We start from the raw sequence: 144,179 nt of genomic DNA, 5'->3' as shown, positions 1-144,179 counted from the left end.
AGAGACGAGTACGGTTGGCGTAGGTGATGCCTCCCCACACCATGGCGCTGCCTCCCCCATAACGGTCATGTTCTGCAATACAGGGGTCTGCAAATCTCTCTCCTGGTCGCCTCCAGACTCTCGAACGTCCATCATTGTGGTCAAGGGAAAATCTGCTCTCATCTGTGAACAGAACTCTACGCCATTGCTGTCTGGTCCATCTGACATGCTCCCGGGCCCAGTTGAGACGAATTCATCTGTGAGCAGGGGTGAGTGGGACACACTGAGCTGGCCGTCTGGCATGCATATTGGCTCTGTGAAGTCGGTTACGGATTGTTTGAGTGGAAACAATCACTCCAGTTGCTGCAGCGAAGTCATTGTTGAGGCGGCGTGCACTGTGAAAGCGGTTGCGGAGGCTGAGATTCGTCAAGTAGCGATCATCTCTAGGGGTTGTCGAAACTGGTCGGCCACTGCGGGGTCTCTCGGAGTATAGCCCTGTCTCTCGGTGTCTTTGATTTGCTCTGCTAATGACACTGTGTGACACGCCCATCATTCTGGCTACTCTTCGCTGACTGAGGCCAGCTTCCAGCATCCCTAGGGCTCTGGCTGTGGATTCAAATGCATTTTCTGTCTTTAGTCTCTACAATCAACAACTTGCTGACAATAGCAATGCCAAGATACAGCTGTCCAGAATGCCATCATACACAATGACATCAATTTCTTACATGCAGTTCTTTCATGATGTCTCTGGCATCATTGCAGTGGGCCATAAGACAAGTGTCTTCCAAAGCATTTTCCGTCTTTAGTCTGTACAATCAACAACTTGCCTACAACAGCAATGCCAAGACACCACCTAAGTGAAACAGATGTAGCCAGAGCCCTAGGGATGCTGGAAGCTGGCCTCAGTCAGCGAAGAGTAGCCAGAATGATGGGCGTGTCACACAGTGTCATTAGCAGAGCAAATCAAAGACACCGAGAGACAGGGCTATACTCCGAGAGACCCCGCAGTGGCCGACCAGTTTCGACAACCCCTAGAGATGATCGCTACTTGACGAATCTCAGCCTCCGCAACCGCTTTCACAGTGCACGCCGCCTCAACAATGACTTCGCTGCAGCAACTGGAGTGATTGTTTCCACTCAAACAATCCGTAACCGACTTCACAGAGCCAATATGCATGCCAGACGGCCAGCTCAGTGTGTCCCACTCACCCCTGCTCACAGAAGAATTCGTCTCAACTGGGCCCGGGAGCATGTCAGATGGACCAGACAGCAATGGCGTAGAGTTCTGTTCACAGATGAGAGCAGATTTTCCCTTGACCACAATGATGGACGTTCGAGAGTCTGGAGGCGACCAGGAGAGAGATTTGCAGACCCCTGTATTGCAGAACATGACCGTTATGGGGGAGGCAGCGCCATGGTGTGGGGAGGCATCACCTACGCCAACCGTACTCGTCTCTACGTGGTCCCAGGGGGAGCAATGACAGGAGTGAGGTACAGGGATGAGGTCCTTGAACCTATAGTGGTGCCATTTGCAGAAAATGTGGGACAAAACATCATTTTCATGGATGACAATGCCCGTGCCCACCGAGCTAGGGTGGTGACCGAGTTCCTTGAGGGCCAGGGGATTGAGCGTATGGAGTGGCCAGCGAGGTCCCCGGACTTAAACCCGATAGAGCACGTCTGGGACATGATGGGGAGGAGTCTCGAGCAGCTCGAAGCCCATCCACTTGGACTGCAGCAGCTGGGTGTGGCTCTGGAGGCTGCATGGGATGCACTGGACGTCAGAGACATCAATCGCCTCATCAGCTCCATGAGACAGCGCTGTGAAGCCGTTATTGCTGCAGGAGGTGGTCACACTCGTTACTGAACTGCCTGAAAGACACTCAGACATTCGTTTTTACCACTTCATGTCGGTAGCTGATACCCCTCGGGGCCCACTTTTCAGGATGTGCAGTGATGCGAGAGACATTGTGCAACAACTGAAACCACCCATGCGTGAAATTGATTACAGCGTGTTTAAGGACATTTAGGACAGTTGTACTGAGGTATTTCCAGAAATAAAACACCTTGTATAAAATCTTTATGTACGTTTTAAAAAGTGGTCCTTAACTTTTTTTGAGTAGTGTATAAGCCCAAAGTCTTTTTTCCAGACCTGGTTGTTTAAACAATTTTGATATGAGTCCAAAGTCTTTTTCCAGACCCGGTTATTTCAAAAATTATATTATAAGTCAAAACTAAGATACGATAATGATATTTCAGTGGAAAAAAAAGAGAATCGAGCTTAGTCTTTTCTCCAGACCCAGTTAATTAAAACTGGCGGAATTAATGTCTTTGTTGTTGTTTCAACTTATACGGCGTATATTGTGAATATATGCACTAAAAGTAAATTGAGAATCAAGCGTAGTCTTTTCTCCAGACCCGGTTACTTAAAACTAAAAAATAAACCCTATAGCAATGCGTTCATATAGCACCAAAGTGCAAAGTCTTTTTTCCAGACCCGGATAATTAAACAATTACAATATAAGTCCAAAGTCTTTCCTCCAGACCCGGCTATTAAAAAATGAATTAAAAAACTTCAAATCTAAGACCAATTTTCCAAAGTTTCACCCAGTAAAAAAAATATGTCTTTACCCCACACCCATTTAAAAAAAAAGAATACTACGACCCCTACAAAACATTGTAATAATGCATGGGTAAAGCAAACATCCTTTCTCCAGACTTGGTTATTATTTGAAAAAATAAAGTAGTTTTTACAAATATTCTAAAACGAATACCCAATAATCTAATTACTGTGATATAACATGAAGACCGATTGTCGAAGATCGACTTTCCTCCAGACACAATTATTTCAAGAAATAAAAAATCAATAAAACCCAACCCCCAAAACGAATCTTAGAACCAACAATCCTCCAAATTAAGACCATGCATGTAGAAAAGCACATGTTTAGAGCGTTGTCTTTATTCCAGACCCAGTAATTTAAAAATGATTTAAACAATCTTAAAATAGAATAAGAATATGCCTTTGTCATATTTTTATTCTTGTGGAATAACACGAGTATTATGCTTAGTCTTTCGTCTAGACCCGGTTATTTAAAAGATAATCAAATATTGAAAAAAAATTCACAGCTAAGACCAATCTTCAAAATTAAACCAACTTAAAATGCTTGGGCTTAGAGTGTTGTCTTTACCCCTCACCCAGTTCTCTTTAAAATACAAATTAAGCAAAACATTAATCTTAAAACTTAGACCCCAGCATCTTCCAAACTATAAAACCCTTGTGATAACGCATACTTAATTTGACCAGACCAGTTTATTGAAAAAAAACAGAACAAACAAAATTTAACCCTCTTCCAGCCTAACATCCTATAATAAATGATGCAATTAAACATTCATTTTTTCTTCCAGGCAAAGAAATTTATAATAAAAAAACAACATCAAAACTTAGAGCCCGGGGAGCATTTCATGAAAGGAGTTGTCTGACGTTTTATCCGACACTGGTAGCACTGCTTCTTAGCCAATCAACATCAAGAACAGTTGTCAGATCTGACAACTTGTCGGACATAAATGTTGATGAAATACTCCCCCAATCATCTTATTCATGCTGAACAGGCACAAGAATATGATTGAGTCTTAGTCATGAGGATTTCATTTATCTTATTTTTTAAATGACAAGGTCTGGAATAAAGAAAACTCTCTAAACTTTTATTTATTGAAGGTTCTTAGTTTGAAGGATAGTTGGGCCTTAGATTCTGTTATTCTTTTCTAATGATTTTGATTATTTTAAAATAATTGGGTCTGGAGGAAAGACTACACCATATTTCCATGTTATTCAATGATGATAAGATTGCAGGGTCTTTGTTTTGTTGTTGTTGTGTTTTAAATGACTTTTATAACTGGGTCTGGAGGAAAGACTACGCTATATTTCCATGTTTTCAATATAAAGAGGATCGTGGGTCTTTGTTTGCTTTTTTATTATTACTAATTTATTATTATTATTATTCATTTCTCATTTGAAAGGTCTGGGTCTGGAGGAAAGACTACGCTATATTTCCATGTTATTCAACATAAATAGGATCGTGGGTCTTTGCTTTTTTTATTATTACTAATTTATTATTATTATTATTCATTTGTTATTTGAAAGATCTGGGTCTGGAGGAAAGACTACGCTTTATTTCCATGTTATTCAACATAAAGAGGATCGTGGGTCGTTGTTTGCTTTTTTATTATTAATAATTTATTATTATTATTATTCATTTGTTATTTGAAAAATCTGGGTCTGGATGAAAGACTACGCTATATTTCCATGTTATTTAACATTTACAAAAGAGTTGGGGTCTTTGTTACATTTCCACCAGTTTTAATTGACTGGGTCTGGAGAAAAGACTGAGCTCGATTCTCATTTTATTCAACTAGAATATCATTATCTTAGTTTGGACTTATAATAATTATTGAAACAACCGGGTCTGGAAAAAAGACTTTGGACTTATATTCTATTGTTTGAAACAACCGGGTCTGGAAAAAAAGACTTTGGAATTGTACTGTAATGTTTTATTAACCGGGTCTGGAAAAAAGACTTTGGACTTACATTATAATTTTTGAAACAACCGGGTCTGGAAAAAAGACTTTGGACTTGCATTATAATTTTTAATTAACCGGGTCTGGAAAAAAGACTTTGGACGTATATTATAATTTTTGAAACAACCAGGTCTGGAAAAAAGACTTTGGATTTATATTCTATTGTTTGAAACAACCGGGTCTGGAAAAAAAGACTTTGGAATTGTACTGTAATGTTTTATTAACCGGGTCTGGAAAAAAGACTTTGGACTTACATTATAATTTTTGAAACAACCGGGTCTGGAAAAAAGACTTTGGACTTGCATTATAATTTTTAATTAACCGGGTCTGGAAAAAAGACTTTGGATGTAAATTATAATTTTTGAAACAACCGGGTCTGGAAAAAAGACTTTGGACTTGCATTATAATTTTTGAATTAACCGGGTCTGGAAAAAAGACTTTGGACGTATATTACAATTTTTGAAACAACCGGGTCTGGAAAAAAGACTTTGGACGTATATTACAATTTTTGAAACAACCGGGTCTGGAAAAAAGACTTTGGACGTATATCATAATTTTTTTAACAACCGGGTCTGGAAAAAAGACTTTGGACGTATAATATATATTTGAATTAACCGGGTCTGGAAAAAAGACTTTGGACGTATATTATAATTTTTGAAACAACCGGGTCTGGAAAAAAGACTTTGGACGTATATCATAATTTTTTAAACAACTGGGTCTGGAAAAATGACTTTGGACGTATATTATAATTTTGAAACAACCGGGTCTGGAAAAAGACTTTGGAATTGTTCTATAATGTTTTATTAACCGGGTCTGGAAAAAAGACTTTGCACTTTTGTGCTATATGAACGCATTACTATAGGATTTTAGTCCGCCAAAAATCCCTTCAAATTTATTACATTTGTGGGTAAAGTCATTATTACATTTGTGGGCGATCAAAAATTATTACATTTGTGGGTAAAGTGTTATAGTAGAGCGGATTAGCCGAACAATTGTGCAAATTATGACTAAAGCATGAAACTTTCACAAGTATTAGTATATGCCGTAAGATTTATTTTAAAGATGGGAGGTAAATTTATAAATGCCATTTTCGGCCGTTGCCATGGCAACGGATTAATTTCTCCAAAATAACATGCATTCCCATGTAAATGGTAAATAAACATGGTATAGATGACCAAAATAATAATTTCAGGCTCCCAATTGAATACATATGATATTTAGAAATATTCAAGATCATCAAGATAGTTCCAATTGGTCTGTTGCCATGGCAACGGCTTGTTTTTCCCCAGCAAAGTAAAGAAAAATGATAAAAAAACGTTGTAGAATATGATTTATCTTTAATTTCCCCTAACTTTACAGTGCTTATCGGAGATATTTTGGTTGCTAAATGTGTAAACTACATCTCAAGCCATTGCCATGGCAACCAAATAACATATAATTTACAAAAATAACATGGTTGACAAGACAATGGACAGGTAGAATATACAAGTGGAATTAACTTAATATGTATGCTTAAGTTTTGACCCCTCTCATTTGAACAAAAAATACAGAAAGTGTTCTGCAGGAGTTCTTTATAAAGATAAAAAATCATGTTGCCTTGGTAAAGCTTGAATTAAATTTAAAAAGAAACAATTTTGCAAAGGGCCCGTTGCCATGGCAACAGCTTATTTCCCTCTTGAAAGGTAAACATATTGATAAAAATGTAGAATACATGTACGATATGATCATCATTCCATTTTCCCAAATTTAAAGGTACTAATCGAGATATGTTTGTGACTAAATTTATAAATATAACATCTTAAGCCATTGCCATGGCAACCCAATAACATCTAATTTACAAAAATAACATGGTTGACAAGACAATTGACAGGTGGAAAATACAATTGGAATTGACTTAATCTGTATGCTTAAGATTTGACCCCCTCATTTGAACAAAAAATACAGAAAGTGTTCTGCAGGAGTTCTTTATAACAGATAAAAATTAATGTTGCCTTGGTAAAGCTTGAATTAAATTTAAAAAGAAACAATTTTGCAAAGGGCCCGTTGCCATGGCAACAACCTATTTCCCTCTAGAAAGGTAAAAATATTTATAAAAATGTAGAATACATGTACGGTATGATCATCATTCCATTTTCCCTAATTTTAAGGTACTAATCGAGATATGTTTGTGACTAAATTTATAAATATAACATCTTAAGCCATTGTCATGGCAACCAGATAATATCTAATTTGGAAAAAAAAAAAACATAGATGATAAGCTTATGAACAGGTGAACAATATAATAAAAATTAACGTGTACATACGCGTAACGTTTGACCTACTCAAATAATTTAGGGGAAAATAATACAGTCAGTGTTCTTCATGAACTAATTAGAATGATAAACATTGATGTTGCCTTGGTAATACTTGAATTCAACAATAAATATCAATGTTCCAAATGGCCTGTTGCCATAGCAACGGATCATTTAGTACCAGTTTTGATTAAAAAAGGGACTGTAGAATTTAATTTTTCTTGCATTTCCCCTAATCTTAGTGTGCTAAACATCGACATGTTTGATGCAAAATGTATAAATAATATCTGAAGCTATTGCCATGGCAACCAGATAATATCTAATACAAAAAAAATAATTGGGATGACAAGATTATGGACAGGTGTAAAATACAATTACAAATAACTCAATATGCGAAAGGTTTGGCCAGTCATTTAATTTTTGAACAAAAATTTCAGTAAGAGTTCTGTATGAGTTCATTAGAATAATAAAATGATGTTGCCTTGGTAATACTTGAATTTAATGATAAATATTAGTGTTTCAAATGTACCGTTGCCATGGCAACAGCTCAATTCCCCCCAGAAAAGTATCATCTTTGAAAAACACAAAATTGTAAAATCTGATTTTTATTTCATTTGCCCCAATATTAGGGAGCTAAGCATATATATGCTTGCTGTTAATAAATAAATAACATCTTCAGCCATTGCCATGACAACCACTTAAGATATAATTTTTAAAACAAACTAACACAGTTGAAATGATAATGGACAGGTGGAATGTAAAGTAAAGATTTACTTAATCTACATAAGGTTTGACCAGTCATTAAGTTTTGAACAAAAAATACAGTGTTCCGCATGAGTTCATTAGCATGATAAAAACTGACAGTTGCCTTGGTAATGCTTGAATTTAATATTAATGTTTGCAAATGTGTGTTCTGTTCCGATGACAACGGGTCATTTTATTCCCCCTAAAATACCATCTTTGATTAAAAATGCCTTGTAGAATCTTATTTTTCATTCAATTCTACTAAGTTTAGGGTGCCAAACATACACGTACATCTATGTTGTTAAAAGTATAAATAACATCTTAAGGCATTACCATGGCAATAAAATAACATTAAATTTTCCAAAAAATAACATGGCTGACAAGACAATGGACAGGTGGAAAATACAATAAAATTAACTTAATATGTGTAAGGTTTGACCTACTCTTTTAATTTTAAAATCACATTAAGTGTTATGCATGATTTCATTACGATATGTTGATTTGGTAATGCTTGAACATAATGATAAATATCAATGTTGCCAATGGTCCCTTAAAAGTACCAATTTTTATGAAAATAATATGTTTATTTTTATTTCCTTTTTCCTTATTTGAGGGTGCTGAACATAAATATGCTAAATGATAAGCACCAATTTATTTCATTATACATGGCATCGAAATAAGACCTACACAAATTATTTTTTTTTGGCTCAAATAAATTCCTGAAACTCTAATTTCGACGCTGGTCAATTTCATTCAAAGTATTCGCAGGCTGCCATTTTGAAGAAAGCGTCTTAGTGTGATTTGTGCTTTAAGGCCGTTCATCATATCAATATATTAGGGGATTATAGGCGTTGATAAATCAAAATCTTAAGTCTATTTGAGGAGTTGACATGGTCTTGAGCTCCTAATCAAAGTAAATACAGTAAATCAACTTTTACATGGAAATCATTAACATTTTGCTTTGTCTGACTGTTTTGGCATAATACTTGGCTTGAAATTTGAAGGCAAAGAATTATCAAGTATCTGCTAGGGTATGCATTTTAATTTCTGCATAGAAAATTGTTACTTTTTGTAAATTCCCATCATTTCTTGAAAATTGCCGAAAATTCCAAAAATTCCCACAAAATTCCCGTTTATACCCATGAAAAGATTCCATCAAGAAAATTCCCGGGAATTCTGCAATCCTACTCCACCCCAAAAAATCATTACCAAGAAAAAAATAAAGAGAAAGTAAAAGAGAGATGGATAAAATATGATTATTTTCCGAATACTATACCAAAAATTTTATTTTTGTAAAAAAAAAAAAAAAATCGAAGGTTTTACTCTTTCGCTGGGCTAGCTGACAACTTTTAAAAATACATTTCACTCGATACATCATATCTGGACCCGTCCAAATTACGCTACTGATTTTGACGAAGAAGATTTTGAAATGCTGTGATAATTTTTAGATTAACATGATTAGAATGGAATCAACATGAAGTATAATCTATTCACTGCTAATTTTACATGACAAGTAGACTTATTAAAATATCTAAAAAATTTAAATACCCTTTATACTGGTTGAAAGGTTGAAAAGAAAAATTAAGTACTCCAGGGTAACAGGAAAATCCAAGATGGTGCCCTCACTGGCTGCCGTATGCTAAAATCCACAACTCATCCATTACTTCATAAAATGGCTTTAATTTGTTTTTTATTCATTGGTTATTAAGGATCAAATAGTACATAGGGCCAAGTTACAGGGACAGCCAGTGGTCTGGAATGTCCAAAAACATAAGATGGCTTCAAAAAATTGAATCTAAAATGGTTGCTGATACCTTAAGTGGACGTAGCTCATTTCATATTGGCCTTGGGGAAGTGATTTTGACTCTAAATCATTGGTTTCAAGAGTCTAATAATATTAGGACAAGTTACAACGACAGACAGGTATGTCCGAAAATAATTATAAAATGGCTGCTGATACTTAAAAGTGGAATAGTTCATTTTATATTCACCTGTGAGATATGATTTTGGTGTCTAAACTATGATTTTAAAGGCCAATAATACATTAATAAAAACTTACACGGACAGTCGGTGGTCTAGTATGTCCAAAATTCCAAGATGGCTTCCCAAAATGGGGTCTAAAATTGTCTGTTGTTACTTAAAAATTGGCATAGTTCATTCTATATCCGCCTGTGAGATGTGATTCTGGTGTCTAAACCATATTTTCAAGAGTCAAATAATAAATTAGGACATAGTTTGTTCAATATCTGTCTGGGGAATATGATTTTGATGTCTAAACCATAATCATAAACCCATGGTTTAATGCATTAGAACAAGTTACGAGGACAGTCAGTGGACTGGTATGTTAAAAAATCCAAGATGGCCTTCAAAATGGGGTCTAAATTGACTGTTGGTACTTCAATATGGACATAATATAGTTCATTAATAATATACATTGGGGATATGATTTTGGTGTCTAAACTAGTATTAAAAGGGTCAAGTAATACTGTACATTTGGTCAAGTTGAAACGACAGTCAGGTGTCATTATTGTGTCAAAAAATTCAAAGATGGCTTAAAAAATGGGGGTTTTAATGTTACTTAAAATTGGACATAGTACATCAAAAATACACCTGGGGATGTTATTTTGGTGTCTACACTAGGGTTTCAAGGATCAAAATATACTTTGGGACTGGTTACAATTGTCCATTTTGCCTGAAAATCCAAGATGGCTTCCTTAAATGGATTCTAAAATGACGACTGTTACTTTGAAGTGGATGTAATATCCACTTGTGAGAAATAATTTTGGTGCCTACATTCAAAATGCAAGCAGGTATGAGTTGGCAACAGCACCCATTTTGATGTAATTTTAGAATCTACCTTGGATTTTTGACAAAATTGATAACTAATCATCCTTGTTACTTGTCCTAATGTAATAGTTGACCCTTCATACCACAGTGTAGACACCAAAAATATTTCTCACAGGTTGATGTTGTATGAACTCAGATAATTTCTGAGTGATAGAAGTCATTTTAGACGCCATTTTGAAAACTCTCTTGGATTTTTTAAGAAAAAATGGACAAATGGATATCATTGTAACCAGTGTAAACATATTTTTTAAACCTTGAAACCAAAGTGGGAACACCAAAATATTTTTACTTGGTGGATTTTAAATGCACTATGTCAATTTTAAAGTAACAGACTCCGATTAGACTCCAATTGTTGGAAGCCATCTTGGATGTTTAGACATACTGGATTACTGACTGTCCTTGTAACTTGTTCCAATGTACATGATGTATTTACTGACTTTTCAAACCATGGTTTAGATATCAAAATAATATGCCTTTGGCATATATTACACGAAATATGTCCATTTGTTAGTAACAGGAGCTTTTCCATTTTTGGAAGCCACCTTGGATTTTTGGACATACTTGACCACTGACTGTCCTTGTAACTTGTCCTAATGTATTATTTGACCCATTCAACCATGACATAAACATATTCCGGGATATCAAACAAACTACGTTTTTCAATGCAGCAACAGCAATTTTAGACTCCATTCTTGGAAGTCATCTTGGATTTTTTATATACTGGACAACTGCCTGTCCGTTCAACTTGTCATAGTGTATTATTTGACCATTGAAACCATGGTCTAGACACCAAAATCATATATCTCAGACGGATATGAAATGAGCTATGTCCATTTATATATCAACAGCCATTTAAAACTCCATTTTTGGAAGCCGTCTTAGGGTTTTGGACACGTCAGACCACTGGCTGTCCTTGTAACTAGTCCCAATGTACTACTTCACCCTGAAAACCATTGAATAGAAACCAAATTAAGCCACTAAATTAGATGTTATTTGGTTGTCATGCATTGATGGCAATGGCCTAAGTTATTTGTACATCAACAGCAAACATATCTATGCTTTGCACCCTATAATTAGGGGAAATTTATGACAAAATGCAGATTCTAAACTGTTTTTCGATCAAATTTTGTGCTTTTCTTGGGGAAAAAAAGAGTTGTTGCCATGGCAACGGCCCATATGCAACATTGATATTTATCATTAAATTCAAGCATTATCTCAAATTTCATCATTCTAATGAACTAATGCGAAACACTGTAATCTTTGTTCAAAATTAAATGACTGGGTCAAACCTTGAGTTAATTGTTATAAATTGCATTTTCCACCTGTCCATTATCATGTCAACCATGTTATATATTTTTTTTTCAAATCAGATGTTATTTGGTTGCCATGACAATGGATTTAGATATTATTTGCATGTTAACAGCAAACATATCTATTCTAATCCTAAAATTGCGGAAAATGAAAGAAAAATCAGATTATACAGTCCTTTTTTAAATCAAAACTGGTACTGTTCTTGGGTAAATTATCCGTTGGTATGGCAACAGGCCATTTGGAACATTTATATTTATCGTTGAATTCAAGTATTACCAAGGCAACATCAATGTTTATCATTTTAATTAGTTCATGCAGAACACTGACTGTATTATTTTCCCCTAAATTAGTTGAGTAGGTCAAACCTTACGCATGTACATTAAGTTAATATTCATTGTATTTTTCACCTGTTGTTAACCTTATCATCCACTTTAAAAAAAATTTAGATGTTATTTGGTTGCCATGGCAATGGCTTAAGATGTTATATTTATAAATTTAGTCACAAAAATATCTCGATTAGTACCTTTAAATTTGGGAAAATGGAATGATGATCATACCGTACATGTATTCTACATTTTTATCAATATTTTTACCTTTCTAGAGAGAAATAAGCTGTTTCCATGGCAACAGGCCCTTTGTAAAATTGTTCCTTTTTAAATTTAATTCAAGCATAACCAAGGGAACATAATTTTTTATCTTTATAAAGAACTCCTGCAGAACACTTTTTGTATATTTTGTTCAAATGAGGGGGTCAAAACTTAAGCATACAGATTAAAGTCAATTCCAATTTTATTTTCCACCTGTCCATTGTCTTGTCAACCATGTTATTTTTGTAAACTAGATTATATTTGGTTGCCATGGCAATGGCTTGAGATGTAATTTACACATTTAGCAACCAAAATATCTTTGTTAAACACTGTAAAATTAGGGGAAATTAAAGATAAATCATATTCTACAAGGTTTTTCAAACAAATATTTTTTTTTTCTGGGGAAAAACAAGCCGTTGCCATGGCAACGGACCAATTGGAACTATCTTGATGATCTAGAATATTTCTAAATTTCATATGTATTCAATCGGGAGCCTGAAAATTATAATTTTGGTCATCTATATCATGTTTATTTACCATTTACATGGGAATGTATGTTGTTTTGGAGAAATTAATCCGTTGCCATGGCAACGGCCGAAAATGGCATTTAAAAATTTACCTCCCATCTTTAAAATAAATCTTACGGCATATACTAATACTTGTGAAAGTTTCATGCTTTAGTCAAAATTTGCACAATTGTTGTGATTTTTGGAGCTAATCCGCTCTACTATTATTACATTTGTGGGCGTTATTACATTTGTGGGCGATTATTACATTTCTAGGTGTAACAGCCCCCCTCCCCCCAAAGGGGGATATTTATTTATTTAGACCATTTTTTTTTGGGGGGGGGGTGATGAGCTCATACCCCCATCTCACTAGGAAGGCCTGCATTATTATTAAAACAACAAACATACCTGCAATGCAATTTTCCAATTCAGATATCCTGTTCCTCATGGTTCTCAATTTTGTCCTTAATTCTGACTGGTTGTGAACTGCTAAGAACTTGGTCCCATTGGATCTGCAATTAACATTTTTTACAGTTGAGAGTTTTAGAGGAGATATTACTCTTCTTAAACAATATTTTAAAAAAAATCCAGCTGCCCATATCCTTTTGGCCTATGAATAATCCAAACTAGAAAAAAAAATTATCTGGTCCAAAAACTTCATTCTCTATCATAGAGTTTCACAGAGAGGCATACCAGGTACCCGACTGTTTATTAAAGTAAAATTATTCCAACCACATATTGCTCCAGCTGTATAGCTGAATCAGGACCTGGTCTATGCTGGTCCTGTATATAACTAAAGAATCACATCACATTTGAATGAAAACACTAAGAACATTTTCAGAATACCACCCCAGGCCAGGCCCAGTGCATCCTGTTCAAATAGAAACTTGATTTACGTCTACTAGGCCAAGCCATATCATTTAAATCTAACACTAAATCAATTGGATTTCAACACTGATTACTCTGAAGTGAAAAGTTTCTGAATGAACGAAACTGCTGATAATTTCTCTATACTTCATTCATATGAACATGAAATAGCGTGGACGGACTAGGCCTAAACTTCAACTTTCAAGCTTGAAGTTTGGGCCTAGTCCGTCCCCGCTATTTTCATACCCCATGACTACATCGACTATCTCGCTAGCCGGCTAGCACCGGCGCACAGTGGGCCAGAATGAACCCAAAGTGCGCCAAAACCCATTATTCACACATTTGTACGATTACATTTGGTTTATAGGGGTAATTTCACCCGTAGAATTCAATAAAAGTATTTTCAAATATTGATGACGTCGTTAAAATACTGTTTTCTGATTGGCTGTTAACATTTGAGAAGAAATTACATGTTTCTAATTCTACAATAAGTTTCAAAATTTCAGAAACTAGTTTTAAAGAAATTTCAGCAATAATTAAGCATAATAGCAAACAGCAAACACACAAACAGGCAAACAAACAAGAAAAGTCTGTGCTCGGGGTACAAAATAATTCAATTGGTGACTTGAGTATCGCGTAAAGAGGGCGCCCTACCATGAATCCAGAATTGTAAAATTCAAAGTGAAATTGAAAAAAAAATGAAAAGGAGTATTTTCATTCCCTGGGTACAATGATTAACCACACCTACATGAATTAAAATGGATTGATACCAGAAGTGGACAGTGAAATCTTTAAAAATAATGATTCCAGTGATAAATAATAGAGGCCGGGTCCTCTGCAGGTTAATCAGTACAAGGCCCTACAAGGCCTACCTATTTCACCAAGAACGGCGTATACAAAGTTATTCCGAATCAGAGTCACTCTCTACTATCTCACCAACTACTATGTCTTTGGTGAGAGGATCTTTTAGCATACTTTGAACATCAGGGGGAAGAGGCTGTGATTGTTGTACTCTTAAAAACTTGCTACTAATCACAATGTCACCAGTTACCATTAGTCTGTGGAATACATATAAAGTCAATGAGAGTCATAAACCAAACAATCCTTGAAATGATAATATACACTTCCTTCTTGATCGATACTAACAATTATAGCAAATTTAGAGTGAGCCAGAGATAAACGAATTCATACGTGTATGTGAAGTTACAAACCCTTTTGGGGGGATAAATACTAATAATGATAAAGATGGAACTTATACATGTAATAGAGCCCACGTATATCCCATCTCTGTCCTATACACATTTCCATATTTTTTCAGAAAACTGCGTGAGACCTATCACATCCCTAGTCATGTGTGTTATAGCGATATACAGTAGCCCCTACTTGGTTTATGAACAACAAAACAAATATATAATCTTACCCGGGAATCTTACCTTAAGAATTAATCTTCTCAGGATGACAGCATATATGGAACACGGGATGGAACAGTTTGGCATCAAAATGAAGTTGTGTTACATGTATTATTATATAGTTAGTGGAATTGGAAATGAAAGCTTGCCTTAACGTATGTTTAACGAAAGTATTTTAAAGGCAGACACCAGTCACAAGAGCCGGACACTTGAGCCAGACACACCCCCCCCCCCCCCCCCCCTCTCACTCTCCCAGCACGCGACGGGGAGTTTGTTTAATGTCACCCGCAACGTTCGGCACGCGCATAATGGGACACTAACTTGGAACGATTTTTGTGATAAATACGGCGAACATGTGGTTGGAAAATTGGTCATATCTCCAGAAAATGCACGTATATGCAGCTAAATTTGGTATCAGTGTAAAGCATGAACTATAACAAAGACCGTCATGGTATTTACAGCGCAGCAATCGGCAGCAATTTGTAAAAGAAATGCTCATGAAAAAAAAATTGCTAAAACCCCCCATTGTCAAATGGTTTCGTCCAAAATTGCCTCTGAAGGGATTATAATTTTATCTTGAAAATCTTTGATCACTTAAAACAATCATTCATCAAAGAGCACCGTGAATTAGAAATAAATTAAGCAATCCGTTTTGTTAAAACAGTGAAATATCTAAAACGTGTCATTTACACATGCGGTAGCCGTAAAGAGTAATTTTCCGGTAATATTGAATTAAATTGGGCAACTAATAATCAATTTAATGGAGAAATATTGTATGGAGGCATTCTACAGGTTCTTATCTTTGCTTAGAACATGAAAAAAACCATAATTTGTTTCATGACCAAAAACCAGTTTTGGCGCACTTTTGCTCTCTCCTGGCCCACTGTGCGGCGATATCATCAAAGGCCGGATCCCGCTCTGACCAAAATCGACGGTTTGTCGTTACTAAAACAGGTCGGAAACAAGTCCACATCTACCCCTGATAATTGACAATAAAACAGAAATACAGGTTTACTTTTGGCCTACATGAAACATTCCGATGAAGGTCTTGATCTACGACAAATAGTAAGTTAGGCCTATTTTTTGAGAACCTCAATGACAGATTTATTTGGAAGTCAGGCAAAAGAAATGGGAATGTATGGAACTGGAGGTTTACGTAGTAAAGTAATACGGGATGAGCCCCGAACCCCGGCAAACGCATTGCAATTGCAAGCGAGATCAAAACATGAAAATGAACTTAACTTACTTTTATTCCTATGGAATGTCATTAGATTAATATTGATGATCCCTCCAAGATTTTCTGCTCCAATGAAGTTCACTCAGAAATCATTAATTCGAACATCAATTCTATAAACAGATGGTTAGTCTAGCTATTTCGTTTCAGAAAGTTAAAATTCGCAGAATCCAAAAGAACGACACTTCACACAGATCTCGTGTGGAATTGTGGGAAGGAAAAACATGTTTAATTCCTAAGATATGAATAAAACATTAGCTTTTTAGCCAATCATAGAAGTGTATTTTGCGTTATTTGACGTCATTCTCATGAATAAAACATTGACCCTCCAAAATCAACCTTCAAATTGTCCACCGGTGTAGCAATTTATGCCCGGGCGGTGAAAACGCCCGGAAATGCGAAGACGGACAAAAACACCTGATGTCGTTCAGGCATTTCCGTCCGCCTGGACGAAATAAACGTTTTGCCCGCTGAAAATGTCCGTGTTTTCCGAAGATTACGCCCGCATATTTTTTTTCAGCGACTGGAGTACAGGCTACGATTTTTTCGGCGACTGGATCGCAAGCTACAGTTTTTTAGGGTGTCTGAATCACAGGCTATCTGACAATGGTGTCCGTGTAGTGCTTGCGAAAAAGCAAGTCAATCATATCATATTATTTCCAGATAATTCGCTACTATATTTGTAAATTACAATCCACTGTTTCTCGTAGGTATTCTCTCCATTGTGAAATGTTTACGTGAGTTTGTTTTTATACTAGATAAATATGCAAGTACCTTGTGTTCTGTTACGTGTTGCGTGTGAATCACCCTGAATCAAAAAAATTAGCAGGCCTTTGGTCCCACTTACGTTTTTATGTGACTATAGAATCATTGAATCGGGGGGGGGGCAAATACAGTAGTGCATATATATATATATGCACAACTGGATTTGCCCCCCCCCACACTTTTAATCATGTTAATAAACGTTATGAAATTACATAGACAATTTGTGCGTGCAGTGTATATTTTAAGGGGGAAGTGCACCCTTAAGAAAAAATTGTAGTAAAAATAGCTGATTAAATAATACAAAATATTAGTGAATGTTTGAGGAAAAACCTTTATTGCTTATTGTATAGTTACCTTGTATACCTTAAACCCCCATTCCACAGAGAACAAGACCGCTGAATGACCTTTGAAAGACCATGAATTCTGGTTGATCTTTCAGAGGTCTCTCAATGAACCTACAATGGTCTTTGAGGTCTTACACGAGTCTTGACCAATCTTTCAGTGGTCTTTTCGGTCTTCATGGGCTCCAAAACTTTTTGAAACGGTTCAAAACAGTCTTACAACGGTCTTACAGGAAAATGGTCTTTCAGTGGTCTCTCAGCAGTCTTTCAGCGGTCTTTCGATTAACTTTCAAAGGTCTTAGTAGTCTTTCAATGATCTTTCGACAGTCTCTCAAGATTTTTTGCGGAGATCACTGTAAGACTCATGAGCCGGATCATTGAAAGATACATGTAATTCAAAGATCATTGAAAGACCAGGCAAAGTCCATGGAAAGAATTCTGAAAGATCACTTGTTGCATAACAGATCTCTGAAAGACCATTGAAAGATCTCTATACAGTGCGTATAAAAAAAACGGGACAGTTTTGAAAAGTCTATAAGAATTTGTTTCAAAATATTATATCTATATTTTGATGTTAATAGATGCTCTGAGATCTTATCTTTGAAATGCCGTTAAAAATATGAATTTTGTTCATGCTTGAGCGAACACGGGACATTTTTATCGGGGGTTCAAAAAGAGGCTTGCGCCAAAATGGCAGAAATGAGAAATTTGATGATTAGACTTTTGGCTAATCAGCAGACTTTCTCTTAATCTTTTCGTTATCTTTGCCATAATTTTCGAATTATGCTGTCAAATTTCATTTACAAATTTATTTATTTACCTGAAATATTTTGTCTTTTTCATTTAAACTTCTTTACCTTTGAATTTTCCTTCATAAGTAAGAGAAGAAGACTTTTTGTCAACCCAATTAAGAAGATTTGCATTATTGATTAGGAGAATTTGTAATTATTCAAATCCTTTTATTATGTGAAATAAATTATGTTATGGTACCTATAAAATACATGAATCCTATTTTCAAGGGGTTATTGAATCCTTCACCAAGTTTAATTATGTGCTTGGCAGGACAAACAGGAAAGGATTCATGTCTTTCAATAGAAATGGTGTATTGAGTCAATTTTGAAGGAGCAAGATATGGCAGATCGGGTAAAATGTATTAAAAAGTTGTGAAGCGAGCAAGCAAAAATTTCCACTTTGTTATCAAAATATAAAATTTTGTGATTTTGACATAATATTCAGAAAATGATATTATATTTCACTTTCTATGTTTTCTGTTATTTTTGTTTCCACTTTTTTTTCTTGGTCATGATTTTTTTTTTTTGTGGGGGGAGCACCCCGAGCCCCTACCCATCAGTATGCCACTGTTCAAAGGCACCATAACCTTTGTAGCACACAATGAAAGGATTTGAAGAAAAAATCCATACTTCGGTTTAAAAAAAAATCTTGCCTAAAGAAGGAATATTCAAAGCTAAAAGTGAACATATTAAAAAGGAACAACAACAGATATATTCAAGCAAATAAGTAGATTTGGAAATGAATTTTGACCGCATAATTCGAAAATTATGGCAAAGATAATGAGAATGTTAAGAGGAAGTCTGCTGATTAGCAAAAAGTCCGACCATCATATTTATCATTTTATGCCATTTTGGCGCAAGCCTCCTTTTTAACCACAGACAAAAACATTCCGTGATCGCTCAAGCATGAACGAAACTAAATTATTTTAATGGCATTTGAAGGATAAGATTTCAGAGCACCCATTGACACCAAAATATAGAGATCATAATTTGAAACAAAAATTTTTATAGACTTTTCAAATCTGTCCCGTTTTTTTATACGCACTGTATAGAACTAGAAAGACAAGAAATATCCATCAGTCTTTCAAAGTTCTTTGAAGGGTCTTTCTGAGCCATTCCACAGAGATGGCAAATTTCAGTGATCTTGAAGACCACTGTAAGACCTCACCAATTTTAAGTCTTTCAGTGGTCTGTCAATAGTCTCCGTTCTGTGGAATGGGGGCAATGAGTACAAAAATAAATAAATTATTTTAGTTAATTATCCAAATCTAGTAGAGAAAATTTGCTCCCATTTGGCAAATTTGAGTATTCTAAATCATAGAATAATGAATTGTAAACTCTCCATCATCAAACTGTGATTATAGATATTTTTCCATGGTATAATTCAAAATGTTCTTTATTAGGCCTTTTTTAATTTAACCTCCCAAATATGTTGCCATTCAAAAATTTAAGTCTTACCAAGTTCTAAAGCTCAATTGATCTATGTCATCAATCGTGCCAAACATGATCAGAATAATAAATAAAAACAACATTGGGCCTGTGAACGATCAAAATACCTTAGTGTTGATAATGTTACAAAGCATTTGTTGGTTGCCCCGACAAGCGGGAAATGTACACCTATATTAACAAGGGGCCTAACTAAAATCAACCAAGACTTGAGGGAGCTATATGTCGCTTGGGCACTCTTCTCGTAAGTTCTGTTGTACCTATTTATTACTTAAAGGGATGCTCCGGGATGAAAATATTGATATCTGAATAAAAAGAGTAAAATTCACAAAGCAAAATGCCGAAAATTTCATCCAAATCGGATAACAAAGTTATTGAATTTTTAAGTTTTACAATATTTTGTGAAAACAGTTATATGCACGTTGTCATGAATATTCATTAGGTGGGTTGATGACGTCACATCTCCCCTTTTCTTATATTATTACATGAAATTATATATTTTTTCCATTATTTAATACATTTGTAAATGATATGTCTCCCATTATGATGCAGCAATTAATATATAATGCACTAAATCAGTTGTCAATCCAATCTTTTTACTTCTTGGATGAAAAAAAATGAATAAACCTGATTTCATATAATGAAATACACAAGAACAAGTGGGAATATGACATCATCAATTTGCTCATTGAATATTCATGAAGACACGCCTAGAACTGTTTCACTGGAAATTCAAATATCTTTAAAATGTCATAACTTTGTTATTCATTGTCCGATTTTGATCAAATTTTCAGTGTTTTGTTTGTCTGATTTTTCCTTATTATGTTCAAATCACATTTACTTCAGCGTGGAGTATCCCTTTAAGCATAATCCACATCCCACTATCGGGACCAAAAGGTGTGTCAAAATTTGTTCATTAGACTTTTTCATTAAAATGTCTGGTTCGTACGAAAGTGACCAAAAAGCGACAGATTTTCACAAGCCTTACGACTACAAGTACTAGAAGAGTAATATACAGGTTTGATCGATTTAATCCCTCTCGAGTTTACTTCACATGCCACCGTATACTCCCGACACTAATTTACATTACTTTTCTAGGCGTAAAATGTTAAAAACAAACAAAAACTTAAGGGGTGTAAAATGCCGACGCATAGGACGAGCGCCCTCGATCCCTAGCTCACCCCCACTCATTATTTTGAAAACCTTAATTGGCAGTATATATGCTGATATCCCACTTGTCCTGTATTTGCCAATACTACTTCCAAATGGAAGAATTCAAAATCTTGTTTGATGAATAGCCTTTCTATGAAAATCGGTCTAATGATAAGAAATACTACCACTACCACTACTATACTACTACTACTACTACTACTACTACTACTACTACTTTTAGTAATAATAATACAAAACACAATATATATGGAGATATAATACAATAAGGGTTATTATTACTTATATCATTATAATGATATCCCAATAATTAGACATGTTCGGCCAATTCTGAGGCAAATGCCTATTTCAAATTTAAAAGAGTGATATTGGCGGATGCCTACTGCCGTGACTGCCCCGAGTGCCCCTTCTATCATTTAAATAATGGGATGATTTCACATTGAATTGAACTGAACTATTTGACAGCGTCGGGTAATTTCGTAGTCTAGGGTATTATTTGCAATTATTTCAATCGACCAGGGAGATGGTTAAACTCGAATGCCTCGAAAGATTCGATGCACTCGTGCGAGTGCGTTACGTTGCTGCAGTAAAATGTTTGCCTGATATTAAATGACTGATCTCATTATGACCTTTAATGCAAAGTTTGTTGTGTATGTAAAGCATTCTCTAGAATCTCTCAAACGGCTGAATCATCCTAACACTAGCACCGTATTTATAAAATGTAGATCGCCTTCTTGCCTGATAAATCCGTCCCAAAAGGAGAAAAATCCAAAAATAATAACACTGAGAGTTTCATCAAAATCGGATGTAAAATAAGAGTTATGACGTTTTAAAGTTTCGCTTCATTTCACAAAACAGTTATATGCACATCATGGCTGGTATGCAAATGAGGAGACTATGACGTCATCCACTCACTATTTCTTTTGTATTTTATTATATGAAATATGAAATATTCTAATTTATTCCTTATTGATACAACGATTAATTCCTCCCTGAACATGTGGAAATAGCATTGTAGAATACTATATGGGTCAGTCAAGTTGGTTCTTGTTATCAAATTTAAAAAATGATATATTGTATAATTCAAACAATTAAAAAAAAGAAATAGTGAGTGATGGACATCATCAACTGCGTCACCTAGTTGTGCATATCACTGTTTTGTGAAAAATAAGCGAAACTTTAAAATGTCATAACTTTCTTATAATTTTGCATCCGATTTGATGAAATTTTCAGCACTGTGCTAGTTTGATTTTTCTCTATTCAAGTCAGCATTTTCCTTGGGTGGACTTGACCTTTAAAGTTTGAGTAAAATAGGACTAGCAATAGAAGAGTTATGAGCAGTTGAATATCGAGATCACTAATGCTATGGAGATCCTCCCATTTGCAATGCGACCAAGATCTATGATGTCACAGATGAACAACTCTCCCCTTTTGGACACTGAAAATATACCCCAAAATATCTCTTTTTTCTCATTCTAATCATATGACAAACGATTCATCAATGATATAAAGTTGTGAAACCTCTGTACTTGTCCTCTCATAAAGAGAACACCTCACCTTGTGATAGACAGTGGCGTAACAGGCGGGGGGCGGATTTCACCGGGAAAATAAAAGAAAAACGGGAAAAATAAAAAAAAAGGAGGGAGAAAGAAAGGAAAAGGGGAAGGAAATGGGAAAAGGAAGGAGGAAAAGGAAAGAGGAAAAGGAAAGGGAAAGGGAAAAGAAAACGAAGAAAAAACTGTTTTTAATGGAAAAGGAAGGAAAGCGGGAAAATGTACGATAGAAGAACATTTGAGAAAGAACAAATCATTCCGAAATAGGCCTACGTAATGCAATAGTACGGTGGGAAATGATGACAAAATTGCAACAATAGCGGGAAACGAAGGTAGAATGCAATTAATCAAAAGCTTAATTGGAAAACAAAGAAAAGGAACAAGAAAAAAAATGATAACACGACCGGGCTGCCGATGATTGAAATTAAAGAGCGGGAAGAAAGATGGACTGCATACAAAATTGTGCTATACGCTTGCTAAATTTTATGCAAATAAGCGCAGTAGGGGCTCTTCATTTATATCCTTCAAATGACTCTATAATGCCCCCGTTCAATCACATTCAATCACTGGCATACAGGCGCGGGGTGGGGGTCCTGGTTCCACACCCAAGAGGAAATAAAAGAAATTATAGGAGACAACGTATAATGAAATGAATGGAAACAATGAAATGTGTTATTTGCTGAATATAATGGAAAAATCTATCACATAATTATAATTTAATTGCAATAGGCCTTTTTCCAGCTCGCTTTGCACGCTGGCGAATTTTTACAAATTTTTCCCACATTGCTATGTTTTGCCCCCTCATGATATTTGGTTCATTACGCAACTGGGTTGAATAAATGTGTTGTGTAAAAGCTATATTCTGTATATGCCCGCGATTTAATTGAAATAGTGGCAATCTGCGAGGCTTATCAAGAAGTTCCGGGGGCTCCACTCCGCCCCGGACCCCAACCGTACAGCACTGCGTATGGAAGGGCTGGGCCATGACCCCAAAAAGTTCTACAAACAAGAACAAAAAAAAGGAGGAAAGAAAAGCAAAGGAAAAGTGTAGGATATGATTTTATTTACTGAATATAATGTCAAAAATAGCTCCAAAATAGCTTAGATTCTCATTAAAAGGTGATTTTTCTCGCTCGCTTCGCTCGCTCGGGACTTATAAATCAGCTTTTTAGCACAGTACATTTCCTATACTGCGCCCCTCGTTTTTTTTTTTTTTTTTTTTAGGGGGGGGGAGTTACTCCTCTCGCTACTACCGCAAAGAATCCTGTTCACAGTGGTGTACAGACCACAAAAAATGGAATCTAAAGAGAGAAGGGTGATATATTTTATTCTTTGGATATCATGTCAAAATCTATCACGAAAATTGATTTTTTTTTTTAATTAAAAAGGTCAAAATTTTTGCTCGCTCGCTTCGCTAGCTCGCAACTTTTTTTAAAAGATAAATTCTGCCCGATACGCAATATCTGGCCTTCTCAAAATAGTCGCCTCATTACACCATTATTTGCCTGTTCATACCATGATATGACCGGGAAATTTTTTGCTCTTGCCCCCCCCCCCCCCCTGGCCATCGACCCCTGTTACGCCGCTGGTGATAGACTCTATAAAAGTGAGAATATAAGTGAAATAAGTACTAAAGTAATGAGGGAGATGTACGTGTGTGACATCACAGATCTTGGTCGCATTGCCAATAGGAGGATCTACATGGCATTAGTGATCTCAATATTCAAATGCTCATAACTTTCTTATTATTCATTTAATCTTCCTCAAACTTTCAACAATATGTTTCTTTGATTTTTCTCTTTATATAGATTCAGCTGGTTTCAAGGTTTTCATTCTCCTTTAATAATGCGATCATGAAGCGTGAGCAGACAATTATTGATATTCTGATGTGAAACTGGATAATTTAAGTACATTTTAAATAAAATCTGGGCATACATTTGTTTAATGGAACATTATGGAATACACCTAGACAATATGAACTTGGCAAATCAAACAATGTGACCATGCAGCGTGAGCTTAAAATGCTGATATGTAGACCATAAAAACGGACATTTTACAGAGCACTTAAATTTGTAAATGAAAAAAAAATAATGAAAGCTCGATGTCCGAGCTAACTATGTTTTGTATATAGACTTCAAAACTTGCTCCATATCAGCCTTTTGAGCAAGATATGAATCTCATCGAACAGGCAATTCTGGCGCGAAGCGCAAGCAAAAATTTTATATGGTAATATGAAAGATTTTTTTTTTGCAAGTCTTCCCCTCACATTATTTCATTCACTCGTCTTCCTCCTCTTATTTTCCTCTTCTTTTTTTTTTCTTCTGTCTTTCTTCTTTTTTTCTTTTTTTCTTTTCTTCTTTCTCCCTTTTTTGTTTGTTGCTATGCCAATTTTTTTTCAGGTGGGGCACCTGGGGGGCACACCAAATCTCAGGGGGGGGGGCACCTGCCCCCCCCCCCCCCCCCCATGCCCCCCCCCCCCCCGTAGCTACGCCACTGCTCTCGAGCTCCCTTCGGGAGCTTACGTATACGCGTAAGATCGTATCTCTGTGTGGAAATACATGAAGAACGCCATCATGACTCTACGTTATCGTTTCTACAAAACGCTAGAAATGCGTTGTTAAAGGAAAGTTCACCCTGACGAAAAGTTTGGAGTAAAAATATCCGAAAAATTGATTAAAAAAGGTTTGAAGAATCTATTAGAGATTAAGAAAGTTATTAAGATTTTAAATGTTTGATTTGTGACGTCATATACGAGCAGCTGTTTCATGTGTTATGTCATTTCAAAGTCATACATTTTTTATTGGTTCGTGTTGACTCTTTTTTTTAGGAGCGGGTGTGAAATGATTTGTCTATTGATAGGGTGAAGGAACAATATGAAACATTTTCAATTCTCTGAGAAATTCACATATCATTGATTTTTTTCCCATAATAGGCAGAGATGGTAGAAAAAGGTGGGTTTAAAAGGTAGGTTAGGTAGAAAATTACCAAGCGCCTTTAGCAGCAGGAGCTAAAGCCAGGGTAATATATAGTGCGCCATTGACGTAGATAATCGGCGCCTCATAAATGCTGTATTATTATCATTATTATCATTATTATCATTATTATCATTACTATTATTATTATTTTCATTCTAATTTTTATCATTATTATTATTATTATTAGAAAAACTGCTCGTATATGACTTCACTAACCAAATAATTGAAATCTTACTAACTTTTGTATTCTTTGATGGATTTTCCTCAAACCTTCGCCAATATTTTAATATAATTGTTGCTGCTATTTCTTACAATAATCTTTTGTCACCGTGAATTTCCCCTGTAAGATAGAATTTAAAAATCCTTCGTTTAAGTTTTCAAGATTTCTGCGGGGGGAGGGTCCATGCCTCCATGCCTTGTTTTACCTGTTTACTGGGAATATTTCTTCGGAGCAATATAGTGGTTTTCAAATCGATTTCATACTGTCATTCTGACCATGCCTAAAGGTTTCTGTTTCCTGATCGTCAATTCACACACATTAAACAGTTAAAAGCATTTTAATACCGTGTTTTCATATTCACAGAGGGATATAATAGGTACAATAGGTGTGCACAATGCTATTCAATTTCACAAAAGTATCCAAGTGATTTTGTAGAGATTGCGCTCTCATAGTTGAATCCAATCCTTCAAGCGTGCCCTATAAAAAAAAATACATCGCTTTGTAATTGTTTTCTATGGGTAATATTGATCCACTCTCAGAGATCATTGTTCCCTACAATAAGTTGCTTTCTATCTTTACAAGTATTCGGTTTTTTTTTTTAAGTTTCGCATTGTATACGTGAACGTTTTCAGATGATATTCATAACAAAACAACAAAAAGAATTACAATTGTTGTCAATACAAAATTGCAAGCATGAAAAAAAAATATATATATACATTTTCACTACTTAACATGCTCAGGAGGACCATTTTCAGTACCCCAAAAATGGCACTGACAACAGAAAAACAAAATATGAAAAAAATTAAGACATGTAAATTAAGAGGGATGCCCCTGGATCTTCAGTCGCTATTTTTATCTCTTCTCCCCTATTTCCCAATCTTCGTCCGTATGGAATTCCTTTATATATGACCTCCCCCCCCCCCCCCTAGCGCGGTCTCTGTTGATTCCAACCATATTAAGCTTTTAAGAAAACTGGATATTCATACGAGTTCACTAAATCTTGTCATATTATTCTTGAGACAAATACATGTCAGTTCACTTTATCATTTTGTGATGTGCCAATAGTGGTAGCTTGACCTAAACTGCTAAAGGCCGGACTTCCCCCAACACTTTCGGGGAAATCTTCATATACCTTGATCGTGAGGACGGGAAGTGGACAGGAAGAGAAGCTTGCAGATATGGTCACGGGATTGAGAAAAAGAAAGAAGGCGAGGGACAGGGGGGGGGGGAGGGGGAGATATAAAAAAGACATAAAAATATAAAATGGCAATCCATCAAATGTGTAAGGGCAATTTTACAATTGTGAATTTGATCACGATGATATATGAAATAGCTATAAGGCCTAGATCTTGAACCTTGAAGGGGCCAGGATCAAACGGAAATGAGATTCAATGAAGCGATACGTCAATGGGAAGGTGACTTTTAGATACGTGAAACTGCCAAATATGACCTTTCTTTTCTTTTTATAGGCTATGCTGCAGGGGTAATATTTTTTTATATTGTTTCCGTGTTTTCGATATGATCGGAGCGAACATAGTAAACTGAAATATAAGCCTTCCTCTCTCTGTGACTGTGTTCATTAGAATAACTATTCCCTTATCGTCTTCATGAAAAAAAGGCTTATCAATTTCACTTAATATGCTTATACCTACCGGCTGTTCCTATTAAATGGGAATATTCCTATTTGAGGGAAAGATAAACTGGTCATTTTAATTACACATTTGATGGATTGCCATTTTATCTTTTTAAGTCTTTTTTCTATCTCCTCCCCCCCCCCTGTCCCTCGCCTTCTTTCTTTTTCTCATTCCCGTGACCTAATATCTGCAAGCTTCTCTTCCTGTCCACTTCCCGTCCCCACGATCAAGGCTGGGTATATCAAGATTTCCCCGAAAGTGTCGGGGGAAGTACATATATATATATGCATGTAGTTAATAGACCTACATGCTGTCATTTATATGAGCATTTTGATAAAACATTAAACTGCAAAAAAAGAGAAAATTTTACACTTCTATATGGCACACTTTGCGTGGTTACTATCAAAGCTCACTCTCATAAATTCCCGGGGGGCCACTTCCATTGACGAGTGGATACCATGCGCGACCATGGGGTCTCCAAAAGCACCCTAAACACGTATTTTCTATATTCTGAAAATGCACCCCTTAACAAGTATTGGCGTGTGAAACCCTACCCTTTACAAGTATTAGAAACAAAACGATACTCTTGGCAAGAATTCCCTGATTTGAACCCCTAAACAAGTAATTGTTATGCCACGAACGTTGGTCGTCGGTTTTACCTTTACCTATATTAGTACGGCCCACCTCCCACACCTCGCGCAAATCGTACTCTAAACACGTAGTGTTGACTGTTGGGGCAAAAAGTACATCCTTTATACAAAATTTTAGTCCTAATTTTTTTATACCCTCGCAAATCTGACCCTAAACACGTAGCTTTCCTAGCGAAATAGATACCCTTTTTTCATTATTTTAGTGTTTTTGACACCCTTATTACGTTACGTACGTAACGTGCCCTATCTTGAAAAAGACATCCTTTTTACGTGTTTTTTTGGTCGCGCATGGTATCCACTCGTCAATGTAAGTGGCCCCCCCCCCCCGGGCATAAAATACGTAAATGAAGTCATTGGGGATAGAGGAGTGGGGGAAACACGCCTCCCAATTTGAACCTTCCTCTGCACTGCCCCCCCCCCCCCGGACACTCCCGGCCGATTGGGTTTATGAATAGCACTCGGATGAGTAGCATATAGTACTGGATTGCAGGGGGATATGTATAGGTACCAGCTCCTAGAATTCCCATTAATGCATAATACACCAGAATCGTTATGGCATTTTTTTTCTGCCTTTGAATAGGTCAACGTTATGAGGACCCAGGACCAAAATCCAATTGAAACCAGTTGGATTTCCAACTGGTTTCAATTGGTTTCAATTGGTTTCAACTGGTTTCAATTGGTTTTAACTGGAATATAACAATTTCCAGTTGAAACCAATTGAAACCAGTTGGGCAACTGGAAATCCTAACTGGAACCCGTTGGGCAACTGGAAATCCTAACTGGAACCAGTTGGGTAACTGGAAATGACTTCCAACTGGAAATGATTTCTAACTGGAACCAGTTGGGTAACTGGAAATCCTAACTGGAACCAGTTGGGTAACTGGAAATGACTTCCAACTGGAAATGATTTCTAACTGGAACCAGTTGGGTAACTGGAAATCCTAACTGGAACCAGTTGGGTAACTGGAAATGACTTCCAACTGAAAATGATTTCTAACTGGAACCAGTTGGGTAACTGGAAATCCTAACTGGAACCAGTTGGGTAACTGGAAATCCTAACTGGAACCAGTTGGGTAACTGGAAATGACTTCCAACTGGAAATGATTTCTAACTGGAACCAGTTGGGTAACTGGAAATCCTAACTGGAACAAGTTGGGTAACTGGAAATGACTTCCAACTGGAAATGATTTCTAACTGGAACCAGTTGGGTAACTGGAAATCCTAACTGGAACCAGTTGGGTAACTGGAAATCCTAACTGGAACCAGTTGGGTAACTGGAAATCCTAACTGGATCCAGTTGGGTAACTGGAAATGACTTCCAATTGGTTTCCAATTGGAAATTTTCCAGTTACCCAACTGGTTCCAATTGAAACCAGTTAATTTGCATATTATCTGCCAGTGTGCACAGATTAATGTTTTATGTGATTCATCATCATTTAAAATGTATCTATTTGATTATTTTCTATTTCAAGTACCATACTTGTTTCAGATAAGTGTTTAGAATGCTTAGCAGTGAAAACCATGTTCATAAATGTCATAGATTATAATTAAAACAGATTATAAGATAATTAGTACACCACTAACTGTTACCAAATTACATCAAATACAAATACATATATTTGAAGATCTTTTATGTAATATATATACATTATGAAAATCTATTTATCAATGCTCTTTACATTGGTATTATAGACATATAGCACTGCTTCTTTGTTGGCATGAGCAATAGTTAGTGCAAAATCTAATTAATTTGTAACTAATTAAGTCATTCCAACTGGAAGTTCCAATTGGATCCAGTTGGAAACCAATTAGTTTCAACTGGTTCCAGTTGAAACCAGTTGCCTCCAATTGGTTTCAACTGGAACCAATTGAAACCAGTTACCTCCAATTGGATTCAACTGGTTTTAATAGGGAAATTGGAACAACTGGAACCAATTGAAACCAGTTGCCAACTGGTTGCTTAATTGTTTTCAACTGGAACCAATTGAAACCAATTGCCAACTGGTTTTAACTGGAACCAGTTGGCAACTAGTTTCAATTGGTTCTAGTTGTTCCAATTTCCCTATTGAAACCAGTTGGCCAACTGGTTTCAATTGGTTTTGCTCTAATTGGTTTCAACTGGATTTTGGTCCTGGGGAAGAATATAATCATTGTTTAAAAATGGAGACAGAAAGGGAAAGAAAGTGAGACTTAAACATTTTCATTTGAAGGAAGTCTACCTTGATATTGTTGATGTCAAGGTATTTGTTATTCAACAAACTATTGACTGGGGCCCACTGTTATTGACTGAAGAAGGCGCTTTGCCTCGTGCAAAATAGGTGAAACTGAAGCAAATCCTTGTCAGAAGCAGGAAAATAGCAAAAATAAATAAATGATTACGTCCTTGTGTTGGGCATAAATACCAGGTGTACTTTTACGTCGAGAAGTTGTGACAGGCACCCTTCCCATGAATAATAAGTATATAGATAAATAAATATATAAATGAATAAATAATAAGCAATAAATAAAGAAATAAATAAATTAATAAATGAATGAATGAATACGTACATACATACAATATAAACAAATAACTATGGGCTTTCAGATGGTAAATTGTAACTTTGTCTCGCATTATTTTGGAGTATATATTGTTAAGCAAGAAGGTACACTTAAAAAAAATATAATTTGATCATAATCATTATTTATACGCCTGTATGGCAAGAAATCGTGAATTTAGTTGTACAAACAACGATCTACATAGAAATAATCCGATGCTTTGAAAATCATACCGCTTCCCTTTATATCGGAAATCAAACTTTACTGCACAAAAAAAGAAAGCAGGCACGAGATTCTGCGTCTTGTTATGCACAACACAATGTGCAAATGAGAGAGTGATGTAGAATATTTGTATCTTGTCATTAAAAAAATTATTCAATTTTTGCAGAAGAAGAAATCTGCTTAATGTTGAAATGAGCGTGGGGAGGGGGTATAGGCCTAGTGTCTTCGTTTTCCTCAGCTGCATATCGAACAAAATGTGCATATAACTAGAAATCAAGCAAAACTTCAAAATGTCGTTTCCCTTTCGTTACGTACTAGTCCTTCCCCTTTGCGCCATATAGTGTTCCTATCTAATTGAAGTACCATCGTTACATCCTTAATTTTGAATAAGGCCTGATAGAAAAGCAAACAAAATGGCATCATGAATAAGGAATATGTTCAATCTTATTCTTCCCATGTTTTATTGCCGCGTACAAAATACTGACATGGGTTTGCTTGGGAAAAAGTGGCCCGTCAAGTTGAGCAAAAACCTCTTCTATCACAGTGACTCTAGTTATCACCCCTACAAAAAAAAAATCTCTCTCTCGAAGATCAGTGACTGGATTTGTTTTTTGTTTTGTTATCGAGCATCTCTCACATATGCGATAATGTTAAAGACATAAATTCCATAAAATGACTTTACATTTTGATTTTCTTATATCACCAAATAATTATGCATCATAATACACGCTTCATGAGATAAATATTTTTAATAATTATGAAGTTATGGATCGACAATATGCGATAACGAAAGGGAAATTTACGCCGGTCTGCTTGCTTTTGAAGTCACAGTTAACGACTTAAACAATTCAAACTTTCTTATTCTTTGATATATATACTTTTGGGGATCAAACCTCCAAGCATAGTTTGAAAATGTGTGAGAGATAATGTTGAAAGATACATATGGAATGATGGATGATTTGTTAAATATATAGGGCCTAATGTGCCATTTTTTATTGAGTGCGTTTTGTTGGTTTGTTTTTGTCCTCTTTCACAAAAGTGTATTCGATGTGTTACGGGCCTGTCTCGCGGCGGCCGCGCTCTGCTTCGCTCTCTCCCTTGCTTCTCCATGTTCACTCGGAAAGCAGCCGACAGGGCCTCGACAAGAGGCCACAATGAAGGCGACTGTCAAGTTCTTCAACAAGGAAGTAAATGACTCGAAATTCGTCATTATGTACTTTCTTGAGGAAGAAGAAGGATATGGGATGCCGATTCGATTCGGACTACTGATTAACAGGGAAAAAAGTTATTATTATGATCGAGACCATTGTTCAGGATGGATGACTATTTTGCTAAGCTGATTCTGCTGTGTGCATGGTTTGTGCTCTATGCCTCCAAATTACAAGGTAAGTGGTCCCGGTGAAAGTGCTGCTGGTGGTGGCGGCGGTGACGATGGCGAGAAGCAAGCTCGGCCTCGGGAAAGACCGGGTCATAGCTGTGCACGTAAAGCACTGCAGGCACTTTTTCGACTTTCGCATTTCTTTTCTGGTAATAGTTTTGTAAAGTGTGCAGACGTGAGTCAAAATTGCTAAGTGCTAATCTGTGGGCCATTCTATTGATCGAGTGATTGGTAGATTAGACTAATTTAAATTTTACTAAATTTTATCGGCTTATATGATAAAGATGAAGACTGAAGTATTGGTGAAGTATTGTTCATGATCAATGTATTTTCACCAATATCCTTCACCATTATTATACACTGCACTTTCCATCGCTGCTTGGAGCAAGGGGGGATACATAAAAATAAATAAGATTTTGCACAAAGAAGTCTTCACATTGTGTACTGACCATGATTTCTGGTTTTCAAATCTGAAATATGCAATATCTAGGCTATACATTCCACTGATTCCAGGTTATTGTGCCATATTATTGTATTGATCAAATCTGGCAAATTTAACAATATTCAATCTCTTTTCAGTTCATTATAGCCTCTCTCCCCTCACTCTCTCTTTTCTTCTTTTTGTATCACATGCACACCTCTTTCTCTTATCTTTCTACTAGTTCCCAACCTGTAACCCCTCATCAATTTTCTTTTGCATTGATTATTTGTTATACTTCACTTATATCCAGATTCTCCTTCCTTATTAGACCAAAAGCTTCAGTCTCTGTATTTTGGTTGTTCCGCTGAACTACGTTGGCTCCACTCACCATACATAGACTGAAGGGGATGGGGCCCCGTACCTACAGCCAACGTATAGTGAACTAGCGTTTTATAGATCGCGATTTAAAACTGTTTTTTAAGCAAAATTGAAAGTTTCATGGTTTCCATTATCAGGGAAATATAAATAACTTAAAGTTGAATTAAGAAGACGATTCCAAATATTGAGATATTTACATTAATAGCAACCTTACAACCCCCCAAACACTAATAGGTGATTCGACCCCCCATTTTCTTTTTTCAAAATAGTGAATTTGAACGATTTATCCCTACCCATTTTCCCTGAGTTCGCTCCTGCAATGCCTACCGAGACGGGTGTTCTTTGAGTGTGACGTCACCGGGGGGTATTCGGTCCCGGTGTAGTAATCAAGGCAGTGCCGTTTTGTGTACTATGCACGTACTCCTTCATATGGAATAACTGCAGTTGAAGTTGTATCTGCGAGCCATAGAACTTGCAAAGAGGAAATGATTAAAATATTTGTGGCCGTACTATTATTCCAAATATGTGAATTCCCTCAGAATGATACCATGGACCCTAAAGGAATAATTTCAAGGTAAATAATATGAAATTTGATCGAGATCTTCTCACCAGTCGATAACGTAGCAGACGTGTTATTATGACATATTTAACCGCGTGTGACGCGGCTCTTGCAAAAAAACACAGTTGGTTGCGGAATTGCTTTGTGCCGACCGGCCGCCCGCTCCGGCGCAGCTAGCTGTCGAGCTACCGTACCGTTCTTGTTGTCTTCAACCATAGAGATGTATACTAATTACTATATATCTTTCTGTCTTCAACTCACTTCCGAATTGCGTTTGTATGTGTGACGGTGACCCCTAGCGTAATTAAATATAGAAAACAACTCAGAAGGCCGAGAAAGAATACTATACGTTTGGTTCACTTCAAGATTGTTCTGTGGAATGAGCTATGAGTGGAAATGATCCAGAGGATATAAAAGTGGAGTCAAAGACAAAAGAAAAGAAGAAAAAACGCCAGGGGATCGCTGCACGGCCATGAACTAAGTCGACATACCAGACCATAACAGTACACTCAATGCCTGGGTGTTGTGTGTACTAGTATTATGCGTTCAGCGCGCGCTGAGCTAGCCGCCGGAATTACTTTCCAGCTACTCACTTGATTGAACATCGTGATAAAATAAATGAGAAATAGTGAAAATATCATTCAATAACTCACTGTTTGCTATCTTACATCATGATTGAAGAGTTCATGGTGGTTATTCATACTGTTTTTTATACAGGGAAAGTAAAGATTTGTACATATCAGTCCTATTTGTTTGATTTGAGTTGCTTTGAAAAAAAATTGTAAAATATCTTTCTCTCTCTGCATAGCATTTCTGTATGACATTCAGGCACCTCTTATACTAAATTCCCCCCGGTGACGTCACACTCCGAGTGACTTTTCTGTACACTCGTCTCTCGGGCTCTGACAGGTGGCTAATTTCATAGACTTTCAAAGCAAAATATCGAGAAGGCAGAGGATTATTGTGACATGCTATGTGTTTGAACAACTTATATATACTATATATTGTATGTAGAACCTATATTTATGGAAACTCACCCCCTTCTTAATTCAACTTTAAGTAATTGCATACCTTGGGCCGGAGTTATTGAAAAAAATCCTCTGGATGATTGAGAAATCTGTCATCTAAGACATTTTCACCTGACCTGACGGTTTTTCTTGCAAGTTGCCATCTTGAATGACGTCATTATCGTTATCAACTTAATGTCTCGAATCGATATATCGCGATTATAACTAGTACTAGTACTAGTATAACTAGTATCGTTTATCTTTGGTTTTGTTCGCATATGGAGCAGATCGTATAATATCGTAAGCAATATCGATATCACATTCGTGATTGTTGACGTTCGTTTGTAAATATTTTATAGTTTGGCTGCCATTTTGACCATTTTTATCGTGTTCAAGCCAATTAAACATCGGTAAAGTATATTTTTCATGCCTTTTTCATCTATATCGTTTAAAGTATTTAAATATTGGAATATCAAGGTTCAAAAATTTGTTGTTTATACATCCTTAGATTGTAAATTCGATGTGTAAAATTACATCAAACTTTGGACTGTGAATTGAGAAAAGGGAGGGAATGAGAACACATGCGAGCCCACACGTACACCCTACCGTCGGTAAATGGGGATTACAGTAAAATGTCAGAAATTGTTGAATAAATCCCCAGAAACGACGGTTATTCCTGTCTTCTTCCTTATATGTCACAACTCCTCCCCAATAAGGCTTTATTATACTTTATAGATATTTTCCCTCTTTTCAAAGCATGGTTGTAGTTCTTGTCTGCTTCTTCAAATTATACTCTCTTGTTCTCTATCTTCCACATACTATTTTTTTGTCTCTAAATTTCAGCTATCTTAATTTGTTTTTCTTATCTCAAAGCCCCCCCCCCCCTAATACTTCTGATCACCCCAGTTTTCATCACCCTCTCACCTCATTCTTTCTTCCTACTTTGCCTCAATTGATTTATATAAACTATCTCTCCATCCTGTCTTTCTTTCATCTGTACTTTGCCTGCCATCCTCTCAATGAACAGAGTCCAGTTTCTCTCCTTTCTTTTCACCATCTCATTATTATTCACCATTCTCCTTTTTACATTCTTTACCTGCCTACTCCTCCATCCCATGGACCTTTCAAACTCCAGATTCATGCCTGTCCTCCATCTCCTTCCAATTTTGCTTATTGTCCTACTTACTCCGCCTCCTCCTTTTCTATGGAAAAAAAATATCACTACTATTAACTACTACTGCTACTACTACTACTACTACTACTACTACTACTGTACTTCTACTATTGCTACTACTAATACTACTACTACTAAGTACTACTACTACTGCTACAACAACTACTAATACTACTACTACTACTACTACTACTACTACTACTACTACTACTACTACTACTACTACTACTACTACTACTACTACTACTACTACTACAATTACTACTATTACTGCTACTACTACTACCACTACCACCACCACTACTGCTACTGCACTACTATACTATTTCTACTACTTATTCTCCTATACTTACTACTATCACTGTTGCTACTGCTGATATACTCTTTCTGGTGATGATGATATGATGTTAATTTATGGCAATGTTGATAAGAAAACTGGGATTACAATGTTAACAAAAGCATCGTAATCAACTACAATGCAATGTTCAATGTTGATAGGCCTGGGATGAACCTGTTGCCATTCGATTGTTTGCTAGGGTTAACAGTCAAATAGTTCGAATATCCAAAATTAGATGAAATCATAATTCTTTCATTTTTTCATTCATTTGCAAATGATGTGTCTCCAGTAAGATAAAATAATTGTGGCAATAGATAACTAATGCACATAATCAGTTGTCAATCCAATTGCTTCTTGGTAGAATTATATACCTAATTTCATGTGATAAAATACAAAAGAAGAAGTGGGGATATGACATCATCAGCCCATCTAATGAATATTCATGAAGACATGCCTAGAACTGTTTCATGGGAATAATGCAATTTTTTAAAATGCAACAACTTTGTTATAATTCGATTTTCCGATTTTGATTAAATTTTCAGCATTTTGCTTTGTGAATTTTACTCTATTTATGAAGATATATATTTTCAGCCAGGACCATCCCTTTAACCTAGGCGCATATAATTTGGTGTGTATGATACTAGCATAGATCTCAGCAATTCTATTGATTTTGAGGTCAGAAGGTCAAAGGTGAAGTCGCCACCTTCCACTTTTCTTGCTTGACCAATAACTCCATTTTCCATGTTACAGGCGGGCGTATTATGTGCTCGCCTTAGCGACACTCTTATTGCTCAATTTGATTTGTTATCTTGCACTTTATGGTCAACATCAAATATAGCCATGTACTTTTGATAACCGAATGTCTCCACTCAGAAATCAGCATACATGTATGACAAAAATTCAATTAGGGTAAAAAAGTACTATATAGGCCTATTGTCAATTGCTCATAAACTGATTGGATGCCTTGGTTTACTTTTAGTCCTAAATGTGCCTCTTAAAAAGCTGGATGTGCCCCCACCTACCCCCTCGTTAATCCGCCAGTGGGGTGATAATATTGTATTAAAATTTAATGTATTATAATGATAATAATGATAATTGAACTGATAAAACCCTGTTGTTCTCAAGTGCTAGTCATTTAATGATTGACGAAGAAATACTTTAAATACATTGCAGTTTTGCATTTGGGGTATAAAGTCTGAAATTCTGACCTTTTGTTCCTGGGCAATTCCATGGTAACGGAATTACAAATCAGAGAATTTTGGCTGTTATTTTTGCTCACAGCATCCAGATATCTCAATATTTTCCCATTTTCTAAACTTAATACTATGCATGGCCACTTGTGCTATATTCTGAACCAAGATTTTTAGAAAACCCCTCACACGTTCAGATGTGAATGACGGATATGTGCTATGGTAACGGAATTACCAGAGAAATGAGTCACTTTGCAACCCAAAGTTTAGTAAAAGTTTATCTGAAATCTACAACACACTAGCTCCAAGCTAATGTCTGATTCAATTTATTATAATGTCAACCTTATTTTGAAAGTAATTTATTCACAAATATTATCAACAAATTTTCGTGATTGGTCTTTCTTTTGGGGAAGTACATGGTAACGGAATTACACATAATGGTAACGGAATTACGCCTCTGACATTTGAGAAGGAAAATGTTATTTTTAGGCATTTATGACTGAAGAAATGCCTCAATAAAGCTTGTTTATATATTCTTCTCTGATACTTAACACAAACTAAGTACTTTACGTCTATAATATCAAATAAAATACAAGTATAGAGTATGTAATAAGTGTCTCTACCATAAATAAACAGAATTTTACAAAATATTAGGGATCAGTGGTAATTAGATTTTAGTACATTTTCAACTTCAGGGGTATTAGGACTTACTAGCCAATTTTTGCCTCCTGTACTGATGAAAAGAATTATGCAAAGGCCAAAAATCATCACTAATACTCATGGTAACGGAATTACATGGACTACAGCCAAACTAGTAAACATGAGGAATTTTACAAAAACTGAGGACAGCATGTGATCAGATCTGCATATTTAGTCAAAAAATTGTGTCGATGGTAGTTTAAGATATTCTAAAGTCTTGGAATATTCAAAAGAAACAGCTTTACATACCATTGGCATCTTAAACCAGTTAAACTGAAAAGTTTCTAATTGGTTGTTCAATTAAATTATATGTACTAAAAACGAGAAACAATGCTCAAACCACATGAAAATAGTGTTGACATTCACATTTTGAAAGAATGTTGTGGACAACTAAGCAATAAATTGGTCCTTCATTAGTGCACCAATTAATCTAATTTTCTTTAAAGGTAAGGATTCATTTACTGTCTATATGTGGCTCACTGAGGACTGCAAATATAACAGATCTGTTTATAAAGTCAATATCATCTTCTGGACAGATGTATTTCCCAGATGTGACACTAAGAAACTGTAATGATTTGATGATCATATTCATATTCATGACCTGAGGTGGTTTTCTTAGGCCATGATTTTTTATTTGATCTCTATTTTTAAATTTTATCTTTCATATAAAATATGAAAATTTATCCGAGATGAGTTTTTATCTTCCGTATCTAAAGATATGTGACAAAGCAGTGCCAAGGATGAAGACATGTCAATCGCATATCCAACCTTTGCATCACAGATGATGTGCCTGCGCCAATGTTCCTTTGAAGAAAAAAAAAGAACTTCTAATTGGGTGGAGGCTATTCTCTCTATCCTTTTTAATTTCAGCAATATTTCTAGGTCAATTCGCTCAAACTTTGAAATAAAAATAAAGGAAAAATAATAAATCATTTAATCATAAGAGTACTACTCTAACATTATTCTTGTACATGTAGATTAAAGAAATATTTCAAATAATTTGATTGACTAATATTGTCTTTGAAATGAAATGAGGTAGGAAATGTGAAATTGACTTCTAAAATAAAGTATTGTTCATTTTTTCAATTAAATCCCTGTAAGCACAGAATTTGATTGATGCAATCTCACTCATTTGCCGAACCTCATGGCAGAAAGGCTTTTCATTGGTTGAATGAGATAAGTGCTATAAAAAACAGCCTTTTTCATTGGAAATTGCTTCATAAATAGACATGTGTCACAGAGATAAAACAGAGATAAAATGGTAATATGATAAAATGATAAAATTTTGGAAAGAACTTTAGGTTATTTTATTATATCACTTATTTCAATAGAGATAAAATATTGTATTTTATCTCAGACAAATGTATCTCAGAATACTACCACTGTCTCTTTGAATTTCTTTCACAGCAGAATGCTGTACATTTCTACCCATTTCCAATTAACTTTGTCTTCTGTTATGTTGCTGTTCTCAGATGTTTTGTTATTGATGACACTGTTGGTCTCAACATTATCACCATCCTCTCCTTAGAGGAGTGTTCATTCTGTGTATCATCCTTACTTGAAGGGTCATCGTTATTACTCACTTACTCCATCCATGAAGTACTGATTATTGAATGATGCTGAGTTTTGCTGACTTTGCATGTTTCTGAACATCCATTGCATAGGGGTGGAGAACAGTATTTTTTTTTTTTTTTTAAATATATAATACCTATGTTATTTATTCAAATTCAAATTTATTTATTTCACTTCCATCAATTGTACATACATGAATTGTATACCATATATAAACATAAATATTTGTATACGTTGCAAAAAAAGAAAATAATGATACATATGTTGTGAAAAAAAAAAAAAAAAAAAAAAACACTTAGACAATTTGGGCAACACATTGTAGGTTTTAAATAAGTATACTATTTTTCAATAGAAATTAAATTAAGATGGAAATGGAGGGACCCACTGAAAGCAATGCTTGTACAATGTGGGCCCCTCAAAAAAATAGATAACACAACAAATAACAAAATAACAAAATAGCAAAGTATAAATACAGATAATCAAATGAGAAAAAAATCAATAACTGAGAGGGAAATACTCACAAAATAAATACAAAGTTATCAAAAATATACAGTTAGATAAAGGACAAAACAACCCGTCCTAAAAATATCCACCCTTCCCCACCCACCCCCCCCCCCCAGAAAAAGAGAAGGAAAAAAAAAAAAAAAAAAATAAGGGGAGAATGCCCTGAGAAGATGGATGGGTGTTGTTGTATGTAGATAGAACACATGCCGTCGTGGACTCAAGCAAACTGGATTCAATGATGTGTATAAAAGGAGAAAAAGTATATAAAATAACCTGGAAAGAATATAATGCACGAAAAATGTGATTGATGCCGTAAACAAATAACCGGTAGGAAGGCGGATAAGCGGACAGGAGAGGAGAAAATAGAGGAGAGGATAGACACAATAATGTATGAGGTTCAATAATGAGCACATCGGAGAAGGACTTGTGTCAGATTTTTTTTTTGTTTTAAAGGATAATAATTATTTTATGTTTTAATTGTAGTCTTTAAAGTAATAATGATGACTTGACAGAGATGATGAATTAAACTTAATTTGGGAGTATATTATAAGGTTTTAATAGAGATAATTTGAATTTAGTCTTAAAAGAGTTCAAAGATGTTGCATTTGTTATATCATTATGAAGTGAGTTCCATAACTTCGGTCCATCATATATAAAATGTGTTCTGAGCCCGCAAAGTTCTTAAAAGTGGTAAATGAAATTCACCCAATCGCCTTGTTGGATAGTTGTGAATGGATTGATTTTTTGGAAAAATTGAATTAAATACATTTGGGAGGTTGTTGTTGTTATAGTTATACATAAACTGACCGAGATTAAACAAATATAAGTCTTTAATTTTCAATATTTTATTTTAAAAAAATAATGGGTCAGTATGAGACAAATATGCCGTGTGACATATAATACGTAGAGATTTCTTTTGTAATAGGAGTAATTTGTCTAAGAGTGTTTGTTGTGTATTACCCCACGCTAAAATTCCATAATTTAAATAAGGCAATATAAGGGATGAATATAATGTCAGCAGAGACGATAATGGTAAACAAAATTTAAGCTTGTTAATTATACCAATGTTGCGTGAAATAGTTTTACATATGTTATCTATGTGAAATTTCCATGAGAGCTTATTATCGACTATTATTCCAAGAAACTTAATATGGGATACATTTTCCAAGGGAGTTCCATCAAATATAATATCAACAGGAAGTGTATTTATAGAGTTGCTAAACAACATATATTTTGTTTTTTGAAGATTTAGTGACAATTTATTTGCTCTTATCCATTCGGTGACATTTTCTAGTTCAGAGTTGATTATATTAGCAAGGTGAAGTGGATTTTTATGTGAAAAAAATAAGTTGGAGTCGTCCGCAAAGAGAATGAAAGAAAGAACATCTGATGATCTACAAAAATCATTAATATAAATTATAAACAAAATCGGGCCTAAAATACTACCCTGGGGAACTCCACAATTATTTTTTTTCATTTGAGAATTGCAACCGTTTAAAAAGACATATTGCTTCCTATTCATGAGGTAGCTCCTGAACCACTCCTGAACCACTATTGGTTTGGTGCTAATTAAGACATATTGAATATCTTTGTCAAAATCCACCATACTTTCGGAATGTCATCTGTATCAAGATTTAGTATGATGTTTTTGGCATGTGGCCCTTGCAACATCTGCAAATTATGGATCTCACTTCAACCTTTTCCACTCATTACTTTTTACTGCTCGTTACACTGTTCGCCAATGCCAGAGTCTGGTCCCTCACCATGGCTTGTTGCAAAGAATCTTCCGATGCAAGGAGAGTTACACATAAGATATCGCTTAAATTAATCGGCAATTCCATCTGAAAAATATAGCCACTTCTTTGAAGCATAGAAATACTCCCAGCCATCCCATAATTTTTTTTACTGAAAAGTTCACTACAGATTGTCGAGGGTGAGTTTATCAGAGGGTAGAGGCACTTACAAAAGAATTAAATGCCATTCTTTTCCAAGGCACACACTGTGAACATGGTCACTCCGTGATTGTGCGTCCAGTATTATGGATCTCATTAGAACTGGTTCTTGGCAGTGCCATTTTTGGCAAAATCAATCTGGATTATGACAATTTTGTTTAGATCATCCTGCATATTATAATTATTCTTCTACTCCACCCCAAAGGAAAAACTTTTTCAGTTTTTGGTAACGGAATTACATCCATTTTTGTAGTATATTGCAAAATTTTCTCTGATAAATTTGTAAATACCCATGATAAAGACATTTGCTTCTGGTAATTATTACACCTTCACACACAAAATTAGATGATTTTGAACCAAAAATGTAAAACATTTTTTTAGTTACCAAATTTATCCAAAATATATGTTCTCTAATTGAAAATGGTCATCAAATTCAAAAGATTGTTCAGCAAAAACCATAAAAGGTATTTTGAAAAAGGTTTTCAGTTCCTTAAAATATAAGGTTTTGTGTGAAAAGGTCACTCACATTCAGATCCATACTATTAATTTTGAAATTTACTGTTTTTACCTTCTCCCATGTGGAATTGCCCTCATATAAGTATCTTCATATCTCTTATTATTGTAGGGGAAAACACATTCTCAGTGTGGGTTGAACAAATAATATATAGTGTATCTATCCAAGGAAGTAAAGAGGTGAATAAACATAAAACCAAGAAAATTGAAACACCTTCTTAATGCAAAATGATGGTAAATTGTAGCTTTCAATCAAGAATTTTCTTTTGTTAACAAAATATTTTTGCAACAAATGAAAGTACTTTATTGTTCACATTTATCTCAATGGCATTTGAAATTAATGATGATTGATGATTCCTAGCCTTTTTGGCTCTGCCATGACGTGTGACGCTTGTTTTTTAAAATGTATCATGAACAAATTCTTGGTCGAAAAGTAAATAAATTTAATAGCATATCCTTTCAAAATTCAAATTCATTGTCATATGAGTGGTAAAATCTCCATAAAATGTCAATAAAAATATGCTTATAAACCTTGTCAAATAATCAGATATACATGTAGTATATAGTCAATCGGGTATTGTTTTGTGCAAATTTTTCCATTGGGTTTTTCAAAACTATGATTAGTGAACATTTCACCATATCTGTTCACTGTGTATATTTTCTTATTGAACATTCACCTAGGACAGTGTAACAAAATTGAGCACATTTAAATCTGCGGATAAGTCACCGTGTGGGGAAAAGCCATTGTTTGCACACCGTATGTCAGTGTAAGAAAATTTATCAATTTTTGACAGTGGAATTAATATGTGAATGCAGTGTGAAGCAGTTTTCACACTGTTTCACAGAATGGTGACTGTTTTTTTTTCTAGAAGGGTGACATAATGAAAACATGAAGTTATAAATAGCATGCAAAAAGTTTTGAATTGCTTTGAATATGGGGGCAAAATTTGTTAACTTAGTAAAGACTAAAATAGGAAAAGATATGGAAACAGACACATTCCAAGGTTGCCCAATTTCCCCATATTTTTTTAATTTGTGATTGAAACAATGGCATTGGTTGTGAGACAAAATGACAATATCAAAGATATTCCAATCGAGAATGAAGAAGTGGAAATTTAATTGATGGCTGATGATTCATCTTGTTTTTTTAATGGACCCTTGAGAACATTTTAATGTTGTTTTTTTCTTCATATTTGTTTTTGGTCATCTTCTTCTTTCTTCTTTTTTTTTTGTAATGTTTTCTTTTTCTGCTTATGAGCTCAAGGTGGTAGATGGTTGATCCATATTTTTTTTGTTTCCATAGGCTCAGGAAATGGTTTGGGTAAAGCTTTTGTCAGACGACAATATAGATAGTGGTTGAAAAGTAATTGAAGCCTCATCATGCACCATTCTTTTTTGGTTGGATAGGTAAATTGTTCCTTGCTTGCAGACTCAATCCAAACCTACTATTTGTTGAGGAAAAAAGCCTCCAGAAAAGAGTTTAGATATGATAACTTGTATTTGGGCCCTCTGCATTGTATATGGGCTAAATAACAATTTCAGATCAAAATCTAAAAATCTTTCCTGTATGAAAATCAGTATTGTTAAAGGCATTGTTTTTATAAATGAGCTCTTTAAAATCCACAAATCAAATAGCCCACCCCCCTCCCCTGGCCCCCTCACTACTGGGTTTTATGCAATATCTAATAGCCAGGCTATATACATGTACCTTAGTAGGGCTAACCAGATGTGCCTCAGCCACCCACACCATTTGGAAACATCTTTTTCATCAGATACGAACCATAATTACATGGTTTGCATTAAGACATCTCTACAAGCCCGGGGGGGGGGGGGGGGGGGGCACTTAAGCATATTGCTGTACACATGCACGACTACAGCTTTTACAAACCCACCCTAAACAAGTTTTATCCATATTGGTCAAATACATACCTGATTCAAGTATTTTCACAATAATTTTTGACAATTTTGCCCGATATTAGCCTTTTGACACCCAAATCATGTTACACAAACAGTGTGCAATAATCAGCAAAAGTTAACATTTTTATATGTTTTTTGTTGTTGCATGTGTGTATAGCAATACATGTATAGTTGAGTGCCACCCCCTCCCCCCTGCAAACTGCAATCAAATTGTTTTTTGTTATTTATGTTATAGGTGAGGTGGTTCACATCACAGTGCTGACCGCAAAATATACCACGATAGAGACATCCTCTGGTGTAGAGTACCAATGCTACCGCAGTGTACCGGACAGAGATGCCTCATTGTTATTTGGTCGATCTGCACCTATTACAACAGACAAATCACCACCAAGTGATCAGCAACATCATGTACATAGTCATATCAGAGTGGTCAAATTCCCTAACAGCAATAATTGGCCTTCAGATGGTTTTGGTCCCTTCTACTGTGAAGCTGAAAAAGAAAATCGAGAAAATACAAGGGTTACTACATTTTTCCAGAGAAGTGATGGTAAAATTATATATATTATTTTGGTCAAAATCAGCAAAAATAGCTGCCCTTTTTGTCTCACCTGCATAGCAGAGTGAGACAATAGGCGCTGCTTTTCCGACGGTGGCGGCGTCAACACCAAATCTTAACCAAAGGTTAAGTTTTTTGAATGACAGCATAACTAAGAAAGTATATGGACCTACATGTAGTTCTTCAATTTTGGACATAAGGTTAATCGAGTATTACTGAACATGCCGCCTGAGTTTCAGGTCACATGACCAAGGTCAAAGGTATTTAGGGTCAATGAACGTGATCTTGTTGGGGAATCAACATCAAAATCTTAACCTAAGGTTAAGTTTTTGAAATGTCATCATAACTTATTTAAAATATATGGACCTAGTTCATGAAACTTAGACATAGGGTTTATCAAATATCACTGAAGATCATGTGGGAGTTTCAGGTCACATGATCAAGGTCAAAGGTCATTTAAGGTCAATGAACTTTGGCCAAGTTGGGGGTATTTATTGAATTACCATCATAACTTTAAATGTTTATTGGTCCAGTTCATAGAACTTGGACATAAGTGTGATCAAATATCACTGAACATCCTCTGCTAATTTCAGGTCACATGAACAAGGTCAAAGGTCAGTGAACTTTGGCCATGTTGGGGGTATCTGTTGAATTACCATCATAACTTTGAAAGTTTATGGATCTGATACATGAAACTTGGTCATAAGAGTATTAACCGGGTATCACTGAACATCTTGTGGAGTTTCAGGTCAAATAACCAAGGTCAAAGGTCATTTAAGGTCAATGAACTTTGGCCATATTGAGGGTATTTGTTGAATTACCATCATAACTCTGTAGGTGTATTGGTCTAGTCCATAGAACTTGGACATAAGAGTAATCAGGTATCACTGAACATCCTGTGCGAGTTTCAGGTTACATGACAAAGGTTCAAAGGTCAAAGAACTTTGTCCATGTTAGAGGTATTTGTTGAATAACCATCATACATGTAACTCTGAAAGTGTATGGATCTAGTTCATAAAACTTGGACAAGAGTACTCAAGTATCACTGAACATCTCATGCAAGTTTCAGGTCACATGACCAAAGTCAAAGGTCATTTAAGGTCATTGAACTTTGGCCATTTTGGAGGTAATTATTAAATTGCTGTCATAACTTTCAAAGTTTATAAATATAGTTTATGGAAATTTTATAGGGGTAATTAAAGGAAACCAAAACCAAAGAAGAGAAGCAATCTTATTGGAAAGAGTAAAATGATTGGAACAATAAAAAAAAGTTTCATGAAAGTTATGAAATAAGCAAGTTATGGAAGTTTGAAAACTCTTGTACTTTCTATGGGATCCTCAAATTGGCAAACATGCTTCAAAATGTCTGATTTTGTGGACAACTCTCCATTTGTTTTGTACACAAATTTTTAGATTTTCCTCATTATCTTTTGAATTGCATCTGGCCTCCTATGCACAACATATGTCACGGAAAATATAATTCACACCACATATATCAAGGTCAGAAGGAGATAATGTGAAATATGTAAAAGAAGGGGAAAATCTGAAAATTTATGTATAAAACAAATGGAGAGTTATCCACAAAAATCAGCTATTTTGAAGCACGTTTGCCAATTTGAGCTTCCCCAGCATAGAAAGTACAACAAGACCTTAAAAACGTCCATAACTTGCTTATTTCATAACCGATTTTGATGAAACTTTTTTTTTTATTGTTTCTCTCATTTTACTCTTTCCAATTAGATTGCTTTTCTTCTTGGGTTTTGGCTTCCTTCAAGTATCACTGACAAGCCTTAGGTCGCATGATCAAGGTCAAATGTCATTTATTGTCAATGAACGTAGTATTGTATCACTATGTGAATGTTTTTTGGGGGGGAATAATTATTTTATAGTACTTTTCAAAGTCAGCACTGCTGCTATATCGAATCGCGTGATGCAGGTGAGACTGCCAGAGGCTCTCCACTTGTTGTATCTGCCTGTCTCTTTTTTCTTTCCCTCTTACTCTTCTTATATTCGGTTCACCCTGTTATTAAGTCCTTCTTTCTTTCTCTATGAAAGGAAATGAGTGCTACGTTATTTGTGATCATATTTAATGAGATAATAATTACTGTCATAATATGCCTTGTAGTGCTCCAAAACCAACCATAAGTCGCACAAAATGAATGTTGAGATCTTTAAGCTTGTAAAAGCACGTACTAATGCTTTAAAATGATTCTGTAACTTGTCAAAAGTGGTCAACAATAGCCAGCACTTGATTGTATGTAAAACATGTTTGGAGAGAGCTTTAAAGACTAACTGTTATTTTTTCAGGGTTCACTCAGGCACGAGATGTGCACTCTGTACAATTACAGTGAAGCTTTTAAGTCATCCAGAAAAAATGATGTCAGAGAAATTCTTGCATTGTTTCTTCTCCATAACTTTACAGCTTCAAATAAGACTGAAGTATGAGGTATGAAGAACAAGAATCGTATATTTTTTTCAGATTCATAGCCAGTCTTCCATTTTTTCCTTTTTGAAGACCAAGTTACTATTTTGGCTATTTACAGAGAACCTTTCCTGGGGGTGTTTTACAAAGATTTAAGTTTGAGTTAGAGTCGCACTTTAATGAATGCCTAGTTGCATACAGTATGAAAGGCATGACCGCATTGGTCAGATCATGCCAATATCATGCCAAGTAGATGCACACTAGTGAATATTGATCAATACACAGCAGAAACTGTGGTGTTAACCAGTGTACATAGAGGACCACACCAGTTATTTTACACCAGTGTTAAATTGACTGTTACTTCAACACCTATAGGTGTTATTACAACACCTTTGGTTTACACTCTTTCGTGTTTTGTTCAATCTCTAGGGTGTAATTTTAACACTTTGGGGTGTGGTCCTCTATTAACACCAACTGGTGTCAGTTTTAACACCACAGTTTTTAGAGTGTAAGATTACATGTTGCAAATCCTGTACGCATCAGCATTTAAGTGCGACTCTACGCCATTATTAAGAAAGTACTACAAAGATGGACAACCAGTCACAATTGAATAATGTTCAAGCATTTATTGAACCATACTCACGCAATGCAAGCTGCCCGCCGGAAGGGGCGAATACCCCGACTTCCAATAACAGCAAACTATACACACAAAAAAGTAAGTCCCCCCCAAATCAAATTGCTGTAACTTTTGAATGGAATAGTTTGGAGATATGATATTTCGGAGGTGGTTTTCTACATTCATTAAGCAACTCCTTGGGAAAAGTGAGATCGATCGGTTGAATCATGCATGAATAATCAAAGATTGAATTAAAAATGACCATTATTGAAAGTCACAAGAGTCATTTTTCAGACTGTAAATACAGCATTGGACAAATGTTGTTTTTAGGTTAATTCTATGGTGTTAATGTTGTTATACTATCCATAATAGCCACTCCACACACAATTTTGATAACGGATGTTCATGGTTGAGTGACCACAATTTTTGTGACACATCATCATATGGGTTTATGGTAGTTACCTCTAAACTTGTTAAAACATTTTAATCGGAAAATGTAATTGGCTCCCCAAATTGCTCAGCCCCTCCCCATTTTCAAATTCTGTATCCACCACTGATTTGTCCATGAATTCAACTGTTCCATTGTTAGGAAAATAATGCATTCATGCAGTATAAAGAGTATTCACTCCAAAGTTTTTGAATGTGCTCACTCAACCATAAAAATGTAAAAAGTTTGGAAAGTGTGTGGTGACAAAAATGATGGATGTTAAAAACAACAGCAATTAAGTCACATTTGAAACCGAATTTGCCCCCATTATTCACTTTATTGGCCCTCAAAATGAGTATGTGACATTGAAAATGCCCCTTCTCCCACTTTGATGAGTGCTTACTCATCCATAAATAAACAAATTGATTTCATTTTTGCACAGAATTCTGCTCATAGGTTGATTAATATTACTACCAAATGACATCGTTAAAGACAGCCTTAAAAAAAGTCCCACCATATTGAATAAGGGGTTACATATTCTTAAAGGACAGGTCCACCCCAACAAAAACTTGATTTTAATAAAATGAGAAAAATTCAACATGCATAACACTGAAAATTTCATCAAAATCGGATGTAAAATAAGAAAGTTATGACATTTTAAAGTTTCGCTTCATTTCACAAAACAGTTATATGCACATCTCGGTCGGTATGCAAATGAGGGAACTGATGACAATATTTCTTTTGTATTTTGTTATATGAAATATGAAATATTTTTATTTTCTCGTCATTGTCATGTGAAATGAAGTTTCATTCCTCCCTGAACATGTGGAATTCCATTATTTTAACATTTTGTGCTTCAGGCAAGGAGGTCCTAATCATCAAATTCGTAATAATGGAAATAATTTAAACCATAGAAAACAAAAGAAATAGTGAGTGAGTGACATCATGGACTCTCTCATTTGGATGTAACTGGCTCGTTCGTATAACTATTTTGTTAAAAATAAGCGAAACTTTGAAATGTCATAACTTTCTTATTTTAATCGATGATGTGGTTTACGGTACACCATGTGAAGTGTTATAAAAACGGTGGATAGAAGAAGAGAAGAAATGGATAGGCGAGAAAGTGGAGATTTGAGAGTAGAGTATTCTTTTTTTAAAGTAGTCCTGGAAAGGACTGTAAACCAGGAAAGATTGATGAGTTGAGAACAGCTTGAGTAGTAGAGCTAGTGAGGAGATGCTGGCTTGAGTCGGCGAGTAGAAATGATGAGCAGTAGAGAGACTCGACGTTTCGGGCAGGTTGACTGTCCGTCTTCAGGAGTGAGTGTACCGAAAACCCACCCACACAGACCGCTACCTCAATTTCCGCTCACACCACCACCCATCCGTCCACCAATCAGTCGCCGACACTCTCATCAGACGAGCCCACCAACTCAGCGACAAGGCACACTTACAGCAGGAACTCAAGCACGTGACCAATGCACTCACCACCATCAACCATTACCCCAGGAGAAGGATCAACACTCAACCGTCCAGCCACCAACCCAGCACCAACAGCACCGAAAACCCATCCGAAACCAAGCCTATCGCCACCATAGCACTTCCCTACATCGGCAAGACTTCACACCGACTACAACGCATCCTTCACTCTGCCAACATCCTCATCAGACACCAATCCTCTCCCAAGCTACACTCCATCCTGCACTCTCACAAGGACAAGCACCCATCCAACAAGCAACCAGGCGTCTACAAGATCCCCTGCGACTGTGGCAAAGTCTACATTGGAGAAACCGGCCGAGACTTCGACACCAGACTCAAGGAACACAAGACCCACCACCGACGCAGCGACTGGGACCGATCTGCCATCGTCAAACACGCACAACAGGAAAATCACAACATAGACTGGGACAAGAGTCAACTAATCACCAACATCCGGCACTGGAATACCAGAAGGGTCAGGGAAGCCATTGAGATACATCAACACAACACCGTGCCTCAAGACCCTGGCCTCCACATCAGCACCATCTGGCACCCAATCCTACGTCACCACCCAACTTCCAACCAATCCACAACCAACTCCACAAGCAACCCGCCGTCCACCGTCACCCCACCAAGCCCTCCTACCCAACACAGCAGTCTGATCGAATCACCAACTCAACCAGCAACTTCGCCGACGCACACGCCACCGACACCGACACCTCGCTACAACCTCCGCCGATGACCCAACACCTCATCCGTACACCAGGCCACCCACTCAATCCCGCCGAAGCCTACCCGACGAGTCCGCCGACCAACACGCACAGAACGCCACCACTGATGTACCTACATGTACCATGCCGCCGACACACACACACGCCGCCGTAACTCACCCCGCCTTCTACACACCGCGTCCGCATACCACGCCAACTCGTTTCCCGCCAAAACCGCCGACCCACGCACAGAGCGCCACCTACGACGTCAGCCCGCCGTGACCGCCGGCCCAGCGCTTTCCCCCACGTCCGCACGAACGCCATAAGTACCGCCGCACGCCGAACGAACACTCACTCCTGAAGACGGACAGTCAACCTGCCCAAAACGTCGAGTCTCTCTATTGCTCATCATCTCTACTCGCCGACTCAAGCCAGCATCTCCTCACTAGCTCTACTACTCAAGCTGTTCTCAACTCATCAATCTTTCCTGGTTTACAGTCCCTTTCAGGACTACTTTCAAGAAAGAATACTCTACTCTCAAATCTCCACTTTCTCGCCTATCCATTTCTTCTCTTCTTCTATCCACTGTTTCTATAACACTTCACATGGTGTACCGTAAACCACATCAGCGTTTTTGTACATACCACCATGCAAACCTTCAAACAACATCTTTCTTATTTTAAATCCGATTTTAATGAAATTTTCAGCATTGTGCTAGTATGATTTTCTCTATTGATTCAAATCAACATTTTTCTGAGGTGGACTTGACCTTTAAACATATATGCACCCATAGTGTACACAATATCTATGAGAGAGGGAGTCAAAATTTTAACAAAAGAGAAATACGGGTTTGTTTCATGGATGTTTTTGTCTCACCTGCATAGCAGTGTGAGGCTATAGGCGCCGCTTTTCCGACGGCGGTGATGGCGACGGCGGAGTGAACACCAAATCTTAACTGAAGGTCAAGTTTTTGAAATGACAGCATAAACTTAGAAAGTATATGGACCTAGTTCATGAAACTTGTCCAAAAGGTTAATCAAGTATTACTGAACATCCTGCCTGAGTTTCATGTCACATGACCAAGGTCAAAGGTCATCTAGAGTCAATGAACTTAGACCATGTTGGGGGAATCGACATCAAAATCTTAAAGGTAAATGCTAGTTTTGGTAACGATATCAAAATGAGTTCGTACAGAATCCAATGAAATGACTACCAAAATGTCTGTTTGTATAAATAAAACGTATGTGCCAAAGGATTCTGGAAGAAATTGTGTAATTGCTGAGAAATCAGCAAATAAGCACAGGATTCGGATAGAGCGTCGGGCCCGACATTCAAAGCAATACTTATACACTCTCCCACGTGCACTTATCTGTGTTGGGGATCTTCAGTCCGAACATTTTTCAGTGTAGATTTCAAGATTTCACGAAGTTTAGTTTATGTAACTGTACCAGATCTAGATCCTGGATGATATACTGACAATTAAGCCTTGTTTTACAGACTTTCTCATGAAATCAGTATACTGCAACTACTGGAATTTCTCTTTAACTTTATAAGGTTATGTTTTTGAAATGTCATCATAACTTAGAAAATATATAGACCTTGTTCATGAAAATCTTACATCAGGTTAAGCAAGTATCACTAAATATCCTGCATGAGTTTCACGTCACATGACCAAGGTCAAAGGTCATTTAGGGTCAATAAACTGGCCAAATTGGGGGTATCTGTTGAATTACCATCATAACTTTGAAATTTTATGGATCTGATTCATGAAACTTGGACATAATAGTAATCAAGTATCACTGAACATCCTGTGCAAGTTTCAGGTCACATGATTAAGATCAAAGGTCATTTAGGGTCAATGAACTTTGGCCAAATTGGGGGTATTTGTTGAATTACCATCATAACTTTGAAAGTATATTGGTCTAGGTCATTAAACTTAGACATAAGAGTAATCAAGTATCACTGAACATCCTGTGTGCATTTCAGGTCACATGACCAAGGTAAAAGGTCAATGAACTTTGGCCGAATGGGGTATCTGTTGAATTACCATCATAGCTTTGAAGGTTTATGGATCTGATTCATGAAACTTGGACATACGAGTAATTAAGTATCGCTGAACATCCTGTGCGAGTTTCAGGTCACATGATCAAGGTCAAAGGTCATGTAAGGTCAATGAACTTTGGCCATGTTGGGGGTATTTGTTGAATTACCATCATATCTCTGTAAGTATATTAGTCTAGTTCATAAAACGTGGACATAAGAGTAACCAAGTATCACGGCACATCTTATTCGAGTTAGAGTAGTTTTCAAAGTCAGCACTGCTGCTATATTGAATCGCGTGATGCAGGTGAGACCGCCAGAGGCATTCCACTTGTTGTTATATCTGCTGACAGTTTTTTTCATGAAACTTCGCACATGGCTTCAGAGTAACACTATCCTAAGGGCGCACACCAAAATAATCATTCGATATGGCACAGAGTTGGGCCAAGGCCTTGAACTTTCTTCTCATTTGCATAATTTTTTGATATTGTGTGCTCTCACTGAAGCATTAGACATCAGGATATAAAACCAAATCAAATGAACTATGCAAGGAGGTTTGTGACAGACATCCATAGTTACATGTAGCAATTGCATTTTTTTTCAATAATGTAGAAAAGAGCCAATCACATTCCACATGTTCATTCAAGCGTGAATGTTTAATTAAACGTCTTTGAATCTTTGAATCAATGTTAATTGGTCATGAACATAACGAAAAAAATTGAGAAAAGATAATTTCAGTTACCAAAATGAAACAATACTTGCATATGATATTTGAAGATCAATTTTTTGTTTTCATTAAATGTTCATTATACCGTGAAATGAAGAATATTGATATTTGGATGAAATGGCTGTGTCATGCTTGTTGGAATTTTCTCTATTGATTCAATTCAACATTTTTCTGGGGTGGACTTGACCTTTAAAGAATACATGGACTACTAAATTTGGATAATAATCACAACTGCACTAATCATGACAGGATCAGATATAACACGTACAGATTCTTTAATTTGGTCATCTTTATATTAACAGCTAAATTCATAACAAGTGATGGCGTGTTTACAAAGACAGTCAATGTGAATGACACAGGAGTGGTGATCTCAATGACTAATCGATACCAACCTGATGATAATGGCAATGTGATTACATGGAGGAAAGATGGTGGTGATGTTCTTACACAATTTGAGGGACAGACCAATATCAGCTTCCCAAACCCAATCCAGATATCAGACCAAGGGATTTATGAGATCTACTATGATGGCGAGAGGGATCAAAACAGAGGAGGAATATTCCGACTTATTGTCAGGGGTAATCTTTGCTTTAATTTTAATCACTTTTAAATAGAATGATTTGAAATTACCTTAATAACAAAACATACTTTGACATACTTACTTGTTTTCAACGAGGCAATGGAACTTTCCATGGTATCGGCTAGTTATCTGTTTATCTTGTTCTTTCTATTTGTCTCTTTTGTGTATGATATTAGAATGTCCTGCTGGTAAGTGGGGTCCACCTGAATGCTATGGTATCTGTGATAACTGCTATAACGGTGGAGTCTGTGATGACAAGTCTGGTCTTTGTATCTGTCCTAACAACTTCATGGGAGAAAACTGTTTAGAAAGTGAGTATGGTCATTGATTTTTAGGTTAATATTAATTATTATTAATATTATTTTGTTATTACTATAATTATGATTCATATTGCTATGTCCATCATCATCATAAATCAATTTATGTTTTGCAATGTTAGTAAGGATATTAACAAAGTACATGAAATGACTTACATGTACATGTATTATAGTCCTAACACACTCTTGGAAATGTCTTTGGAAAATAGGTGAGCAAATAATGCAGGGAATACATGTATGGTTGATTTGTTTGTAGTACATGTAAATGTGGTACTAGTTTATAGAATAAATAATTTGAATAATGCTAAGGTTTGTTAAAATGTGTGACTCTGATATCTTTGATATATAGGATTACGAACTATACAATGAACCATGTAATGTATCTCTCCATTTCCAATTATTTTTTTTCTCCAGTTTGCAGGGATAATGGAGGAAATAAGTTTGGATTAACCTGTGAATTTTTTTGCTCAAGTGGTAACTCGCCCACTAGCTGTCGTGGAAATTTGTTTTGCCTACCTGATCCTTATGGATGTTCATGTGATGTTGGTTCTCAAGGTCTTGCATGCGATAGTGGTAAGCCTTGTGGTCAATGGTGTCTGTAAATCTTGTTCCAGTTATAGACTGGTAAATGTTACTTAGAAAATACATAAAAATTAAGAGCATTACCCCGAAATAGACAAGACTATTTCAACGCCTAAGAAGACCGCGGGGGAGGTGATGATCTTGGCCCTCGATCGCGCAATCACAACGAAAATTGGCCCACACGTTACCCACGGCATGATCTACAAAATTATACGATCAAATTAAGCGAAAAATCTCATTGCTGAGTAATTTATGCGTAAAATCAAAATATTGCTCTAATTAAGTAAAAATGCAAATTTTTGGTTCACAGACTCTTTATAGGGATTTGATCAAGTGTATTTTGGAAACATTCAACATCACATTTATTTTCTTATGTATTTTATCATTTACTAAATTTCTTTTTTTTGGTTTTGGACTTATATTTTTTCAATGAAAATTTTTGGGGACTTTATTTTACCCCAAAACAAGATGAGATTAATTGATTTTAGTCAGTAGGAAAAAAAATGATACATTTATGAATTTTGGCTAAAAATATTATTTGCATTGGGTCATTTTCAAACATAAGTGGACATGGGGGTGAAAATTAAAACTTGCTATAAATCAGTAGGCTTCAATGGTTTTTGAAACTAGACATCTCGAAGTATGTTTTTCCATTTCAGTTACATAAAATTATTCATTGTGTCTTGAAATACAGTGAATTTAGTGCAAGGGAAATTTCATGTTACAAAATGCTGATTTTTGCATTAAAATTCACATATTGCCTATCACAATATAAAATTTGTATTTCAAGCATATTTGTTAGCAAGATACAAGCTCTGTATTGTATCTAACTCCTAAATAACACCAAAAAAAATTATCTAAAGTGTTTTTCTGAAAAAAGTACATGTAGATCTTTAAAGTTTTCAAAACTGGTTGTCGTGTCACTCACGTTTTAAAGACAAAAAGTTTTCTAGAGCTGTGTATTCTGAAAATTAATTTATCCCAGTACAGGAGCAAATACAGTTTTCCCATACCTTATTGTATATAAAGTAACTTGGTCCAATGTGTTACGGTTAAGCTAAAATTAACTGTTAAAGTTGTGTCGTGTCACTCACGAAATGTCGTGTCTATCACGGTCTCATTTTGTGTATAAAAAAGGACATCGAATGATTTTTCAAGCATTTTACGAGATAAATTCAGGGATGGAGTCAAAATGTTGTTCCTGACATCATTTAAGCCTATATAAGGCTAATATTTTTTTCCATTTTCCCAACTTCACCCCTATCAATGGAAATATTGAATTTGACGTTTAGTTCTATTCTATTTTCTTTCCTCTCCATGGTTTCCTCAGTTTCAAAAATCCTGACAACTTTCCATTCGTGTGAAGACTCAGATCCTAATTCATATTTTAATGATGTACTGAGATAAAAAAATATACTAACAATCAACACAAAATAATGAATATATCAGGAGAAAAACCACTACATAGTAATGAACATATTTACAGTGCATAAAGATTTGGTGATGGTTCAAGTTAGTCAGGTATGACTTGAACATTCTCTGTCTCCATTTACGGAAATGAGCAGAACGTTCACCTATCTTTTTAGGAATGTTATTTCTTTGTCTCACTAATTAAGAAAGGTTTAAAGCTAGCAAGGTCAGGGATCTTATTTTGAAATTTGCAGAAATAGAAAGTCAAAAGGGGCCTAAGCTTTCGATCCTAGCAGAATCTTCGTCGGAGGCTAATGGTAGAAAAGTGTATGAAGAGATCTCCGTAAACACCAAACATTCTTTCAAAATCAGAAAAAACTCTTTCCCTTCTTATTAATTAAAATTAACCTTTTTTGCCACAAAGCCTGGTTAAAAATCATTCTTTGTTTGGCCACCATTCGTACCACTAGTGATGAACTAGGGTCTGCACAGCAAACTACCGTGAGCGGGCCGATGTGGGTTCAGAGCAGATTTGCATTACACACAACAAATTGATAGAGTAAATTATGTAGGTCCCAACCAAGACCGAATTTGCATTTGAGCAACTTTGGTGAGTTGCCGTGTTTTCATGTGGATCAATTTTTCTTAGGGGGTTACCCTGGTTAGAACTGAGCTGGACCTCGTGGGGAAAAAGCTATACCATATGGAGGTATAGGGGGAGTATTTGATGGTTTGGGATGCTGAATTGAATTTCAGCGTAACATCCAAGGGCTCATCAAAGGAAAGGCTAATGACTTGTAGTTGTAGGTAATACCAACAAACTGTGCTGTGGCTTTTTGCAAGAATCAGGTACTGACTATGCGTCTTTCACCTCGTGGCTTTCCATGTATTACCTGTGGTTTGGTTTATTATCAAATATGATAATTAGCAATGAAAAGCAGCTTGCAAGATTCCTGCTGAAAATCATAGCTCTGAATTTTGGTACAGTGCCTTTGGAGGGGTCCACATACAAGCAGGGTTCAGGAGAAAACCAATGCTTGATAAGTTGAACTTGATCCCTATTAAAGTTTCTCAAGGATTTGCTAATAGTCCATCTGAAGTGTGCAGCCAAGTAACTGTGGTTTGGTAGTGTACAAAAAAAGCTGCCAAGTCCTATTTGGACAATGCCTAAAAAAATTTAAGGAGGATAATATTGTAATCCAATATTTCAAGAAAAAGGAGTCATACATCATTGGCTACCAGACCATGCCAGATGATGCGAGTGACTATTGAGAATACCTTTCTTACAAGGAAAAATTATTCCATCAGTTGTGGATGCTGAATTGTAAACCCGTAAACTGTCATATACAGATAGGGAGAAAGAGTTAAAGTTTTGAATGAAATCAGGCCACAAAAAGAATGTTTGAGTTGATGTCAATGCCAAGACCACATAACACCTCCTTCAAGTGCCTCCTCCTCCAAAGAGGAGAGTGGTAGAAGCCCGAGTGTGACAATAATGCGGTATGGTATAGGGAATGTGAGTTGATGGGCAAATATGACCATAAACCAAGAATAAATCATTAGGATGACACATTATCAACTTTGAAGAAGGCAGTTGTTATGTAATTAAGCTTGTTTTTTGGTTGATGGGATTTCACTCTTGTACATCATGCCAAAATTACTTTCGTTGTTGAGATAAATGTTGTATTTTTGCACTTGTCGTGTCACTCACGTTTTGGATGTCGTGTCACTCACGGTATATAGCAGTCAGACGGCAGGTCCCAAGAAAGTGGCTTCTTTCATCCAAGTGATATTCATGACTTGAGATGTTTTGCATATTTAATGAGCTTGATGCGGACTAAAACACCTCTTTTCATTCGGTCATTGCTGCTCTACCTGTGCATCGAATTTCATGAATTTGGTATCATTGTAAAGAAAAAGAATAATTCTTTCAGGTCATGTGTTTGAATTTATTCAAAGATTTTGTAATATAGGTTAAAATTTTGATCTAAAATATGCTACAAAATAATTATTTTCACCTGGCAAAAGCTGCTATTTTCACACTTTATTTTTGTTTGAGCCCAAATGATTTTTATATCATGATAAAGCTGAATATGTATGCTTTAAAATGATATAGATTTCAAAATAAGAATTGGTTTAATCGGGTCAAGATCACACTTTTCATTTGCCAAGTACATAAAGCAGCTTGAAAACAAGAATACTGCACTCTGATTGGTCAAAGAGACCACACACTGGCAAATTCCAACGGTTCCAGCGCCTGGGTTCATGGGAAGGTCACACTTCCCATGTGGTAATCTCCTCAAATACCCCGTGCCTGTTGTTCTGTGAACCTTATCAGGCCAATCAGAACTCTGGATTTCATGCAAGTACAACATTTCAGAAATCTCGTATTGTACCTTGGTGGGAAAAGTTTGATCTTGACCCGATTAAAAGGTGCCGCATATCAAGAGTGGCATTGTGAGAAAGTACAGAAGTTCAGCTTTATGGTGATATAGATATCATTGAGGCTCAAAATGAAAAGTTTTGCACAATTTGCAAAAGAAAACAGAATCCAATCATAAGTGATAATGGTCAGAAACCCATGTCCAAAATTTGTCGTGTCACTCACGCATCATTTTTCAATCATATCTACTAAACAAATTGTAGAATTCAAATCAAACTGGTAGTGGCCCATGCCAGTCCTACATTGTATATAATAGTAGTCATGATTGATTCATAATCTTTAAGTTTAAAGATACATGTATGAGCCCTTAACCCTCTCCGATTGTCGTGTCACTCACGTTTGAAAATGACCATTGGATTTGTACAGGGATTCACATTTTTGAGCAATTTTTGGTCTGCATGCACTTACAAAATGTTGCCTAATTTCGGAACTGCGTGCCCAGGGGTCACAATTTTGGTCTCAAAAGTTGCGCAAGACGTGAAAGTAAAATGTAAGCGAGCGATGTAAAACAAATTTGCATGACGGATTTATTGCGAAAAGTGTTGGAGGGGGGTCTGAATCAGCCCCCCAGTGTTCTTAGGGTTAAAATGCCTAATGTTTCTATCAGTTTAGACCTGTAATTTTTACCTGTATTACAGCTTGTACAGTGCTTTCATCCTTAAAAAGTTTGCATTTTATTTGATGATTTCAAACTCTGAAAGTGAGATTATGCTTTTGTTGTGTACATTACACCATAATGCATCGATATACCGTTTGAGTAATAAAATACCTGACACCTCACAATTCCCAATTTTAGAAAAAAAATATCATGTTATAAACACATAATCATACTATATGGTTGGTAAGAGTATCTTCTCCCAAACAATTTGATACCATATATATGTGGTATGTCTCCACGCTTGGATAATCAGTAGATATTTTTAGCAGTGATGTAAATTCTGAACTGTGCCAAAGTAAGGCATGACTGCAATTAATGAACCCCAGCGGAAAATGATGTCTTAATCCTACATTTACATAAGTTAGTAAACATATTAGCAATTCCCTTTTCAATGAAAATAACTTCAGAATTTATACTAAAAATTGTTTGTTTCTAAGTGATTATAATGTAAATTACTGAAAAAGTGTTTGAAATGGAGTTTAATGCAACCCTCGTAGCATTATGACGTCATTTACATCTGGATTCATTCATTGCAGTAATGCCTTACTTTGGCGCAAATAAAAATTTAAATCACTGCAGATAATACATCCGGATCATCCAAGTGTTAAAACATACCACATAAATATGGTTCTAGTATCATGATTACGTATGGGGAATCATACTCTTTCAGGCCATATAATGTATTATATATAAATGATAATTATATGTTCGTTATATATATATTTATTCCTTAAATTAGGGATTTGCGAGGTGTTTTTTTGACTCACACGGTATGTACATGAAGATTTCAGAGTTTTCTATAAACTGAACCATGTCTCATTAAAAAAACTGATAGTGTGGAGCATTCTATTTGATTGACGAACAGGCATCTAGACATATAAGCTGTTCTGATGGTAAAGCAATGTAAAGTAAGCAATGGCAAAGAAGAATGGTGAAGAAGAATCGTGTAGAAGAATAGTGAAGAAAAATTGCAAAAAAAGAAGGGCAAAAAGGTGAGCAAAGAAAAATAGTGAAGGGGGAAGAGGAGGGGGAGGGAGGGAGAAGCAAAAATAAATTCTTTCTGGAGTAGAAATGATTCATGTAAAATGTGATTTTTTTTCTAACCTGTCTCTCAGGTTGTGATGTTGGCACATATGGTCCAGGGTGCTCACAAACATGTAACTGTGATGTATCATCATGTAACTCTTTTAGTGGAATATGTACTACAGGTGGATGTCAGTCTGGCTGGTCAGGGAACAATTGTCAAAGTAAGTCTATGTTTTAAGCCATTCTAATAGAATACTATTGTCATTGTGAAATAAACATCAGTGCACATACATGTGTACATGTAAGGTACTGCACACTTAAACTCTATCATAACACAAAAACCTTTGTCTTCACAACATGCAAAGTACATGTACCTGTGCAATCAAAATAAGGCATAATTCAATGTCAAACTCGTTGTCTTATTCCATAGTGTGTACTTGCTGCTGAGCTAAACCAATACAGAGAAATAAATAATTGAATTAATATCTAGGGAGACAGTTTGGAAATCCCTTGTTTGAAGGAAAATGCTTGCTTCTTCTAGTATAAGAAAAGCATGTTCAATATCCATGGTGATAGATTATAATTGCTACATTTACTATGTCTAATTAATTGTTTATTTTTTCCTTGTGATTTCTCAGTTCCTGATATATGTGAGGCTGGTTACTATGGATCTCAATGTACTGATAAATGTCATTGCATGGATGATGTATCATGTGATAAAACAACAGGAGCATGTCCTGAGAAGTGTGCCTTAGGATACAGCATACGCGACGGTCAGGAAAATTGTCAAGGTAAATGAATGCATTTGAGTGACTCCTATTCCAATTTTAAGAGACAATATATCAGTCATAGATATTTTTTTTTCATTTTTCCCGACCAAAAATTTGGGATTGGGCTTTGCCTAACAAGTTTACCCTTATCCCCGCACACACCCTCACTCTTACACGAATCCCAACACCTACTTGTTATTGAAAGAGTATTCTGCATTAGTTAAATATGTGTCCCTTGATTGATATCAAGCTACAAAAAGCTTTTCGGATATTATACAGGCTAGTTGGTCTAGACACTTATTTACTACATTGTTGCAAGTGTTTTAACCCTATCTTAACTTGGCTATTTCAGACCAGTATATACTGGGGGGGTCAATTTGACCCCCCCCCCAGATCTCGGCCGCTGATCGCGCGATCGCCGCGAAAATTTGCACGCACGTAGAGCCGGATGTAAAGTACTAGACAGTATGGTAGAATTTGAAAAAAAATTAATTCTTTATATTTTTAATTAATTTATTATGCAAATAAGCGTATGAAATTGGCCCTAATTTTTGTTTTTTGTGTATGTTTTTGCCTTTAACTCAATTTATATAGCTAGTAGAATGCTAATTTTGGTTGGAGTATCAATTATTACATTTCTAACAAATTTCTACAAAAAATTGCAAAAATATAATTAATTTCTTATGTATTTTATTGTTTATTAAATTCTTACATGTATGTATTTCTTCGTTTTTTCAAGCCTTTGTTTTTTATTGTTTTTTTCCAATGAACTTTGTCTGGGACCCTTCTGCGATCATAAATAGCATAAAATAAATCCATTTAAACCAACAAAAGTAAAAATAATCATACATCTATGATTTTTGGTTGAAAAACACAATTTGCATTGACTTTGTACACGGAATCATGTTTTGAGCAATTTCGCGTCTGACATGCACTTACAAAATGTTGCGTAGTAAAAAGTCAGTGAGCGGCGCGATCAAAAAACTTTGCGCGACGGTGTAGTGATGAAATTTGTCGAGGGGGGGGGGGGGTCAAATTAACCCCCCCCCCAGTTTAATAAGGCTTAATGCTGAGGTTGTTTGATGTTTATTCCATATTTTTTTTTTCACATATCAGGCATGACCTAGCACAATGCTGAGTCATGTTTTACAAGGAATTTTTGGAAAGAAAAAAAATGTAATTTTCTTTTGTTGATGATTTATTGAATTTTGATTTTGGTTAAATTTACGAAAAAAAACTGCTTGGAATACAAACAATTCAGGAAGTGAGGACTTCCTTCCTTTTCCCCTCGAAACTTCATTTAATCTCTAAACTGTTGTTACAATGCCTTTGCATTGATAATTTCAAACTATTGCCATGATGAGTTTAAGGACTTAAATGGAATTGCATGCTGCTTGAAGATCTAGCAATACAAAATATCTGTCCCAAATTAGGAAGACATTCTAGCTCATGATATTACATTCATTTGAAATTGGCAGGTCTGGAGAAAATTATGTCTGCATGCAAATTCAATTATTTATATTGTGATTATTTTTTGTTTACTTTTCCTTCAAGTAGACTGCAGGCTATCTAATGAAAATGGTAACATTTCCGTACGTTTATCAATTCTTATGATTATCAGTTATACATTATTAATACAGATCATGTTAAAATTATCATTAAAATTCAATAATCATAGTGAACCTGCCAACAGACCACTTCCTTTGTCTATTTCATAAAAATGTAATTTCATTCGACTTCACCCTTTCAAAGGTTGAACTTTTGTTTTAAAATGTTGTTCATCTAATGCTCATCATGTAGAGTGTGAAGGAGGAACCTTTGGTCTGGATTGTCTTCAGCAATGCCACTGTGCTCAAGAAGCCTGTGAGATACAGAGAGGACTGTGCGATGGACAGTGCCTTGATGACTGGTTTGGACCCTACTGCCAAAGTAAATATATTCATTAATCTTCATTTATGTACATGTATGTTTGCTTTTGATCCTCTGCAAAATTGTCAAACTCTTTGATATAATAATAATAATACATGATGTTTATATAGCCCGCTTTCCATCTTGATTAGATGCTCAAGGCGCTTCAGAGCAGAACAACAAAAACTATTTACATATAATACATGTCTGAACAATAAGTCAATATCTATCAAAAAACACTCTTATACAGGTATGTTTTTAGGTTGCCCTTGAATGTGGTCACTGAAGTATGGGTTTTCAAACTGTGTGGGAGAGAATTCCACAGGCTAGGCCCTGCATGAGCAAAGGCCCGCTCCCGCATGATTTCTTAGCAACTGGAATTTGTAAGAGATTAGATGATGAGGATCGTAAATTTCTTGAGAGTTGGTAATTATGCATCAAAGACCTATTGTAACTGGGGGAAGTTCCATTGACTATATGCAAAATCAAAAGAAGCATCTTCAAGACTAAGCGTTCCTTCAGGAGCAACCAGAAAAAACAGATAGTTTTCACTTTGAAAGCAGTTTATAAATACTGATTTTTTGTTCATTAATTAAGAGCCAAATATTGAAATATAGGCATGTATGAAATCTGTATGAATATCTAACCAGCCTGAGAAATGTTGTTATACATATACATTCAGTTCACCTGCCAAACTAGTACTACAAAAGCTCACCACCACCGTCAATTTCACAATGGTTTAATTTGATTCCACTTCAATCTATCAAAAGTTAAACTTTTGGTTATCATGTAGAATGTTGCTGATGAGCCTTTGGGCAAAACAGACTGTCCAGCTTAATCACTGAACAACTCTTTTGAGCCTATTAAACTTTGTACTACTTGAGCTCCTGTATACATGAATCTGCGCACATTTAGCCTATGCAGTTTATAATACTGTCATAATCTAGCTTCATTCGGTATACATATTCAGCATGTATATATACATATGTGTGACATATACATACATGTATATACTGCATTTGTTGAAAAATGGGGTGCATTAGGAATCAGAGTACGGTTGGACAACTGAGCAGTTGGTTCTTTGGTCAATCCTTTGCAAACCTTGGTGGATCAAAGTTCAAACCACTTTCTCAGTTTTCACTAAATGGTCAGAGGACTTGAGATAAACTAATTGGTATTGAAGTAGATTGGATATGCAAGACGCATATTGATAATGCGTTGGCTGCATTGACAATTTTCACAGTGCATGTAATTTTTAATTCTTGATGTATGAATTGTTAGAATTGGAACCTTGGATTCTTCAATAATAACCACTCCCTTATGTCTGCTTTGGTTATTTTAAGGAATATCACGTTATGAAGTAGTAAGAGTAAATCCATACCAACCATCAATCATCACATGTTATGCTGAGGGGATCCCAATTCCTGATGCCTCATCAGTTGATCTTCGTCGGCGTATTGATACCAACACTTACAACATCACAGGAATCACCATGCGATCAAGCTCTGTATCAGGGTCAGAAAGGGCTGTTCCCTTTGATATTGAAAGTGTTTATCCACCAGAAGATGGGGACTATGTCTGTGGTCTTATTGTACAAAACCAGTTCTACTCACCAAGCATTATTAATATTATTAAAGCAACTTATGGTGAGCAATAGCATTTCATTATTCTATCTTAAACTTGATCCTTTAATAGGTACTATTGTAGGTGGCACAAGTTGATTCAGTTGTGCAGAATCATTATCAGTATCGTATTTTCTAACTTCTTTGTGCTGTAAGATGAGTTCAATTATTTTGCTGCAGATGAGTTTTTCTCATGTTTTGTGACATATATATGAAGAAACTGAACTTTATACTCTCTCACTGGAGTTAAATGAGTGGCAGGAAAGTAACAGTATATAACACCATGAATTTTCTCCCTTATCTAAGAAACAGCAGCCATATAAAAATTATGCTACAAGTACAATCAACGGTTTAAAGTTTATAGGGTTAAAGATATAACAAGTGACAGTGTCTGTTAATATGAAAATATCAGAAGTTATCATTGAATTGCATATTAGGTATTTTCTTTAAGTAAGAAATTCTTAGAGATAGATGGTGATGCCAAAAATAATAAGCCTGATATAAAGAGAATACTGTCAGGAGTAAATATGCCAGTTGTGTGCTAGTCTAACCAACACATGATATACCTGCAAACTTGCAAGATTTTGGTGAATTATAATGCTATTTTGTAATGTTGGATGTATATTTGTATCTCCATGGAAATGCTAAGATTGTACTTCTGTTATTGATAATGGCAGAATATAGGCCTGTATTCTTATGACTTATGTAAATTCATGTTCTGCCTTTTTCTGTATTGCATTTAGTTCTTCCTGTCATAAGTACGGCACCATCTATTGTCAGCACCACTTCAACTACAGTATCTATACAATGGAATGCCTGGTCTGCAGGAGAAGACATAGGTGATCCTCCCCTTATAGGATATGATGTATTTGTAAGAAAAGGTGGTGACTGGGTAAGAGATCAGAGAGTAGGTAACTCAAGCACTTCAGCTACTGTTAGTGACCTGACTCCTGACACAGGCTACAGGTTTCGTGTTGCAGCCGTGAGGGAAGGAGAGGGTGGAACAGGACCTTGGTCTCCAAAGCTTGATGCAATCACTCTTTGTACAGGTACTGTACGTTCAACCTATTAGGTAATATTTGAATATTTTGAAGTAAAGGTCATTTCATGCCATTTTTGTGTAGATTGTTTGAACAGTTGGAGTTTTTCAGAATGTACTGAATGAATATTTATTGGAATATGTATGATTCATATATGCACTTATTTTTCATTTGATTCAATTTCTTTCAGGACCAAGGTCTCCCCCAGCTGGAATACAGGTGACAGCCAACAATCCTAAAGAACTAGAAGTGACATGGGAGGTAATGAAAATGATGAAACTGTTCTTATTAATCTAGAACTACTACTATATATACTACTACTACTACTGCAGCTACTACCACTAATACTTTTACTACTGCCAACACTACTACTACTATTACTTCTTCTATTCTAGTACTTCTACTACTTCTACTTCTACTACTACTACTACTACTACTACTACTACTACTACATGTACTACTGCTACTACTACTACTACTACTACTACTACTACTACTACTACTACCACTAATATTACTGCTAATACTACTACTACTTCTACTCCTGATGTTGCCAATATGAGTTTTTAATTTCCACCTTTATCTTGCAGTTCCTCTCATTGGAATCAGCAAACTGCAGGACTGGTGTGACCCATTATATGATCTACTATGCTCTCTCTGGTTCATCGTCCACAAGCTCTCGCATAGTTTCTAATGATACAAGCTCATATATGATAACAGGGTTAGAGACCTATCTGGACTATACCATTCAAATAAGTGCTTCAAATAAAGATGAGGAAGGTCACAAGAGCAGTGAGACAATTAGCAAAACACAGGAAGAAGGTGAGACTTCAACCACAACATTATCTACCTAATGCTGTAATATATTTACCATGCACAAACGATACATGTACATGCATTTGTTTTGAATGAATTTGTTTTGTATGAATGTACTACTGCTATTACACATAGAACCAGTGCTCTCCAATATATTATGGTAACATAACTCTAAATGCTTTGATAGCTGTATAGCTTTGACAGGAATCGTACTATATGGGCATCATGCATCTTTATGTTCCGGCTTTCCGGCGTCTATCATTATTCTTTCATTGTCGAAAAGTGAGGATCGGTAATAGCAATGGTATGCTTGCAGGATTTATGCAGGAAAGAAGCATCTCTGATTTTTGGCAGGTTGTCTTACCTTCAAATTACTGTTCTTGGTGGAACTTTTAGTATATTGGCTGCTGTATCATATTTTGTAGGTTATAGTTTGTAATAAATTTCTTTTTGCCGAATGTCCTCTCACTTTCATAAACCCTTTCATAATCACGTTTGACATGAACCTCTATTTCCTCTACAGTTGCACCTGCACCCATCAATCTGTCTATACCAAGGAGTACCACCAGTACCTTCACTGTTACATGGTCCACTCCGACACCGGCTAACCTGAACGGCGACATCCAGAAGTATGTCATCCGCTACCAGCAAACCGATCCACCTACTGCTGATAACTATACGTTGGAAGAAGATACAAACGGTTTGCTCGAGTATACCGTTGAAGGCCTGCAAGCAGAAACCAATTACTCAGTGCAGGTGAGTCACCCATATGCATGCCATTTTTCGTTTGTGAGACTATACATCTGTGGGACTGTTATATATAACTAGTTAAGGCGGTATCTTTGCTGCAATTTCAATCTCTAGGGATCAAGCAATGTGCCATCAACATGTGGTACATGTACAGTAGGTGTTTTAAAAAGTTATTTGTAAGTTACATGTATGTTATATTATTTGTGCATGGTTACATAATGTACCAACACACATATGTATATTTTTTTGACATTGTTTGTGATTATTATCATACAAACAAAATACCTATATGTAACCAACAAGTCTTCATCCTCAAAACACAATGACTAGTATTTTATATAATTGTCAGTAGGCCTACTCTCATTACAGTACTCTCTTTTTATTCAGTTTTCTCTCTCCCACTCTGTTTCTCACTCTATCTCTCTTGCTCTTCATTGACCTCTTAATTGATGTTCACATCATTGAATATATTCTTTTAGCCAATGTATAATTTATGTGTCTATGTACATGTTTCTTGGAACATCGTTCTCAAGCTCATAGAGCTTATGATGCTCCACTCATATATATATATATACAATATGAATGATTATACCAATATTAATGTTATGTGATGTTGAAAATGATATATACAAATAAAATCAATCCAACTAACGAATGACTGGTAATCCTTTCTTGAGGTAAATTATGCACACCAAATTTCCATAGGCGTTGACTAGGAAAGGGTCACCAGTCAGGGTTGTTGATTTTTTTGATTTTTTTTTTTAAATAAAAAAAATCAGATTTTTTTTATTTAAATCAGATTTTTTTTTTTTTTTTCAACAAAAAATAATGGTCACACTTAACAAGTTTTAAACTATATTTAAACTGTTTTACACCAATAATAGTGACCAGTCAAGTAGTCTTTTGAACATTGTGTATTGTACTATTTGACACAATAATCCACTTATATACAGGTAATTTTTTTTATTTATTTTTTTATTTATTTGCATTATAGAGAGGGACATTTTATGGAAGCCCAAGTAATGTTATGTATTATGTATACATTTAAACTCTTGAAATTTTTATATCAGTCAGTTCAAAACATCCGAAGTGTTACTCCAATGCATGAAGTACTCTAAGAACTTGAGAATTTCCAACAAAATTGACATTATTAAAGGCATGCAAATATACATGTAATTCTTATCAAATGTACACATATGCCTTCAACTTAAGTAATTGAAAGAATGGGTATTAATAGTAACAAGAAGGAGGTACATACAAGTAGTTCAGCTGTTTTGTAAAAGTATCCAAGTTGTGGACTTTGAGCACCTTTGTAGATTTTATATATTATTTTATTGAATATTTAACAGTTTGGTGTACATACAGAGAGTTATTTATCATTACTTCGTTAGAAACTTGTTGTTTTCATCAGTTTTGCTTGTTTTACAATTTGAAAATAAAACAGTGGTGTTAAATCAGACTCCATGAGGGTGTATCATTCTTTTAAAGTATCTCTAAAGCATGTGGAACAGAAATGAAAATGATTACATTGAAAGTATCTGTTAAGAAGAAGAGAAAATAGAGAAAACTGATTTTTTTCATAAAAGTTGATTTAAATCAGTGATTTTTTTGAAAAAAATCAAGTGATTTAAATCGCGATTTAAATCATGATTTAAATCGACATGATTTTAATCAAACAACCCTGTCACCAGTCGTTTGTAACTTACGCACAGCTTTATGAAAAACTCACCTTGGGTCCATTTCCTTCTAATTTTTATAATAACAAATTTTCAATAACAGTTAAAAGCTTCTGATTGCTTTCAATCTGATTGGCTGATGGTAAGTTTGTTATAGAAAAGTTAAATAATTTTGTTATTATTACCAGTCTTTATAAAATTGGACTCTGAACTACAAAATCTCATGGACGATATTCTGTTTGGTAAAGAAAAAAAAATTGGAAAAAGTTCCATTCTGTTTGATGTATACCTATTTACAAGACATGCTCTATGGTTGCTCTAACATTTGCTAGCATTGAAATGAAGGATTCTATGTCAATACATTGATACAAATATACCATGGTAGGCTCTTGTTTTATCTCCCAAATCAATGCCATACAGCATTGAAAGATCTAACGTGGGCTGCATTCTTCATGCAGATAATTGAGTCAAGAACCCATACACCTATTTTTAACCTAGTGCTTTCACATACTAAAGTTAGAGCTTGGTTGTGTATTTACCTTGGCTTAATGGCAAACAGTTATTGCAAATACAAGATACACAATCCCCATATTTAGATTTGAAAATTTTCCCTATGAACTGAACATATTTCTTTTTTTTAAGAAAAGATGTTTGCTCTTCAAATACTTACATCACAGACTAGTTCTCGTGTTTCTTTGTAATATTTGTTCTTTCGGCCGCTCCAATGGTAACTTGAGGAAGTGCCTACAAGCAATACTGTCCTGCAATATCATAATTAAGCCTTCTTGAAAACAACTCTTTGCAGCCTTTAATAGTCTCTTTTGGAGGAATATCCTTGTTAGAGAGAGCACAGTGCCCCTACAGTGTGTACCACAGTGTGATCACAGTGTTGAACACAATGTGAAACTGCCTTCACATACATGTATGAGAGTGTTAACACTGTGAATCATATTGTGAAATGCAGTGTGAACACTCAAATTTCCACAATGTGAAATCATATTGACACTATTTAATTTGAAAATTCTTAACAGTGTGAATTACATTGTGAAATGCAATGTGAACTGTTTAGCTGTTTAGATTTCCACAGTGTGACATGATCTTGACACTATTCAATTTGAACATTTTTAACACTGTGAATCATATTGTGAAATGCCGCATGAACACACAAACTGTTAAGATGCCCATAGTGTGGAATGATATTGACAATATTACATTTGAACAATTTTAACAGTATGAATCAGATTGTGAAACACAGCATGAACAGGCGAACTGTGGTGTCCAAAATGTGAAATTATATTTATACTATTTATTATATTTGAACATTTTTAAATTGTGTGAATTGTGTAAAATGCAGTGTGAGCACACAAACTATTAAGATGTCCACAGTGGGAAATAATATTGACACTGTTAAACTTGAGGAATTTAACTGAGTGTGAATCTCCTTGTTCAAGAATGTGAACACAATGTGAGACAATGGCCTCTCTCTGTTTCCTTTTTACGTCTGATTCTCAAATTTCTAGACAGAACAAAAACAAATAAGGGGAAATTAATGTGTAAATAAATTGACTGTGCGGCATGGCAAAGAACCCAACTTCTATGAAGAAACCTTCATTAAGCAAGTTTTTTTTCTTTGAAAATCAGGATGAAGTGCAATTTCCTGCTAATATACTCGTAGACAACAAGCCGTATTCTTTATTGAAATTTCCTTTTTCCATAATAATGAAACTTTGGCAAATTTCTTAGTTTTCCTACTTTTTCATTTTATTTTGTAGAAATTCAATTTTTCATACCCAACAGATCAGATGAACATCTTCAAGTAAATATTCATTTTCAAGAAGTTATGATTCATATATTTATCTTGATATACTGATGTAAAAGCACTGTGCACTGTTTATTATATGATACAGGTGCAGACTGTGAATGGAGCTGGTTCTAGTCATTGGTCAGATCCTGTTAATGCTAAGACAATAAAATCAGGTAAAACAATCACTATATCTCTGTATTAATCTTCATCATTTAGTCATTAAACTTTAATCCTGATGAAAAGTCTTTGAAACGAAACTGAAATTTCTTTTTTAAAAAGAAAAGAAGAAACAAAAAAAGGGAACAGATTTGTGAATTAAATTTTTGAAAGAAAGTTTATTCATGACTAGGTAAATGTAATTGATGTAACTAAAATGTCCTTATTTTGTGTACCATAGAGATGTTTATTATTAGATGAAACAATACATGTACGTTGACAAAGCACATATTAATATGGTCAATTGTCCATTTAAAAAAAAACATTTACTCACCTACATGATAAGGACTATGTGTGATTGTGCCTCATTGCATGAAAGTTGTCATGGCTTGGCCCATCCCAAGTTTATCCAACATCACATTTAGTGATTGTATTGTATCCTATGTTATGTTATGTCAAATTGAAACCAAATGTAATATTCTAACCATTTATAAGAAAATATATCACTGTATAGCTTTACAGTTTTTACTGCAATTTATTGATCACTATTATGAAACGCTTAATACTGCATTTTGCTACTTTGGCAGGGGTAACGTCTGGTCCGTCAGTAGGATCAATAGTAGGGGGTGTGATGGGTGCTTTCATTATAATCGCTCTTGTCGTCATTCTCGTCTTTGGCATCCTTAGAAAGTAAGTATGAGCTTCTTAAATCTTTGCACTGAACATTATGAAACTTAGTGCCACAGGCTTAGCTTATTTCCGAAGGTGATGTGGTCAATCACACATGCAAAACAGTGCTGATCTTAGAACAGAATCCAATTTAAATAATAATTAGAATAGAATGAGACAAAATATGTTTGTATTATGAATGTACAGTCCATGTAGCTAGGATTTGTACTAGAGTTCATGCAAAATGCTGTGGTATATTTAAAATTAATCTAGGATAGCTAAGAGGAATTAATTTTGTATTGCTGTAAGTAGGAATAATACTACATGTAGGCTTTTGAGAAATTTGACCTGTGGTAAAAAGAGAAAGAAATGTGTGTTTTATGTGAAACTGCAAACAGGAAATTTGCATTTTGTTAAACTCTTGTTTATTTAACCTGAATCCCAAAGGAAATGAACTTTAACAAAGGTTTTAAAAAATGTACAATTGATGAGGCATGTATTCCAGGTATTTTACAATTCAACCATTTACTGTCTCTTCCCTGGTAATGGCACAATTTACAGGAAGTGTTTGTTATGATATAGTTCAGTTTCATGTTCTATGCTATTTATTGCTTGCATACATTTAGGTCTTGCAATAACTAGGTTATTGGATGATTTTGACCTACTCTCTCTCCCTCTTTCCCGTTCCCTTTTACTGTAGAAGCAAAAAGTGTCAGAAATGAATGAATGAATCCTGTCCATTTAACACCTGATTTGTAAACCTTAATGATTTTTTAACATTCTTAAAATTATCTTTAAAAAGTCCACAATACGTGTGAGTTGTTTTGAAGAATTTATGTAGTAAATAGAAACAAGCATAATTGTAAGAAATTCATCAAACTTTGATGTAAAAAATGATAACACAGTTTTGATTGTTTTAACACTGAAACCCAATATATGAATATCCTGGACAGTATGAAAATGAGGCAGGTGATGATATGACACACACTATTTCTCTTACTGCACGAAATATATACAATAATTCTGCATTTTGGTTGTAGACTACAATTAGTTAATTACAATCACAAATTCACTTTTTTATCACATACATGTATGAAATATGAAACCATTTCTTTTGACATGATATGACAAAACTATTCAAATATTTTGTATGCTTCTGTGAACAATACAAAATACATTATGAACATGTACATGTAGCATTATCAGTTTGATGTGGGTATTACTGATTTGTAAACAGAGTGAAAGATATAACACTTATGTCTCATATCCAATTTTGATTTTAAAAACTTTGATATATGTTTGGGTTTCTCTATTTACTTTTATCGGGTTTCACTTGAGAGCTCTTATGTTTTATCTTTCTCCATTATCTACTTTAGTGTGTAGTATGGGATGTAAAAGGTTTAATGCCTTGTCTGAGTTTCATCCTTGTTGAGTGTTCATTTCCCTGAAGTCAAGAAATTCTTTCTCAAATGTCAAGTAGGAATAGAATCATGTTTCTTCTGTATTTTTATTCATAAGAGTCCCTTTCAAACCAACAGAGAAGTATTATGATGATAACCTTTATCAACACAGATGAACATCCATGTATGTGGGAGGGAGGGTGGGTGGTTAGTACTTGTGCACATATTTTCATCATTGGAAGTAGATTGGAATTTTGACCTCTGGATATTTTTAATTAATTATTTTCATGAGAAATTTGGTATTCCTTTCCATTCCAAACAAACGGTTTTAATGAATGAGTTTTGAAATTCTAAAATAATTTATTTTTTATATTTTTTTTATAGAAGAAGAAATCAAGAAGAGCAGAATTCAATGCCAAATAATAAGACAAATGGTGAGTTGTTATCATTTAAAATTATTGTTTAAGATCCAAGCAGCATTTTCAGGCCCATATTTTGTAGCAGTGTTACTTGTCAGATTCATTATTTTGTGATAAGTGTATGTTTACTTGGTATGTTTCAGGTCCAATAGGGAATTTAGAAAGCTTGTATTTAACAATCAATCCAGCTTTAAATGAAGGCTTTTTAAAACTAATTAGAAATTAAAGAGAAGCATACTGGTGAAAATCACTTAAAGAATAAGAAATTTATGAATCATTAAAAATGATTATAATTAGCATTCAAACCAAGAAGGCGATTTAAATTGTGATTTCATTGTCATGTAGGTTAGGGGGAAACTCTTTCATTTGTTCTAACACACAAAATGACTCAAATGTCATCTTGTTTAAAGGTTTTACTCAGCATGATGTTTTTTTAATGATGTCTTATCATGAGAGAGGCTCTATGTTGTATTATATTACATCCCAATGAAATAGGGACTTGGAAGTAAACCACACTCAAATACTTGATGAATAAGTGCACAACAAATAAGAGAGATACCACTAGACATAATTATACTCGCATCACAAACTTCCTAATCTTATATTTACAAGATGATCTAACTTGTTAAACAGCAAAAACTTTCCTATTTCTCACTGGGTATCTTCAAACATCTTTACGTTGATTGGTTGCCAGACTTTTAACAAAGATTATAAAAGTCCAGAGTTCAAATTTCAGTCTGGTATTATTATTATACCCTTTCAAAAGCCATTTATGTACATTGTACACCTGCCTAACAATGGAGATTTGCTGACCTAGAGTACATTTTCTTATGATATTAATCAAGTATAATGTTGCAAAAACAATTTTCATACTGGGTAACTTCCCTCCGGCTCTTTTTGTAATAATGATAAGACGTGTTTGTGTTTAGTGCTTGATACCGTGAGAACCTAGTGCAAAAATAGGAAATTAAAGTGATCCAGGTCAAATGTTAATTGAGTTTTAGGGCTTCTGTCAACCAGTATGAGGAGTGCATTGGGAACTTCTGTTTATGAAAGACCTGCCTTCCCAGAACCAACAATAAGTCGCCCAAAATGAACTTTGAAATTTTCATTGAGTTTGGAAGTGCACATCCTAATAGTCTACTAGGAATTGTTATTACCTGGAAGAGTTTTTAAGTACAATTTTTTTATCTTTTTGTTGATTTGTGTTCTAGATGGGTTTTGGAGTAAGTTCAGATTGGTTGCCACCTTGGCAACCTTGAGCATTTTTGTTAATTAGCCTAATTAACATTACCATCTAATAATGTACACAATATATAATATTACATACAACTCTTAAACTACATGTAGAAAGACTGAAAACATAAATAGTCTAATTTCTCCAAGTAAGATTTGAATTGATATACAACTTGCCAAAAATTAATCAACAATAACCCATGCAAATACATGAACAGCTTTATGAAACACCCACCTACATGTACATGTACATGTAGAAGCATGATTATTGGTCACATTCAATATCAAATAGCATTGCCCATTACCATTATTTTATTCAATTCATTTAATTCAATTTTTTCCTATTTGAAGTATTCATATACAATGATGAAACAATCTCTGAGTGGAGATTGTAGATTAATGCCTAGCGTAAGGATAAACACAAAAAGTGCAATGAGATTGAACAACAGATCTTGTTCAAAATATCCACTGACCCATGCCTCCTTTACTTGTACAATTCACACAAGGTGTTCCAGCCGTCATATACGAAAACCAAGAGATCGTGGACCAGAACAAGGCATGCGATAGCTTCTTGTATGATAATGTGGCCATCGAGAATTACACCTACTTGTATGAAGGAGTTGACATCGTACCTGCAACAGGCTCAACCTCAAAACCAGCCATCCAACCAAGGGTGGAATCCAAAAATGTAAATGGCAAGCCAGTGGCTGTCGTACGACCCGAGAAACCTGAACCCAAGGAAAGGCCTCCACCGCAACCAAAGCCGTTTGCTGTCTATGCCAAAGAGAAAGCCGACATCAACCTCCCCATTAATGATGCTAACCATTATGAGGAACCGGGGAAGAAGAGCGACAAGCCGACGATTGTGCCCAGAGACCGATCAAGGAGTCAGGAGAATCTTGAAGAAAGTGAGGAGCCAGGAGGGGATATTTACCAGAATGTGGCATCTGTAAAAGTGATCTTGGCGACAGACCTTGAGGAATATGTGAAGGACAAGAAACGTGGACAGACCAATGAATTGGCTCAGGAGTTCAGTGTGAGTAGAATAATCCATTCTTTGGGAGAAAAGATCAGTAGCACCCTGAAGTGTTAATCAAGCAAAAGTTTTGAAGGGGCTAGAAATAGTGTATGAAGCAAAATTTGATTAAAAAAGCTGTGACCAAGCAAAGTGAATGGGCAAAGAAATATATCATTTTTGATACAAAATATAACATTTTATACTTTTTAAAATGTTGACATAATATTCAGAAAATAGTATTATATTTATCTCTTTCCCTTCCCTTTTCTTTCCTTTTTCTTTATTCTTAGTAGAGAAGATTAGGGTGGGGGTTCCATGCTCCCAAGCCCTCAATCTGTGCACCAGTCGTAGGTCCTGTAAAAAGCTATAGATTTTACAAAATTCATTTTGGAAATATTTAATTTCTATATTCCATTCTTCCCCCTACAAATTCGCAATGTGAATTGTGTTAATACAGTGAAAGTTATGCTTAAAACTCATCTTTTTAAATCTTAAATTGATCATATCGTTTATTGGCCAATTTGATGGTAGATTTATTTATTCATGATCTGGTGAGAAGTAGTTGTACATTGCATTATTAGTTTTGATACATTTTGTTGTGCAAAGTATTTCTAATTCTATTTCCTTTATACTTCATATTTCCTTATATTAAGTGCTTAGAGGCAATTTGCGAATTTTTGGTATATAAAATTATTATTATTATTATTTATATTCAACTTACTGTCTTTGGATTTTGAGGTAAATTCGTTTGAATGTTTTCATATAGAGGTAGAGTATTAACTCTTTGTGCGCTGGACCATGAACCCATCTGTACTGAATTATTTTCAGGGAGGGAAACAATGCATTGTTTGTTGAGTGTGAAATGCGAAGTTCGCACGGCACCGAGTGTGCATTGGTGCGAAGTACGCGTGGAAAGGGTTAAAGAGAGCTGCTTCATTAAAGTTACTATATGCCATGGTCTCTTTGAACAGCGCCATCTCCAGGCCCAATCTATCTCACAGCGACTCTGCATCCTTATCCAGGATGCAACAATTTGATGTGAAGTTTCACAATGTATACTCCCTGTAATGATTAATGATTTCACCGTAATATTTATGATAACACACATACCAAAATATTTAAACATAATAAATAACACACATATACCAAACACACAGTATACCAAAGTAACACACTTACCAAATGACACATAATTTATACCAAAATAACGCACATACCAAAATATTTATATAAAGTAAAGTATAACATTTGATAGAAATTCTACGAAGACTACAGACCAAAAGAAAAAATAACATGTTTTAATATGCTTCGGAATCCTTGCTTTTCAAAGGAGATCAAGTGATAAATTTGAGAACCAAGTTTCACATACAGTATCATGTTTCTGATTGTTGATGGAAGGGTAATGGTTACATTTTTTTTGGCATGAGTTCCTTCCTGTATCAGGTACATGTGTGTGCCACTTTAAATGATTAACCTTTATATTTAATACTCATCACATGAGAAGTAGTCTATAAAAAAATTATGGTAAAATCAATATCTAGGACATTTGTTGGATTTTCTTACAAAAAATCCATAGGAATTTGTTAGAATTTGCTGAATAATACATGTACATTAAAAACATGAGTAGAAGTTTGCAATATGTTGTACATTCAACATTTTTTTTTTATTTGTGGGCGAAACATGTACGACCAATATGATATAGAGCAAGTATTTGGTTTTCTTGAGAAACATTGCGGAAGAATTGTTGTAGCTACCAAAAAGATTGTAAATTCAGTTACTCATTAATTTGATTTTCCAATAGCTTATCAGTGTGAACCAAATACATCCTTGGACAGTTGCATCCAAAGAGAAGAACAAGCCTAAGAATCGCTTCAGGAATATCATCGCATGTGAGTATTATTAAATCACCTATGACTCGGCCAATCCTGAGTAATTTAGGTAAATAAACATTTTCGTTTTAAGAAGAAAACATGCAAATATTGTTTCTGTGACAAATTACGAAATATGGTATGAGTTCTTTGAAAGAGAGTGGGTGGGGAGGAGGAAAAGCAAAGAGAGACTGTTGACATTTCTGATAGGTTTCAGTTTCACTTTATTGGTAGTTATTACTACATTTACTTTGTACAATGTAGAAGTTAGTAAGCTATTCATTTTGTGTATAATACATGTATTGTTAATTGTTAGAAAATTACAGCTATTGAATAGAATGAAATGCCTTATTAACTTTACAATGCCTAATACATACATTTTAGTAATGAATTTATCCCTTTTTATACAAAGAGAGAGAGAGAAACAAGAGCTTTAAAAGCATTTTGATCATTACTATTATAGTAGCCCTATGATGATGACTCCCTGATTAATGAATTTGTTTAATAGATTTAATATAATTTATTCGAATTATTCTTCTACATGTGTTTCCGTTTCACACCTGATATGATTGTTGGCGTTTGCAGATGATCATTCCCGTGTTGTGATAGAGAAAGTGGATGGTGATCCTCACTCAGACTACTACAATGCTAACTACATCAATGTAAGTGCAGAGAGTTAGTCCTTTGGAAATACTGTTCCATACTCAATAAAGGATTGTTCACATAATGATGCTTTGGCTACGACATATATCATATTCCCATGTTCAAATTGTGTGCATTGGGAATGGTGACATACAATGTATGGAGTAAATAATGGAAACTGTAGTATGTCACTTTCCTTGTACACCACATAAAGACCATTTGTATCTTAGGATGTGATCCGTTCTATCATGAATGTTTTGTTATACTTGCTCTGGATGATATATGGATCAATAATGTATGCATTACCAAAAAATAAAGACCTTATCTGCATTCTTCACTTGAGTCAGTGTTTGTTTCTACATTCACCTAATTCCAATTTATTACAAAAAGGCATTTTAGAAACTAATTTAGTGCATTTTGCCCTCTTCATTTCTTCATTTATACAAAACATTCATGCGGTAGGTCATTAAAAAAGCTTATTCAATGTACATGTGAAAACTGGTTTTATATTGTTCCATTACTTAGTTGACAGTGATTGTGATGTACTAGTACAATTACCTGTGAAATTCGTTATTATGACAAATTCAACTGGTATGCATTTTTGTGTTTATGTATGTGATATTCAAATTGATTGTATGTTCGTCTCATGAATATTTTCTTTTCCATTCCATTAGGACTTCAGAGGAGACAGAGCCTTCATTGCATCACAAGGTAAGCGAGTACATCCTATCATATTGTATTGTTATTTTATTGTCCAAATTAATGGAAATTCATTTTGTTTACATGCAAACATACTAATTACAACACAAAAAGAAAATATACATAATCAAGGAGAAACAAGTAGAAAATATTGGCGTGCACATACGTTGATAAAAAAAGTATATAACGAGATAAAATAAGAACAATAAGTAGGCATATTCAGTATTATAATCAAATTTAGGATCAGTTAACCATGTTGTCGATAAAGTTACTATTATTTTATTGTAATTATTATAGTTTGTTACTGTTACTTATTCTTATTATCATTAATATTACTACTACTACTGCTACTAATAAAGTCTTAACTTATCACAAATATAGTGTATTTTTTATAATTCTGTGATAGTCTTCATGCTGAAGCAGTGGTTGTTGAGACTGCCTCAATAAACATTTGTTGCTTTATCATGCATGAGGTTGACTTGCCCCAGGGGAGGGGGGGGGCACTCAAATTATTACACATTATGAAGAATCCAGGTTTTTAAGCTTAAAAAAATGTTATGATTCTAGCATTCTCTTTTCTACTCGTCCAAATGTCTGCAGAGAGGATTTATTGGGAACTGTAAAAACAGCCTGGAGATATTGTAGGCACTGATGGACACATTTACAACTCAATAATTGTCATACTTGTTATACTATTGCAGGTGTTTTATCCTGTTTGTCAAATGATTTTTTGGGGCATAGCAATCTTGAGTTTGTATTTGCAACTTTTCCTGAATGATTTATTTAATACTTTTTTAACTTATTCTTACTTTGTTCTATGGAAATGTACTGTACTCTATGAATAATTTGTATTAATCATTTTGTAAACTTAATACTTATTGATAATGCTGACAATGCACAAAGCATTAAGCAAATTGTACTTCTAGAAAGTGAAAATAAAGAGTTGTAGGAGTTTTGTAATATCCTCATTTATTATTTTTCTTACATTAGCACCTAACACGGCATCCTTGACTGCTTTCTGGAGGATGCTCTGGCAAGAGAATGTTGCAACAATCATCATGGTTACCAACTTGATTGAATCAGGAAAGGTACGATAAAAAAATGTTGATATAACATGATGTAAATTGACTAATTTACTTAAGTTTTTTTTTCCAAGACCTCCTAAAAACCAAACTAACAGCTGGCAGAGAAAGTTTTTGGCAATGTTTTTTAAATGAATTTAATAGAGAATGCAATCATACAGTATTTTACAACTGTTGCGTAAAAATAGATACAAAGTGGAATTCAATTTACTAGCCAATAGAATTGTCAAGGCTTGTTCAGTAACACTGCAAAAAATCAGTGCTGCATTTTCTGCAAGAAATCATTGTGATATGATGCAACAAAATAGAATACCGCATGGGCATAACACCTTTTTACCAGATTTCAAATATCTGCCGGCCAATCATTTTTGCTTTAAAATTATTTAGCAAAATCTGATGTCAAGAAATCCATATTGGTCATTTACCTGTGCCTATATTGAAAGAAATTTCTAATTCTGACATTTGTCTTGCTCTGGGTGGAATTTAATTTACTAGCCAATAGAATTGTCAAGGCTTGTTCAGTAACACTGCAAAAAATCAGTGCTGCATTTTCTGCAAGAAATCATTGTGATATGTTGCAACAAAATAGAATACCGCATGGGCGTAACACCTTTTTACCAGATTTCAAGTATCTGCCGGCCAATCATTTTTGCTTTAAAATTATTTAGCAAAATCTGATGTCAAGAAATCCATATTGGTCATTTACCTGTGCCTATATTGAAAGGAATTTCTAATTCTGACATTTGTCTTGCTCTGGGTTTTAAAGGAAAAAAAAGTTTCATAATTTTGCATTCCTTGTGTCCTTATCATCAAATCTCTCCATCTAATCTTAGACATTTGTTGGCAAAAACACTGCATTAGTCATTATGTTTCTCTCCCATTTGAAATGATCAGAAACTTCTTTTTCCTGGATCTCACTACTAGTTTTATTTATTAATCCTTAAATATCCTTAATATTCTCACTTGCAGTTTGTGCTATGAGAGAAAAAGTTGTTGACCCGTATGTGGAAAAACAAAGTCCTCTCCTGAAAATATACTATGGTGGTGAATACATTGGGAAATTGTTAAAATGTATGATTTTCTTAATAGTAAAAGCATGCTTCTTACACATTGTGCAGGATCGTTGTAGGCAGTACTGGCCCAAGAACCCAAGAACCGTTGAAGTAATTGGTGACTTCTCCCTCTTCTTGGTAGAGACTGAACAATTCTCAGACCACATTGTGCGGACTGTTATGGTTAAAAGGGTAGGTATTTTGACCCTTTACTACGTTTATTTCTATATAAAGTTGTAACAAAACAATTTGATGATTGCAGATATTTTAAGGAGCATGAGGGGACTGTGACTATCTGACCATGAAATTGGAAATGGTTATGATGGTGATACCCATTAATATTGTGCCTTTCGTCCAGATTTTAACTTTTCTGAGGTGCACTTTCATTCTCTTGGCTTTGCCTTGAGTTGCCTCTTAATTCCCATCCTAAGTGCATTCCAGAAATTAATTCTGCAGGATATCTGCTCATCTCACCTTGTTTGAGTGCAGCACAATGTGGGTTCATTTCTTGCAGAAGTAACACATGCAATAACTGGGACTCGAACCCATGGGACTCGGATTGAAAGACCAGAGTCAGAACTTCTAGACTAAAACATGCCCACAATCTTCATATGCAAACTGATATGTGATAACTAAGTTCTGGGGACAGCCTTTGACAACGATTTTCTTAAATGTTAATTATGTTTTCATGGCTGCACATTAATCAAATTGGATAAAGTTTTTCTCCTTTTATGCTGCTTTTTGAGGAGTGAGCATTTTTATTGTTTCATGTTCTGTAGTATAGGGTTCCCTGCCAATTAGGGAAATCAGAAAAAATTATTTTACCTTTTTCCAGTCAGGGAAAAAAAATCCAGGAATTTGATTAAAATAATACATCAAATCAGGGGGAAATGCTTCAAATGAGGGAAAAATCAGGGAATTTTGATTGGCCCAAAAGTCGAAAGCACAGTAGTTAATCAGACTCTGTTTACATTTTGTATATATAAAAAAATCCATTGAATGACTGGTTGTGGTGGTACTAATTAGTTTTACATTATTGTTTTTGTATGACTGAAAATAACTGTTATTCATTGCAATAACTTAGAAAACATGCAAAACTGGGAATGGGTTTAAAAAATAATTATTAGGGCATTTTTAAACTTCATCAGGGAATTTTGTTTTCTTGAAAAGCTGGGAACCCTTTATATGGATTTTGAAAATCTGTTAAGTATTATTTTAGAATGTCCCTGTACCAAATATGAAATAAAATCAGAAGAAATGCAGCCATTAGAACACTGCAATGTGCAAAATGAAATATTATGACTCCAAAATACAATCCATAATATGATCATCGCCCAGTTATTACATTTTAAGTCTTGACTGTCTTTATCATTTATTGAAAGGATCTTGTTCTGAAATACAAATCTCAGCAAACAGTTTTAGAGATGGTGTTTGTGGAGAACATCATTTAATATCACATTCTCATTTTTACTGATCAATCAATCATATTTTTTTCAAATAAGACTGGAGATGGACTGGATGATGATGATGCAGATGAGGAGAAGAGAACTATTACGCAATACCATTACCTGTCTTGGCCTGATATGGGTGTGCCGGAGCATTATACCACCCTCATCAATTTCACCGAGTCTGTCAAGAAACATCATAGGAGGCTGCAATCTGCAGGCCATGAAAGTCCTATGCTTGTTCATTGCAGGTACAGGAGGGCTCTTACATAAATCTGTTTTTTTAAAGAAAGTCTCTAGAATGAAACAGGATTTTCTTTTGCCAATCACATTCTCAATCATTCAAATTTGTGTTTGCCGAGCTGAAAATACATTTGTAGTTACCATTCCTTGTTCATACCCAGCTTTTCAATGAAAAGCTTATGTGTATTGTTTGTCAAAATATGATTGGGATTATTGGGAATTTAGTCTCACGTCTTTTTAAAACAAGAACATTGGGGTATCTCATGTAGCCTCAAAATATAATAATGTACAAATCGTTAATGGAGTCATGCATCTTGGCAAATAACCTGATGGAACCGCTAGCCTCCATGAATGATGGATATCGCCTTATTAGCAAACTTAAGGCTTGAGCCACATTTAGCCTATGCGATAAGCCAATTTGCAGATTGTTAGCTCTTGATCAAGTATGGCCTTTCCCACTTTTCATTAGGACGAGCACTAATACTCTCAAGTGAAAATATTGCGTTAGCTTTCTGCAAATAGCATCATGTCATATTCAAATTCTAAGAAAGAAAGAAAGAAAGAAAGAAATGGCATTGACCAGGCACCACCGCACATAAATGCTGTTAGCCTAACAGAGCACTAACAGCAAGCCCAGTCGCATCTTTGTGATTGTTAAGTCAAAACATTTATTTCAATGTGTAAGTAATGGATCGTTGTAACATTAGGCATCGCTGCCACAATACCGATTGTAACAGGGCCCCTGTTAGCGCTAAAAACGTTACTGTGCGGTCAGTACAGGTGACTACAATATTATTCCAGTGATCAAGTTTGGAAATTATCTGTTGTATTGTCTGCTTTTGGTATATAGACTACTATTTAGGCTCCTTTCAAATATCAGTAATTATGGACACTTAGTAACTCTTCAGTGATTGAAAAGTGTTTTGAAAAGTATATATGAATAATCATCGAAGTAAGAATGTTTATGTCAGCGAATTAAAAAACCACATTCATGGTTATCTTAAATGACCTTCTTCAAGGGAAAGGATTATTCATGGGTATCTTGCTCGGTATATCTGTCCTTTCTTAATAATCCTCAAAAGAAAGTAATAGAATGGTATGGATGAAGACATGACATTAGACTTAAGCAGAACACTCGTCAAACAGAAAACATTAAAACTTGTGATTCAATTATGATTAATCAGGATACATGTTGAGTATAACCAGACAATATCTTAAACAGAATAACAAAATGATTTTGCTTGTTTCTCCCACATACAGTGCTGGCGTTGGGAGGACAGGAACCTTCATATGTCTCTACAACATGCTTGATATGATGAGGGAAGAAGGCAAGATAGACATCTTTGGCTTTGTCTCAAAGATGAGAGACAACAGGTTCAAGATGGTCCAGACAAAGGTATGTACAATTCGGTGGACACACAATAGGGTGCTCCACCTATCGGTTGCCGTGGACAGGCAATTTCTAACTTCGGGGTTAGCCATCACAGGCAGCCTGTAGGACTAGTGTTCTCTAATGGGATTGGGACTGTGATCCTTCATAAAAGAAAAACCATAGCAAAAGTGGAGGAAGATTTGAGTGAAAACAATCTAAAGTTCGCAAAAGAAATATGCGTCAAATTTCTCTCCCACCTCCTGGACCCTGATGAACAGCATGTGCAAGCCTGCCAAGATGCGCTGTCCAGTGCAGTTTAATCACCTGCAAGCAGCAGGGCGCTGCAGAGATTAATTTAGATGTCAGCTTTTTCCCATGAGGCATTGTGAATTTTGACCTGTCAGATGCAACCAATAGGTGGCGCACCGAATTGTGAATCTAAAAATTTGGGGACTCGGATAAAAAAGCATAGATAGTAGATTAAAAAGCACATTGTACACAAAACAAATATTTTGAAAGAGACGCGTATTAAGATTATTTAATTGTAGGGCTCAGGTAGGTGAAATTAATCAGGCAGGGCATAACACTAACTAGGCTTGGGGGAGGGGGGTGCCTTGCGGTTCCCCCTTAAAATCTCGGCCGTCGACTGCAAAGGCACTGATAATTGGCGCACACATTGCCCACAACCTAATCTCCAAAATTTCATAGTTATTTATAGTAATTAATTTAATGAAAATTGCTTGTAGTCAATTATGGTAATTAATGCTTTTTTGATATGCCGTTGTGACTGTGGCGTACTCTACATAGCATATGGTATATTGCACTTACACAATATATTGGCGTTATATAAATGCCTGTTATTATTATCATTACCCCTTTTCCTAGATTGGATAATTAATTTGAATCCACTCTGCAAATATCTAAATCAAGAATTGATATGCTGTCAAGTGGCCAGATCAGCAAAAATATTTTTAAAATAAACAAAACTATTCTTTGTATTTGTTTTAAGATATCAGCACTTTATTGTTGTTTTCTTTTTCTGGGAATGATCTTCATCTAGAATATATTTTTTTTTTTTTATTAATCTAATAAGGAGCAATATATCTTCCTGTACAATGCCTTGTTGGAGGTCTACCTGAGTGGTGACACCGAGATACCAGTTGCCAAATTCAGAGAGAAGATGAACACCCTGCACAGGGCCAACTCGGTAACAAAGAAGGAAAATATTCAGGTAGAATTTGAGGTAAGGGAATATCTGGGTCAAATACTTATGATTTTTGTTAGTTGCCTTGTACTTTTATGTAAGTTTTATTTGCTAAGATTGTTAGTGCACCTTAAGATAGAATGTTTGATGCTATACAAATCATATTAAAATTAACATTCATGTCAAACAAAATGTCCTATTAATGAAAATTTAACATAGAAGGATCACATATACTATATATTGTTGTGTAGTTCTCAGAAACCCTGTCCTATCTATACATTGAGCTTTGTACACTTTCTTTTTACTTTTTAATACTCTCAGACGGCCTATTTACTAGGATGATATCCTGCAATATCTGGGTCACACTGACAATACTAAGCTCAGTCATATTAAAGAGGGTATTCTAAGTTCATATTTGATTATCCTTGCTTTCTTACTCCATTTTTATGTGTGGATGTACTTGAGTTATCTCCTCACTTTGTTTCAGCTTATTTTATTTCACCTTTTCTGATGAAGTTAACAAAACGTGATTTCTGAAATCCCTCTGTGGTTATTTTAATCCCTTCACCCATGGATATGGCCACGTGAAAATAATCGTGCAAATACCAAGTGTTGATAAAGCTTTTCCTTCCTGACTACCCTCTTAGAAACCAATAAAGCAGGATATTTTTTTGCTCAACTTCCTGTCATAAGAGGTCACAATTAGATGACCTGGTTTGATAGTCACTAAATCACATCTTGTTTATCCATGGACGGCTAAACTCTAGGCTTGCATCTTTTGTATAGTGCAGGGATTTGATCTGGAGATCTGTAATATCGATTTAATCAAAATTGACTTAATTTATGGACCTTGTGAAAGGATTACAAAAGCTCAGACACACAAATTGACCATTTTCCATTATTTCACAAAATATAATATTGAATTTATCATTAGTGATTACAATATTTATAGAATTCATGATAATGGTAATGACAATGGTATTAATAACGATATTAATAATGGAACTGGTATACATTGTTTTTAATATAAGTATTAACGTTATTACCAGGTAATAATGTTAATACTTATATGAAACACAATGATAACGTTTCAACAATACAGTAGTAATAATAATTTGTTGATTTAGGATTCGTGTAGTGCCTTTTGGAAATATAAGGTGAATATTATGATCAGCATTACTGGAATGGCATTCAAAACTTACACAATAAGAACAAAAAGATATTTTGATCATAGATGCAATGTATTTGTTTGTATGTACTAGTTTGGGCATGGGAACGTACTCAATCATACGAGCATTTAAAGAATTAATATATAAATACCTAGTAAAAATATAGATATAATCATTGATATCATCTGAACCTAAATCTAATTTTTGTAAATATATCAGCCTATCTAATGAAATGGGCAAACAGAAATGATTAGTTGTATCTTCCCAAGGATGATAGTGCTATGATGGGTTTGAACCCTACTCCTTGGCTGTTGTTATATGTATACCTAGTCTTGTGACTGTGAAGCAGACCCACAACACAATGATAATGATTGTAACGTAATGGCAAACTAGAAACTGTTTCACATTATGAGGAAGCAACTATTCTTGTTCAGATTTGTGATTAAAGGTAGTTAATGACGATCATTTTCTTTTATCCTTTAAATTGTCTTGTTTGCTTTATTTTCTTAAAGTAGTCATGAATAACATTGTTTTAGCATATAAGTTACAAGCAATTCTTATATTTCATATCATGGCATTATTCCTTGCTTTTAATAGACTCTTCATGCGTTGACTCCAACACCGGCTGCTAATAGCTTTCGAAGTGGCAGGGCCTCCATTAATCAAAAGAAGAACCGTTTTCCTGACATTTTGCCTCGTAAGTCATTAATTTCATAATTCATATCATTGTTTATGTCTATTTGTGGTTGTGGTATAAACACTCTTTTAGTGGGGAAAAGACAAAATAACAAGTTTAGCTTTCAATTTCAAATTTTGGCTATTGAATTTCCAAATTACCAGGTATTTCTCCAGTATGTTGAATATTAAATGAAGTGCAGGAAGTGCTTGTTTTGACTTTTGGTAATGATTAATAGGGCACAAGAATATTTGCAACAAAAGAGGAGCTGCAGATCCAATGTTTAGTGAAAAGGCTGCTGCTTGTTGATAGAGCTTAACCTTCATGCCCATTACCGCAATAGGGCAATTTCATTAAAGGTCAAATTTACCACAAATAAATGTTGATTTCAATAAATAGAGAAAAATCAAACTAGCATAACACTGAAAATTTCATCAAAATCAGATGTAAAATAAGATTAAGAATGTTATGACATTTTGAAGTTTCACTATTTTTCACAAAACAGTGATATGCACAATTCAGTGACGTGCAAATGAGACAATCAATGATGTCTTTCACTCACTATTTCTTTTGTTTTTTATTGTTTGAATTATACAATATTTCATTATTTTAAATATTTGACAAGAAGGACCAACTTGGCTGAACCATATAGTATTAAACAATGCTTACTCCACATGTTGAGGAGGAATTAAACGTTGTTTTACTTGACAATGAGGAGAAAATTAGAATATTTCATATAATGAAATACAAAAGAAATAGTGAGTGGACGACGTCATCAGTCTCCTCACTTGCATACCAACCAGGATGTGCATATAACTGTTTTGTGAAATTAAGCGAAACTTTAAAATGCCATAACTTTCTTATTTTACATCCGATTTTGGTCAAATTTTCAGTGTTATGCTTGTTAGATTTTTCTCCTTTTATTCAAATCAACTTTTTGTTAGGGTGGACTTGTCCTTTAAGAAGTCAACCTTTCGTTATACCCGTTCCCTATTTTTGTTATTCTAACATTGTTCTTTGCTTCATGAACTACCCAATAGGACATTGATAATTTTCCTGCAAGTTTAGGTTTCACTTTCAAAGGCAGGAAGTACAACCGCAACCACAAACATATGGAAACAACCATATAAATTGTGCAACATGTAGTACTAGTAGTGTTAGTAGTTGATGTCAAACTTGCTTTATACCCCTTTCCCATTGAGGTTGGGGGCAACCCTTGTATGGCCTCAATATCCCTAATAATATTGGCACAGTGTTAATTCATTCAATATCTGCATAAGATTGTAACCTGTCACATTGCCTAATGAATAAGTATCTATTTATAATCATTATATATAAATGTTTTAATTTTTGTAGTTGGTGTTGAACTTGCACTCTTTAAACCCCTTCCCCACTGTGAAAGAGGGCATTAGAAGCCATCCCTTGTGGGGTCTAAACATCAACAGTAGAACAATACCTGTGATAAATATGTTTATGTAGTGGAGCATAAACTATCAAATTGTCCAATAGGTCAATTTGTAATATCATTATAAGTAAGTATGAGTATTTGTAGTTGAACTTGCATTGTATCCTGATCCCATTGGCCCGAATTCACAAAGGTGGTTTTGAAAACCCACGGTTGAGTCCACGGTTAATGCAGATTTCCTATATAAATTACGCTTAATTTAGCGCGTATCGGGCGCGTGTATGAAAAATGTCGAATGTTGATGCGCGCATTTGTCACAGTGTGCCAAATTGACGCATGTTACCATGGTTAGATACTCTACTTTAGTCATGAGTCCACTGTTTTTATTCATGAGTCCACTCTTCAAACAGTGGACTCATGAATAAAATAGCGTATCTAACCATGGTAACAGGCATCAATTTGGCGCACTGTGACAAAAGCGCGCATCAGTTTTGGATATGTTTTATACACGCGCCCGATACACGGAAAATTAAGCGTAATTTATACAGGAAATCTGCATAAACCATGGACTCAAATGTGGATTTTCGAAACTACCTTTGTGAATTCGGGCCATTAAGATTGAGTGCTGCCCTTGTCTGGCCTTATCCTACCTGTCAGTAGTCACCCACGCTGCCAGGATTGGCAAAGTTTGATCTTAAGTTTGGCAGTTACAAGTATATCCGCTCGTAATGGGGTTAGAAGTTATCCTAATTATTTTTCTTTTTAACCCATTGCCTAATGAATCAAATGATTCTCCAAAGTTTAATGCAGAAAACCTGAATTTGCAAATAAAAAGCAACTTTTATTTTATGTTTTATGTGACCTCTTTGCAGTGGAGCGTAACAGGCCATATCTTGCATCCGCTGGGTTTGCTGATAGTACCGACTTCATCAATGCTTCATTCATGAATGTGAGTATACCTTAGTTTATGAGTGGTCTGAATATGAAGCCTAAAGTCTGCGGTAGCGACCTGTTTATGGAAGATCCCTGACATTGTTACAGCAAGTTGAATTTTTTATTGTGAATTTGTGGATCAAAATTTTGAGTAGGGTCTGTGCTGGCAGATTAAGTATACCTCCAGATAGAAAGAGTTAAGGCACATGATTGAAAAGAATTCAGGGTACATAGGCCACATTTGTTTAAACATTAAAATATGATAATAATAGCTACATTTATAAAGTGCATTTTGCCTGATGATACAAAACACTGCCTATTATTACCCATCCTTTAGCTGTGCTGCCCATATAGGTGAGTGTGTATCTGTGAGAGAGGAGAATATGGGGAGGGAATGAGAGTCTGTGTGTTTATGTGTGTGATACGGAGAGTATGAGGGAAGGAGAGATGGAAGTGAGTCAAAGATGTGTGTGAGAGAGAATGGGGAAGAAAGGAGTGAGTGTGTGTTTATGTGTGTGATGCAGAGAGTATGAGGGAAGGAGGGGTGAAAGTGAGGCAAGGGAGTGGGCCTGTGTTTTTATGTGTGTGTGAGACAGAGAGTGGGAGGGAAGGAGAGGTGAAAGTGAGGCAAGGGAGTGGGCCTGTGTTTTTATGTGTGTGTGAGACAGAGAGTGGGAGGGAAGGAGAGGTGAAAATAAGACAAGGGAGTGGGCCTTTGTTTTTATGTGTGTGTGAGACAGAGAGTGGGAGGGAAGGAGGGGTGAAAGTGAGGCAAGGGAGTGGGCCTGTGTTTTTATGTGTGTGTGAGACAGAGAGTGGGAGGGAAGGAGAGGTGAAAGTGAGGCAAGGGAGTGGGTGTGTGTTTTTTATGTGTGTGTGAGACAGAGAGTGGCAGGGAAGGAGAGGTGAAAGTGAGGTAAGGGAGTGGGCCTGTGTTTTTATGTGTGTATTTGAAAGAGAGTGGGACGGAAGGAGAGGTGAAAGTGAGGCAAGGGAGTGGGTGTGTGTTTTTATGTGTGTGTGAGACAGAGTGGGGGGAGGAGAAGTGAAAGTGAGGCAAGAGAGTGGATGTGTGTTTTTTATGTGTGTGTGAGAAAGTGGGGGGGGGGTAGGAGAGATGAAAGTGAGGCAATGGAATGGGCATGTGTTTTTATGTGTGTGTGAGACAGAGAGTGGGAGGGAAGGAGAGGTGAAAGTGAGGCAAGGGAGTGGGTGTGTGTTTGTATGTGTGTGAGAGACAGAGAGTGGGAGGGAAGGAGAGGTGAAAGTAAGGCAAGGAGTGGGCATGTGTTTTTATGTGTGTGTAAGACAGAGAGTGGGAGGGAAGGAGAGGTGAAAGTGAGGCAAGGGAGTGGGCCTGTGTTTTTATGTGTGTGTGAGACAGAGAGTGGGAGGGAAGGAGAGGTGAAAGTGAGGTTAGGGAGTGGGCCTGTGTTTTTATGTGTGTGTGAGAAAGAGAGTGGGACGGAAGGAGAGGTAAAAGTGAGGCAAGGGAGTGGGTGTGTGTTTTTTATGTGTGTGTGAGAAAGTGGGGGGGGGGGTAGGAGAGATGAAAGTGAGGCAATGGAATGGGCATGTGTTTTTTATGTGTGTGTGAGAAAGTGGGGGGGGGGTAGGAGAGATGAAAGTGAGGCAATGGAATGGGCATGTGTTTTTTATGTGTGTGTGGGACAGAACGGGAGGGGGGGGGGTAGGAGGGGTGAAAGTGAGGCAATGGAATGGACATGTGTTTTTATGTGTGTGTGAGACAGAGAGTGGGAGGGAAGGAGAGGTGAAAGTGAGGCAAGGGAGTGGGTGTGTGTTTTTATGTGTGTGAGAGACAGAGAGTGGGAGGGAAGGAGAGGTGAAAGTAAGGCAAGGAGTGGGCATGTGTTTTTATGTGTGTGTAAGACAGAGAGTGGGAGGGAAGGAGAGGTGAAAGTGAGGCAAGGGAGTGGGCCTGTGTTTTTATGTGTGTGTGAGACAGAGAGTGGGAGGGAAAGTGAGGTAAGGGAGTGGGCCTGTGTTTTTATGTGTGTGTGAGAAAGAGAGTGGGACGGAAGGAGAGGTAAAAGTGAGGCAAGGGAGTGGGTGTGTGTTTTTTTATGTGTGTGTGAGAAAGTGGGGGGGGGTAGGAGAGATGAAAGTGAGGCAATGGAATGGGCATGTGTTTTTTATGTGTGTGTGGGACAGAACGGGAGGGGGGGTAGGAGGGGTGAAAGTGAGGCAATGGAATGGACATGTGTTTTTATGTGTGTGTGAGACAGAGTGGGAAGGAAGGAGAGGTGAAAGTGAGGCAAGGGAGTGGGTGTGTGTTTTTATGTGTGTGTGTGAGACAGAGAGTGGGAGGGAAGGAGAGATGAAAGTAAGGCAAGGGAGTGGGCCTGTGTTTTTATGTGTGTGTGAGACAGAGAGTGGGAAGAAAGGAGAGGTGAAAGTAAGGCAAGGGAGTGGGCCTGTGTTTTTATGTGTGTGTGAAACAGAGAGTGGGAGGGAAGGAGAGGTGAAAGTGAGGCAAGGGAGTGGGTATGTGTTTTTATGTGTGTGTGTGACAGAGAGTGGGAGGGAAGGAGAGGTGAAAGTGAGGCAAGGGAGTGGGTGTGTGTTTTTTATGTGTGTGTGAGACAGAGAGTGGGAGAGAAGGAGAAGTGAAAGTGAGGCAAGAGAGTGGGTGTGTTTTTTGTATGTGTGTGTGAGAAAGTGGGGGTAGGAGAGACGAAAGTGAGGCAATGAAATGGGCATGTGTTTTTTATGTGTGTGTGGGACAGAAAGTGGGGGGGGGGTAGGAGGGGTGAAAGTGAGGCAATGGAATGGACATGTGTATTTATGTGTGTGTTGGACTGAGAGTGGGAGGGAAGGAGAGGTGAAAGTGAGGCAAGGGAGTGTGCATGTTTATGTGTGTTTAGGACAGAGTGTGTGAGGGAAGGAGAGGTGAAAGTAAGGCAAGGGAGTGTGCCTGCTTATGTGTGTGTGAGACAGAGAGTGAGAGGGAAGGAGAGATGAAAGTGAGGCAAGTGAGAGTGTGAGAGAGGTGAGTGTTTCAAGGGAGTGTGTGTGTTTTTGAGAGAGGAGAAGTGAGAATGGGGAGGGAAATAGAATGTGTGTGTTTATGTGTGAGGCAGAGTGTGGGAGAAGGAGAGGTGAAAGGGAGTCAAATGTGTGTGAGAGTGTGAGAGAGTAAGGGGAAGGGAGAGTGGGAGGAAGGAGTGAGTGTGTGTTTATGTGTGAGAGATAGAGTGGGAGAGAAGGAGAGGTCAAAGTGAAACAAGTGAGAGTGTGTGCTTTGTGTATAGAGAGATGAGTGTTTCAAGGGAATGTGTGTGTGTGTATTTTTGAGAGAGCAGAAGTGAGAATGGGGACGGATAGAGAATGTGTGTGTTTATGTGTGAGACAGAGTGTGGAGGAAGGAGAGGTTAAAGTGAGTCAAATGTGTATGCAAGTGTGAGAGAATAAGGGGAAGAGAGAGGGGAAGGAAGAAGTGAGTGTGTGTACAGTGTTTGTGTGTGAGACAGAGAATGGGAGAGAAGGAGAGGTGAAAGTGAGGCAAGTGAGAGTGTGCTTTATGTGTGTGAGAGAGGTGGCAGTGTTTAAGGGAGTGCGTGTGTATTAAATACACATGCACTCCCTTGAGATTGCATGTGTTAGAGGAGAATGGGGAGGGAAAGGGTGTGTGAGGGTGTGTTTATGTGTGTGAGGCAGAGAGTATGAGGAAAGGAGAGGTGAAAGTGAATCAAGGGGGTGTGTGAGTATGTGAAAGAGATAGGGGAAGAGAGAGTGGGAGGAAGGAGTGAGTGTATATTTATGCATGAGAGTGGGAGAGGAGGGGTGAAAGTGAGGCAAGGGAGTGGGTTTGTGTAATTGTGTGCGAGAGATTGAGAGAGAGAGAGTGGGGAAAGAGAGGAGATAATGAGGCAAGGATTGGGCATGTGTGTGGGAGAGACATACATGTAGAGAGTGGGAAAGGAAGGCAGGATTGAGACAGGGGCAAGGTAGGCTGTGTGTGGGTGTGTTTGAGGGTGTGGGTGAGAGAAAGAAAGAAATACAGAGACAAAGAGATGGGAGGGGAGGTGTGGTAAGAGTGAGGCAAGGATGTGAGGGTGTGTGTGTTTGTGTGTAATTGAGAGAGATAGAGTGTAGGGGAGTCTCCTACAAATATTAAAGATTTGTAAAGCACTACTTCAGAACTCTTTGTTTCCCTTTTTTAGACATTCCTGAAGAAGGATGTGTTTCTAGCCACCCAGTCTCCTTTACCTAACACAGTGGTTGATCTGTGGAGACTTGTATTTGATTGGAAGTGTCCAGTCATTGTCATGCTCAATGAATCGGATAGGGTGAGTACCGATGTAGCAAATGTGAAATTCCCACAGGTAAAATAATACAAATATTTGGGTATTAATTATTTTCTTATAACAATTTGTTTCTCCAATTTTATACACATTTTCAGCAATCTGCTTCATATACTAATTTTAAATCAAGTTTTGATTAGGGTTTCGATGGCCCTATTAATTGTAAAATAATGTGAACACTCTTCAAAAGTTTTGCTGTCCATACTTTTCCTTTATTAATGAAGATGATAGAAACCAATGTGTCACTCCTAACTTCAAGTGAATTACTTCATTTAAAAGTTGTTAGTAAAGAGGCCCTTAGTTTAGAAGTAAATGTACATACTTGATATACTTGCATCATTAACCCTTTGCGTGCGGGACCGCGAAACCGGATACCTCTCCCTGCAGCGGAGCCGTTTTTGTACATTGCTGGTATTTGGATCTGTGGCGGTGTTTTCATAATCTATTGCTAATTGCGCCAAACTGAAGTATTTTCAGGATTTTTAGTAAATGTAAAGATGAAAGATCAGACATTTTTCTTTCTAGAACTAAAGGTCTCGCTTCTCAAATCAACAGAATAGTTAAGAAATTTACAAGGAAAAAGTCGTGTTATTTTGTCAAATCTTCGCTTTTTCCGAAGTCAATAGGCACTGTGTACAAAAATGCGTAAGGGCAATCAGCACGCGCGGACAAGTCGGGTTCGATCGATACCGCTTTGTTGTCAGCTCTGGTGCTTTTTTTCATTGCCTATTGTCACGCTACTCATGAATGGTCTCTTTACCCCCTTGTATACAGATCATTTGCAAAGTGTATAATTACGACGATAATCCGTTTTGGGTGAAATCACAGCATACCAAATACCTTTATACAAAAAAGGGTGAATATTCCCTTGCAAGTACAATGATGATGCTGCGCAACGAAAGTCCGAAACTATTTTGTGATTTTTGGCTTCTGGGCTTTAAGACGGTGGCCTCAATGTTTCACTAAAAATCGCCTTTGGTTTCTTCTTTTCATGAATTATAGTTTGTAATAAAAAATAATTTTGTTCCTGAAGATTGCATACCAGTCTTCGATTTGTTTTCCTGTTGCAATTTCAAAGATCGAAGGGGTAAATGTGACTCAAATAGTGGATCTGAAATCATACCTCCCAACGCTCTCCTCGTCTCATTCTATCATTTTTCTATCTCCCTTTTCCCTCCAAAAAAACCATGCTACCGATTACTGTTCGTCACGATGAGAGAAAGTAAATTATTTTTATCTATTGAAATTGTAGCATCTAAATTAGATTTATTTATACATCTTTTTCAAATATTTGGGTGTTGATTCTCACCAGGGTAAGCGCCCCCCAAAAAATATAAGGTCAACCTGTCTTTTGTGGGCCTCTAGTTCTATTGCATCGTGGTCATCGTGTCGAAAAATTTTGGGTTTTTTCCCCCAGTTTCTCAAATAATGTCTCGAAAAACCTTTTATAATTACTATTGTAACTGTCATTTCACAATAAATTCTATATCATCTTCCATTTTCTATATTGATAACATGGGTAGATATCTTTCGCAAAAGACAATACGATGATGATGATCATCATCATCGTATAAAAATGCACAACTAAACTATTTTTGTGAACTTGGGGCTTAGGGTTATGGCAAGACAGAGGCCTCAATCTTTCACTAAAAGTAATTTTCTTTTTTAGATTTTTTCATAAATTATATGTCTCAGTCTCATTTTATTCGATTTTCCACGCAGCTATTATAATGATAAAATGATTTTGTTCCTGAAGTTTGCGCACCGGTATTCGATTTGTAATATATCCTGAAATTATTTCAAAGTGTTAAACGAATAAAAGTGACTAAAATTGTAAGTCTGAAATCATACCTCCCAACTCTCTTCTTGTCACTTTCTACGTTTCTTTCTTTATCTTACTATTCCCTCAAAAAGAGCCATGATAGCAATTACTGAAAGTAAGAGAAATTAATTTTTCTTGAATAAATTACTAGTATACCATCCGTAATCATAAGTGTGTTTTTTTTATTTGTTCTTTTGTTTTGTTCGATTATCTCCTTCGTTTTGTTATATTGTCTCCTTGATTTCACAGCCGAAAACAAAGTAATAAATAAATCATAAAAAAAAACATTCACAATAATTATAATTCATTTTTGTCTCTATCGTTTTAATCGTTCAATCTCATAGTACAGAGGCAGCGGAGTTGGTAGGAAGTTTCAGTCCTCACCCCTTTCAGCAAACATGTACAACAAAATCCGAAGTCTACATAAATTTATGATTTTTTTTTGGCCGGTCCACTCCCTCCCACATTCAGCTAACCCCTCCATTATCAAAAACGCTCAGTGGCCCCTGTTTTTTATTTTTAAAAATAAGATATTTTGGTTTTGATGCTAACCAGGGTAAGCGCCCGAAATGTTTGTTTGCAGTAACGGAAACAATTTGTTTCCTCTATGAATCTTTTCTACCACGCTATTCGCCCCAAAAAAAAAAGAAGAAAGAAATTGGCGAGAAAGTAGGAAAATCAATAAATTTGGGTCGGTATCAACATTTTTTATTGGGGGGGGGTGTAGGTCAAACATGAATAAAAGTTTGTAGGATTGAGAGGGTTCTATCGGGTGACACGCCAGACAAACAAATTATCATCCTGTATCATTCTATTTCCTCCATTTCGCGCGAGGAAACTTTTAGTTCATTATTGGTATTATCATTTGAAGTGATTATGTTTCCGGCAACTTTTCAATGCAAAAGTTTTCATCTGGGAGAGAAAAGGAAATAAGATGAAGAGCTTCTATAAAACCTAACCTATTATAAATTCATTCTGTAAAATGACATGAATTAACAAATTGTGATTTTTTTTAGCCGCTTCACCCCCGTCCCACAGCTCAACCCCTGCACCATAAAAAAAACATTGCTGTCCCTGTATAACATCTTTTTCCAAATATTTTGGTTTAGATGCTAACCATGCTAAGCGCCCCAAATGCGATTTTTTTTTTTTTTGTCGTAACGGGGAAAAAATGGCCAGGACGGTCTTTATTCTTATCTTTTCTACCGCGTTACTCGCAATTAAAAACAGAAAATCGGAGGAGACAAACAAGCAATATTAGATTGTAGGTCAGAACATTTCCATTTGGGGGGGGGCAAGGTCAAACAAGAATAATGATAAAAAGTCATCAGTTTGGCAAGGGTCTGGGGACCGAGTTGCGACAAACAAAAGTTGTGGGATTTTTAAAAAGTAATCTAACCAAAAAATAAAGTCATGTTGTTATTCGTTTAAGTAGATATTCATGGAATTTTAGCAAAAGCGCACTTGTCTTTTTCCCCTTTTATCTCTGTCTCTCATTCTCTCTCTTTCTCCGTGACATCTGAACATATTTTTTTTATAATTTTCCTAAATGATTCTTCGTTCATCCTTATATGCATCATCACCCAGGGGTAGCGCTTTTATGCAAAATGAATCGCCGACGGATGTCATAAGCACCAGTGTTGTCGGTAAATGAGACAATTTTTTTTTTTAGATACGGTATGTTGGTTAAAAAAAAAGTATTCATAAAAGCTTTTTGTATTGCTTAGTGCAAAAAGCATTCAATGGGTCATCCTGCCGATAAACACTAATCTTCCTTTTGTTCGGGGCGTTGACCATCTGTATCCTGCTCTTTTCGGAAGGAATTTGTTTGAGTGGCCGCCCAGACATTCTTTAGTTCGGGTAGTGCCGATATCATGAACTACATGGACGTTTCCCTTTTGAAAAGAGCAGAAGATGAATGGTGTGCTTAACTGCTTTCTTTTCTCTTTTTTTCAGAATAGTAGACAAAAATAATAAGAAGGGGGATGACAGGGAGGGAAAAAGTTCAAAAGTGCACCGAGATCAGCTCAAACTTAAGTACTAAGACATTACAAGCTTTTTGTTTTTCTGAAAATACAATCGATCGATGAAACCAAGGAGATATCATTCTATCTAGAGTGATATCTTCTTGATTAAACAAATAAGACGAAAATGGTGAATAAACGCGTAGCTTATTACGTGACGATCTGCAGAAAAGATGTTAGCGTATATCTATCAGAACAACGATATGGATCAAATCACGTGATCAGGCCTTGTGCGCGCGCGTACGTGCTCGTCACAAAATTTATCCTCCCCGTCAGACTCCAACGAAAAAATCGGGTAAAGTTGAAATGATTTCCTATGTTCGGGATTTTTCCCCACGTAGCTGTATATTTTTTTCAATCTGTTATCGAAATAGGTTTATAGAGGAAATAGTGGCAGAGGTTTTAGTACATAACAATTACGAAAAAGCTGAAAAACTTCATTGAATAAAACCAAACATATCTCTGCTTCTGTAGAAGCCCGTCGTAGCTAAGTGAACGACTCGCTGGGCTTCTGTGGAAGCCCGTCGCGCGCAAAGGGTTAAGGATGCATTACAAGGAATATATTCTTGCTGCTTGAAGGGCATATAATCAAACATATTGTAATGGATACTAAGATGCTTAAAGAGTGGCTTTAACCCTAAATAGACTGGGCTATTTCGACGCCTAAGAAGACTGGGGGGGGGGCTGATTCAGCCCCCCCCCCTTATGATCTCGGCCGTCGATCGCGCGATCGCGACGAAAATTGGCACGCGCGTTACCCATGGCATTATCTACAAAACTAATATCAAATTCTGCGAAAAATCTCATTGCTCATTAATTATGCTAAATTATGCGTAAAATCATAAGTTTGCTCTAATTAATAAAATAATGCCCCTAAAATGCTAATTTTTGTTTCACATACTCTAGATAGGCATTTGATCAAATTTATTTTTCAAAATTTTCAACATCACATTTATTTTATTATGTATTCTATTGTTTTCTAAATTTCTTATGTATTTCCTTGTTTTTCGACTTTTTGTTTTTTATTGTTTTTTCAATGGAAATCGTCAGGGACTTTATTTTGACCATAAAAAAGATAAAATTAATTGATTTTAAGCAGTAAAAGTAAAAATAATGATACATTTATGAATTTTGGCTAAAAACACCATTTGCATAGGATTTGTACACAAATTCATGTTTTTAAGTAATTTTGGGTCTGCATGCACTTACGAAATGTTGTGTAATTTCGGAACTGCATACCAGGGGGTCACAATTTTGGTCTAAAAAATTGTGTGAGACTTGAAAGTAAAAAGTCAGCGACTGACGCGGTCGAAAAATTTCGCGCGGCGGATTTATCGCGAAAAATGTCGAGGGGGGGGCTGAATCAGCCCCCCCCCCCAGTCTTTTTAGGGTTAAAAGGATGATGATAGTGCTGAAGCTTCAAAGTTACCCTTGCAAAAAAAGGTAAATGAATTGATTTATGTCCCTGTAGAAGAGGCATTTACTGTTATTTTTTGGAAGTTCTTGATATCCCTCCTCACCAAAGGTCATATTGAGAATTTGAAGATGCCCCCACAGGGTTGAAAATTTAGAGAGGGATCTCTAAATGTATGACATAAACACTTCTTACCAGGAATTTAAGATATACTTGCACAAAACACAGTGAATCAATTGGTCCTTGCAAACATCATTGTAAAATTCATCAGAAATTAGAATATTTATTGAAACATTAACAAGAAAAATAAATACTTGACAAGCAAAGAAAAGAACAATTGAAATTCAAATATAAAGGACACATATACATTGAATAATGTTGATTAATCTATGGCCCAAAAGAGCAATAATTTTCATGACTTTTTTGAAAAATTTGATATTGCATAGATTGTATTAATAAATGTGAATGAATTACAAACAAACCTGTGACAGGGGAATTTCCATGGTAATTTTGATGGAGTTACTTTTTATGAAAGAAAATGTTTAATTATTAAATTGCACTAGTGAACATTCTCTTTTCGATTTTCTGTCTTCTTTATTTCCTAAATTGTTCTTAATATATAACCTTTTCTCTCTATTTTCCTTTACAATTTTATCACTTGGAAAAGTATATCCCCTAGGCCCCCCCCCTTTCCCTTGTACTGCTACACATGGTAGGAGTGTACCGTAATAATGTATAGAAATAGAATTGTATACTTTGATAAAAATAACAAGACCTTTCTAATCAAGCTCTAATGGAAAAAATATCTCTTCCTCTGATAATATGTTCAGGATGACTGTGTCCAGTACTGGCCAGAAGAGGGCAGCATTGCCTTTGGATCACTGGAGGTGACCGCTCTGGAATCGGAGAGTACAATGAACTTTGTAAAGAGGAATCTAAGCCTTTCCAATGACTTAGGAGAGGTAATCCTTATTACCTAATTATCATCATTATTGTAATTTCAATTGCTTTTATAGTTATCATTGTTTTTTTCTCATTATAATTTTCATTATTATTCATTATTAATGTTGTTTTTATTGTTATTTACATGTATATTATTGTTGTGATTATTATAAGAAGCAGTAGTATAGTGTAGTGGTCATTTCATCTTTTTCATTTGCCAACTCATTGTGATTTTTTTTCTTGAAAATTAGTACATTGTCTTGGCAATGTTTGTATTTTCTTTAAAAAAGCTTTATATTGTATATCTTACAAATGTAGGGAATAGATATCAGAAAGCTCTCTTTTATTTTCTCTACATCACAAAACAGTTTGGGTATAAATATTCTTGTATTTAAGTGGAATAATGACATGCATTCTGGGTATTTACAAAATTGTGAAATGGGCTTTAACCTTAAATAGACTGGGCTATTTCGAAGCCTAAGAAGACTGGGGGGATGGGGCTGATATGATTTCAGCCATCGATCGCGGGATCGCGACGAAAATTGGCACGAGCGTTACCCATGATATCAAATTCAGTGAAAAATCTCATTGCTAATTAATTATGCTAATTTTTGCGAAAAATCTAAAGTTTGCTCTAATTAACTACAGGTAAATAATGCCGAAAAATGCTACGTTTTGTTCTGACTCTTTATAGGAATCTGATATAATGTACTTTTAATAAAATTCAACGTCACATTCATTACGCATTTTATTGTTTTCTAAATTTCTTATGTATTTCTTTGTTTTTCAACTTGATGTTTTTTTATTGTTTTTCAATGGAAATTATCTTGGACTTTATTTTGACCATAAACAAGATGAAATTAATTTATTTTAATCAGTAAAAAGAAAAATAATCATACATTTATGAATTTTTTGGTAAAAAGACCATTTGCATTGGATTTGTAAAAAAAATCATGTTTTTGAGCAATTTTGAGTCTGCATGCACTTACATGTAGGAAATGTTGCATAATTTTGGTCTCAAAAGTTGCACGAGACTTGAAAATAAAAATGTAAGTGAGCGACGCGGTAAAAAATGCGCGGCGGATTTGTCGTGAAAAATGTTGAGGGCTGAATCAGCCCCCCCCCCCCGTGTTATTAGGGTTAAAGCAGACCATAATTTTTCCACTTTTTTGGTTGTACTAGAGATAAGAGAAATCACAATGATTACAACAATGTTTTTTTTTTTTTTTTCCTTTACAGAGTATGACAATTGAACATTTTGAGATGCTAGGATGGGGTATGTCACACAACAAACCAGACTCTCCTTTATCTTTAATTAAACTCATCGAAGCTGTTGAGGGCAGCATTAAGAAGGCAGAGAGCAAGGGACCAGCTATTGTCCATTGCATGTAAGTGTAAATCAGTGCATTTTACATTTTTGACCTATGGATCAACTTATTTTCACAAATGCGTGCATTTGATTCATAGAATTTTATGTTTTTGAAACATTATTTCACAGAAGTACATGTAGATACATTTGCTGGGATTGGTAATTTTGTGTTAAAATCTATTTTACATTGCCATAATGTTGTAATGAATACTAGAATAGTTCACAAATTACTTATGTATATTAAGATTCCATTATATGTACTAGTGCATATATCCACCTTGTAAAGTGCTCCTATATTTGATTAAAGAATGGCACGAATTGTCCTTGGAGTTGGTACACATACTTCCACAGATTATGTTTTGAGTCAGATGAACCGGACATCTATTGAAAATAGGTGGAAAATGCAAAGATGTAAGCTGGTATACAGAGCTATAAATGGACAGGCACCAAAATACCTGACCAATCTATTTGACAAAGCAAATTATATTCATGGTTACAGAACCAGAGCTGCAATAACTGATGAACTTTTGATACCAAAAGCAAGGACAAATTTTGGCAAGCTATTTCCCATGTTGGTACAGTGGAGTGGAATCGTTTGCCACATTATGTAAGGCAGGCACCTCCTAAACACACATTTTCAGTAAGATTCTGGAAAGTGACCCAAAACTAGGCAAGACCCCTCATGAAATTCATTTAGTAAATGACTTCCCACTCACTAAATACAGTAAAATATATCATATATATATATATTTATAGCCAATATTAGTATACCAACAAACATTTTCACATGCCAGACACCATGTGGTTCCTGACTCCACTCTACTGAACTATATGTAGTTGACAATAAGTTTCATGTACATGCTTTTTTTATTGTTTTTCTAGTGTATTTTAGTTATTGTATTCCAGGGCCTCTAAGTATAACAGTGTTTGACCCACTGACAGAGTCACCTTGGTAAAATAAGATGTGATAAATAAATAAATATTACACCAGCTTAGCTAGGCTACCTTCTTGCCGGTACCCATTAACCTTACGTTAGAATGGGTGCAGCACAGTGTGGATGGATGCCGTGCAGAAGGAAATTAATGCTCGGATTGGGATTTGAATCTACATCCCTCTGATTGTAAAGACATGATTCAATTGACATTGCCTTAAATTCACCTGAACCACATGTCATTACTTAATGTTTTTTTTGTTTGTGTTGCTCTGTGTGTCTACCATATAGAAACGGTATCGGCCGCAGTGGAGTGTTCTGTGCTTTGTGGTCCATTATGGAGAAACTGAGGAAAGATAATACCATAGACATCTTCCAAGCCGTCAAGAGACTCAGATCAAGCAGACCTAACATGGTTGAAACATTGGTAAGAATTAAATTTTCGTTGTTGTGGTTGTTTAACCCTAATCCTCCCTGGGGGGGGGGCCGTAATGGCCCCCCCCTCGACCATTTTCGCGATATATCTGCTGCGCAAAATTTTTTGACCTTGCCGCTCACTGACTTTACTTTCAAGTCTCACGCAAATTTTGAGACCAAATTTGTGACGCCCGGGAACGCAGTTACGACATTACGCAACGTTATGTAAGTGCATGTCAGACCCCAAATTGCTCATAAACGTGATTTCATGTACAAATCCAATGCAAATTGTGTATTTAGCCCAAATTCATAAATGTATCATTATTTCTACTTTACTGATTAAACTTAATTAATTTTGCCTTATGATCAGAATTGAGTCTGGAACGATTTCCATCGAAAAAACAATAAAAAAACAAAAAGTAAAAAAACAAAGAAATACATAAGAAATTAAAAAAATAAAATACATAAGAAAATCGGTCTTAGTACCAGAATTTTTTTCATTCACAATTGTTAGGAATGCTATAAAGAATATTTTCACCAAAAAATAGCATTCTAGGAGCTTTATTTAGTGAATCAGAGCAAAAAGTATGATTTCATGAATAAATTATCATAATTAATTCATATAAAATAAAAATATATGAATTCAGTGAAATTTACCAATGCAACTGCGTAGATTACGTCATTCTCTACCATCATGCAAATTTTTGTTGTGATCGTGCAATCCGCGGCTGAGATCTTAACCCTAAAATGGCCGGGGGGGGGTTGAATCAACCCCCCCCTCAACATTTTCTGCGATCATTCCGCCGTGCGAAATTTTTTGACCGCGCCACTCACAGAGTTTATACTTTCAAGTCTCGCGCATCTTTTGAGACCAAATTTACGATGCCTGGGTACGCGGTTCCGAAATTACGCAACATTATGTAAGTGCATGTCAGACCAAAAATTGTTCCAAAACGTGATTTTGTGTACAAAGTCAATGCAAATTGAGTTTTCTCATCTTATTCATAAAGATATGATTATTTTTACTTTAAACAGCTGAAAGCAATTAATTTTAGCATAATTATGCTTCAAAAAGGTTGTGCAATAAATCTGGTGAAAAAAACAAAGAAAAACAAAAGGTTGAAAAACATAGAAATACATAAGAAATTCATAAAACAATAAAATACATAAGAAATTGATTTCCAAACGGAAGTTTTTTTCAATTGCCATTGTTAAGAATGCTACAAAGAATATTTTTACCAAAAATTAGCATTCTAGGAGCTTTATTTAGTGAATTAGAGCAAAAAGTATGATTTATGCATAGATTAGCATAATTAATTCATATAAAATAAAATCTCATTATTTTGGAAAATTTTACCATACAGCCTTGTAGATTATATCGCACACTACCAGCGTGCAAATTTTTGCGGCGCTCGCGAGATCGGCGGCCGAGATCTCGGGGGGGTTGAATCAACCCCCCCCCCCCCGGCCACAGAACAGCCAAAAAGCCCGGCCTAGTTAGGGTTAAGGGGGGGCCATAATGCCCCCCCCCCCCCCCCCCGGGAATGACAAGAATAAAAATACCCCGCGAGATTTAGGGTTAGATCAATAATTATTTTGTAATAATGGTAATGATAATGATAACAAACAATTTCTTTGTAATCATCATTATGATTATCTTGCATTGTCATTTCAGTATTATTATAGGTATAATTACCAATATCAGTATTTTCATTATTGTTATTATTAGTGGTAATAGTAGTAGTAGTAGTGGTGGTAGTAGTAGAAGTAGTAGTAGAGTATTACTTTTATTATCATTATTATTATTGTTATTACTATTATTATTATCATCATAATCACAGTCCGGGGGAGAGTAATGTAACACTTGTTAGTACATTGAATGATATTGGAATGGTGTTTCTGGTGACTCAATTCACTTTTTGGAAATACTGAATAATAATTATCAGCTACAAGTCTTTCATGAATTCATTTCATAACATATCCTAGTCACAGATAAAAAATCAGGCCGTGCTATTCAGGTGTTAAACCCTAAAATGGTTGAATCAACCCCCCCCCTCAACATTTTCTACGATCATTCTGCCGCGCGATATTTTTTTACCGCGCCACTCACAGAGGTTATACTTTTAAGTCTCGCGCATTTTTTTATACCAAATTTACGACACCCGGGTACGCGGTTCCGAAATTACGCAACATTTCGTAAGTGCATGTCAGACCAAAAATTGTTCCAAAACGTGATTTTGTGTACAAAGTCAATGCAAATTGAGTTTTCTCATCTTATTCATAAAGATATGATTATTTTTACTTTAAGCTGCTGAAATCAATTGATTTTAGCATAATTATGCTTCAAAAAGGTTGTGCAATAAATCTGGTGAAAAACACAGAGAAAAACAAAAGGTTGAAAAACAAGGAAATACATAAGAAATTCATAAAACAATAAAATACATAAGAAATTGATTTCCAAAACGAGGTTTTTTTCAATTGCGATTGTTAAGAATGCTACAAAGAATATTTTTACCAAAAATTTGCATTCTAGGAGCTTTATTTAGTGAATTAGAGCAAAAAGTATGATTTATGCATAAATTAGCATAATTAATTCATATAAAATAAAATCTCATTATTTTGGAAAATTTTACCATACAGCCTTGTAAATTACATCGCACACTACCAGCGTGCAAATTTTTGCGGCGCTCGCGCGATCGGTGGCCGAGATCTCAGGGGGGGTTGAATCAACCCCCCCCCCGGCCACAGAACAGCCAAAAAAGCCCGTCCTAGTTAGGGTTAAGCGTTAAAGCAGTGTTCACCAATGCCAATAATAATTTGCAAAGCTGAAGGAAAAAATTGTAAATTATTAACCTTATAACAACAAGGAAATACCCTAAATATAAATACATGTGTCATGCTAAAATATCCAGACTTATGGTTTTTGTCTCAGGCTGCCAGCTGCCATCCTTCCTGTTTCCTTATTGTAGCCGCATATACGTGGGTAGAGTCCTCTTAACATACTTCCTAAATCGAAGACTTGATAAATAAATTACTGAGATGAATAGAGAATTTGTTAAAGGAATCAATCTTCACTGGATTTTTAATCTTAAGCATAATTACCAGTTGGAAATAGGCTCTTAGAGACAGTAAAAAAAAACATATATCTTGGGTGTGCATTTAACTTTTAAATATGAGAAAGAATAGTAGTAATCCTCCACAGACTACATGTATTTGACGCCATTTTCCTAATGTGGAAAAATACATGTACTATAAACAAGCCTTATGACTTAATAATAATCATACATTAGATTAGAACTCGTATTTAATGTTTCTCTTCTTGTGCACTGTCTTTTGTAAAGCATTTGATGCATGTATATCAATTCTTAAGTTATATTTGCCCAATTTACCGGGCTTTGTATGGGGATAGATTCAGGAAATTACTCAGTCACAAATGCCATTAAGAACAGCAACAAACACTGTACAGATGATTTTTGGACAATTTATTGAGATCTCAAGACGGCTGTATGAAACCAGCATTCGTAAGCCCTTCTTCGATCGCTTGTTAGGTTGCAGCTTGGTCGTACAATTTCTATGGCCATTTAATAACTAAATATAATTTCACTTCTCAAGAAGGTCTAAAGTTGTTTAAAAGAAAGTCTTTAGAATCTGCCCAATTTGCAAATCTCTACGAACTCCAGAATTTGTACGAGCAGTGAGATTTCTACAAAAGCGTTGTTCATACTAACCTTTGTGACCGTAGCTTAATCCTAAAAGAACTGGGCTATTACTATTAGAGATGTATTTAAAGGACAAGTCCACCCCGACAAAAAGTTGATTTGAATAAAAAGAGAAAAATCCAACAATCATAACACATAAAAATTTCATCAAAATCAGATGTAAAATAAGAAAGGTATGACATTTTAAAGTTTCGTTTAATTTCACACAACAGTTATATGCACATCCTGGCCAGTATGCAAATGAGGGGACAGATGACATCACGCACTCACTATTTCTTTTGTATTTTATTATCTGAAATATGAAATATTCTGATTTTCTCACCCATGTCATTTGGAAATCAAGCTTTATTCCTCCCTGAAATTGTGGAATTAACATTGTTTAACATTATGTAGTTCGGTCAAGTTTTACATTTTTGTCAATTCTGTATAAATTGAAATATTGTATAATTCAAACAATAAAAAACAAAAGAAATAGTGAGTGATGGACATCATAGATTCTTACATTTACGTATCACTGAGTTGTGCATATAACTGTTTAGAGAAAAGTATGCGAAACTTTAAAATGTCATGAATTTCTTTAATATTTTACATCTGATTTTGATGAAGTTTTCAGTGTTGTGCTTGTTAGATTTTTCTCTATTTATTCAAATCAACATTCTTCTGGGGTGGACTTGACCTTTAAGACTGGGGGGCCAGTCTCCCCTTCTGATCTCTGCAGCCGTTCGCGCGATCACCCCAAAATTTGGCATGCACATTTGTTATTACATAAACTACAAGCAAGTATAAAAAAGATTCTGAAAATAATTATTTTTGGTATATTTTGAATAATATATGCAAATTTGAGGTCATCTTTGTAATCTAATCTAAAGGTTTTCACAAAGAAAAATAGCGAAAGCCAATTTTTTTCTTCATGTATTTCTTTGTTATTAGAATTTCTTATGTATTTCTTTGTTTTTTCATTGTCTATTTCAATGGAAATTAGTAAAGACCATTAAACAACTATATTAAACCTTAATTAATTAAGACCAATATGAATGAAAAATAATCACCCTTTTATGATTTTTCATCTCCCATTGACTTTGTACACAAAGTATAAAAATTAGCCATTTTTGGCATGACACATCTCGTAAAAAGTCACGTGGCATCACGATGCTACATGTATACCCGTATGTCAGAAATTTAGATTCAAAGGTTGCTCAAGACTTCAAAAAAATAGTTATCAAATTTTGCGGCGCGATCTTTTTAAGAGTTAGGCGATTGGTATATTTTTTCCTTTTTTTTTTTTTTTTACCCATTTTCCAGGATCAGTACGAGCTTTGCTATGATGTCGTTAATCAACATTTGCATCAGTTTGAGGAATATGCAAATCTGGACGTGCTGTAAATCCAAAGATGAACTCCGTCATTTGGCCCACGGTTATTTTCTAAATCAATGACACAAGTCGTATGTTTACGTGCATTGTTTTGTGATGGCCTTTTCTTGAGACACTGTGTAACCTCTTCATTCACCTACACAGCAAGTACATCGGTGAATGAAGAGGAAACATGATCTCCGCAGACTCGAGATGGGTAACTCACCTCCAGACCCATTAACACAAAGCCTAGCGATTGATTAATTAAGATGAATTTTGTATAGAAAAGAGTACATTATGATCAATCCAGTTATTTACATAAATCTGTCTTAATATCGATTGTAAGTCAAGTGAAAGAGAGCCACTCAACCACTTCACCCTCTTCATCCAAGCGTCAACTTCCTCATTGAGTATTTTCCATTGAGAAGAACATGATATCTTTACGAGTCAAGTCTGTGCTTATTTTATTAGAAAATGACTCTGGTCATTCTCTTTTCAAGGTCAATGGTCCAAACCCAGCGTCATGTCTAATTGTAGGTAATTGATTCACGTATGTGAGAACTTAATCATACTCTATTACTATAATCACTTGTTTTGTATACATGTATTGCCATATTACCTGTCTCATTAAAAAGTGAGAAAAGTAATTGTTTAAGTGATATACAACAACTTTTACATTTCAAACAACTATTTTGTAAATTGTGGCCCTTGTCTTCCTAGATGTAATACATCAAAACATTCAGTCAGACCCTCTTATCTATTAGGATCAAGCAATTTTATTTGGGTAGAACAATACGATGTGTCCTGTTAGAGTAAAGACTGTTTTTATAATTTCTATGATGTCTTTATTGATGTTACATGAAAAGCTGGCTTGTCGATGTAATTAGTCATGCACTGAATCTTTTGGGTGATGTCTTTAAGAATGAACACAGAAACACATACTGCTCTCATTAAAGTTTTGAAAGTTTATTGAAACTCAAGACCTCTAGGGGAAACAGAGGACAATGAAAAGTTACAACATTACATGTATACATAGAACAGTTGACAATAATAATGGATTCTTGATATGCTTATCTCTTGATTATAAGTGATGGTAATTGTATTGACGATGTATGACTATTTTATCATGTTTACCTTTATTACAACTCTTTGAGATAGAATTTTAAACTGTGCTTCTCGATGTAAACTCAGGTTGCAATTTGGATAGGTTGATTTTTCATATCTTTTTTATTTATTCATGTTTAAATCTTATCAGTACCAGGAATATGAGAAATCTCACTTGAATTTGTTATGTTCATTTGCTATGACTTGCCCAATTAAATGAACGTGAAACAATTTTTTAAATCATGATAAGCAATCACAATGTGTGACAATTTTACCTTCCTTTATGTTTATTTACTTTTATTTGTGTTTTTCTGCCCTTCTTTCTGTCCCATATTGTTCTCCTTTATCTCCCTCCAGTTCTTTTTATCCCCAGCATAACAATTATCTTTCCCCTCATGTGTCGTAATCAAGAGGTTTATTTATGGAATATGTTTTTACTTTAGTAAATCAGAAAGATATTGTAATGTTATACATACCAGTACTAATATATGTGTTTCTATCAGGAAATTAGGCCAAAATAGTACTTTCTTCCAAAGTTTACTTAATTTACATATGAAATTATTGTAATAAGTTAATTGAATTGGTCATTTTTTTTTGGTAGTAGTTGCCTTGTTATGACCTCACCATGTAGCATAATATACAAGGTGTGTGGATTAAACTGTTAAGATGTATGCCTCTGTTTGGGATATTGTTGTATTTTTATGGCTTTAACTTGCATAATATAGTTAATGTTTCATATAAAAAAAATGTATGCACTTTCTTTTTACTGCTTTTAGATGGATAAAGAACTGACATGTATATTTTGCTGTTTCATAGGTAATGAATAAATCTATATTTTATTTTTCAACTGGTATATTATATTTTGGACTTTGAATTCCATTCTTGCTGAATAAATATTGAAATAGTACTATTGACAATAGATTTAAGATGTTTATATTGTGAAATATATATTGGACTTCACTACACATAATTTTGGGAAAATTCTATAATTTTTTTTAGAAAATTCATATTGATGATATTTTTTGCTTTATTACCTTTGACCACTTGGAATAACCTATTCTTTTTTTTTTATATGTCTCTTATAGGACTTATGCGTATTTCATGTTATTTTTTGTTTTATGTTTTATATTTATCTTTGTTTATATTTCATATATATTTCTGTCACTGTTACCATAAACATGGAAAACTATTTTCCAAAAATTTATTTTGATAATATCTTGCTTTGTACCTTTGACCACCTGGATAACTTTTTTGGTGAAATATGTGTCTTATTGAACTTCATGTTTAACCTATTTCACGCTATTTGTAGATGTATGTTTCTTTTATTTTTATTTTTTTTCATTGTCATGGAAAACAATTTTCATAAATTTTATATTAATGATATTTTTTTTTACGTTTGACCACCTGAAAACATATAAAATATTGTCCTGTTTGTTATGGGATTGCATGGCTTGTAATCTCCTACAAATTTCGGATTGATATTTTGGCATTATAAACTTTGACCACATGGAAATATTAATGAAATCTAATATTTTCAAAACCTTGTTTCGCCAATATTATTTTTTGCATTGTCACTTTCCCACCTGGAGATGGGTTTTTAGGAATCTCATATTGATGACATGTTTGTATTTTTACATTTGCCCACCTGAAATATGTGTTTGAGGAATTCTGTACTAATACATATTATTTTGCATTGTTACATATGCCCTTGCATTGGACCACCTGTAATACTTTGGTTATAATTAACGTAAAAGTTTCATATATATTGCTTCAAGCTTAAGTATAATTGTTGACAATGTCATAATTGTTTACAATTAAAAATATTTGAATAGATGTTAGAAGTAGGACAAATTCTGTGTTCGTGTCAGCTTTATAATTTCAATTTTCTATCACGTTTTTTTTTCTTTTCTCTTTGTTTTATATACCAAAAATGCTAAACAAATTATTCGAAGATTAAGCCAAAAGTGATATGCTGTGAAGTGTTTTGCTAACCTTAATGATAAACAAGAGGCAAAATGGAGTCATTCTGCCTTTGTCACTGAGATCATTTCATGTAGTGTATGTCAGGAAATGTATTTATTATTATTGTTATCATTAGTATTATTATTATTATTGTAGCAAGAATATATACAGATCAAATATGAAATTGCCGTTTCTCAACTTTTATTGCCACTTGGGGATTTTCCCAGAATCATTAAAACGACATTTACAATTTGTTAACTAGGACACAGTTTCTAGACAATATTGATCAAGCCAAAATCAACCAGATTTTAAGGGAGAAACCGGGTCACGTGACCTCCCAGAAGGAAGAGATCCAAACGGGATCCCAGGACAGGTTTTTGCTGGGGTGCGGATTCCCCTCTTAACGTTTATCCTCTATTCAATACAAGATTACCTCATGTGTGTGAAATAAAATTGGGGGAGAGGCTTCAAGACCTGAAGGTGAATTCTTAGAAAGGGAAGACATCCAGCCAGGGGACTTTGGGAAGTTGGGTTCCTGTCTCCCGATTTTCTTGACCTCCCCCTTGTGTTGAAATTTGACCAATATACATGTAAGAAAAAAAAAGACTTGGTAATCAAGCCAAACGCCATAACAAGCCCATCCAACAAACTATATCAAGCCCAACCAACCATAACAAGCCCATCCAACCAACCAATGCAAGCCCATCCATCCAACCAAAACAAGCATAACCAACCGTAACAAGCCCAACCAATCAAGCATAACAATCCCATCCAGCCAACCAGAACAGCCTCAGCCAACCACCCATATTAAGCCCATCTAAGCAGCCAACGCAAGCCCAACCAACCAAACAAGTCGAAATTGGTGTTGGACATCATTACGAAATATAAATCAAATATACGTCATATGATACATAAACAAATGCCAATACATCTCAATTGTAATTACAAGTCAACTACAGACGAAATATAAAAAAATTGTGCAGAAGTATTAACAGCTTGGTTGGAAATGAGAGGGTCCACTAATGCTTGTAGAGCGTGGATCCCTATGGTCATAACCAACCAACCAATTATAACAAGTCCATCCATCCAACCAATGCAAGCCCATCCAACCAAGCAAAAACAAGTTAATTTTCAACTTCCGTCATGTACATCATAACCAAATACAAATCAAATATGCATCATATGCATAAACAAACACAAATACATATCAATTATAATTATAAATCAACTTCAGACAAATTATAAATAATTGTTTTAACAAGAACCTGTTTGGAAATGAGGGGATCCAGTAAAAACACTGCTTGTAGAGCTTGGATCCCTATGATAATAACCAACCAACCCAACCATATCAAGCCCAACCAACCAGCACAAGCCCATCCAACCAATGCAAGCCTATCCAATCATGCCCATCCAGTCAACTAATACAAGCCTATGCAGCCAATGCTGTTCCATCCAAACACATGCCCAGCCAAGCAACCAAAACCAGTCCATGTTACAATCAGCAGTATAACCAATCAAAAACTAAGGTTATTTCAATCAACTGTAACCGGCACAACTTGCCTCTTAAACAGGCCCATTCAGCAATCCTGAACCCTGTCTTTAGAATTTTGCTATTACCACATTTACATTAATTAGTACAATTGCCTTTGACAGATTATTCGAGTACTAACAGAAATCGCGATATAATTATTAACAACGGTACCATATATTCCAATCTGGTTTCATATCACATATGTACCTTATTTTTGGAGGCATAAGCAATACCCTCCGACCCTGACAATTTTATAACCAACCACTCGCAACAACTATTATTTAAATTGGCGGGAGGAAGGGCAAATTAACGTCTTCCATTCTCCAGTGCTAAGTTGAGAATGGACATGTGTTTCCTAATCTGTTGCGCATTGCGCGCGTCACTGAATTCTATCAACGCATTCATTTGTTCTTTTTGGCGTAGAGGCTGTGCCCCCGTTGCCTACCTCTCACCAAGGGCGCTGTGTGACGGCCATGCCCAGCCAATCACAGACCTGTTGCTGGGGGCGTGTCCTTGGAGAATTCCGCGGAATCACAGGGGCGCACATTGGTTTTCGCGGGCCGTATATGGCTTGCCAATAATTGGTTACCTGAGAAGACCTGTCTCCTCTTGAAAATTGTCTTATTCGCTTATTCTAACAATCTTCTTATCATTATACCTCCGCCAATGAAGTTTGAAGGGGGTATATAGGAATCAGTGTACGGGCGGGCGGTCGGTCCGTTGCAAATATTGCGCATCGAACTACTTCCTCGGTTTTTTTAAGTAAGTGCAAATCTTGCGTATGGAAATAGTTTACTCAATTTTTAACCAATTCTCTTGAAATTTGGACCACACATTGGCCTTGGGGTAAAGATGTTCAGACACATTTTTTCTACGTGCCGAAAATTGCGTTGCCATGGCAACGGCATGAAATGCCAAAAATTAGGTGCAAACCTTGCTCATCGAACTTTCTCAATTCTTAATCAATTCTCAAGAAATTTATCTCACACATTTGTTTTGAGGTAAAAATGTGGAAGACACATTTATCGTACGTGTCGGAAATCGTGTTGCCATGGTAACAAAAATATATGCCCCAAATTGGGAACAAATCTTTTGGTTCAACCTACTTTATCAGTTTTCAACCAACTCTCATTAACTTTGGCTCACCCGTTAGTCTTGGGGTAAAGATGTTCAGGACATATTGTTGCATGTGTCGGAAATCGCATTGCCATGGTAACAACAAATTATATGTCTAAAATTGGGTACAAATGTTGTAGTTCAAACTATTTTATCAATTTTCAACCAGTTCTCATGATATTTTGCTCACACATTGGTCTTTTGGTAAAGATGGGCAAGACATTTTTTCAATGTGTTGCAAACTGTTGCCACGGTAATGGCGTATTATTATTGATATGTGTGAGTCAGATTCCCCAGGGCAGATAGAAATCGATAGTTGGGATCTATATATTTTGTGTGTTAGCTACATGAAAAAAAATTGCATTGCTAATGGAAATGTATTTTTTTTTTTTCCTTACGAAACAAATGACAGAGATATAAAAACAGCGTGTATTCTATTGTATAGTGTTTTTAAAAACCCTGTTGTTGTAAGCTATTTCCTTCATCATATTTTTTTGTCAATAGCATGAATCATGTACAAAATTATCTCAAGGGCGTTGAACAAGTTTTTATTGGCATAAATTTAAAAATGTATTGAATTACAATGCAACACTCATACCTGTGTTTTAAAGAAAAATGCATCTTTCGGCTTTCCTTCTCATTGTTACATTAGCCAAATGGATGCAAGCCAAACGGTTATTTTGTTATTGGAACAAGGAAATTAAAAGGGGAAAAATTAGAAGAAAGAAACGTGCCGTACGCAGCGGGGGGGGGGGGCAGTTGCCCTCCGCCCAAAATTTGGAAAGCTTCAAAATTCTTCAACGTGTGCACAGAATTCTTCAGATTCACTTTGAGAAAATGCAAAAGAGCCTACATGAACAAGCTCGGGCTCTTTGCTCCCCTTTTTCTATATTTTCAATTATTGAAAATATAATATATATATATATGTATATATATTTTTTTTTTAATGCAGAAATCACTTTTCTTCTTTTCTATTGCTTTCATTGGAATTAAGGTAGCTATGGGATCTGTATATCTTTGGCTATACAGTGCGTCCCAGAAAAAACGAAACCGAGATTAAGCGATGATTTATCATAACTTAATCACAAATACAATAGACAAATGACCTACCATTGTAAAGCTTAGAATCTCCCCTTTCATCTGGAATTACTTAGATTATTTCTCATTCACGCATGATTGAGCAAAAACAATTTGAAGAGGGGATACCAAAAAGTCATATGGCGGGCTGTATCTGGGTTTCAAAAAGAAAACCACATTGTCAAAAAGTTCAATATCTGCTCTTTAATTTGATACCTCAATTACGGAAAATGGTCGAGAAATAACAAAGTTCTGGTTATTTGAAATAAGGCTTGAATTTCAATAATTTCATAAAATGAAGAGGTTCTACAGGCAAGCGTTCAAACTCACTCGACACTCCGTTTTGTTGACGATCGGCCATGCATTAAGTCTTTTGTTAACCATGCGATAGCTTCTGTGGGAAACCGGTGAAAACACGTTTATTTCATGAAACTATGGAAATACAAGCATTGTGTCGAGGTAACATAACTTTTTTACTTCTTGACCATTTTTTGTGATTAAGGTATCAAATAAAAGAGCAGATATTGAACTTTTCAGGCATGTGATTTTCTTTTTGAAATTCAGATACCCCCCGCCAAATTAGTTTTTGGTATCCTTTGTTCAAATTGTTTTTGCTCACTCATGCGTGAATGAGGATTACTCTAAGTAATATCAGATGAAAGAGGAGATTCTAAGTTTACATTGGTAGGTCATTTGTCTATTGTATTTGTTATATTTTTCATCGCTTAATCTCGGTTTCATTTTTTCTGGGACGCACTGTATAGTCCTATTTAAAAGAGAAGTAAGATTATATAATTCTTCCAGTGATAAGAAGTATATTATGTGCCATTTTATGAGGTTTACTTTTTTTTTTCCATATAGAAAACTAAAAAGTAAGCAATCATAACTTCAGTCAAAAGATCTATATTTTTAATTCAAAAGCCTTAAGGGGATGCTCCAGGCTAAGGAGTAAAATTCACACAGCAAAATGCTGAAAATTTGATTAAAATCGGATAACGAAGTTATCTAATTTTAAAGATTTGCATTATTCTGTTGAAACAGTTCTAGGCATGTCTTCATGAATATTCAGTGTTAGCTACATAAAAAAACGATTGCATTGCTAATGGAAATGTATTTTATTTTATTTTTTTTTTCCTTACGAAATAAATGACAGAGATATAACAACAGTGTGTATTCTATTGTATAGTGTTTTTTAAAAACCCTGTTGGTGTAAGCTATTTCCTTCATCATATTTTTTTTCAATAGCATGAATCATGTACAAAATTATCTCAAGGGCGCTGAAAAAGTTTTTATTGGCATAAATGTAAAAATGTATTGAAATACAATGCAACACTCATACCTGTGTTTTAAAGAAAAATGCATCTTTCGGCTTTCCTTCTCATTGTTACATTAGCCAAATGGATGCAAGCCAAACGGTTATTTTGTTATTGGAACAAGGAAATTAAAAGGGGAAAAATTAGAAGAAAGAAACGTGCCGTACGCAGCGGGGGGGGGGGGGGGCAGTTGCCCTCCGCCCAAAATTTGGAAAGCTTCAAAATTCTTCAACGTGTGCACAGAATTCTTCAGATTCACTTTGAGAAAATGCAAAAGAGCCTACATGAACAAGCTCGGGCTCTTTGCTCCCCTTTTTCTTTATTTTCAATTATTGAAAATATAATATATATATATGTATATATATATTTTTTTTAATGCAGAAATCACTTTTCTTCTTTTCTATTGCTTTCATTGGAATTAAGGTGTCTATGGGATCTGTATATCTTTGGCTATATAGTCCTATTTAAAAGAGAAGTAAGATTATATAATTCTTCCAGTAATAAGAAGTATATTATGTGCCATTTATGAGGTTTACTTTTTATTTTTTCCATATAGAAAACTAAAAAATAAGCAATCATAACTTTAGTCAAAAGATCTATATTTTTAATTCAATACCCTTAAAGGGATGTTCCAGGCTAAGGAGTAAAATTCACACAGCAAAATGCTGAAAATTTGATTAAAATCGGATAACGAAGTTATTCAATTTTAAAGATTTGCATTATTCTGGTGAAACAGTTCTAGGCATGTCTTCATGAATATTCAGTTGGTGGGCTGATGGTGTCATATCCCCACTCGTTCATTTTGTATTTCATTATATGAAAATTTTCTACCAAGAACTAAACAATTGGATTGACAACATATTAAGTGCATTAATTATGTATTGCTGCAATTCATTACATCATAAAGTAGACACATCATTTACAAATTCATGAAAAAATTAAACAATTATGATTTCATGTAATAACACAAGAAAAAGGAAAGTGGGGATGTGACATAAGCTCACCTGATGAATGAATATTCATGAAGACATGCCTAGATCTGTTTCACCGGAATAATACTGATCTTTAAAATTCAATAACTTCGTCATTTTTTTCCCGATTTTGATGAAATTTTCAGCATTTTTTACTGTGAATTTTACTCTATTCATTTAGATATATTTTCAGCCTGGAGTATCCATTTAAGTTTTTAATAGATACAATTACTTCTGTGTACCTATCAAAGCGAAAATGTGATATAATATGCTATTACCCTTACCCCTTAACCATACAGGCATATTTGACAACCAATGTAAACAAAATTCACTAAAGAAAATGGTATATATGACCGGAACAAGCCATATGCCTCGCAAGTGTGTGACCTCCTTCCATTGGATAAAAGGACAAACTATTTAACAAAGAAAAAGAATGATGTGATTTGATCTTCCAAAAAAGCCTCCTATATTTGCATGTTCTATATCAAGTCGCACACAAAAAATCGACATAAGAATGAATGTACACCACCAGACAGGAATGACTGTAGAGAGCTTTGGGGTGGTTTTTTTTTCTTCAAATTTAGATCATGCAGTTAAGCTTCACATCATGTTTCATCGTAACATATTGGGCGTTTGCAATGATGTTCATTTTAAGAAGAGTAAATTTAAGAACCAAACCTATACATTGATAAATAGGTTGCAAACAAATTATTGATACTTAAAAAGTATCAGTTTGCTATCAGTGTTGGTTAGGAAAAGTGAGTTTAAGGCACACATGTTACGTTAGGTTAAACATCAGAAGAGGTTCAGAGATAGATTTGAAAAAAAGAAGTTACTCGAGTGGTGTGTATTTGTGTGTTTTACATGGGCGGAAATCCCGAGGGGGACGCGTCCCCCTACCAAAAATAGTAGGGGCACAATATCAAAATTTTCCCTACTATTTTATGATGGAGAAACATACATCATTCACAATCGAAATCATACATGTATTTTGAACTAAATGACCTTACACTTTGGGTGAAACCCCCCTTTTTAATTTTTTTTTTGGCTCGTCAAATTTTCCAGCCCCTGGTCCCCCTACCTTTGGGGACAGATATCCGCCCATGGTGTTTTATAATGATTGAATCGACTGGTTATTGACAGGATCTTAAATTGAAGAGGATGAATGAAGTAGGAGTGTGTGTGTGTATATTGGGAGACTGAATTGAAGATATTGTTTATTGAGAATTATGTATGTAGATTGGTTTCAATGAGAATTTACATTTGTGAACAAAAAATGCATAATTATGATAACGATAAGATGTATGAGGTTACAATTTAAATATCACTCTTGAAAATCATTCTGACTTTCTCCCGAAAATAGTGAAATTGTAGTTCATAATGTGAAAAGCGCAATTATATAGGAGATATCAAAGAAAAAATTGTGTATGTATGCATATCTCAATCATTTATTGTGGTGCTAATGATACCAATTATTATCCGAACCCTTTTAACACGTATCGTTCAGAAGCGGACATTGCGCTAGCCCAGTAAAGTTTCTCTTAAAATTAGAATGTAAAGTAAATAACATTTGATAGCAATCAAACACACTCTTCCTTGATCATCAAGTCCTCTCTAACGCATGACAAGAAAACGAAAGAAACAGCAAATAAATATGCTCAATTGGTGAAATAATAAGAATATTTTGCATAATATAGAAATATAATTAGTTTTATGATACAAAAAAGGGTTTTTTGGTAAAATTGAGAAGATTATTTATTTCTTTAAAGAGGATTTTGTAAAATTTTAAGTGGTTATGGTTCATTCTGTTGTCTTCTATTTATTGAGATCAGATTGTTATCACACTGTAAAAACTGAGGTGTTAAAACTGACACCAGTTGGTGTTAATAGAGGACCACACCCTGAGGTGTTAAAATTACACCCTAGGGATTGAACATAACACCAAAGGGTGTTGATGTGACAACCAAATGTGTTGTAATAACACCTGTAGGTGTTAAGCTAACACTGTCAATTTAACACCGGTGTAAAATAACTGGTGTGGTCCTCTATGTACACCGGTTAACAGCACAGTTTTTGCTGTGCATGGTTGTTGGAGTTGGACATTGCATTTAAATCTTCATCGGATCTCAATTTCAAGTTCAGTGAAAGAAGCACATAAAAACAACACAAACGAATGTTACTTTGGTTTTGGCCTTTTTCCAAAGACAAATTTACTAAAAATATATAGTGACTTTTTCCATCCACTTCAGATAAAACGATTTTAGATGATAGCGAGGTGTGTTGCTGAGACAGAATAAGGAAGTTATTTAAAATATTTTGGATAATCTTGGTATCTGACAAGTGCCATTAATTGATTTCCCTTTACAATAAACGGTTCCGAAAATACTGCATAGTTCATTTACACGACCTTGGACATGTATATAATTGCCAGGTTGCTCCATAACATACATGTATAAGTCTTTTTTAGTGGATAAAATTCTCATTTTGTGTTGAATAGTACTCGATGATGGGGAGGTCTATAAATCCAGTTCGTGGATGGTTTAGTATGTTCATGTGCATTGCTTTCTTATGGACTCTTTCTTCCAGAACAGGTAAGCGCTGTTATAAACTTTTTTTTTCTAAAGGGAACATTATTTTTGCGTAATTTTAGTCATGTTCGTGTTAATCACGATTTCCGCGATTACGGAACACAGATTAAAAAAAATGTTTAAGCCTGTCACTCTAACAATTTTTTTGGAAATTGTTTAAATTTTTTGATGGTACTACTGTTCCGTAGGTAGTGTATGGCAAGTATTAGGGGTGTACAGTGTATTGGAATCAGAAAGGGCTGTTTTATAGCACAAATTGTATATTGTAAAGAAAAACGTTTTCAGGTTGGAATATCACACTTTTTTGGTTGGTGTTTCGCGCTTGCATCAATTATCGTTTATTAAGGTACTCATTTTGTTCTGGTTCCCCCCCCAAAAAAAAAAAAAAAAAAAACGCTTAGAATTTCCAGTTTTCAGGTTAGAAAATCATAAGATTGTTGGCTCGCGCTTCTTGCTTGCATCAATTATTGTTTGGTAAGGTACTTATCCTGTTCATGGTTACAAAAATGCTGATGTCCAGTTTTCAGGTTGGAATATCACACATTTTGGCTCGTGTCTCGCGCTCTCATCAATTATTATTTTTTATTATGGTTCTCATTCTGTTCCTGGTAACAAAATATGCTTAGAATGTCCAGTTTTCAGGTTAGACTATCACTAATTTTCAGCTCTCGCATTATTCGATTGGTGAGATATATTTCTCGTATTTATGAGTAACTAAATACAGTCTTTTACAGGTTCCTTTTCTGGTCAGTATATTAAAAATTTCAGTTCGCGCTTTCGCTCACGTAAATTCTTTAGAAAAATACACATCTTTTTTCATGATTACAAAACTGCTCGGAATGTTTACTTTTCATGTCTTATTACATGGAATGTAAAATGTTTGAGCTCGTTATTCGCACTCGCAACATCACAAGAATTCCCTTTTAACAGTAATTAGCGCCATAATTGACCAAAAAGTGAGTTTTACACATTCATATTTGATTTTTTCCAGACCGCTCGCTCGCTACGCTCTTTCCCAGAGGTATGACACCGAAACATTTATCTTATCAATTAGAAATCACTTTACAAAAATGCTGAACTAATAACTGCAAAACACACAGATGGTAATCTCATGGTAAAAATATCCTTTTTGCACCAAATGCCCATTTTGACATATAATTGCCCTTGTTTGACTTTGCCCCCCCCCCCCGCAAACGAAAGAACCTTCCGCCGCCCTTGTATCAGGATTACTAAGTCGTCCATGAGAGCATTTCATCAAAATTATCGTCTGAACAAGTTTGATTTAGAAGTTTTCGTCACCTATATCAAATTACTTAAATCGAAAAAAAAAATCGGTTGGAATTTATGGTTTGTAATCAGACTTTATTGCACCATAATCTTACAAACAGGTTGACAAATGGGACAAATGTTCTGTTTCAATTTTTATCTCTCTCTTCTCACCGCTTCTCCTATTACTGCTATGTGTATTGTTATTATCATTTTACTCATATTATCATTATTGTTATTATCGTTTACTTAATATTATAATAATTTATATTGTAATTATAGGTGTTTTTACTATTATTATTATCATCATCATTTTCATTATTATCATTATGATTACCGTCATTATCATTGCATTTTAATGATGTTTTGTTATCTTTGTAAATGATCGATATCCCGGGCCACACTACACGATTCATTGCGATGCGATTTTTAAAGAAATTGTAATAATATCTGATATGAATCAATAACATTTTAGAGATAAGTAACTACCGTGTGAGTCAAGAAAAACTTGACACCTCACAAATCCCCAATGTAAGGGGTAAAATATCATGAAAACACAATTATTATATTTGGCCCGAAGGAGTATGTTCCTTCAAATAATTTGATACCATATTTATGTTGTATGAGTTAACGCTTGGATGATCAGATGAAGTGTTGGCAGCTATTTATGCTGGAATGAACGAATCCAGATGTCAATGATAATCCTACAAGGGTTGCATTATAATCCGTTTCAAAATACCTTTTCAATGATTTACATTATAATTCTTTCAAAGAGGATACTATTTCCAGCCATATATAATGACATATTTTTCCTTAAATATTAGGGGTTTGTGAGGTGTCGAGTTTTTTTTTTACTCGCACGGTATGTAGAATAATGGAATGAAAACTATAATCGAAATTCCATTCTTTGTCGAGTCTTCCCGTAAGAATGATAGCAAATTCAATTCCAAATTGTAAAGACGAAATGAATCCGATTTGGACTTTACTCACATCACAAGTCTTACATCGAAGAAAGATGACCATCTCCAAGATATCAAAGAGGGAGAAAGAGGAAAGTTTGCAAACTCCTAACTTCGGCTGTTAGAGCAGCCGTTGAGGCAGCCATTCCTGCAATCATCATGGCAGTGAAGGATGTCTGCCTCTCAGCAGTGAAGGAGGAGGTCAACCCCCACCTCCTTCGCCTACAGTACAAGCAGGATGAGCTGGCACAACAGCTGAGGCGGGACAATCTCCGCATCACAGGTGTGAAGGAGGAAGAGGAGACAGAAGAGGAGAGTGAGCAAGGTGCAGAAAAGGAGGAAAGTGAGGAGAAGCTTAAGAGCAAAGTTATTCAATGTGCAGCAAAAGCTGGAGTAACCATCAAGAAAGAGGACCTTTCTACCTGCCATCGCATAGGGAGAAAATCAGAAGGGAAGGTGAGGCAGATTCTGGTTCGCCTTGTGTCAAGGAGCAAGAGAGATGCCATCCATGCTGGCCGTTTCAAACTGAAAGGGGATAGCAGCATGGATGGTGTATACATCAATGAGGATATTACCCCCATGAGATTTGCTGTCCTAAAGACAGCAAAAGCAAGTCCTCTTGTGAAGAGAGTGAGTACGCATAACGGGAACATTGTATGTAAGCTCACGGATGACAGTTACAAGACGATCGCTTCTCCGGACGATCTCTTCGATGTTGGCTTGGACACTATCAACTACCAAAACTTCAAGCTACATTATATGGAGTAATAACTTGACTAGCCTGCATATGTCTGATAAATATGTCTGATAAATATGAATAATGGATGATACAAATATTTCTTACGAGTTATTACCATGTAATATTGACAAAGTCCTAAATTTTGAGACATCCCTATCTTTGAAATTAACCCACATAAATATACGCTCTTTAGTGAAAAATATTGATAACCTTAGACTGTTGTATGAAGATAGTATGAATACTAAATTTGATATAATTGGCCTATCAGAAGTCTGGAATGCGTTTAATACCTCTGTTTTAAATTTACAAGGGTATACTCTTGAAGTAGATGGTCGCAAGGATGATTTGAGAGGAGGAGGAGTCGGAGCCTATATTAAATCAAATTTGAAATATACTCGCTTAAGTTATGACATTGCCCATGCAGAATCTCTGTGGTTACAAGTTAATATTACTGATGAGCTAAAGATAATCATAGCCGTGATATATAGAAAACCAAATACAAATGTAAAAGAATTCCAAGATAGTCTGTTAGATATACTACAAACAATTAAGGTAGATAAACGTAAGTGTGTACTGTTAGGTGATTTTAATGTGAATATTTTAAGTATAGAAGACATAGCTGATGACTTCACTTCTTCTCTACAATGTGTGGGTTTAGAACAATTAATAAAATCACCGACAAGAGTAACCAAGGACTCTTCAACTTTAACAGATCACATTTATTCAAATGTTGATACTGTTGAAACTCATTCAGGGGTCATACATACTGATATCTCTGACCATTTTCCAGTGTTTGTAGTATTTAAGAACATGGCCAAGTTATGTTCAAATCAAAAGAAAATTACCTATCGATGCTACAGAAAATTCAATATTGAACAGTTTAAAGAAGACCTTTCTGTCTTCAACTGGGAAGTTGTATTAAACTGCCATGATGTAAATATTGCATATTCTACGTTTTGCAAGTCTTTCTCATATATATGTAACAAACATGCACCTATGAAAACTAAACAAATTGGAAAAAGAAAGATATTAAAAAGAAGGTCTGGATAACTACAGGAATAATTAAATCAATACGTGTTAAACAGAAGTTATATGCAAAAGTCCTAAAGACAAACTACAATGAAGATATTGTGATGAAATATAAAAAATATAGAAACTTGCTCACTACGATTTTAAAGAATGCAAAACGTACTTATTACACCAATTTACTATATGAAAACCGATGTAACACGAGTAAGACATGGGAAATCATTAATGAATTATTGGTTGGAAAGAAAAAAAATTCAAGGGTTGTTGAAGTAGACAGGCTTATCAAAAAGGTAAATGGAGACAATAACCTCATTACATCTATAAATGATATTGTCAATGAATTCAATAACTACTTTGTAAATATTGGTCCGAATCTAGCAGATACTTTGCCAAATGAAAATGTGTCACATAGACGTTACTTAGGGGCAAGAGTTAACAATTCTTTATTTTGGAAACCTGTGACTGAGGATGAGGTTTTTAATCATCTTGTAACTCTAGATGAAAAGAAAGCTTGTGGTCATGATAATTTACCAGCAAGATTGTTAAGAGATAGTGCTGTTTACATTTCAGGTGTCCTGGCATATATCTTTAATTTATCTTTAGAATGTGGGAGGGTACCAGATGAAATGAAAATAGCAAAAGTTACGCCTATCCACAAAAAGGGACCAAAAGATGAACCTGGAAACTATAGACCAATATCTGTTTTGCCAGTGCTCGGAAAGGTTTTCGAAAAAGTAGCAAACGGGCGATTAGTACAGTTTTTAGAAACAAACAATGCTTTTTACCACCACCAGTATGGTTTTCGTAAGAAGTACAGTACTAAGTTGTCATTAATAAATTTGTCCAACACTCTCTTAAAAGCAATTGATGAGAGTAAAGCTACACTTGGGATATTCATTGACTTCAAAAAAGCATTTGATACGATCAATCATAATGTCTTAATCAACAAACTCTCTCACTATGGAATATGCGGTCTCCCGCTTAAATGGTTCGAAGACTATCTTAGAGGAAGATATCAGTTTGTTCAATATGAAGAGACAGTCTCTAAGAAAATGGAAATCACATGCGGTGTTCCTCAAGGTTCGGTTCTAGGACCAACATTATTTTTACTGTATATAAACGATCTACCATCTGTTTCTAATTATTTCAATTTCAGATTATTTGCAGACGATTCTAGTCTATTTCATACCTTCCCAGCTGGACAAGATGAAATTGATGTAAATGAAGTCAATATTAACTCTTTAAGAGCCATTGGCAGCTATAGTTGCCCATAGCCCTCTAGTGCCACTGGCAGCTATAGTTGCCCAAGTAACTTTTTTTTGTTTAACCAATTTTACAGCCAGAAAATCAACACCATATTCTGTGTTTTTTATGTTGTTATATTGGCAAGGAATTCACAATTGATTTTGTTATATAAAAAATAGTGGTTTACATAGACATTTTTTTAGTAAAATGGCATTTTTGCATCATTATTTTGAAGAGTTGATTTCGGATATTGCCGCGATCTGAATCAAGATTTCTCCTATAGACACGTGTGATATAAAGGTTGTGTGTAGCAATACACGTACTTCTATGGGCAGAGCAAAGGCGAGTGTGCGAGGGCATTCAGCTCAGAATTGACCAATGACAGAGCGGTACGATGTCTCTCACCCAACGCTACTCACCCATTCGCTATTGTTTTATGAATATTCATGAGCTATCGATCGGTTCTTTTGCAGGCCGGTATGGTAGTATTCTTGTGTCAAGGCTTTTTTCTGCCTGCAAATGTGCACGGTTTGGGGGAGATTTTTTTGGGGGAGGGGGGGGTGGGGGGAAAGGTCTTATACTTTGTTTTTTAGCATTCTCACAAAATTGTTCTCGTTATAAATATATGAGTAAAGAAGGCTGTCATTTCCAACTCTCATCGCACTGCAATCATCACACTCATTATTTATGTATTCATTTATTATTGTTATTATTATTATCATTATTATTATTACTATTATCGTAATCATTATTATCATTATTGTTATTATTATTATCATTATTCTCCTCCTTCACCTTCTTATTATTAATGTTATTGCCATCAGAATCAGAATCTAATCATCATTATGATTATTATTCAAAAATAATTGTTGTAATCATATCAATTGCATTCCTTCTGCAGCCAAACTCTCTCTTCATAAATTTAAGATCAGGTAAATAACGGTTCATATTCGTTTGTGTTTTTATAGCCCAAACCATTAAAAAAAAAGAATGATTGACATTGTTATGCTTATCAATATCATATTCAAACTTCTCACAAAAATATGAATCGTTCAATATTCTCCTCGAATAAAATAGGAAGAAGCAAAACAAATAAATGTGATAATTAAAACGGCCGATAATACCGAAAGATTGATTTTTTTTCAAGGTGGATGTTTTTCCTTTGCGAAATCAAACCATTGGTCAGAGAAAAATAAACGGAGTATATACAGTAATATCAGATGTTTTGAGGAAAAGAAAGAAAGAAAGGGATACATTAACAAAACCGATCAGACCGACCTGTTAGTTTCTGCATCATTGACGTCACTATCAAGGGGATTTTAAAACGACTTTAGAGAGTAGAAATGAAAATGATAACGATGATAACGGGTTGAATATTACATTTCTTTATACCACGCATATTATTGTACACTATGTTATCTGAACAAATTATTTCTTTTACCACGGATAGTGCTATGAGCTGGGGAGGCCCTGGGCGGATGCAGGATTTTTCTGTAGGGGGGCAAATTGTTTTCTCTTTACCTGGGTCACCCATAAGAAATCAATACCGGAACCTTTGAAAGTATTCAAAAGTCAAATCAAAAGACGCGCGTGAGCCCCGATTTATATGAACATCCTGTGCTAAATTACTCTCCTAGATAATAGGTCAGGAGGGAGCGCAGATTAGAGATTCCTCATGAAAGAGAGTCTGGGCATCTATTGTTCATGACTTGGTGGCATGAACAAAAGAATGTAGTCACGTAGAATGTTAACAGGTGGCTACTTTGGTCAGACCAGTAATACAGAACAAATAGGCCTATTTTCTTTTTGAAAATTTGTATTTATTTTTTGTTTGTATCTGATTCGCATTCCCTCTTCTTTGATTCACGAAAAATAGACTTTTTTTTCTTACTTCTGTGCACTTTGCCAAGTACGCCCATATTATTTTTTGGGATTTTATACCCCAAACTTGTAAGTATTGAATCTGTCCGACCCCTCTTTATCTATATTTCAATATATCATCTTTAGTTCTTTTATATTTTGTCTCTATCTGACTGGCAATAACTTTGTTACACTACGAATAAAAAAAATTACAGAGTCTTATTTTGAAGACTACATGAATGAAAGGGTACGGTTGGCCGCACTTTGAAGATACATGGCTGTAATATATTATTGTGTGTGTTTGCTTGGGGATCGCAGCTGTGCTGTGATTGGTCACTTGATCGGCGACAATGCTCTTTTTTGGAACAGGTCGCTTTCTCGTACTTCAGAGGAAATAACTTGAATAGCAATATAGTATTTCATTCAAAAGAGCATTATTTTTCGTTATTTCTGTTTGTTCAATTTCATCAATAGATACGTCATTTGAAAGGGTAAACATTGAACTTTCATTTTATCTTCTTAATTTCTTGGTATCTCTACAATTCCTCAGGTTATTTACTCTTTGAAATGTTCATGAAATCATAATTTTCTAGGTTTTACTTATTGAAAAAAAAAATGATGTAAAATATTACATCTTTTCTCCATTTTTCCAATCGCGAATATGAAAGATAATAACACGACCATAAAGCCCATGAACCATGCATCATTTCATGTGTAGAAGGTTTTATTATACAACGTACGGGTAAAGAATTATGACCGTTTTAAAATCAGTCGCTGCTCACATTTCGGTCAATTTAGGATTCCCTCGAATATCCCTGGCAGTAGAGGGGTATTGGGCCTGGCAGATTAAGAGTTAACATAAATAAAATACAAGAATGGTGTGTTGCAAACAAGCTTACTATCAACTCTATGAAAACGAAATTCATGTTGATTGGTAGCAGAAGGAAAAATATTAGACTAGCTGGTAAATTGGAAATAGCCGGAGAGGAGATTGAAGAGGTTAATGAAGCAACTTTTGTAGGTATAACAATAGATAAACATCTAACTTGGAAGAACCATATTAGAATAGTTAATTCATGTATACGTAAAAGAGTAGGAATTATATTTCGGTTGCGACATTTTGTACCAAAATATACATTAGTATTATTATACAAGGCATTCATAGAGCCACACATAACTTATGGAATCGAGGTGTGGGAGAGTAGCTTAAATTGTATATTTTACACCCCAAAAATGGCAGTACGTGCCATCACATTCAGTGAGTGGCGAGCTCATACACGTGTATTATTTCAGAATTTAAAGATCCTAAATGTATTTGAAATGCACAATTTATCTATATGTACCTTCATGTATGACCTGGGTAATAATAACTTACCTCACTCTTTAGTAGATTATTGCGATGTAATAGAGCACAGATACCCAACAAGACAAAAAGAAGGTCGACAAGTACATTTACCAAAATTACGGACTACTCAAGGACAATTCTCTCTATCTTTCTTAGGAAGTGATTACTGGAATAATGTACCATTAGCCATCAAACTAAAAGTATCCAGAAACGATTTCAGGAATTCATTACAAAATCATTTATTAAATCAATAACTTATCATATTGCTCTGTATATAACATAAAATGTTACACTCATAATTTTATTTTGTTTTTTTGTAGTTGTTGTTTTTGTTGTGTTTTTTTTTAAAACATACTTTAAAGTTCAATATTCGCCTATATTACTAATATGTGTAGGGGCCAGGCTCGACTAGCACTTGTGCTATTTTCTGGTCCCTTTTATCAGCTCTTAACATATACATGTATGTTTCATTTCTGTAATATTTATATGCATGACATAATAATGTAATATGTAAACATCTGTAAATATGTTGTTATCGTTGGTGAATAAATCAAATCAAATCAAATCAATCAAGAAAACGTATATTTGTAGTATTCCTATTATTATGCAGAACATCAAATAATTTTACTTGGTTCAACTTTCACATTTAACGTAAAATGCGTGTTTTTTTTTTCATCGTATTCGGATTTGTGTAACGGCGGGCTTGATGCAACTCCTTTGTATAACACCTTACTTGGTGGTTGCATCTTCAGATTATAATGTTTTATTCTGTCTGCATTTTGTTTCTGTTCACATTTTTTTACCGTAATGTTATGTTCAAATTATTGTTGTTGTTGATTATTATTATTAGTAGTAGGAGTTGTAGTAATAGTATTGTCAGATAGTAGTAGTATTACCAGTTAGTAGTAGTAGTATAGTGGTAGTAATAGTAGAAGTACATGTAGTAGTAGTAGTAGTGGTGGTAGTATCATCATTATATTTTAATGATCTATTGCAATATATCAATTTTATTTGAATTTAATACAGGTTGAATTAAATAAATATATACATACATATATATATATATATATATATATATATATATAAGTAATTGAGCACTAAAATGCATTCTTAAGATAAACAAGTGGAATACTGACTAAAACATATTGATAACGAAATGTATTATTTAACATGCCATTTATGTGATAAATCTTGTATTTTTATATTTAAAATGACCGCCAAATGCCCAAAAAGTATAATGTGCGATGTTAGAGAAAACAAAATCAATCACAATGTGAGCGCTAAAATGCATGTTTTTGTGGTAAATTGGTGGAATACTGCCTTTAAAAAAATTCAAGAAATATGTTATTCGGATTTCATGTTAGTGTTAAATAATGTATTTTGACTTTCAAAATGGCCGCCAAAAACATTGACTGTATTATGTACAATCGATCTGGAAACCAATTTTTACAGGGGCTAGCACCAAAAATGCATATAATTGTGATCTATGAGTAAAATATTGTCTGAAAACATCATCTCGAACGAGATATATAATTTATTCTGCTAGGTAGGTGACATATAACGTGTTTATACACTTGATCGGCTTTTGGTTCAGAACCAAAAGCCGATGCAGAATTAGCCTTTTGTCAAGGCCCTCGCGACTTGGCTCTATCCTAGCAGGTAGTGGCTGAAACGATAGCAATGAAACGAGACTAGCGGCCTACGAAGATAACTGGCGATACCCAGTGAACGCGCGAGCCGAACGACTTGTCGTGAGGGTCTTTTGCAACATGGGTTTCACCGCTTGCTATGAATTATTCATGAGCATGCTAATCGTGGTTCGTTCAATATACCCGACGCTGACGGGGTCGGATGTGTGCAGTCTATGGTGGTTCTGGTGCCTGCGACATGATTTCGAAGATAATCCTTGCACAACGGGATGGCCTGGTATATGGCACTTTTGCCATATCCAGTGGGGAGACTTACGAACATATCGTGTCATCGAAGGACTGATAGAATCGCCCTCAGTTGTAGTTCCTTGAATGCTGATATTTTCAGCATTTGCGATGCAATTTCTGTACTTTTCAGCAATAATTCTTCGGACTCGGAGGTAGCCGTGATGAATTGCGAGAGTCAATATTTGCATATTTAATATATGCTGACGTCATGCGAGAAACGTTCGCTGATTGGCCGCTACCTCTCAGGTAGCAATTCCGACTCGGAAACAATGGTTAACATAAGAAATCCAAGTCAGGTACCAAAAGGCCCTCACGACAAGTCGTTCGGCTCGCGCGTTCACGATCACTCGGGTATCGCCAAATCTCATTTCAGTCTCCTTTCTTTACACAAACAAAAGCAAACAAAATTGTTTGTTATATTATTTGCTATCAATTTGTTTAATTGTTTTACTCTTGGGAGAGTGCGGTCACCGACACCTTAAAACAAATAGTCACCGACACCTCAAAACAAATAACACGATCATTTCTCAAAATAATTACACCTCAAAACATAATGCAACAACTAGCGTCTAACACAGCTTGCATGCTGATTTGAATTACGAAGACTATATATACTGGTAATCGTCAAATTACATATTCTGAAGTTGCTCTCATGTATAAAATGTATAATGCTTGCATAATCATGAAACATCAATATTTGAGATATTGGTCGTATGTCAATTACACTGACCGAGTACGTGTGAATTTCCTTCATATTTAGAATTAAGAAACAATCATGGCAATAATCAGAATATTGAATTATCGAATTTTAGAAATTGAGTTATCATTCAACTTGATAACTGTACTAAGATTTTTGCTTGCATAAACAAGCAAAATCATGGACCCTGAGATAGGGAAAACAGAGCTAAACCTAATAAGGAAAATTCTCTGAAATTCCTATCCGACCCCATTAAAGGTGATCGAGCAGACAAAGAAATTAGCTCCAAGGTCAACCTACATTTTTATTAACCACTTCCGTAATTTGAACGGAAATAAATTGTTTAACCTGCTAATATATGGTTTTATAAATATCTGTGATTTAAGAATTCTTGGGGGGGGGGATATGCTACTGCCCTGTATGGTGTGATGACCGCGAATGAAAGCTAACCCGAAATCTCCCTTCCACCTAACATAGCAACAATAACATGTTGCGTAATCACATACAATTTAACATTCCCCCTCAAATGAGATAGCAATTCTCTTTCTTTACGGCTTATTATAATCACTCGCGTCGCGTCGCGTTTGAAAACACTCGGGTTTTGGATTTTTTTGCGATTTTTTTTTTTTTTTTTTTTTTTTTTTTTTTTTTTCGGTGCGATTTTTTTTTCTAACGGTGTCTTCAACGGGACAAATACGCTGGGAAAATAAAATGAAATTGAAATTCGAGTTTCGTTTTAGCCGGCAAGTGCCTTAAATAGGATGTAGGCCTACTCGACTACTGTTTTAACATAACAAAAAAGCAAATCAGCCATGTGGCTCAACCAACTTAGAATAGATCCGGACTTCTACTGTGTCTTATACGAGGACTCCGAGTCGGAACTTGCCATATCTGCCACATCGATATTACATCGTATTATTCCCATATGCGGACATGCCTGCATGCAATGGCCCCAAGGCGGCCGGACCCGGCCGCGGTCGGACACGACGTGCATCGGTAGCATGGAGCAAGCTAACGTGACTCGAGCTGAGTTAGATCCCACGTTACATATAAGGCGCCGATTGTACCAATATTATATAGAACAATTATTTGTTATATAATCATTTATTAGGTAATAACTATTATTCATATATAATTTACACTTTATTTGAAAATAATTACTATTATATAACATAACATTTCTAATTATTTATATATAATTCCAAGAAATACTTCATTCTTTGTAAATAATAATAGTTCGACATTCCATTATTTATAAATAATGATTATTTGTTTTTCATTATTTATAAATAATGATTATTTGTTTTTCAGTATTTATAAATAAAAGTTATTTGTGTATAAATAACGATTATTTGTATATAATGGCAAAAATCGTTTATAAATAATGATTATTTATAAATAATGGGATATTGAGAGAAAATTGTTATTGATAAATAATGAAACACGATGGATTTTCATTATTTATAAATAATGAGGTAGATATTTCATTATTTAACAACTAATCGTTATTTATAAATAATGGAAAACGCGAACATTGAATAATGATTATTTATAAATAATGAGAATAACGGTGCACTCAAAAAAAATATTTAGAAATAATGAAGTAGACGTCTTCATTATTTAACAAATAATCATGATTTATAAATAATAGGAAACTCAACAAATTATTTATAAATAAAGAAATGTGCACTGGCATTGTTAATAAATAATTATTATTTACAAATAATAGAAAACTCGACAAACTTATTCATAAATAATGGAAAAACAAATTGCAATTATTCATAAATAATGAAGTATGCAGTGTCAATATTTATAAATAATCAAACACAAAAATTATTATTTATAAATAATGAAAAACAAATAATCATTATTTACAAATAATGAAAAAAAAAATCATTATTTACAAATAATGAAAAACAAACAATCATTATTTATATATAATGAAAAACAAACAATCAGTATTTATAAATAATGAAAAACAAATAATCATTATTTATAAATAATGGAATGTCGAACTATTATTATTTACAAATAATGAAGTATTACTTGGAATTATATATAACTAATTAGAAATGTTGATTTATATAATAGTAATTATTTTCAAATAAAATGTAAATTATATATAAATAATAGTTATTATTTAATAAATAATGATTACATAACAAATACTTGTTCTATATAATATTGGTACAATTGGCGCCTTATATGTAACGTGGGATCTAACTCAGCTCGACTCACGTTAGCTTGCTCCGTGCTACCGATGCACGTCGTGTCCGACCGCGGCCGGGTCCGGCCGCCTTGGGGCCATTGCATGCAGGCATGTCCGCATATGGGAATGATACGATGTAATATCGATGTGGCAGATATGGCAAGTTCCGACTCGGAGTCCTCGTATAAGACACAGTAGAAGTCCGGATCTATTCTAAGTTAGTTGAGCCACATGGCTGATTTGCTTTTTTGTTATGTTAAAACAGTAGTCGAGTAGGCCTACATCTTATTTAAGGCACTTGCCGGCTTAAAACGAAACTCGAATTTCAATTTCATTTTATTTTCCCAGCGTGTTTGTCCCATTGAAGACACCGTTAGAAAAAAAATCGCACCGAAATTAAAAAAAAAAAATCGCCAAAAATCCAAAACCCGAGTGATTTTGAACGCGACGCGACGCGAGTGATTATAATAAGCCTTCTATACAATGCTAAGAGAATTTCACAATCTCATTTCAGTCTCCTTTCTTCACACAAACAGAAGCAAACAAAATTGTTTGTTATATTTGTTATCAATTTGTTCAATTGTTTTTCTCTTGGGAGAGTGCGGTCACCGACACCTCAAAACAAATAATGCGAGGTAAAAGATCGAGTGGGACCAAGATGCGTAATTACACTAACTAGAATTAACTAGTATTAACAGATTCGTATATATACCAACGTTGTACATTTGAACTTCCAAACTATCAAAAGTACAACCGTGAAAGTATTTACTCTTTACGCATAAAAAAACAGAATAAGACAAATGTGACGAAAGAAAATCTATTACCATTTTCAGCACAGTGAAAATTGATACAAATTTCGAAGATATTAAAGAGTATACATAATTATCCCACATAAACAGAATCAGCACGAAAGAGCTGGACCTTTTGACATTTGATTAAAACGTTAGTTAATTCAGAGATTCATTGCTCTTTTAACGGATAATTTGCTGGAAACTGGATCTTTTATGTACATGTCCGAAGATGTGGTCTTCCAGCCACCTTGCCGTGCAATACATCTTACATTAGCGAAGCTTGAAGCGGCTTCCGATGCTCCGCCAGCTCGTAAACTGATTTTTCCGAGTTTGGAAGGATCCTTGTACGATGAAAGACCATTGACTATAATGTCTCTTACGGTCGTGTAAGACAAAGGTTTGCTTGTAGGTTTGAGAGGGAGATTATGACGCTTCGTACGTTTGAATCCACAGACAAGGGATTGGCAACATGGCAAGGTCCTGACATAGCTACTTGGCAAGTTGGATTACCTGATGTAGCGATGAACACTGTGACGTTGATGGTACTTGTTGTTTTTCCTTCTTGGGACGTACAAAGCCATATGATCATATAAGATATATCCTTCATACGAACAGAGTTCGTCGCATCTAAACATACCAACGAAAGCTACCAGCACATGGATAGAAGGCGAAGATCAGACACAGATGCGTCTTGGTCCCCTTAATCATGTTTATCTGCTACCAGCTGAGCCAAGTCTAAAGACGATACTGGTTCTTTTGGTGATTTAGATTTAGCTAGGCTTCGACGAGATTCCTCAACGGCCGATTTGACAATAGAGCCATAGTAGCAGGTGCCTTGGACTTCAAAACGGAATCTTGTAGATAGAACATTAACTCGAGAAGATACTCGTTGGTTGTAATCTTTGTGTCTGAAAAACTGATTCGGCCCATGTTCCAGAGATAAGAACATCTGAAAAAGAAATGGCAGTAACTGAAGATGCAAATCGGGACAATTTTCTGACAAGAGTAGATTGCGGATGTGTATAGCTGCTATCATTGCTTCCTTTGACATCACCAAAAACAAAAGATTACACAGCTTAAGTTATAAGAGTTGAAAATATTTGCAACACTCGCTAACCAAAGAGCGATATTGCTACCGAGTTATCGAACAAAATGTGGAAGACAATTGCTCGAGCTATGAATAATATAGTTTCGCCGATTAGATTTGGCTAAACCTGAAATTATTAGTATTAATTTTTTTTTAATTGTATCAAACAAATTTCAAAGATAATGTCGTAGGTCCTAGAATATAAGAACACTGGATCTTATCGACATCCAATCTTTGGCTCTGAATATCAGCACATAATGCATGGTAACATATCACAATCGTAATCAAAATTATATAAGTCAGTTCGTCAACAATACGACAACATAAGTCTTCATGACGTTAATCTTTGTATAAGCATGTGCCGCTCATGGGTTAAGATCCATAACTGTCTTTGTATAAGGTCCATAACTGTTTTGTATAAGCATGTGCCGCTCATGGGCTAAAATCCATAACTGTCTTTGTATAAGATCCATAACTGTTTTGTATAAGCATGTGCCGCTTATGGGCTAAAATCCATAACTGTCTTTGTATAAGATCCATAACTGATTTGTATAAGCATGTGCCGTACATGGGCTAAACATGTGCCACTCATGGGCTAAGCATGTGCCGCTCATGGGCTAAACATGTGCCGCTCATGGGCTAAGATCTATAACTGTCTCTCATGAATAGGATACACTTCGAATGCAAAATATTTGTTTTTCTGAAAATCAAATCAATCATATACTATACAAACTGATAGTGTTTAATTCTGTCTCTCATGGATCCAAAATTTGCAAAGAATTATCATATCTTGCAATCGCATTTTTGTGTGTGTGTGTGTCTAAACCTTCATAAATTAATTCAAATTAAGGCGTGTTGTCAAAAGTGTGCGTGCGTCTTTACCTTTATATTCTACGGCGAACCCGCTGAGCGTGCCATTGTCCATTTTTCTTTCCTACGGGTCAGTGCTCTTGCCATTCAAGACGCCAGCGTGCCCTTTTGCAGCGAAAACGGAAGCGTTCGCTTTTATCTTTTCTTCTGACATGCTTCGGTTGGCTCTCCGATAATATGTTTTTGCATTAGCGCCCTCTATGTTCACGATATCGGCGTTTTAGGCAAACTATTGAACGCCCGATCTCTAGTCACTGATCTGAATATCATTGTGTCCTTGTATTGGTGTGCCTAGTCCATTGGGGGTACATTTTCCAAAGTTACGCTTTCACAATTTCTTTTGATAGTTTTTCGTTTCAGGTTTCAGTAGTGACAAAGTTCAATTAGATTTAGATTTGATTTTTTTTAAATAGAACGAGTTGTTTTATTTTGAAGAATATACCGTTAAGACACTGACTTTCTAAAAGTAAATGTTCAGGCGCGGGTAAGATTTTTTTTCATCACACTGAGCCCACACAGTCAGCATTGTCGGGTGAAAAGGAAAAATATGGAATTGTCCTTAACTTCTTTGTAAACGAAATGCAAAACCCTTTGCAAAAGATGCAATATAAATCATACCTGGGTCCCAAAATGATGGCATTTAAATATCTACATTGAAACGCTATACTGTGACAAAAAATAATAAACTCTCAAAATGCAAGCGTTTTTGTGGGAAAATGGACAAGGGCATCGTTGAAATTCATATTTGAGCTAAACATAGGCCTATATCTAATTTAGCCAAAGTGCACAACAATTTTACTCTTATTATACATTATGTTTAAACATTAACATGCTAGAAACTTATATATTCACACATAATACAGATGTCGTGCAAAACAAACGAATAAAATATCATTAATTTGAACTTTTAAAAATTAAATTGGATGCTCAAGCAGTCATATCGGTCATTGTTGATTAAATGCACAATTCTTGAATTTCATTGCCCGAAATTTACAACAAAAAGTATTTTCGTTACTTTGTAAGACCATTACAAACATCTTTACCTTCAAACGAAATCAAAAGCACTTAACAATTTAGTATAAAAATTATCAAATTTGAGGTAGTCTTGACCATGAATTGAGTTGAATGTTTATAAAGGAATTATAGCGTATTTTAATGAATCCCATTCTAAACTTTGAATGACCGATGTCTCCGGGGAAAAAACATCGCGTGAATTAAAATGCAAATTTACACATTTAAGTGACTCTGACATGAAATTGGACATGAAAACCTATATTATCTTTTTACCTGGGATCCGTCTTTATTCTCTTATCAATTTTCCCTGTGATCTAGAGTACTAAGTGACTAAGTGTTCTTGATTACCATCCAGCAGACACATAACCGAAGGGGGTCTGGGCTGAAGCCTCCACACTCTTTTTCCTCCAAATAGCGTACAAAACGTAAAAAGTACCATGATTTTATGCATGGTGATCCCCTTCAAAACCGTTCGGCGGTTGGGGAAGGCTTAATTATTTCTTTCAATTTTTCAGTTCTACTCACAATATTTAATTTTGTCAACTTAATTTTAATGGCTTCTTTTTTTTCATCCAACCTCATTTCTTCCTTTGAAGTTTTCTAAACCTTTTCTATACTTATTTTTTTAACCTTCACGTTTGACTTATACAGTAGTGCATATTGTCGTTGATTTCTTCTTCATATCAAATATCTGAATTTATCTGCAATATGTGTGTGTCAAATTATTGCAAATTAGATTCCCAGTGTCTAAGGTAAACATAATTTACCTAAAGTTTGTAATACGAAAGCCTCTTTGGCCTAGTTTCCCTTCCAACTTTGTACTTCACCTCTTAATCGTATAGCTGTATTCTGTATAGCTTGCAAATTTAAATACTTTTACACACAACAAAAAATCAATAAACGTTCAGGAAATGGTAATGCCTCGGTCACATTTGCTCTCCGGCGGCCGTACGGCGAGTCGAAAACAGCCGTTTTATTCATTTTTATTCAAACCACCTATATTTAGCTGGTACAAAAACTGTTGAAACGACTGTTTTCGACTCGCCGTACGGCCGCCGTAGAACAAATGTGACCGAGGTATTAGGCATACTAGATCAAGAAGGATGGAGTGTATGCTGGCGCAGATCCTGCCGAATTAACACAATACAATATAATAGGCGCCGTATTTATTTTGAACAATAGTTGGCCTCTCAAAAGTATTGTGGTCTATTCTGTGACCTCTACTATTGTAAGCGCTTTGGGCCTAATGGGAAAAGCGCAGTACAAATAATAAGTAATAATAATAATAATAATAATACTAAAAGAAGTCAGTGGGTCTATATTCTGCACCTGGAGGGTACAGTAGTGATACCGGGGGGGGGGGGGGGGGGTGGCATCCGGCCCTTGCGCCCTCCCCCTTTGAGAGCCATTATCAATTGCTAATGTAAATATGCCATTTTTACACAAGTGTGCCCCCCTTTGAAACTCACAGCATGTATTTTAATAATAATAATAATAATAATAGCGGTATATTTACCCAGGGTAGCCGCTTCAGTTCCGAAAACTGTTCTCCCAGCGGGCCCTGCTATTATTACCCCGGCTTTAGCTGGGCTGCCTAGGCGCTCAAGCATTCAAGGAATTAATCCTGCCGGGTACCCATTTACCTCACCTGGGTCGAGTGCAGCACAATGTGGATAAATTTCTTGCCGAAGGAAATTACGCCATGAGGATATGTCGTTCATGCACAAGTGAGGACCTTCACTTTCGCCTGGTAAACACCCCTTTTCCAAATATATTTGATTATTAAAATGCAAGGAGAGATGATAGGCAAAGAATATAACTCGAATGTTAATATTAAGAGTAGACCTATAAGGAGGGAAGTTACATGGTTAATTAAAAATGTGTTGATAAAATATCAGTGGAACGTTATGTTATAATTTGCTGCGCCAAACAGGTTTTATGTAATATTGCTCTTTATAAAGACAAGTATTAAACTACATTCAATGTCGAAATGCTGAGATGTATAATGGAAACCATATTAAAATACACATTACGAAAAGAACCAAAATCAAGGCTCTAGTATGGGGACAAAACGAGAACAAGAAAACTACCCATTTGATGCTCATTTTAATTCCCAGAAAGCCGGACGTTGAAAATGACCTGGGCCATTGCATTGCTAGCTGTATTTAATGGGAGAGCTCGGCTTACCCCATTGTCAAGGTAGATTTAAATTACCCCATTTTTGATTGGGGAGATTACCCTATTGTTGAACATAGAGGTGGTCTGACTGGTGGCGGATTTCAATAGAAGGATGACCCCTTGATTGGTGGGGGTATTTCAATGGGAGATTACCACTTTGTCAGCGCGGGTGACTGTCTTAATACTTTGATGTGTCCCCGATGTGTCTTTTAATCGAACACCGTGTTTGCAACTAATCCCAATTAATGAGACTATTTGGCATCAAAATGAAAGTCTAACTTCCATCCTTTTCATAGATTTCGTTTGAAAATACTTACAGTGTACGTTTATAAGGTAAACTTGAAATATGAGAAGGCGCTTTATAATATGTAAACCAAATATGATTTGTTCATAAGTATCTTTATAATAAATGTTTTCAAAATCGAGTTTCATAGAACAGATGTATAATACTCGATTTAATAACAACCATAATATTTCAAAGTCATCGAGAGGGTAAGTATCAGACTAAATAATGCAAGCGTGATTTGTTCAGGCGCTGGTAAGATTTTTCTTTTCAATCCCACTGAGCCTGATCTCTTTTTTTTTCATACAAAAGCCGGGATAGACATGTGGTTAAATAAGCATTAATTGGATTCGTGCTTTCGGGAAAACAGTATTTATTTACGAGCAAGAACATTGAAGTGTTCAGTGTTGGCACCACTGCGATGAAGTTAATTCGAATTGTGTTTTTGAACAGGATCAAAATAGTAGAAGTAAAAACGTTAAGCTTATTATATATATATGTATTAATCATTCGGATTTATGCATTATTCTGAACTACACGTGTCTATAATTGAATGATTTATATGTATTCAATCAGTGGCAGATTTTCAGGTGGGGGCACATTTTCCCTTGAAAACTTTTTAGACAAAAAAGTTGTCACTAAAATAGGGCATTTTGACCCGTTTAAAACGTGACGTTAAAAAATTAAGGTCTTTACTTGTGTTTGAACAACATATTCATATTACAGATATTTGCTGTGACTCTCAAAAAGTGAGTACACTTGCAGGGGCGGAACCAGCCTTCGCCAAGGGGGGGGGGGGTCTTTTTAACCACATACCCCCGATCAGCCGCTCAAATATGATTTTTGTTTGTTTAAATGAATGTAAAATAATGTCATAAGCCTTATTTAAATAGTGCGAGCGCGAAGCGCGAGCTATTGTTTAAATTATTATTCCATGTATTTTGTCCTAAAATGGCATTCTGGCAATGCTTGTGATTCCTAAACGAGATGAGTAAATTTAATATACGCTTTGATCATTCTGATAAAAAAAGATATGTTAACGGCTGATTGCAATTAGCCATGAAGACGTTACATATTTCAACAGTCAAATTTTGACCTTTCTACCTGAAGAATTGAAATTCTAAGCAATTTTTGTAATCATGAAAAAGTTGAATATATAACAAAGCAATTGATGCGAGCGCGAAGCGCAAGCGGAAAATTCGAGATTTGTAGGAAAATTGTGAGTGGATATGGATCACAGTTAAAAAGGAGCTGATATGTTTCATTATTATTACTTTGAGTTTGACATACATGTAGGACCAGGACATTCTAAGAACATTATTCCATCGTATGAAAATTATGACTGTCTTCCTATTTTTTTCACTAATTTTCCTCCTCTCATGTTTACCATTTTTTCTCCCCTCTTTTCCCTTTTTTGGTCTTTCTTTCCCCCTTTTTTTGCTCCGCCAATAGGGGGAGGAGGGAGGGCGGATCCCTTTCCCCACCCCTGGATCCAACTCTGGAACAATCTACCAAAAAGTATTAAACAAGCAGATTCAATCGTTCTCCAATATCAATTTTATATTTTATATAATTAAGAATATATGAAAGGTAATAGTAATGATAATGGTGATGCTGGTAATCATGAACATTAGATCCGTTTTGTGAGATAATTTGTGCGATTTTACACGCTAATCGCTACTCGATGATGGTGAAAGAAAGAAGTCGGGACGGTAGTTACTGTATACACGTACTTTATTACACTATAGTACAAAAGATTCCCCATCGGACGGGCCAACGGTCTTTTGAAATAGGTTCATCTATTGAAATTATGACAATAATCACGACAGCGGATATGGGGAACTATTCTCTGAGCGCCTCTCCCATTCATTGTTGTCTGTGGCGAACCCGCTGAGCATGCCATTGTCAATGATTCTCTACACGGGTGAGTGATCTTGCTTTTTCATGATCATAGGCCTGGGCAATGACTAAGAACAGTTCGATGAGTATCAATGCCAAGTAATCCTGAAAGGTCAATAATGTTAAATTCTCTTGCTGGAGAAGACTATATCATGGCACTATTTGCTTTTGCTGTAGGCCAGTTGTGTACAACCTGATATAGATGATAAATAATAATTATCTTTCATCTATTTTAGAGTAATGATTTAATGTTAATATCATTCTACATAATCACCCTGAAGCTAACGGCCCCATATCTTCACCCGTGAAGTATTGAAATTTGAAGTTTAAATTATTGAACATCATGGCATCCTAGTATTGTACTGATTTTTACCATCACTGCAATATAGATAAAAACATAGAGTTAATTCTACTCACATTGATTTTACTTTAGAACAAATTCAACCCCCCCCCCTTCCCTTCCCGCTACAACCTTTCTTTCATTCCCTTTCATTATTTCCTTACAAAAAATGATCCTAATTTCAATAACTATGATAATGACATAGATGATTTGCTGTTGACGATAATGATGCTGCTGATGATAGTGATGATAATCAAAACTGATGATGATGATGGTGGTGGTGGCGGTGATGGTGAATGTGGTAGTGGTAGCCTTGATGATTATGACAAATAAAAATACTGAAAGTTACGAAAGTCACACATTCAATGAATAATACCTAGAAACATACTTTTAGATGAAATAAAAATCACACACAATTTGTGCAACTTGTAAGCCTCCCATTTAGTTTATTCTTATTTTTTTAACTGAATTGTGTCCGCTTATATTCCTTCTTGATGATGATTTAAAGCTTTTAAGTTTATAATTATATTGGTTAATCCCGGTCAGAAAAGTTAATGTCACCATTCCATTCCTGAGTACTATACAATATCAAGGAGATGATATCTCCTTGATTATATGAGCGTGGCCCTAAAGTGATTGTGATGTGATAGGTATGAAATCAAATGTGTTTTATTGGAAAATTTAGCCCTTTTCACACATTCTTTTTTTTCCAGCGATTTGGCGACCGATCAAAATGTCTGTGTATTTTGAATTGGAAACCATCTATCGGGGCAGACTTCAAGATGTAGGTCTGAATAACATTGTAACATACTTCGTTTGGTGCTCAAAAGGTTATTTCTAAAATAGAACATCATCGAGAAATGGTGCTTGATTCATGACATCTGAAGAAAAAAATCCGATGACCACTGCACTTTTGTAAACATTTTAAAATGCTTGTTAATACTCGACAAAATTCAAAAGACAAAATTACGTATTATTTACCAAAGTTAATCGAAGAGTTTTAACATGACAATTAGAACAATAAATTAAACACTACCCATGCAGAGAACGATCGAGATGAGAATAAAATCTTGATCAGATGATGTAATATACTGATAAGCTTTTTCTTTATCTTCCTTTTTCCTCTTCGTATTCTTCCTCATCTCTCATTATTATTCTCATCCCTTTTTACTGCTCCCCCATTCTACATGTACGTCTGCTTCTCCTTGGTAATTATTCTTCTCCTCCTCCTTCTCCTACCTCATCGATTTATGAAGATAAAATTATAATGAAATAATAGAAATGTTTATGAAGATAATACTTATAATAGAGAAATGAAGATGATTGCGATTGTAACAGCGGTGATGACGATATCGATAATTATGAGAGGTCATAGACCATGTACAGCACAAAGTATCAGACGCAATTTCAAATATGATTACATGACGATTTCGATACGAAATATTAATCATAAATCTAGATCTAGTACATTAATATACACTTATTTTTGTAGAATAATTAAATCGCCGCTCAATATCGATACTTCTGATGATGACTAAAACAGAAAAGCATTCGTGGGACAGTGTATTATAATATTGCCTCGAAAAATACCTGACACTTGATGGAATTCCGTGCTTATATCGCTCATTTCTCAGCACGATTTTCTTTCATAGGGCTATTTGGCAAATATTTTTCATTTATACAAACAAACACTCCGTTGGTAAATTTCATTGGATTCTGATCGAACTAATTTTCAGATCGTTACCACATTTGGTATTCATCTTCAATTCCGAACATTACGTTTAATACGTTATACCAATTAAATGAAGTTACATACTTAAGTCTGTTATAAGTTGTTTATATGTACTCTCATACCCCGAGAGGGGATCGATGGGGTGAATAAAATGTAAATCTAAATCAGGGGCGGATCCAGCCTCCGCCACTGCATGTCTTCCCCTCTGTTCCCCTTTCACTCTTTCCCTTTTTCCCCTTTATTTCTCCCCCCATCGTCCACCAGATCTCTCTTCTTCTTTCCCCTTATTTTCTGTCTCTATCCATTTCCATATTCCAATTTGTCCCCCCTCTCCCGTTGATTCGATCCTAAATTTCTTCCCCTCTCAAATTTCCATTTTTTTTTTCTCTTTCAACTGTTTTTCCTCCATATTTTTTCACCCTTCCTCTTCCTCCATCGCAATGTTTTTTTTCTTATTTTCTCTCTGTTTCCCCTTCCTTTTCTTTCCCTATCCTTAGTTTTCTTCTTCCTCGTTTCATCTTCTCTTTTGGTCCCGCTTCTTTAAAACAAGGAGATAAAGAAAATTAAGAGACTATAATTATGTTATCCTGGGGAAATGGTTGCCCGTCCAAAAATTGAACAAACTATTTTTAACAGTTTCTAATAAATCTTTGATCTATCTATGCCTTATAGTGCCAAGCTGTTCCGGTCATATTCATTTCATCTTTCCATTTCCTTCTCTTTATTATTTTTTTTTTGGGGGGGGGGGGGCTCCCGACACTTGTTTCAGATGCGAGTAATAATAAATATTCCAAGTTGACGTGAATTGTACGAATGGCTTGGGCCTACGAAACGAAAATGTGTGGAATCTTATTTTCCCACCTAAAACATCATGAATTGACCCTCTTCCAATGCGAAAAAGGAGGTTTTCATGGTTATTGCAGCAAATTCGAAAGATCAGTAACGATTTATGACACGTGCGTGATTTTTTATTAAGCTACTGTGGCTTTATGAATGCACCCGAACTTCCATTATAGATGCGAACCATAGTTCAGAACAGTGACCCGAACTCTCCGATCCGACAATAAATATGAAGGCACGCCTTTGTTTTGGTCGTAGAGGGAGCTATTTAGAATAGATTCTCCGGTTTTTCGACATAAATTAAGACTTGCAGGAAAGACGAACAAAAGAACGGTGGCATCAATGGGCCTTTGATGGCGGCCGTTCCTTTGAAGAGAAGGGAACGTTGGGCAGGAAAGCCGAAGCGAAAACCCGGATGCAGTAAAGAATAGAAGGTATAGAACGGTGCATGGACTTTTGACAAGCTCCCTAATTCAAATTACCATATTGTCGCTCGTGGACAGGAGGAGTGGACTCATGCCATTGGAAAGGCATATCTCAAAAAATCAATTTGAAAAATTGTGGA

General features: G+C 35.4%; 1 protein-coding gene across 1 annotated transcript; it reads left to right on the top strand.

The window, feature by feature from the left end:
• Nucleotides 1–44,492: 44,492 nt before the first annotated feature.
• Nucleotides 44,493–110,882, top strand: LOC129271726 (receptor-type tyrosine-protein phosphatase mu-like). The gene is made up of 31 exons (XM_064106641.1): nucleotides 44,493–44,800; nucleotides 53,530–53,805; nucleotides 53,984–54,118; nucleotides 54,539–54,697; nucleotides 60,333–60,464; nucleotides 60,882–61,034; nucleotides 62,814–62,942; nucleotides 64,265–64,567; nucleotides 65,287–65,592; nucleotides 65,774–65,844; nucleotides 66,174–66,405; nucleotides 66,923–67,155; nucleotides 70,733–70,802; nucleotides 71,373–71,475; nucleotides 73,239–73,288; nucleotides 75,016–75,545; nucleotides 77,329–77,416; nucleotides 77,981–78,057; nucleotides 78,712–78,748; nucleotides 79,727–79,824; nucleotides 80,937–81,062; nucleotides 82,373–82,566; nucleotides 83,819–83,954; nucleotides 85,024–85,173; nucleotides 86,901–87,000; nucleotides 89,257–89,333; nucleotides 93,502–93,627; nucleotides 99,733–99,864; nucleotides 101,084–101,232; nucleotides 102,437–102,572; nucleotides 107,584–110,882. Exons 2-31 carry the CDS (start codon nucleotides 53,601–53,603, stop codon nucleotides 107,662–107,664), a joined length of 4,518 nt encoding a protein of 1,505 aa, XP_063962711.1. The 5' UTR covers nucleotides 44,493–44,800; nucleotides 53,530–53,600; the 3' UTR covers nucleotides 107,665–110,882.
• Nucleotides 110,883–144,179: the final 33,297 nt, after the last annotated feature.

The sequence above is a fragment of the Lytechinus pictus genome, chromosome 11 (assembly GCF_037042905.1).
Source record: "Lytechinus pictus isolate F3 Inbred chromosome 11, Lp3.0, whole genome shotgun sequence".
Classification (NCBI taxonomy): domain Eukaryota; kingdom Metazoa; phylum Echinodermata; class Echinoidea; order Temnopleuroida; family Toxopneustidae; genus Lytechinus; species Lytechinus pictus.
This window is presented reverse-complemented; position numbering and strand designations above follow the sequence as displayed.

Coding starts and splice junctions, on each gene's coding strand:
- LOC129271726 (XM_064106641.1), top strand. CDS start 53,601: ATGACTAATCGATACCAACCTGATGATAATGGCAATGTGATTACATGG. Junction 54,119..54,538: donor GGGAGAAAACTGTTTAGAAA/GTGAGTATGGTC, acceptor TTTTTTCTCCAG/TTTGCAGGGATAATGGAGGA. Junction 71,476..73,238: donor GTCTTTGGCATCCTTAGAAA/GTAAGTATGAGC, acceptor TTTTTTTTATAG/AAGAAGAAATCAAGAAGAGC.